General features: G+C 47.2%; 4 protein-coding genes and 1 non-coding gene across 10 annotated transcripts in view; 2 read left to right on the top strand and 3 right to left on the bottom strand.

The window, feature by feature from the left end:
* Nucleotides 1-12,993, top strand: part of Trim71 (tripartite motif containing 71) — a 53,084-nt gene extending 40,091 nt beyond the window's left edge. Inside the window, exons 3-4 of the mRNA XM_036194231.1 lie at nucleotides 8,781-8,915; nucleotides 10,182-12,993. Coding sequence (XP_036050124.1) covers nucleotides 8,781-8,915; nucleotides 10,182-11,633 — 1,587 coding nt within the window. The 3' untranslated portion in view covers nucleotides 11,634-12,993. The remainder of the gene's footprint in view (nucleotides 1-8,780; nucleotides 8,916-10,181) is intronic.
* Nucleotides 7,001-7,107, bottom strand: LOC118588184. Its single transcript, XR_004945573.1, has one exon. It is a non-coding gene; the product is annotated as a U6 spliceosomal RNA (small nuclear RNA).
* An 18,270-nt stretch (nucleotides 12,994-31,263) lies between the features above and the next one.
* Nucleotides 31,264-32,337, top strand: Ccr4 (C-C motif chemokine receptor 4). The gene has a single exon (XM_036192004.1). It carries the CDS (start codon nucleotides 31,264-31,266, stop codon nucleotides 32,335-32,337), a length of 1,074 nt encoding a protein of 357 aa, XP_036047897.1.
* Nucleotides 32,338-48,125: 15,788 nt separating this feature from the next.
* On the bottom strand, nucleotides 48,126-122,438 carry Glb1 (galactosidase beta 1). Of its 2 annotated transcripts, XM_036192117.1 has the most exons (16): nucleotides 122,261-122,438; nucleotides 105,445-105,614; nucleotides 101,681-101,831; nucleotides 100,027-100,087; nucleotides 98,306-98,400; nucleotides 90,386-90,566; nucleotides 86,899-86,957; nucleotides 83,216-83,337; nucleotides 83,096-83,136; nucleotides 79,318-79,430; nucleotides 74,284-74,358; nucleotides 70,496-70,585; nucleotides 66,943-67,059; nucleotides 64,254-64,385; nucleotides 61,034-61,288; nucleotides 48,126-48,686 (listed from the first exon to the last, which is right to left on the bottom strand). In XM_036192117.1, exons 1-16 carry the CDS (start codon nucleotides 122,333-122,335, stop codon nucleotides 48,423-48,425), a joined length of 2,001 nt encoding a protein of 666 aa, XP_036048010.1. In that variant the 5' UTR covers nucleotides 122,336-122,438; the 3' UTR covers nucleotides 48,126-48,422. The 2 variants fall into 2 exon arrangements, with proteins under 2 accessions (XP_036048010.1, XP_036048011.1); XM_036192118.1 differs by lacking the exons at nucleotides 105,445-105,614; nucleotides 122,261-122,438 and adding an exon at nucleotides 105,299-105,438.
* Nucleotides 116,407-122,322, bottom strand: Tmppe (transmembrane protein with metallophosphoesterase domain). 5 transcript variants are annotated; one of them, XM_036192121.1, is made up of 2 exons: nucleotides 122,261-122,322; nucleotides 116,407-119,260 (listed from the first exon to the last, which is right to left on the bottom strand). In XM_036192121.1, the coding sequence occupies exon 2, from the start codon at nucleotides 119,147-119,149 to the stop codon at nucleotides 117,806-117,808; it is 1,344 nt and encodes a 447-aa protein (XP_036048014.1). In that variant the 5' UTR covers nucleotides 119,150-119,260; nucleotides 122,261-122,322; the 3' UTR covers nucleotides 116,407-117,805. The 5 variants fall into 5 exon arrangements, with proteins under 5 accessions (XP_036048014.1, XP_036048013.1, XP_036048016.1 ...); XM_036192120.1 differs by lacking the exon at nucleotides 122,261-122,322 and adding an exon at nucleotides 121,975-122,035; XM_036192123.1 differs by lacking the exon at nucleotides 122,261-122,322 and adding an exon at nucleotides 121,975-122,025 and having other exon boundaries at nucleotides 116,407-119,195.
* Nucleotides 122,439-143,305: the final 20,867 nt, after the last annotated feature.

The following is a 143,305-nucleotide window of genomic DNA, read 5'->3' as shown; positions in this document are numbered from 1 at the left end:
GGGAATTGAACTCAGGACCTCTGGAAGAGCAGTCGGTGCTCTTAACCTCTAAGCTATCTCTCCAGCCCAAGCCCCCTCTTTTAAAAACCGCCTGTACAGCTGCGGGGCCTGGTGTCTCTTAACCTGAAACTCTAGAATTCCAGGCAAGCCTTGGCTACATGAGGCCACATCTCAAGACACAAAACAACAAAAGGCTTATGTAGTGCTCCTTCGTTGCTTCTTAAGTTATTGAATCTCCACAGTTCTGCTCTGTGGCCACATGTCTGTGTCTTCACATCCAGAGTGCCAATTGTCTTGTGTGCACATGCGCGCGCGCTGTTACAATTAGAATTCCCTAAGGACTGTTTTTCTCCGTCCCCTTGATACTACTGTGTCCCTGGCCACTGCCTCTGACCCAGGACTAAGAGCTGCATTGGGATGGGGGGACACAGTATATGACCTCTTACTGGGTCCAGCCCAATGCAGACACCCACCTACCACCTTGTTCTCTACCGAGCATGTCACATGATCACCTTCCTTCTGAGGTCTTTGTATAATCTTAAATATCCCCTTTCTGTCGGGCGGCGGTAGCGCACGCCTTTAATCCCAGCACTTGGGAGGCAGAGGCAGGTGGATCTCTGTGAGTTCGAGGCCAGCCTGGGCTACCAAGTGAGTTCCAGGAAAAGGCGCAAAGCTACACAGAGAAACCCTGTCCTGAAGTTGGATATCGGGCTGGAGAGGTGGCTCAGAGCTTAAGAGCACTGGCTACTCTTCCAGAGGTCCTGAGTTCAATCCCAGCAACCGCTCGGTGGCTCACAACATCTAATGAAATCTGATGTCCTCCTCTGGCCTGCAGGCATACATGCTGTATACATAATAAATAAATAAATCTTAAATATCTTTCTGCCCTTGGTGTTTCGTTTTTAAATCGAGACAGGGTCTTCCTGTTGATTGACCTGTTCTGGAACTTGATTTCTAGACTAGGCTGACTTTGAACTCAAGGAGATTCTCCTGCCTCTGCCCAAGTGCTAGGATTAAAGCTGGATGCCACCATATCTGGCCCTCCATTTTCTTCCCATAGAGACTGAGAACACCCAGGCAGGCCAATGGACGCCATAGAATTAAAGCTGTATGTTCTTTGTACTCTGTGGGCCACCCTGGAGAGAGAAGTGAGTTGTCAAGATTGGTTGTCGAGGCTACAGAGATGGCTCAGTGGTTAAACCATCCGTAACCCCAGTTCCAGGTATCCGACACCCCCTGTGGTAGTACACATAGGAAAACAGTCACACACGTACAATTAACTAAAAAGTTTAAGCTTTAAAAATTGGTTGTTGGCTTAAAGGGAGTGGTTATAACGGAGAAATCTCACATCTGTAGATGTCTGAGCTCTAGATGAAGAGAAAACAAGAGTGTCTTGCTCAACTGCCTAAGCACAAAACTCAAGCAGAGACCACAGTGTTAGTTGGTGGTCAGTGTCCAGTGTTGCGTGGTAGAGGAGCAGGGTGGCAGGTGGGTGCCTGCATTGGGTCAGGCCCAGGGAGAGGTCATACTGTGTGGTGTGCACCCCTGCCCCCTCATGCTGAGAGGTTCAGGCAATATGACAGGGCAGAGTCCCTGTCTCAGGGTGCATTTAATTTAAGCCACATGAGCATACGCCAAGAAGGCATTGGGAAAAGTAGCCATAGTACAATGGATTTTTGGCTTTTTGACTTACTATGCAGTCCAGGATGCCATAGAACCTTGTGTGCATCCTCGGGGCCAGGAGTATAGGTGTGTGCCTGGCCTTGTCTTTTGTTTTTTTCAGTGAGAAACGCTTCTTTATATTTGCACACTAAATGTGTGTGTATCCTCCAGGTCAGGCACTGATGCAGTAGAAGAGTCCACTCCCAGGACGCCAACAGATGTTTATTTATTAAGTGTTGAATGATTGAGGGTTCTTGCTGCTTACAGAGGACTTGGTTCCCACCACCTACATAGTTCCATGGGATCCAGCTCCATCTTCTGGTTCTCTGTAGGCACTACAAGAATGTGCTACACATAAATAAAGCCGCTCGATGGTTAAGAATACTAATGCCTATCAGGAATTTCAGATCCCAACACCTACATTGGACATCTCTTTGTAACTGTTTGATTTGACACCCCACTCTGTCCTTCACAGACATCTGTGTGCGTGCGCGCGCACACACACACACACACACACACACACACACACACACACACACACACCCCAGATATACATAAATAAGTAGATTTACCCGGAGATAACCTACCATTCCTAATATGAGAGAGGGAAGACATTCATCTTAAAATATTATATAGAATTGGACCCTTTATTAGTTCATTCATCTTTTTTTTTTTTTGAGCCCAGGGCCTTACATTTGCTAGGCAAGTGCTCTACCACTGAGCTAAATCCCCAACCCTCATATCTTTTTTTTAATGTCTTAATCTAAATACAGAAAAATTCCGTTCATCCTTACAAAAGAAGTTTACATTGGTGTCTGAGTGTTGCTGAGTTTTATAATTGGGTTTAGTAGGTCGCTCCTGATTGCTTGGGTGGGGGCTTTAATACCCACTTTACCATTGACTGGTCTTTGTCTTTACAGCACCTCCCCCCCCTTCCATCTTTTAAAATTCAGGGTCTTGTCAAGCAAAGCTTGTGATTGGCTAACACAGGCTTCTATCTGCCAAGCTGGCCTCAAACTCGGGATGCTCCTGCCTCTGCTTTGGAGTACCGGGATTAAAGGTGTGCTGAGGAACCAGGCCTCCCACTTGTTAGGAACATTCAATTACTCTATTGATTTACACTTTGAGACTTCTAGCTTTATTTAGGGGGGAAAAAGATTTTTCTGAGCAATTTCATCCCCTTTACCAAGACTGGTCTATTCTCTGCCTAGTGCGTCCCTGCCCCACCCCCACCTTGGAGGTGATAATCAAAGTGGAGAAAAATTGGACACTTGTTGCTCACTGTTAAGAGTCTCTGCCACAATCACTGATCATGTTTCTGTGATTTGAGTTGCTGCCAGGGCCTGGACTCACACAGCTGGGGTTCCATTCTGTTGTAAACCATGGCAAATGAAGCCTGGTTGGCCTTTTTCTTTGAGGGGCTTGAGGGTACCCCAATACCTCATTTCCCACCAGCCTTCCTTTCTGACACTTTCAGGTACTGTTGATGTGCTTAAATCTTTCTCCACAAGCATCTCCGTTTTTTATCTGATTAAATCACATCTTTGTCCATTGACTGCCAGGCAGAGCCCCTGAGTTCCACTGAACTGGCGGCCGCCTGAGACCCACAGTAAGTCCATAAATATTAGATAACCCTGTAAAGAGAACAAGCACGCACGTGCGCGCGCGCACACACACACACACACACACACACACACACACACACACACACACCCCATTCGGAGGGGGCTTACCAGTGCATGCATTGATGCGTTCAAAGCTTTTATGGCATTTCATTGCCTCATTGTGTTTATTTTGTCTCTTTTCCTGGAAGTGTAATGTTTCAGTCACACGTGGTTAGGTGCGTGCGTGCGTGTGCCTCACTCAGAGGACAAGGTGTAGGAGTCAGTTCTCTTCTTAAACCATGTGGGTCCCAGGAATTGAGCACAGGTTGTGAGGCTTGGTTGCACCTTTTGTCCATTGAACATAATTTTCTGTCTTTTTTAAGTGGGGGCTGGAGAGATGGCTCATCAATCAGTTAAGAGCACTGGCTGCTCTCCCCAGAGGACCTGGGTTCGATTCCTAGCACCCACATGGCATCTTTACAAACTGTAACTCCAGTCCCAGGGGATTTGACATCTTCACACAAACATGCAAAACACCAGTACACGTAAAATAAAAAATTATTTTTTAAAAAAGAACAAAACAGGGCATTTTTTAAAAGCCCTCTTTAAAAGTTTAAAATTTTAAATCATTAATATGCATATAGCTGTTTTGTCTGCAAAACTAACATATCAGGTGAGTCCATAAAAGCAGAAGGCGGCCCTGAATCCTGGAATTTGAGTCATATATGATTGTTCACTGATGTTTCATGTGGCGAGATGTTTGAAGAGTGTCCTGTGTCCTGTTTCGAGGTTCTCCTTGGCCAGTGTCACTAGTTCCTGTCTGTACCTTGGAAACAGTTTGATCCCAACCTACCTACCCACATGAAGCGGCTGCCACACGAGTTAGCTGGTACGCACATTTGACCTGTCATGGCCCCGTGGTCTCTTCTGCCAGGAGCTTAGCTCTGTTGCTATCTAACACATCTTCCCACCCCAGTCAGAATTGTCTGTAACTCCAGCTCCAGGCCCACTCCTGGCCTCTGGCCACTGCAAACACACGGTATACAGACATACATGCAGACAAACTCAGACGCAATTGAAATAAAACCACAGAGCACGTGCTTTGGAGCGGAGATCTAACTGCAAAGGCCGCCACCGGGTCCCTGTCTCCCTGTTATTTCCTGGCCACATTCCAGCGCCCTGCAGATCCAGTCGGTGCCTGCTGGAGTGTGCTCAGGACTGACCCCTTACACCTCCCCACAAAGTCCTTTTTTATCATCCTTAGGAATGCTGTGACCCTGACTTGAATGTTTTCCGATTGTTTGGGTGCCATAAAAGCTTTAAATCCCTTCTACCTGTGAAAGATAAAGATCTTCTGCTACAACTGGTAGGACACACAAATGAATAAAATCCCTCGAGAGGGCACACTTGTCCACCCATGTGAAAGAAATGTCATTGCTGCAGTATATTCCACTGGCCCTTGCTTGGCAGGAGAGTCAGTTTGTCCCTTAAGGTGACATTTGTGTAGTGTGTCGCATAGTTTCAAGTCAGTTTAACACAAGCTAGTCATTTAAGAAGAGGGAACCTCAACTGGCCTGCGTCCCAGCCTGACGTACATTTTCTGGTGATGACGGCTGTAAGAAGAAACAAACGCTCTTCCTTCCCCAGGTTCCTTCTCAGAATGGTTTTAATCAAAACCAAGACACAATTGCTGCATGTTTGAAAATCACTTTAAGATGATTGATGATTGATATGTGGATGGTATCTCCGTAACATAAAGTTATCTCATGACAGGAGTGTAAAATGCTATAGTTTCGGTACATTTTATTAGATAACTGTATGTGGGGAAATGCGGGAACAGGGAAGTTCATGTAAAGGTCAGAGAACTTTATGGAAGTCTTCTGTGACCACTTGGGTCCCAGGGTTCAAGAGCATGTTGTCCGCTTACAGCAAGCACCCAGGCTAACTTGTTGACCCCTCATTTGTGTATTTAGAGAATAGTTTGTCTTCCTTGAGTGTATTCTACTCCTCCTTCTTGTCCTCCTCATTCTTGTTCCAGGACAGTCAGGGCCAACAAATTCCTGGGGCTGGAGAGATGGCTCAGTGGTTAAGAGCACCGACCGCTCTTCCAGAGGTCCTGAGTTCAATTCCCAGCAACCACATGGTGGCTCACAACCACTTGTAATGAGATCCAATGCCCTCTTCTGGCCCGCAGGAATACATAATTAATAAATTAAAAAGAACAGAACAGAACAGATTCCTTTAAAAGATGGAATGGCTAGAGAGATGGCTTGGTGGTTAAGAGCACTTGTTGCAAGCTGGGCAGTGGCACACGCCTGTAATCCCAGCACCCAGGAGGCAGAGGCAGGCGGATCTCTGTCAGTTTGAGGCTAGCCTGGGCTACCAAGTGAGTTCCAGGAAAGGTGGAAAGCTATACAAGGAAACCCCGTCTTGAAAAACCAAAAAAAAATAAGAGTACTTGTTACTCTTGAAGAGGATCTGGGTTCAAGTCCTAGAAGCCATGTGGTGTTTCACAGGCATCTATAACTCCAGGTCTTCTGATTTGCCAGCATTAGGCACACACATGATTCATATACATACATGCAGGCAAAACACTCTACATGAAATAAATCTTAAAAAATAAAACCCCTTGTTTAAAAAAAAAATCAAGGCTTGCAGTGGTGGTGCACACCTTTGATCCCAGCACTATGGAGGCAGAGGCAGGTAGATCTCTGAGTTCAAGGCCAGCCTGTTCTACAGAGTGAGTAATAGAGAGACTGCATGGCACGCTGGACGCTCTGTAAGCACCCAATCCTCTCAGCCAGCTGTGACTAGCGCCTCATATAGTTTGGGGTTGACAGGCAGACATTTAAAAGCCAGTGAGTGTTGGAGGTGTGCCATGAAGTGTTAAGAGTATGTGGGTTCACACAGATCCATGGAGAGAAGACTCAGGCACCTTAAGAATGAATCTGGAGTGGTGGCCCAGAGGTTAAGAGCACTGGCCGTTCTTCTGGAGTTCCTGAGTTCAATTCCCAGCAACCACATGCTGGCTTACAACCATCTATAATGAGATCTGCCCTCTTCTTGCTTGCACACACACATACATACACACACACACACACACACACACACACACACACACACGTACATACATACATACATACATACATACATACATACATACATACATACATACGTATATAATTAATAAAAATATTTTTTAAGAAATGAACCTAGCCTTTCAAGGCTGCAAGGGGATCCAGTCTCACAGGACTAAAACACTTTCCCTTTGCCCAGGGCTGTGGTGTTATTGTGTTCCCTAAAATATTGTGCACCCTAATATGGGGTCAGAGAACAGAACAGCCACTAGATATAGAGGCTAGAAATGGTGGTACACATGCCTTTAATCCTAGCATTCCAGAGGCAGAGATCCACCTGGATTTCTGTGAGTTCAAGGCCACACTGGAAAAGCTAGCCGTGGTAACAAGAGCCTTTAATCCCAGGAAGCGATGGCAGGAAACAGAAAGGTATATAAGGCGTGAGGACCAGGAACTAGAGCTGGTTAAGCTTTTAGGCTTTTGAGCAGCACAGTTGAGCTGAGTGGCATCCGGTCTGAGGAAACAGGATCAGCTGAGGAATTGGTGAGGTGAGGAAGCTGTGGCTTGTTCTGCTTCTCTGATCTTTCAGCATTTACCCCAATAACTGGCCTCAGGCTTGATTTTATTTGTTTGTTTGTTTGTTTGTTTATGACAGTAAAAAATACGGAATGCTTCACGAATTTGCATGTCATTCTTGTACAGGGGCCATGCTAATCTTCTCTGTATCATTCCAATTTTAGTATATGTGCTGCCGAAGTGAGCACTTGATTTTATATTTTAATAAGACCATTTAAGAGTCATGCTACACAGGGCATTTTTATTTTTCTCTATATTTTCAGTTTGGCCAGTTGGTTTCCATATGTCCCAAACAAACTGAAAGACGCCACCAAAAATACAATGCCAAGTGCAAATCCCTCATCATCAGATGCCACGGTTTTCCGGGTTTTCTGAACCAAGGTTTGCATAGGCCTTTGTATCCTTGGGAGCCTCTGAAGACAGGATTCACAGAGAGGGCAACAAGAGGAACAAAAGATGTGGGCTAAACAGAAGATGGGTTAGAGCCAGGCCAGGGGTAGCATGTAGGAATCCCAGTCATACATGACGGAGTGTTTGTAAGAACGAGGCAGGCTGTATATTGTAGATGAAGCAGTGATCATGGGTAGGTCTGCAGCGACAGCAGATGAGTGGTTTCCATGGGGCTTGCCAGGGTGCTGCCTACCACATGCAGAGCTGTGTTTTAGAGGATGAGGATTCTAGATTGCAGTGACTGTTGAGCTGGGGGGCATAACATGTCACTAGTGGCAGTTTCTACTCTGGGGATCTTGCCACAATTGGTGACACAAAGTAAGAAGAAATGTGAGTTGGAGGCAGGTGAGGTGGCTCTATGGGAAAGGCTTTTTGCCAAGCCCAATGACTTGCGTTTCATCACTGGGACCCACAGTGGTGGAAAGAGAGGCTGACCTGGGCAAGTTGTCCTCAGACCTCCACATGGGCACCATGGTGCGTGCCTGTGCGTACACCACATCTCTACTAAGTAAATAGGTAAATCAGTGTCATTGCCAACGAAGAACGAGTTTCTGACATACCTCATTTATCAGCCGAGAGCTGAACCCTCAGAACCTCAGGACACCTGCCAGCTGCAGCACCTCCCATCTCTTACCCTGAGACCGCTCTGCCCAAGCAGGTATCCACCCATCAGTTAGGCTGTACACCTTATGCTTTCTGTACCCACCTGGTCGGATCATCTGCTCTAAAATGGGCTCGTCTGACAGGTCAAAACCCTGATTCAGTTTCTTACTTAGTGTCTCAATCCTTGTGGCTTTTTTGAGACACTTCATGTAATATTAATGAACACACCAGGCTTTCTGGATTAATTTTTTATGAACAATATGTCTGATTTAGCCAGCTGATATACTGGGGCTGGTCATGTAAGATGAAGGGCCCCTGACTGCAGGGTGTGATTGATGATTTTAGGTTAGGTCAGGTGATATTCCCAGAGTGCACATTGTGTTGGTTCCTGGTTAGGGGAGATACAAATGTGACAAAGAAGCCACTAACCTTCCCTTCCCCCTCTCTCCTCCCTCTCTCTCCTCTCTCTCCTCTCCTCTCCTCTTCTCTCTCTCTCTCTCTCTCTCTCTCTCTCTCTCTCTCTCTCTCACACACACACACACACACACACACACACACACACACACACACACACACACACACACACACAGAGGACCTCCCTGACCTGCAAGATTTCCTTCATGTTCAGGGAGGAAGTCTAAGAGATCTGAAGTCTGTAGCGAGCCCAGAGCTGCAGACTTTGTATCTGATGCTGTGGTTGCTCTGTCAGGTGCCAGCAACATCGTCCAAGCGTAAGCCCTGCGGGCTTCCGTCCCAGGTGAGAAGTGAGGTCCCTTCTAGCACCTAAAGGTTCTGTTTGCTTTTCCAGCTGAGCATCGAGCAGGCCCAGACTGTGGCAGAACAGGTGGAGGTGAAGGCGAAGGTGGTCCAGTCGGAGGTCAAGGCTGTGACAGCCCGCCATAAGAAAGCCCTGGAGGAGCGTGAATGTGAACTGTTGTGGAAGGTAATGTGGGGTGCATGTCTCCCCCAGCTAGCTCCCCCAGGCTGGCCAGCGCAGAACATTCGCCTCCTGCCTGGTAGGCAGGATGGGGCTAGGTTGTTGGTTGCTTACCCTGGAGAGGAGGCAGACAAGAAGAGGACAGTCAACTCTTCTTGTTAACAGGGGCAGGTAGGAAACAGACCTTTTTGGTGTCTATTAGACAATTTCTACTTGCTTGGAATCCCTGTTCTTTTTTTGTTTTTGTTTTTTCAAGACAGGGTTTCTCTGTGTAGTTTGGTGCTTATTCCTGGATCTCGCTCTTGTAGACCAGGCTGGCCTCGAACTCACAGACTCTGCCTCCCAAGTGCTAGGATTAAAGGTGTGTACCACCACTGTCCGGCAGAATCCCTGTTCTTAAATAAACTTGCTGTTTGATAAACACCTCCATCTCATCCATCTTTCATTTGCTTGTTTTTTCTTATTTTCATTTCATTTCTGTTGGTGCAATAAAATACCCTGACAGAAGAGTTTATTCTATGTTATATAGTCCGCTGTCGTGGGGAAGGAAAAGCAGCATGACTTGAAGCAACTAGTCACATGACACTGACATTGCAGAGCAGAGAGAGATGCATGTGTGTGGTAGTGCTCAGCTAGCTTTTAGGGTGGGTCGTCCTTCTCTATCCAATTCAGAAAGATCCCTCCCTGGAAAGCTAGGCTCCAGTGACCTAGGCAGTCCCATGGAGATGCTTCTCAAGTAATCCTAGTTTTATCAGATTGACAGTTAAGAGCAGTCCAGCCATGTGTGGTAGCACATGCCTTTCAGTACCTGCACTGGAAGAGCACAAAGCCATCGGATTTCTAGGAGTTCAAGCCCATGCTGGTTTACAGAGTTGAATCCACCACCACCAACTGCCAGGGAATGCAGCTCCTGGCCTCTGTGGGCACCTGCACTCACATGCACAGACACACATAATTAAAACGACAACATTTATTTACTTTTAAATCTAGACCTCATAAAAGTTGGCACTGGCCTTTCGTAGCTTTCAGCCCAGAGAGCACTGAAAAGTCTTGGTGGCGAGGCAAACCTGTGAATTGAGTTACTTCCGGTGGTGGGAGCAACTTGCTTAGAACTAGGGAACTGTTGAGAATTGCATGCTAGAGGAAATAGAAAGGAGGAAATAGTTGGGTTTGTCAGGTAAAATCTATTTCACGTCGTTTTTTAGCCTTTTGTGCTCCCACTCTGTCTGTGCTTGTTCTAAGTCGGTCCTGTTTCTTCTCACCCGTCTCTAGGTGGAGAAGATAAGGCAGGTGAAGGCTAAATCTCTGTACCTGCAGGTGGAGAAGCTTCGTCAAAACCTCAACAAGCTAGATAGCACCGTCAGTGCCGTCCAGCAGGTCCTGGAAGAGGGCCGGGCCCTGGACATCCTGCTGGCCCGAGACCGGATGCTGGCCCAAGTGCAAGAGCTCAAGGCCATCCGGAGCCTCCTGCAGCCGCAGGAAGATGACCGAGTTATGTTCACACCCCCTGACCAGGCCTTGTACCTGGCCCTCAAGTCTTTTGGCTTTGTCAGCAGTGGAGCGTTTGCCCCGCTCACAAAGGCCACAGGAGACGGCATTAAGCGAGCCCTTCAGGGCAAAGTCGCCTCCTTCACTGTGATGGGCTATGATCATGATGGCGAGCCTCGCCTCTCGGGAGGCGACCTGATGTCAGCTGTGGTCCTGGGCCCCGATGGCAACCTGTTTGGTGCAGAAGTGAGTGATCAGCAGAATGGGACTTATGTGGTGAGCTACCGGCCCCAGCTTGAGGGTGAGCACCTGGTGTCGGTGACACTGTGCAACCAGCATATCGAGAACAGCCCCTTCAAGGTAGTGGTCAAATCAGGCCGCAGCTATGTGGGCATCGGGCTCCCCGGGCTGAGCTTCGGCAGCGAGGGTGACAGTGAAGGCAAGCTGTGCCGGCCCTGGGGCGTGAGTGTGGATAAGGAGGGTTACATCATCGTGGCCGACCGCAGCAATAACCGCATCCAGGTGTTCAAGCCCTGCGGCTCCTTCCACCATAAATTTGGTACCCTAGGTTCCCGGCCTGGGCAGTTTGACCGACCAGCTGGGGTGGCCTGCGATGCTTCCCGCAGGATCGTAGTGGCCGACAAAGACAATCATCGCATTCAGATCTTCACCTTTGAGGGCCAGTTCCTCCTCAAGTTTGGTGAAAAGGGAACCAAGAACGGGCAGTTTAACTACCCTTGGGATGTAGCAGTGAATTCTGAGGGCAAGATCCTGGTTTCAGACACCCGAAACCACCGCATACAGCTGTTTGGGCCTGATGGGGTCTTCCTGAATAAGTATGGCTTCGAGGGGTCTCTCTGGAAGCACTTTGACTCTCCACGGGGTGTGGCTTTTAACCATGAGGGTCACCTGGTAGTCACCGATTTCAACAACCACCGGCTTCTGGTCATTCACCCTGATTGCCAATCAGCACGCTTCTTGGGCTCAGAGGGCAGCAACAATGGACAGTTTCTCAGACCACAGGGTGTAGCCGTGGACCAAGAAGGGCGAATCATTGTGGCCGATTCCAGAAATCACCGGGTGCAGATGTTTGAGGCCAACGGCAGCTTCCTGTGCAAGTTTGGTGCTCAAGGCAGTGGCTTTGGGCAGATGGACCGCCCCTCAGGTATTGCGGTCACCCCAGACGGATTGATCGTCGTGGTGGACTTTGGCAACAATCGAATCCTCATCTTCTAATCGAATCTTCTGGGTTTCTGTGTTTAGGGTGTGCATGTGTGCGTCTCTCGTTTTTTTTTGTTTTTGTTTTTTTAATTTCAAAGAAGAAATCATCTCAGGGATATTTCTTTTTCTTTTTCTCCCCTTTTTTATTTTTTAAAAGAGAACAAAAGTACAACATTGCATAATTCCTACCTCAGCTTTTTTTTTTTTCCCCCAGATGAATGTAATTCTCTTTGTGCAGGGATTGAGCCTGTGAAGTGATAATTTCTATCTACCTCAAGTCTTTCATACCTTCTCCAGCAGCCCTCTTTGCCCCTCCACGGAGCTCACATTCCCTTTTCTCTTGAGGGTATGGAATGCACAGGCCAGCGCTCCTGCAACCTCGAGGGCACCGGAAGCATATGGTGGGGTGCATTTTGTGGATTGAGCCAAGGAAACCCAAAAATAACTACTAAGTAAAAAAACGTATAAGATGTTGGAAAGATAGGATTTAAAATTCATACTTCTAGTGTATGTGTGTTCTTGAATACTGTGTGTGGGGTTAGGTTGTTTGGTTTGATCTTTTGGGGAAGATTTTCTTTTTCTTTTTTCAGTGCTGCAGCAGAGCTTTCCTCTGTTCTTGGGTTACCTCAGAGTCTAACATCTTCATCCTAGGAGGGCTGTGGCTTGCTAGCCAAGAAAGCAGACCATTCATATTTTAGGTGTCTGGTCTTTGTTTCTGCTTAGGAAGGGTGTGTGTGTGTGTGTGTGTGTGTGTGTGTGTGTGTGTGTGTGTGTGTGTGTGTGTGTGTGTGTTTCAAAGCCATCTTCGCCTGGGGGAAAAGCTGGACTTGACACATGGCATCCCAGGGAACCTTTTCCCAGTTTGCTCTCTAAGAAATAGATTTAGCTCAGGACTCTCGGTTGAAAGTGTTCTCAAGTTAAGTTTCCGTGTTTTGTTGTTTATAAAGACTTAGATATAAGCAAATAAGTTAACCTTGTTCTCAGAGGGGCTTTTCAGATGTGGGCCGGGGTGCCACAGAAGAGGGGGGTGTTGGAGAAGTGAGGCACCCCACATCAGGGATTGTCAGAAGGTGGAATCCCGTCCCAAGAGTGAACGTCTACAAGAGTGTATAGTAGGCAAAGGGATAAACTTTTATTTGAAAAAGCACAATTTTTTTCCTGCTTTGGAAGTTCAGGGACTATAGAAGAATGTTTGAATGACAGGTAGGAGTACCCCATCCCCACCCCCTTGGCTCAGGTCTCTTTCTCAGGATCCTACCTGAGTGGAGTTAGACCTCAAGGTTAACTGAACCCCACTCCCTCCCCCAAAGGCCTTTGAATGTAAAGCATTTGTAGACCAAATCCCCCCTGACCCGAAGTGCAGGACACAATATATATCCTTTTTTAAACCTGTACCAAAGAATAGGATCGTGGGGGTATGTGGCTCCCATGCCACTAAAGGACTGATTTGTGGTAAACTACACATTGGGTCGTCATCTGTCTGAGGATGGGGACCCATCAAGCTCTGTACTCCTCACTACTGAAATCAGGTTGGATTTGAAAGGGACTCTCGCATCGCTGACTGAGGACGGGAAGCTTCCACCTGAACAGACCAAAAGATCAGTTTCTGTCCAGAATGGATTTGGTTTTCAAAGAGAAAGTTAATAAATGGAGCAATTTACCCTCTGTCATCCCAAGAAGAAGGTGGTGATGGAAAGCCTGTGATGGGTCAGTCACATTGCTTTGGGACATTTCACTTACCAGGGTGAACTCTGGTGTTCATCCACAGGACTTTAATTTCAGGATTTCTGAGTGACCCAGATGGGGAAGCAGGTACACAATCAAGGTACCCAGAAGGTAGCTTCTAGCTGCCAAGGCCTCCTTTCCAGGTTGGGGGGGGGGGCGTTGTAGAAGGACCACTGTGAAGGTACAAGCTCCTTTTTTGAAGTTTAATAGTGGCTCCTCCCCCAGTTCATATTCCTTAGCCTTTATTATGCCCTCTAAGTGTTAAACTGACTTTTATAGGACAGAGTAACTGGGAGGCAGGTCCCCCCTCCAGCAAATTGCCCTTAAACACTCAACACAACTGGCTTTGCATCCTTAACGATGATTCTAATTCTCAGAAACCTGATTTTAATTGTGGCCAGGGAAAAGCTATTTTAGTCCCCCCTCCCCATTCCCTCTTCACAGCTTACCTATGACAAGAATATTGGCTATTCAGTGGGAAATTGTTCTGGTGAATTACAACAGGTAAAAATACTTGATATTTTACTTAGGATTTGATCACTCAGCCCAGGTTTCTACCTCATGGCTGAAATGGTCAGGTCTTAAAGAGTAAGTTAAGTGGATAGGCCAGGGAAGGCTTAGAGCAAAGTGTCCTTAGAGGTATGTGGTGGCCCTTTACCTTTCTGTATCCAGAATTGGTTTATGGCTGGCTTCTAAGGAACGCATGTGGTCACACTTGGAGAACTTTTGTTTTTAAAACAAGTGGCCATTTGCGGCCACCTGAGATTGCTCCTGGCCTGTGGGGGAATCAGTGCTAAGCACTTTGGAAAGTGTGATAATGTGGACTGTTCCATATCATGATACAAGCCATGTCTGGTGCACCCTAGTGTGAGGTTGCCATATGCACACCTGCTGCCCAATCCCAGGTGATGCATGGGAACGGCAGGAAAGAGACCAGGTCCCGAGTGCTGTGAAAGGAAACCTGGTTCCCAGTGAGAGACAGGCAGGCAGTGCAGGTACACACATGTAGATCTGCCCTGGTCAGGTGGCCGGAGCTGGAGGGCGTGGGCATCAGTAAATCCCTATTGGAAGTGAATATATCTAAGCTTGAATATTGAATACCTGGTTGCCACCTGCCTAACATTCCAAAAGTATAACCTGAAAGTAATCACTAATCTCTGAATTTGTTCTGCAGCTTCCATGTCCGCCTCCACACCTGTGCTCTGCTGTGGCTGGCAGGTGACTCCTAAGTTGGCTTGGAGCCTAGTTGTCTTGTCTGGGCTGTTCCCCAAGTGCACTAAATTCCTCAATCAATACCCTGTTTAAGTCTAACTTATCTGGGGAAACACACAAGGGTACCCTAAACAGAACTGGACTTGGTGTTGGGCCAAAGAAGTTGCCAAGATGAAGGCATTTTGAGGTGGATGGCTCAGTCTGTTTCACTGAATCACTGTAGTTAAGCCAAAGCTTAGTTATTTGAGTTGGAAAGTCTTTCAGGCTCGAAGCAGCACAATACTGTTGGTGTGTTGTCTTCTGGGTTTGTAAGACTCTAGAGTTGCTGTGTTCTGGTAGGTAGTAAAAGGTATGCCAAAGTTTTTAAGCTTGCTTTTCCTGTTGTTTAAGAAATATGTACACACACACACACACACACACACATACACATACTGGTGCCAAATGTATTTGTTTGGAGTATCTCTCTCCTACTGAGGATCTGATGGTCTGGGGCTGTAACGAAGGTGACATTGTCACCTGTGCACATTAGGTAAGGTTGGGGCCTCCTGACACTCAAGGGCTTTCTCTGTCTTTGTGTGGACCAAGGTCACAGGACACAGCACCTCTCGCCACACTGGTTGGTTTATTAGATTTTCTACCTCACTTTTGGCAAAGTCCTCTACCTCATGTTGGCACCTGATGGGTCTCAAAGGGATAGTATTAATCAATCCTGCGGAGATGGACAGGCGTGGGAGGCTGCTTTGAAGACATTTTTTGGCCTTGAACAAGAGATGGTCGGTCGGTCGGTCAGTGTGGTCCTTCATCCATGTAGTTCTCAATCAATCTTGCTTCCCCCTGCCTGCCACAAACCCAGTTCTGCATACAGTATTGGGAACTGCATCGGACCTAATGGAGAACTTGACTAGAAAAAGGCCTTTTAGGTCTCTCTTCTCTTCAAGAGAAAGCTGTTTTATCTGGTAGGAGTGTCTGAACACATGCCCTTTTAGTGGGAACCCTGAAGGTCTAGTGGGGAGCATCAGATATTTGAAGGCATTGGGAATCTTTGACGTCATGATTGTATTTGCAGCTGTCTGTGCCCAGCAGGATGTCTGTTGCCATGGTGCAGCCCTCTCTACAGTGACTGGTGACGTGTACACTGCTCTTTGTTTTGATTTGTTCTTCCTACCAAAGGCAACACTTGGACGTTGGTTGTGCGCCCCCCCTCCCCTTTTTCTTGTTTGTTAAATACTTGATAAATTTGAGAAGCACATTATCAGGAAATGCTGTACTGTTAACCTACCTCTGTGCATCCCGGTAACCTTCTGGTCTACCTGGGTGAGAGCATCCTGAAGGCCACCAGAGTAACTGGGTTTTGGGTTTATGAATAAGTGTCACCGTGAAGAAATACCTCAATAATGTCTAATTTTAGAACTGGTCTTACGGGTTAACAGATCCAGCCTGGTGGGCTGTTTTCATCGTCATCCAACCAGCAATGGTTCTAAATGTTTTGTGTATCCGCATGGTCTTAGACCTCCTTTTAATGATTGTATTAACTTACGAGCTCAGGTCGTATCTTAAGGCTATCTCAGAGCACACTGGCTGAATGTTGGCGCCCGTGGCAGCAACGCGTTTACTTCTTTGTAACCAGCTTTGCGATGGTTCGTCGTGTGTCTGTAGTCTGTAGTTGGCCTCCTTTAGAGGGAGACTGTTCATATGTATGGGGCTTTCTTGTTTTTAGGGTGGTAAAATGTCTTTCCCCTTAATGTTGATGCTGGTGAGGGTGGGTGGTTTAGCGATGTTTAACTAGCATGTTACAAGTAGTTGTGGGTGGGAGGGTTGTTTGGTTATTGTTTTAATGGATCTTGTTTTAATACTATCCGTTAGCTCTCATGCCTGGTCAGCCAAAAAAGAAAAGAAAAACTTTAATTTTTAAGTAACTATAGACTACATAACTCATTTGGGTCTCTCTTTTTTCTTTTGTTTGCTTTTTTAAGAAGTGAATACAGATCTGGGTGGAATTCACAGAGGCACGTTGCCTAATGTTAGAGTGACTTAAGTCAAGTCTCTATGATTGTCACACCCGCTGATTGCAGGAACACACTGCCTGCATGCCTCCCCTGGCAGCAGAGCCCTCACTGCCAGCCCTCCTGGGATTCCAGCTGCCCCTGCCACTTCTGGAATAGCTGTGGTGTTTCAGAGCTCGTCAAGGCAGTGAGTGGTTAGGAGAATTTCCCCCAAACCTCAAAGCAAAAGACCTTTTTCTTTTTTTTCTTTTCTTTTTTTTTTTTTGGGGCAAGTCCCTTTTCCCAATTTTGGACTTTACCTTTAAAACCTTAAATGTTGTTATTGCCAGCCGCAGGCATGATGGGCAATGAGCAGGTGAAGAGCCAGTGGAGAAGCGTTCCAAACCTCCTGTGAGCTAACAGGCTTCTGAATGTATCTCTGTGCTCCACAGAGAAGGCTGGAGAAGTAGCAAAGGCAGTATCAGCTACTGCAGCCTTAAAACAAAGCCGGTGTCTCTTTGGACTTTAAAATTGTTCCTATGCAGTTTATTTTATTTTTGTTTAATCAAATAAACAGAGGGTCTTACTGTGAAAACTGTGTCTGTGTGATCTTTCCATCTGGATGAGGAATGGGTGTGTGTGTTTGGGGTCATACATGACCTCCTAGTGTGACTACCTCAGGACTGTGCGTGGGCATATATGCTAAACTGGGTGTTGGGAGGTTGGTTTGTTTGTTTTTAAAAGAAAACAAAACAGGGCTGGAGAGATGGCTCAGGTTAAGAGCACTGGCTGATCTTCCAGAGGTCCTGAGTTCAATTCCCAGCACCCACGTAGCCGCTCACAACTGTGTGATTTCTGCTCCAGGAGATCTGGCACCCCCACACAGACATATATGTACATAAAATACAAATAAATAAACCAGGCTAGGCACAGACAGCTTCCCTGGAAAGGCACTTGTTACCAAGCCCAGAACTCAGTGATAGAACCAGAGGGCCAACTCCCACAATTTGTCCCCTGACCTCCACATTCACACCGTGACACGTGCCCCACCCCCACCCCGGCTGTGTGTTCCTATTTAAACTTAAACTAAAAGCAGGCTTTATATCTCTGTCCTTCCTTCTCCCAAAGGAGAAGAGTAACAGATGTTTCTCCAGAGGGGTGAGTGCCACGTGTGACTCACCAGCTGCCACTGCCTTTTTTTCTTTTTTTTTTCCTGGTGGATACTGGCCTTTTATCCTCAACTTGGGATGATGGGGAAGGATCCACAGCTGAGCTGTGGCCCAAGGAGAGTGAGCGACTCACCCTCCTGGCTGCCCTGGCTTGTGGGGGCAGGGGAACAGGTCCTAGCAGACCTTTGAGTTCTACATGGTGGACACATGCCAGTAATCCCAGGAGGACCATGAGATTGAGGCCAGCATGTGCTATGTAGTGTGAGGCTCTGGTTTGAAAACCCAAAAAAACTGGGCAAAGGGTTAGGGCTGGAAGATGGCTCAGCAGTTAGGAGGATGTCTTGCAGAGGACCTAGGTGGAGTTCTCAAGTCCAGCTCCAGAGGATTCAGTGCCCTTTGCTGGCTTCTGGGCCCCTGGCACATCATGATGAACAGACGTAGGTGGAGGTAAAACACCCACAAACAAAATAATTTTTAAAGATTGAAGGCAAGCCCTGCCCGTTTTCAACTTCCTTTGGACTTTAAATAGAGCTAAATCTTAACCTGATTGTTTCTCAAAGCAGGTAGCCTTGGGTTTGAGTGGAGGTTCTTGGAGGTCAGCCACTTGACTGAATTCTGCGTTTTCCCTAAAACTGATGTTGTAATTTGTGGCTGGAGAGTTTCTCTCCAGCTCCCGCCAAGCCCCGGTGGTCTAGCAGCCCACTTATAAAATAAACACACAGATGCTTCTTTTATTTAAACTGTTTGGCCTAATGGCTCAGGCTTTTTTTGTTTGTTTGTTTTTGTTTTTCGAGACAGGATTTCTCTTGCTTTGGGGGCTGTCCTGGAACTCGCTTTGTAGACCAGGCTGGCCTCGAACTCACAGAGATCCACCTGCCTCTGCCTCCCAAGTGCTGGGATTACAGGCATGTGCCGCCACCACCACCACCCTGGCATGGCTCAGACTTCTTGCTGTCTAGTTCCTATATCTCAAATTAATCCATATCTATTAGTCTATGTAATTTGCCATGTGGCTCATGGGTTACCAGTACCTTACATCTCCCTTGTCATGGTGGCGGCTGGTAGCGTCTCTCTGCCTTCCACCTCCCAGAATTATTCTCCGTGTCCTGCCTACCCTATCCTTTCTGCCTGTATACTGGCCAATCAGCGTTTCATTTACTAATCAATCATAGCAACAGTAATTTGTCACTTTCCTAATGTGGCCAGAATGTAGAACACCTGCTAAGAGAGTGGGCCTAAACTTTAGGACTAAGTTCACTGGTGTTAGCCTGCAGATTGTAGTTTTGTATTAGAAGACCCTTCTGCATAAAGCAAGATGAATAGAAGAGTCATTGGCTCTGCACCCATAGGTGATAGAAGTGAGCGTGGTAAGAACTGGGTGGGCTTTGTAGGGGCTGGACTGGAATATTCCTCTTCATGTTTGATTTGGGTTCAGTTTGTGCCCACAGCCTATAAGAACCAACGGGAGGTTGGGGATTTAGCTCAGTGGTAGAGCACTTGCCTAGCAAGTGCAAGGCCCTGGGTTCAGTCCCCAGCTCCGGAAGAAAAAAAAAAAAGAATGATTTAGCTGGGCGGTAATCCCAAGACTCGGGAGGCAGAGCCAGGAGGATCTCTGTGAGTTCGAGGCCAGCCTGGGATACCAAGTGAGTTCCGGGAAAGGCCCAAAGCTACACAGAGAAACCCTGTCTTGAAAAACCAAAAAAGAAAAAGAACCAACGGGAAAGAGATGAGAAAGAGATCATCCCCCAGACATGAGTGTTCACTCTTTATGCAATTGTAGGGCAGGTCAAGGTATGTTGAGGTTCCGGTTGCTTCCTCTTACGTGACAAAACTTTCCAGATAGGGAACCCACTACAGACCTTACAGTACTTACAGGAACAGAAATGACTGACAGCTGCATCCCACGAGGGCCCATGGGTGACAGCCCACAAAACCCACAAAACGGAGAAAGCTGATGCACCCTGAGCTGCCCGCGGGCAGCTCAGCAGGTTGGAGAGGGTCCTTTCCCGGTGCCGTGCTGTTGATTCGCTTCCAGACGGCCTGGCTGGTGTCTTCAGGCTGCTGCTGCTTTCCACTGTCACGGTTTGCCTGGTGCTTTTTTCTTGTGGCCCCTCAGCTCTCTGAACTGGGCTCTACTTACTCTGGCAGGGAGGGGCCTGGTGAATCTGGTCAGTTTTAGGGGAGTTCCTGAAGCTACTTTGGTGTTTACCTTCCTGCTTTAGGAACTCTGCTGCAGGGTGGAGGGTTTTGATTTGGAGACTGCAACACTTCGTAAGAATGCACAGCCACCAGGCCTCAGATGTGAGGCTGCAGACGAGAGATGTAATGCATGAAAATGTCAAATAAAACCCCTAAACAGCCGGACGGTGGTGGCGTACGCCTGTAATCCCAGCACTCAGGAGGCAGAGGCAGGCAGATCTTTGTGAATTCGAGGCCAGCCTGGGCTACAGAGTGAGTTCCAGGAAAAGCGCAAAGCTACACAGAAAAATCCTGTCTCAAGAAACCAACCAAAAACCTTAAACAAAAGAAGTCTCTGCATTTTGAAGGGAAAAAAAAATGGGGTCCAGGAGTGTTAGTGGTGCACCTTGAGTCCCAGCACTGGGAAGACAGGAAGCTTGGGCGACACAGTGAGGCCCTGACTCAAAACAAATGGATAAATCAGGTTTTTCTGCCCTTACCTTCCGAGTAGCAGATTAACCTGGGTCCTCCCTCACCCATGCTGGACAAGTGCTGTGCTAGTGTGTTAGCCCAGCCCTAGAGGTGAAGCAGAAGTGCCCAAGAGAAGACCACCTCTTTTTTTGTGCCTTGACGGGATTTCTCTGTGTAGCTTTGGTACCTGTCCTGGAACTCGCTCTGTGAACCAAACTGGCCTCAAACTCACAGAGATCTGCCTGCCTCAGCCTCCTGAATGCTGAATTAAAGGCATGTGCCACCACTGCCTGTCGAGAAACTACCTCTTGAGGTGTGCTATCCCATTACTTTCAAGAAAGGAGTCATATAATTATCTTTTCAGTGCAGCTTTTATTGTGTTTCCGTGTGTGTGTGTGTGTGTGTGTGTGTGTGTGTGTGTGTGTGTGCGCGTGTGCGCGCGCACCCATGCCACAGAGCCCATGTGGAGGGCAGAGAACAACTTAAATCTATATTCTTTCCCCCATGGGTTCTGTGGATCAAGCCCAGATCATCTGGCTTCACATGGCCAGCTCTTTTCCCTCAGTGGCCCACACTTCTGAGACTTAAACATGACTTTCCCCGCTTCCTTTTGTCTTCACATCAGTCCTCCAGGATAACTGTCAGGATCCAAGCCCAGGACTGATTCTAAAGCCTTTTGCTGAGGTTGTGCATTGAGAGAAGATTCTAGAGTGAATTGAATTCGTTATGTGGCAGTCGGGGAGGCTCTTCATTGGGCGCCAGTAGCCTGTAGGGTTCTGAATTGCAAGGCTTTTGGAGTTGAAACTTTGCTTAGCACGCTGGCTTTGAGGTATGGAATAATTACAGAGCAGGATGGTCTGTGTCAGATGGATGGGAAGACAGAGGGGAGACTGGACAGGTGCAGAGAGTTCTAGGAGAGGCATACTGAGACCAGATCTTTGGTAGGGACCAGGTGGAGCTGAAGGTCCAGTCGGAAGATTCTGGTAATTTGAAGGTCAGTACCTGACTTAGGTCAGACAAAGCCTGATCCCAGCTGTGTTCCTCACTTCTTGATCCAGTTCTGCAGAATCAGGGAGAGTGTTTCTCACCCCTAAGTGTGTCACTCACTCTGTGAGCTTGATGCAAAAACCCAGGTTTCAGGTCCTGGAGCCTTTCTCCTACTACATCTAAAATTTCTTACCTTCTAAGTAAACCACAAGACTTTGCCCAGGTCACTAAACCCTGCCCTGGCTTGCTGTGATAAGAGTTCATGCAATCCAATCTGCAACCTTCCCTAAAGATGGCCACTGGGGCAGGGCAGTGGTGGCAGATGCCTTTAAAGATTTATTATGTATACAATGTTCTGTCTGCATGTATGTCTGCAGGCCAGAAGAGGGCACCAGATCTCATTACAGAATTGCTGGGAATTGAACTCAGGACCTCTGGAAGAGCAAGCAGTGCTCTTAACCTCTGATCCATCTCTCCAACCCGGCGGCATATGCCTTTAATCCCAGCACTTGGGAGACAGAGCCAAGTGGATCTCTAAGTTTAAGGCCAGCTTGGTCTACAGAGCAAGTTCCAGTACAGGCTCCAAAGCTACACAGAGAAACACTGTCTGGGGTGGTGGTGGTGGTGGTGACCACTAGCAGCTCTTTTATTGCAAAATGGGGGATGATAGCCATAGTGACCATGTTGGGTGCCTGGCTAAGGAAAAGTGCTGGTCATGGACATCTCACCCGCAGCGGGCCAACCCACTTCACTTCCATAAGGCAGTCTTTTTACCTTGTGCAGCTCTGGCTAGAGTTCAACTCAGGACCCTTTCTGGAGAGCTGGGGTTACAGAGGTACCCCTCCCTATCAGGATCCTTTCTGGAGAGCTGGGGTTACAGAGGTACCCTCCCTATCAGGACCCTTTCTGGGAGCTGGGGTTACAGAGGTACCCTCCCTATCAGGACCCTTTCTGGAGAGCTGGGGTTACAGAGGTACCCTCCCTATCAGGACCCTTTCTGGAGAGCTGGGGTTACAGAGGTACCCCTCCCTATCAGGATCCTTTCTGGAGAGCTGGGGTTACAGAGGTACCTTCCCTATCAGGATCCTTTCTGGAGAGCTGGGGTTACAGAGGTACCTTCCCTATCAGGATCCTTTCTGGAGAGCTGGGGTTACAGAGGTACCTTCCCTATCAGGATCCTTTCTGGAGAGCTGGGGTTACAGAGGTACCTTCCCTATCAGGATCCTTTCTGGAGAGCTGGGGTTACAGAGGTACCCCTCCCTATCAGGAATCATCTTTGAAAAAGTCATCATAGTAAAAAAATACTTTTTAGGGGTGTGTGTGTGTGCGTGTGTGTGTGTGCACATTTATGTGGGTCCCATGGAGGCCAGAGGGAATTGGATCCCCCCACATCACCTCTTCCCGGAGCTGAAGTGAGCTCACCCACCTCAGGTCCTCTGGAAGAACAGCCAGTGCTCTTAACTGCTGCGTCATGGCTAAAGCCAGGAATCGATGGAGTCGAGATAAAGACAACAGAGGCAGGGGAGTAGGGGTCATAAGCAGGGACTGCTGTTTCTCTGGCAGCAGACTCCAGGGATTTGAGCTAGTACCGTGCTTTGCCACTCAGCTCTGCCCGAGCACCATTTCTGTGAAGAAAAGTAGAGAGTGCAGGCAAGAGGTGCTGCAGATAAGGTGCCTGCTGCCACGCCAGACAGCCTAAGTTTGATTTCCGGATCCACATGATGAGAGGAGAGAAGGAACTTACAGAAGTCATCTGACCTCTACACGTGTACCATGGTTAGCGCATGCTACCACACAGACATACACTCACTATGTATGTATGTATGTATGTATTTATGGTTTTTGAGACAGGGTTTCTCTGTAGCTTTGGAGCCTGTCCTGGACTAGCTCTGTAGACCAGGCTGGCCTTGAACTCACAGAGATCCACCTGCCTCTGCCTCCCAAGTGCTGGGATTACAGGCTTGCACCATCACCGCCCAGCCACACTCATTATTTTTAAAAAGTTTGTTCTTGAGATAGGGTTTTGCTAAGGTAGACCAGGCTGGATTTGAGTCTATAGAGACTTGCCTGCTTCTGCCTCACGAGTGCTGGAATTAAGTGCTACCACACGCAGCTCCATTTCCAGCTGTTTAATAATGAAACCCTCTTCCTAAATGATGGTCAATGTAAACTGGGAAGTGCTGCCATCTGCTGGCCAATGTAGTTTCTGTGTAACGGCCAGTTTTGTAGTCGGAGCCATGGAGAGCAAAGGCGTGTGCTGAGCGGAGTTGGGGGGGGGGGGGCGTGGGCTAGGCAGCTGAATGGAGATGGCTTTCCGAGTCCCCTTCTGTATCTCGGACAAACGAGCCTCAGGGACATTCGGTAATCGGCCCCAACTATCAAAAACTGGGGTTGGGGATTTAGCTCAGTGGTAGAGTGCTTGCCTAGCAAGCGCAAGGCCCTGGGTTTGATCCTCAGCTCAAAAACAAAAACAAACAAACAAACAAAAAATGGTCCAGGAGACTCAGGGGTGGGGTGGGGAGTGGGTAAGTGCTGAGTTCTAGGTGATGTGATCTAGAATGATGCCCAGATCGTCCCAAGCAGGAGTGTTCTCGGAGTTGAGACAGAAGCCCACGTGGTTAAATGATGCGCACGTCCCTGGAAGCACGCTGGAAATGAGGGTAGGGAAGGAGAAGCCATCTTTCCTGTGCTTCCCGGCAGCACTTGCGTCTACTGCTTCTTCCAGCAGCCACCTCGGTTCCGACTCCAGTCCTCGGGAGGCGGAGGTAGGTAGATATGTGAGTTCGAGGACAGCCACGGCTACACAGAGAAACCTCAAAAACAAACGAAAACCAACCAAACAAAAAAGATCTGTCACCCGGTCTCCGCATTCTTCAGCCAAAGATTATAACCGACCTGAGACGACACAGTGGTCCTCAGCCTTCGTTGCATCTCCAACAGGGCGAATGCAAACATTTGATTTGTGAGTGTGTGGACTTTCTCCTCGACGCTGCTAATCAGTGACTGTTTCACTGATAGAGCCCCGCCCCCATGCTGACCTACCTCCCAGACTGTAGCCTCACAGCTGATACCTGTTTTTCATCGAATTAATTCCCCCTCTGAAAGCCATGAGTGGTGGCACCTGCCTTTAATCTCAGCGCTTAGGTGGCAGAGGCAGGAGGATCTCTGATAGTTTGAGGCCAGTCTGATCTACGTATCAAGTTCCAGAACAGCTAGAGCTACATTGTGAGACCTGTTTAAAAAAATTAGATTTATTTTTTGCAGATACGTGTTGATCATGTATGTATGTTTATGTACCGTCTGCGTGGCTGGTGCTCTCAAAATAGGACACTGGATCCCCTGGAACTAGAGTTACAGAGGGTTGGCAGCCACCATGGGAGTGTTGAGAACTGAGCCTGGGTCCTTAAAGGGAATAAACGTTGCTAACATGTGGGCCATCTCTCCAGTCTCTCATTATATATATTTTGACTCATTAAGCTTTTCATTTACAACGTGTTTATTTTTGCTTGCTATTTTGTTTGTTCTTGAGACCGGACCTCACTAGCCTGGAATTTATGGCTGAGGATGACCTTGAACCCCTGATCCCTTTGCCTCTACTTCCTGAGTGTCAAATGATAGGCATGTGCCACCATGACCCAGTTTTGAGTCCCTGACTTGACCCAATCAGCTTGATCTTAGCAGCAAAATTCAGATTCCAAATCTGTTCCTTAGGCGGGTTCTCCTGGTCGGGAGCCACTGTGAATAGCCTCATTTCCGCTCCGAGCAGGTACTAGACAGCTGGGGTTAGCCCCTGTGCTCCAGTCCAAGTTACTCCAATCAGCGCATGAGCAGGCGCCTAACTAACCTCACCTGGAAGTCCTCCCTACACGCCTTTCTAGCTGTTTCTAGCTGCCTAGCCACTGGGCTAAGCCGCTGCGGCGGAACCCGGGGGTGGGGTGGGGTGGTCGTGAGGGGTGGGCTTCCTGTTTCAGAAAGGCTGCTCCCGTGGTAGCCTGAAGTGTTTTCAAGTCTTTGGTGTTGGAATCAGACTTGGTCCGCTAGGGGTCGCTGCAGCTCCATGTTGGACACCGGCCTGGTGTGGCGTGTCTGGGCAAGGCTTTCCACTGAATTCTGTTCTTTCCATCTGCTCCTTTCTCAGAAATCAAGCCTGCAGAGGCTATGAGATGTCAAGAGCACGACAGCAGGCCTAACTGTGTCCCTCTGGCTGGGGACCTACCGTCGTCCCTCCCTGGCTTCCTGTTTCTTCAGAAATGATCTGGTGGAAAAATTGACCCCTTTTTTTTTATACTTATTACTAAATTTTATTCTTTGGCAATTTCATACATGTACACAATGCATCCTAGTTACCTGCTCAATCCTGTCTCTGACTTTTAGTTTATTATTGCTGTGGTCTTTCTTTTTAGTCGGGTTTAGTGGCATATGCCTTTAATGCCAGCACTTGCTTCACCTCTGCCGAAAACAGCTCTCTATGAATTTCAGGGTAGCCAAGGCCACATAGTGAGACCTTGTCTCAAACTCCAGGACCCCTGCCCCTGAAAAAATATTTATTTATTTTCATTTTACATGTATGAGGGTTTTGCCAGCATGTATGTAAGTGTACCATATGTGTATGGTGGTCACAGGATCAAAAGAATGCCAGATCCCCTAGAACTTGCGGACTGAGAAGTGAGCCCAGGTCCTCTGGAAGAGCAGCCGGTGCTCTTAGTCAGGAAGCCATCTCTCCAGCCTGGTGTCTAGCTTGAAATCCCTCCTGAAGGGAAGCCTGACTAGTTCTTCAGATTGTGATGTTGCTTGCCATCCCGACAGCTGGTTACCTCTGGGGTAATAACTGTGCTATCTCGAAGGCTGAAAGCTGCCCTTGATCTCAAGACCAACTCACGGTTCACTGAAACAGTAGCTGGGATCCAGTAATGGCTAAGGGGGACATGGCAGGCTCAGCCATTTCCATTTCTATTTTTTTACATGGATGGATATTTTGCCTCCATGTACATGCTCATAGAGGCCAGGAGGGGGCGTCAGAGCCTCTGGAATTGGAGTTACCACTACACTTTGACCCCCTTATCCAGGACAGCCAGCCTCCTTATTGAATTAAAGAGGCCTACAAAGTCACCTTCGGGTCAGACAGACACTGTTAGACCAACTTTGTCCTGCTCTACATGCGGGTGCCTCTTTTCCTGAGTCTCTCCCCTCTTCTTGCTCTGGCCTTGGCAGATTTGGAAAGTATCTGGGAGTTGAAGCCAAGTCATTTGGAGAGCCTCACACAGTTGAGTGCCTGTCTAGCATTAAAAAAGATATATTTACAATTTTTTGAAACATCATCTCTCTATGTAGCCCTAGCAGTCCTGGATTGTGTTGATATATTGTGTATATATATGTAATAAACTTGTCTGAGGATCAGAGGACAGAGCCAGCCTCTAGATTAGACACAGAGCCAGGCAGTGGTGGCACACATCTTTAATCCCAGAATTTGAGATCTCATGCCTTTGTTTGGGAAGCACACGTGCCTTTAATCCCAGGAAGTAATAAGGCAGGGCAGAGAAAGGTGTGTAAGGCGTGAGGAAACAGGAACTCTCTTTAGGCTGAGGATTTCGTAAAGGTAAACACTAGTGGCTGAGCTGGGCAGTGGTGGTTCACGCTTTTAATCCCAGCACTCAGGAGGCAGAGGCAGGCGGATCTCTGTGAGTTTGAGGCCAGCTTGGGCTACAGAGTGAGTTCCAGGAAAGGTGCCAAAGCTACACAGAGAAACCCTGTCTCGAAAATAACCCCCTCCCACCCCCCAAAAAACAACAACAACTAGTGGCCGCTGCTCTGCTTCTCTGATCTTTCAGCTTCCACCCTGATATCTGGCTCTGGGTTTTTTTTTTTTATTATATTAAAGACCATCTTTAAAAAAAAAAAAAAAAAGACCATCTAAGATTCAAACAACACTGGAACTTGCTATGTAGATGGAGACTGGTGTTGAATTCACGGAGATCCACCTGTCTCTGCTTTCTAAGTGCAACCTGCCTGCCTTGCGTGTTTGCAAGAGGCGAAAAGCCAACAGGCCACTTACCAAAAATGTAAGGAACACTGGGCGGTGGTGGTGCATGCTTTTAATCCCAGCACTCAGGAGGCAGAGGCAGGAGGATCTCCATGAGTTCAAAGCCAGTCTGGTTTACAGAGTGAGCGAGTTCTAGGACAGCCAGGATTACTCCTGTCTGGAAAAAAAAAAAAAAAGAACCTTTCTACTATGTGTTCAGTTAAGAGGAAATTGACTGAGGACTGAATCCGGGGCCTTGCGTTTGTTAGGCCAATGCTGAATCTCCAACCCCCAAAATGTTTGTTTTGTTTTGTTTTTTTGTTTTTCGAGACAGGGTTTCTCTGTAGCTTTGGAGCCTGTCCTGGACTAGCTCTGTAGACCAGGCTGGCCTCGAACTCACAGAGATCCGCCTGCCTCTGCCTCCCGAGTGCTGGGATTACAGGCATGCGCCACCTCCGCCCGGCATGTTTTTTTTTTTAATATATATATTTTTAAACAGCTGACTCTTTGTGGTACTGGGGATTGAACCCAGGGCCGTGATCACATCATGCCAATTCTCTACCCCCCTAACCCAACACAAATACATTTTTACAAATTAAAAAGCTTTAAAAGTTTTCCTTTTTATCGTCTGCCCTCTTTCCCTCCCTCCCTCTCTCCCTCTCTCCTTTCCCTTCTTTGTTGAGACATGGATCACATGTAGCTCAGGTTAGCCTTAAATGTGCTATATAACCAAGGCTAACCTCCGGCTCCTCACCTTCCTGCCTCCACCTCCAGAGAGCTGGATTACAGGCATGCACCATGGCCCCCAGCTCTTAATTTTTCTTCCTTCCCACAGAAGAAACCATGCCACGCTATCTTTTAGTTTGGGGAAATGAGTCACTCAGGGCTTTTTTTTTTTTTTTTTTTTTCTTTCTTCTTCTTCCTTTTGTCAAGAAGCCTCATCTGGGTAAGGGAAGAGCCGGTATGTCACAGGAAGTCATACCCTTCAAAGCACCGGGCTCCTTCAGGGATCCTGGCACTGCCTCGCAGCCTGTCCTCAGGACCACTTTCAAAAGGGCCAGGTAAGTGGAGACGGGGCACCTGTGGAACCTGTGGCTACGTTATTCCAGTATCTGAGCAGCACAGACAGGTAGCTGGCCACCTGCCCCAGCCCAGCACTCAGAGGCTTTTTTGTCTTTTTTTAGATTTCTTTCATGGGTAGGAGTGTTTTGCCTGCATGTGTGTAAGTGCCCCATGAGTGTGCCTGGTGCCTGAGGAAGTCATAAGATGAGGGCCTTGGATCTCCTGGATTTGGAGTTACTGTGAGGCACCATACGGATGCTAGAAATTGAACCCAGGTCCTCTGCAAGAGCGGTCAGTGATCTTAGTCACTGAGCCATCTCTCCAGCCCCACACTCAGGCTTCTCCGCCTTGCTGCTGCTCCCTGGCCTATTTGGAGTGTACACACTTTTTACCTGCTTTCATGGCTTCTTCGGCCAGGCATCCATGCAGACTCAGCTCTGCCCCAAACCTTCAACTCCACCAGGATTGCTAACTTTTCTGCTTCTTCTAACAAGTTTTTCAAGCCAAGGAATTCTACATATGTAGGAATTACAGAATTGTAAGCAGTTTATTTACCTATTTATTAATTTTCTTTCAAGATGTATTTCTTTACATTTCCTTATGTATTGTGTGTATATGTATATATGTGTGTACATGCATGCCAGGGTGCTTATGTGGGGGTCAGGGGATGACCTTCAAAGGTCTGTTTTCTTTTACCTTGTGGAACCAGGGGATTAAACTCAGGCCCGATGGCAAATGCCTACATTTGCTGAGCCGTTGGTTCTGCCCCCTTGTTTCTGAGAGTATGACATAGTGCAGGCTGGCCTCAAACTCACCGTGTCTCTGAGGCTGGCCCTGAACTCCTGTTCTTCCTGCCTTTACCTCTCAAGAGCTGGCGTATAGGCATGAGCCACTGTGCTGGGCTAACCTGTTTGCTCTTTGGAGACAGTCTTCACTCCTCTGTCTGGTTTTCCTTTAGTTCTCACTAGTGAAATGATAGTGATACAATATAGTTGTTAGTCATTGACAAACTTCTTAGGAGACTCTGCCGTGCACCAAGTCATCAGTATATACCTTTCCAAGAAAAACCAATGAACAAAATCCCTTTTGAGAAACACCAGGGCAGGGGCTGGGGAGATGGCTCCGTGGGCAAAGTGCTTTGCGGCTTATGCACAAGGCCCTGAGTTCAGATCTCCAGCAGGCAAGGCAAAGCCAGGTGTGGGGGCACATGCCTTTAGCCCAAGCCTTGAGGGTGGAGATGGGCACATCCTGGGGGGGCGTTCCTTGGCCAGCCTGTTTACCCAAAACAGAGTTTGGGGTTCAGAGATGAGACTGTGTCTCAGAACGCAAGGTGGAAGGTGACAGAGAAAAACACCTGTGGCCCCATAAGTGCAGGTAGAGATGACCGCACATGCTCACGGGTATGGACGCATATGTTTACCCCGTCACACATACATGTAGGAACACTGGAGTGTTCAGGCATGTAGTAGATGTGAATTACTGAACAAAACAAGAAGATTTAATAGGGACTGCCAGGGTGCCACCGAGTCACAGATCAGGAAGCATGGGGGTGGTCCAGAAAGCTACTCAGTCCTGCCTTGCTCAGGTGAGTATTTTGTGTGAATGTGTGAATAACTGTAAAAAATGTTTTATCCTCTGTATCCACCAATTCATTTAGTCACTTTAAGCTTTATTTATTTATTTGAAAAGGTTTCTCTACGTAGCCCTGGCTGTCCTGGGACTAGCTCTGTAGACCAGGCTGGCCTCAAACTCATGCCTGCCTCTGCCTCCACAGTGCTGGGATTAAAGGTGTGTGGCATGATTCCTAGCTATTTTTTTTTTAACTTACAAAAATGGTATTTTGTGTGTGTGCGTGTGTGTGTGTGTGTGTGTGTGTGTGTGTGTGTGTGTATGCGTATGCGAGTGTGCACGCTACATTACCAGTGTGGCAGTCAGGTGACAGCTGTGGACATTGGTGCCTGCCTTCTATCCCATGGCTCCAAGGGATTGAACCAGGCTGACAGGGGATAGTAACAAGTACCCTAACCTGATGAAATTTTTCATCTGCCCTGGGTTTTTTGTTTGTTTTAATTTAATTTTACATCTGGGTACCATATTTGTGCCTGGTGCCCACAGAGGCCAGAAGAGGGCGTCAGATCCCCCGGTTATGAGCCTCCATGTAGGAGCTGGGAATCAAACTTAGGTCCTCTAGAAGAGCAACCAGAATTCTTAACCACTAACCCACCTCTCCAGCCTCTTGTTTATTTTTTGAGACAAGGTCTATCTATGGAGCCCTGGTTGGCCTGGAACTCTCGATGTAGACAAGACTGACCTTGAACTTACAGAGCTCTATCTCTGCCTCCTGAGTGCTGGAATTAAATGCAAGCGTCACCATGCTCAGCTTTTAAAAATTCTTTTACATTTACTTGTGCCATGAGACAGCTTTCTTGGGAGTCAGGACTCTCCTTCACCTATGTGGTTCTCAGAGTCAAACTTGGGTTGTGAGGCCCAGTGGCAAGGGCCTTTACCTGCTGGGACATCCCACTGGCCACAGAGGCCATTTTAAGCTGTACCGCCTTGAGGGAGGAGCACAATCCTCACCTCTCAGTGAGAGAAATGAGCTTCCCAGCAGAGAGGGAGAAGTCTGGGATGTGGACACATCTGTAGACTCCCAAGGCTGAGATGATTTTTCTGACCTGAAGTGCCTTCTGGACAGGGTACGTAACGATTTGGGGCAGCATCATGTCCAGCTAGCTATTCTTTGCATTTAGCAGTCTTTTAATTTATTTCATTCTTACAGGCATCTCATTTGTTCTTTCCATTGGCTTCTGCTTGTACCCAGAGCCTGTAGAATCGACAAGATGAACCCCACGGATGTAGCAGACACCACACAGGATGAAAACGCATACAATAACTACTACGCCTACGAAAGCATGCCCAAGCCATGCACCAAGGAAGGCATCAAGGCATTTGGGCAGCTCTTCCTGCCTCCTCTTTATTCCTTGGTCTTTCTGTTGGGTCTGTTTGGGAACTCTGTTGTGGTTCTGGTGCTGTTCAAATACAAGAGACTCAAGTCTATGACTGATGTGTACCTGCTGAACCTTGCCATCTCAGATCTGCTCTTTGTGCTTTCTCTCCCATTCTGGGCCTACTATGCCGCCAACCAGTGGGTTTTTGGACTAGGTCTGTGCAAGATTGTTTCATGGATGTACTTGGTAGGCTTTTACAGTGGCATCTTCTTCATTATGCTCATGAGCATAGATAGATACCTGGCCATCGTGCATGCAGTGTTTTCCTTGAAAGCGAGGACTCTGACCTATGGGGTCATAACCAGCTTGGTCACGTGGTCAGTGGCTGTGTTCGCCTCCCTTCCAGGCCTCTTGTTCAGCACTTGCTATACAGAGCACAACCACACATACTGCAAAACCAAGTACTCAGTCAACTCGACGACTTGGAAGGTCCTCAGCTCCCTGGAGATCAACGTCCTGGGGCTGGTCATCCCCCTGGGGATCATGCTGTTTTGTTATTCCATGATCATTAGGACCCTGCAGCATTGTAAGAATGAGAAGAAGAACAGGGCGGTTAGAATGATCTTCGCTGTGGTGGTCCTCTTCCTTGGCTTCTGGACGCCGTACAACGTGGTGCTTTTCCTGGAGACCCTGGTGGAGCTTGAAGTTCTTCAGGACTGCACCTTGGAGAGGTACCTAGACTATGCCATCCAGGCCACAGAAACCCTGGCCTTCACTCACTGCTGCCTCAACCCCGTCATTTACTTCTTTCTTGGGGAGAAATTCCGGAAGTACATCGCCCAACTCTTCAGAGCATGCTGGGGTCCTCTTGTACACTGTGATTTCCTTCAGGTCTACTTGGCTGACACCCCCAGCTCCTCTTACACGCAGTCCACTGTAGATCATGACCTCCGTGATGCTTTGTAACACGTGACCAGGGCTAACATGGTGTTAACAAGCTCCCCACAGCCAGCACTTGCCCACCTTGTTTTCATTAAGGGTGAAAACAATCAAAAATTACGGAAAGATGGCTTCTCACCCTGCAGCCGGCTCTTCCTCTTTCCGTAGAGAGGTGCAGCCCAAAATGTGTTTAGCTGGACTGAGTTCATTCACACACCAGGTCTGTCTACTGGGAGAGAGGAACCTGGGGAGCCTATGACTCCCCAGGTCTAACAGACTCTCAGTGGGTGTCTAGATTGCACTGAAGACACCTCCCCTCTTCCCAGCCTCCCCAGGGACTCTCCAGAGAGTTTCAGAGCCCTGATGGGTGGAGGAAATCACTCCTTCACCATGGAATGAGTCTCTGGTCTTTGTGGAACTATCTAGAAGACTTTGGCATGCTCTTGTCCTAGTATTTTCCAGTGGTATTCCATGAAGCCAGATGTTGAGAGAACTGAGGATCTTAAGTCTTGATTCTTTTATTATAGAGGGCTGTTCATTGAAATCTGGCTACAGTGTAGATGATGAGGCATTTGGACAAGCCTGTCTCCACATGAAACAGGCATTCAGAACATGCCTGTTGAAATCCACTTGCAGCTTGGCTTGCTAACAGGTGGTTATTCAAATTGTAGAAGAAATGAATCAGGGCAGAGAAGGGTGAAACATCCTTGTAATCCTAGCTACTCCAGGGCTGAGACCAAGGGATCTTAGATTCAAGGGTTACCTGAATAATACCAAAACCAACACCAAGCAAAACCCCAAAGTTTAGCTCTGAAAGGCTCTTGTGAGTACCCTAAGTTCATTTAAATTTTTTTATGTGAGCTGTTACTGGGCATGGTGGCAAGTTTCTTTAATCCAACACTTGGGAGGCAGAGGCAGGAGGATCTCTGAGTTTGAGACCAGCCTGGTCTATGAATCTAGTTGCAGGATAGCCAGAGCTATACAGAGAAACCCAGTCTCAAAAAACAAAAACAAAACCCAAAAACCCTGAGCTATATGAGCTGGGCGGTGGTAGTCATGTCTTTAATTCTGGCACTCGGGAGGTAGAGGCAGGCAGATCTGAGTTTGAGGCCAGCCTGGTCTGCAGAGCAAGTTCCAGGATGGCCAGGATTAGAACAGTTATTCTTATGATATTTTAATAATTTATCCTGTTATATCATTAAGATAATTTGTTATATCTGTTTTTACTCAAGCCATTTAAAAATTTTAAAGTTACTTTACATGTATAGGTGTTTGCCTGCATGTATATCTGTGCATCACATGTGTGCCTGCAGAGGCCAGAAGAGGGTGTTGGATCCCTTAGAACTGGAGTTACAGATGGTTGTGAGCTGTCATGTGGGTGCTGGGATTGAACCCAGGACCTCTGGAAGAGCAGCCAGTGCTCTTAACCTCTGAGCCATCTCTCTAGCCCTTTGTTTTGTTTTTGAGACGGTCTCACTGGTAGCACAGACTGCCCCTAGGACTCAGTGTGCAGTCAAGTTGGCCTTGGCACTTTCCTGGGTCTCTTGTTTCAACCTCTCATGTGCTGGAATTGTAGGTGTGAGCCCTATATCCAGCTCCGAAACCTTGATTGCTCAGAATTAAGCAAAACTCCAATAAAGTTTGTGAGAGCAAATCTCTCCCAGAGTAAGAACCAATCTGGAGAGACACTGAGTTCAAATCTTCCATTAAGTCTGTACATTGTAATACTTGCTGCCTTTATAAAAAATGCGTTGCTAGAAGTTTATTTTCTGAAGAGTAGCTTTAAGAGGACAATTTGATATTGCCTTTATAGAAAACAAAATAAAGTTGCGTATTTAGCTGCACTAAGCCTTCATTCCTGATCATGTGTGTGTGTGATCTTCTGGTGTAGGTGGGAGTCGGAGTTGCTGACCCACCTGAGGTTTAGCCACGTGGTGTAAGTCCCAAAGAAGAGTGGGTGAGCTAACTGTTACATTCTCCACATGGGGGCTGGCAAGGTGGTAAGCTGGTGAGCTGAGTTTAATCCTTGGGACCCACATGCTGGAGGAGGGAAGGAGAGAAATGGCTCTCAAGAGTTGTTCTCTGACCTCCTTGTCTGTGCCATTTGAGTGCACTCACGAGAGAGAGAGAGAGAGAGAGAGAGAGAGAGAGAGAGAGAGAGAGAAAGAGAGAGATGGAAAACTAATAGCCCAGCTGGGTCTCGGGGAGACCTTGGATGAGGGGACAGAGGTGGGAGTGGCGCCTAATGTTGTGTGTATATAGAGTGAAATATTGCTTTCTCCCTCTAGGAAAGGATATGCAACACTCAGCCTTTGCATCCTCAGATATGATTCATTACACACTATAGTCATATATTGGATTATCATACTGTACCCTATAAATGTGCACATGCATCCTGCACCAATCTAAACTATAACAGAAGGGTGTAGGCTCTGTCCAGGTTTTTCTTTTTTCCTTCTGGTTTTTCTAGCCAGGGTCTCTCTATGTAGCCCTGGCTGTCTTAGAACTCTCTCTGTAGACCAGGTTGGCCTCGAACTCAGAGATCTGCCTGCCTCTGTTTCCCAAGTGTTGGGATTAAAGGCGTGTGCCACCACTGTCCTGCCCATGAAATGTATTTCTAGATGATTGAAAGAAATCAGTGAGAGGACACATGCAAAGCATCCATGTTCCAAGCTTGTACAGAGGGTGTGGGATTTCTCACCGGAGGCTGCCTCCTGTTTCCTGGTGAAGCATAGTAACACAGAAACTTGGTGACTGCCAAAGGGTCTGCTCTCTGTTCCCCACACACAAAGAGTGAGCAGTAGTGAGTTGTGCTCCATGGCTCCTATCCTTCTGCCCAGGGGGGCATCTCTTGTCGCCTCCATTCACTCACAAAGGAGGCAGCTATGTGGAGTGACTGGCAAGCTACCCTCCTGCAGTGGCCTCAAAGATGGGACACCTGCCTGTCCCCTCCACCCCTGCTCAGGACAGAGCATTTACTCTAGTACTTGCTAGGGAATTGGTGGCAGACAGCTCTCAGTCACTCTTTATGAAGTGTCATCTCCTGGGGACAGTTTGTATCTAGTGACTGCATTATTAGTGGAGACAAGCATTTTCTCTCCACCCATCTTTGGGACAACTCTGAAGGATCCTAGTGACTTGTGAGCTCCCGAAGATGATCTGAGGCTGCTGTAGTGACCCCATCATGGTGAGCCTTTCTTTCTGCCCAAACTGGTGTTGCTCATGCCCATACAGGCGTTTCCAAGAAGGCTGCCATGCGGCTCCATGGATGGTGCTTTCAGACTCACAGGCTGTTTCCAGGGGAGGTGAGGGCCTAACACGACAACTGGCCAGAAGTCCTTGCACCAGGAGCATCTGCCCTCTGTCAGCCCTGAACATCTGCCACACTTGGTCCTGGCTCCCGAACTCTCATGTCACAGGTGACCGACCCGCTTAGGCCCTGGGGCTTTGTCCACACAGCACTCCTCTGCCATCTGCCACTGTGCTCAACAGGGTCTGCTCCCTCGGCAGCCTTCCCTCAACAAAACGAGCCAGATGAGCTGACTCCCTTTTGTATCCACAGCACTTGACTAGTTTTTAAAAATGACATTTGGTGTTATTTAGTGGGTGTGGCAGCATCTGCTTGATGCAGTGTGTACATGACGACTGGAGGGGCCTTGCAGGAGTCACATCTCTCCTCCCTCCATGTGGGTCCTGGGATCAAACTCAGGTTGTCTGGTTTAGCCATGTCCCCAACCCACAACAGTTTACTGCTTAAAAGTTTCTGACAGTTCCAAATTCCCCTTTCAGAACACCAGAACCCACCAAGTACTTTCACAAGTTGAAATTCATTTCAGACTCTCAAAAAGGAGATATGGTCACTTTTGTGATTCCACGAATTGAGGTTCAGGGGCCTGGGGATGTTGCTCTGTTGGCGGGGTGCTTGACTAGCATGAGGGAAGCCTTGGGTTTGGCGATTGTACTACGTGAAAAGGGCATGGGAGCATATGCCTGTGAGGCTCAGCACTGGGGAGGTAGAGTCAGGGGGTCACTTTAAAACGACAAAACAAAAACTTGTTCTATTTATTTGGTGTGTGTGTGTGTGTGTGTGTGTGTGTGTGTGTGTGTGTGTGTGTGTCTGTGTCTGTGTCTGTGTGTTTGTGCATGATGTATATGTGGAATTCAGAGGAGAATTTGCAGGAGTCTGCTCTCTGTTTCTACCATATCCTAAGGATGGAATTCAGGTCTTTAGCTTGGCAGCACACCGTTTCCAGCTGAGCCATCTCACAGGCCCAATGATCAGGAGTTCAAGGTCATAGACACCTACATATTGAGTTCAAGGCCAGCCTGGGCTATGTGAGACCACAGAAAACAAACAAACAAACAAACAAACAAAATGAGGTTCAGGGAAACAATATTATAACCATGACTAACTCACTCCACCAACAGTAGCCACCATGTCTATCTAGGTGTAGTGAAATGTATAAACCACACGGTTGCTGGTGGTTTCTTACTTCGTGGATGAGCTCCCTCTGTCTGCCAAGGCCTCTGTGTAGTAAGGCCAGTTTCGGTTTAAGTACACAGAGTCACGGACTCTATCTCCAAAATCCCCCAAGTACGTTTCTAATAAAATTTTATGTGACCAGGTTCAGAGACTGACCGAATTGTTCCAGAAGCAGTAGGTGGGTTTGGGTTAAAAAAATTACTTCATTGAGACTTTTGATATGAACAGATGTGCGAGAGTTGAGTCTGTAGTTTCACCTCTGGGAAACTGTAAAATAAGATCAAGAAGAATACATTTTAAAGCCATAAATTTCTGTTTTATTTTTTGAGACAGCATCTCACTAATGGATAAGGTTAGACTTGAACTCAAGACCCTGTTACCTCAGCCTCCCACATGCCGAGATTAGAGGTACCATCCACCATGCCTGACTAATAAGGCCCAAAGTTATTTTATTTTTGAAGTGAGGACCTCATGCCTATAGACAAACCCTCCATCCTGAGCTGCACCTTCATGTAGTTCAAAAGACACAAAGGAGATGGAGTGCACAGGCTTTGGTATAATCACATATCCACATGAAATTACAAAACAGGAAAAATAATCTATGGAGAAAAAACTAACGGTGCTCACTAGAATTTTGCTGTATTTCAATGCACATGGGAGACCTGGGTATGCACATTCACCAACATCCTTATATCACACGCTCAAAGTAGGCACGCTTGAGTTAGGACGGCAGCACACACCTGTAAACTCATTAGTTGGGAGCTAGAAGAAGGAAGGTCAGGAGTTCAAGGTCATCCTCATCTATATCATTTGTTTGAGGCCAGCCTCAGCTATATGAAAAGCCCTATCTTACCCATCCCCCCAAACAAACAAAATAAAAAAACAGGGCTGGGGAGATGGCATAGTGGGTAAAGGCACTAGCTGCCAAGCCTGATGACTTGTGTTCAAGCTCTGGTACTCACGAACTAGGAGAGTTGTCCTCTGACCTCCACCTTGGCACCATGGCATCCGGGTCCTCTCTCTCTCTCTCTCTCTCTCACACACACACACACACACACACACACACACACACAATTAATAAATAAAAATGTAAAGCAAAAACAAATGTGTATGCTTTGATTGTGACTATTACTTACATTTCAGAAGAAAAAAAAAAAAAAGCATCTTTGAGACCTAGAAGCAGAGCTTCCTGAAGCAGAAAGTAGCAGACCATATCAGATGAGGAACCTTGAAGTCAGAAGCTTGGGCAGGTCCATGATCTTCTCATTGCTGAAGAACTCTGTGAGACACTGGCCTTTGACAACAGGGACTAAACACAAACTCACACTTAACACCAAGCCAAACCTCTGAAGTCGCACGGGCTCCAGGCTGCAGGCTGCAAGGGATTTAGTTGCGTTTCTAGAGGCAGACCCTAGACAGGAATTCCAGTGAGTTTAGGTCTGAATGGGAGATGTGGACACTTGAACACTTGTTCCCTGGTGGTGCTGTCTGAGAAGCTGTGGACGGGATGGTTTTGTTTTGTTTTAGACAGGGCCTCACTATATACCTCTGGCTGTCCTGGAACCCTCTGGGTAGACCAGGTCTTGAAATCCTAGAGATTTACCTGCCTTTGCCTTCTGAATGCTGGGATTGAGGACAAATGCCAATCTGCCTGGCTAAGTCTTTGAGGTGTCTGTAGGAGGTGGGGTCTGGTCTGAGGATCAGTGAGTGGAGTGGGGGTTTAACCCAGTCCTGGCTCTCTCTGCATCCTGTGTCACTAAGAGGTGAGGAGACCACAGTCAACCACCACTATGGAGTCACTCACTGCCTTATCTCCTGCCAAGATGGGCTCTAGACATTCGATTCCTGAGCCGAGATAAATTTCTTCCTAGGTTAAGTTGATTCTTCCCCGCTGAATTTCCTTGCAGTTCTGGGGATCAAATCTAAGGTCTTCTGCATGCGAGACCAGCACGCCACCTCTGAGCCACATCTCCAGCTGCAAGCTGAGCCTTTCATCACCAAGAGCCAAGTAACTACTAATCAGTCTGAGGAATTTCTAGGCTACTCCTCAGGGGATCTGAGGAGGATGGAAAAGTTAACACAGAAAGGGGAAGATACTGAGCCAGGATCTCCTCTGTAGCTGGGTCTGGACAGCAAGGGATCCCTGACCTTTCATGCGTCCATGCCAGCAGAGCCTCCTCCCAGTCAGTGAGCCAACAGTTTTGTTTTGTTTTGAGACAGTGTCTCTGTATGTAGCTCCATTGTCCTGTTGCTATGTAGAGCAGGCTGGCCTTGAACTCAGAAATCTTCCTGCCTCTGCCTTCCAAGTGCTGGGATTAAAGACATGTGTCACCTTGCCCAGGTGGTTTTTTGTTTGTTTGTTTGTTTGTTTTTTTGTTTTGCTAAATGTTCTTCATTTTTTAATATAAAAAATTAAAAATTACATTTATTTGTTTATTGTGGGACACACGCATCACAGAGCATGTGTAGAGGTCAGAGAACAACTTAAAGGGGTTGGTTCTCTCCATGTGAGAACTGGGAATTGAACTCAGGTCCTCAGGCTTGGCAGCAAGCACCTTTCCCTGCTGAGCCATCTCATCAGCCCCTAGTTTTGATTTTTGAGACACGTTCTCTTTTTTTTTTTTTTTTTTTGAGACAGGGTTTCTCTGTGTAGTTTTGATGCCTGTCCTGGACTAGCTCTGTAGACCAGGCTGGCCTCGACCTCACAGAGATCCGCCTGCCTCTGCCTCCCAAGTGCTGGGATTAAAGGCGTGCGCCACCACCGCCGGAGACACGTTCTCATTGATGCAACAGCCCAGGCTGACCTTGCACTTACTCTGGTCTTGAACTGGAGGCAATCCTCCTGCCTCAGTCTCCCAGGGGCAGGCACGACAGGCGTAAAAGGAGTATCTGTGTGAGGAATGGAGGAGCTATCTGTGTGGGTGCTTGAGGAGGGTGATGGAGAAGGAAAGAGATATTGACAAATACTAGGAAATCTTGCATGCAAAAGAAGTGTCCAACCCACAGCTCATAGCCCAGGGAAGAAACGTAACTGTACAGCAATCGACAAGATCAGAGATTAAAACATGAATTCATGCAAATTGTATAGTGTGGGAAACGCTTTCTGTGGGTAGGCTGACTTAAGAAAATACCCAGTAAGGACGAGCAGAAGCCGGGCGATGGTGGCGCACGCCTGTAATCCCAGCACTCGGGAGGCAGAGGCAGGTGGATCTCTATGAGGTTGAGGCCGGCCTGGTCTACAGAGCTAGTCCAGGACAGACTCTAAAGCTACAGAGAAACCCTGTCTCAAAAAAAAAGAAAGAAAGAAAGAAAGAAAGAAAGAAAGAAAGAAAGAAAGAAAGAAAGAAAGAAAGAAAGAAAAAACAAAGAACGAGCAGAAGATGAGAGCACGTCTCCTGAGGTGTGCCGGTGTCGGGGGTAAACGTCCGTCTAAAGCTGAACTCAGTTTCTATTTTGTGCCTCCAGTCCTTCTGAAGGCGGGGACTTAACGTCCTCTACAGACACTGTGATTTTGGAAGAGCAACCTTGACACTTGTCCCTGGTTGATGTCCCCACCTGCTGGGTTGCCGAATAGACCCCACTCTCGAACGCAGGCCTTCCACAGGGCCACTTTGGCCATATGCCTGTGTGTGCGTATGTGCGGACGGACGAGGACACCCTAGGACAATCTTGGCTGTTGTTTTTTGAGACAGGCCTCTCATTGGCCTGGAACGCACCAAGCAGGCTGGTTGGCTGGAGAGCACCAGGGATCCACCTGTCTCTGGCTCCCCACTACTGGGGATGAGGAGCAGGCTACCAGGCCTGGCTTTTTTTTTTTTTTTTTTTAAGATTTATTTATCTATACAGTGTTCTGCCTGCATGTATGACTGCAGGCCAGAAGAGGGCCCCAGATCTCATTACAGATGGTTGTGAGCCACCATGTGGTTGCTGGGAACTGAACTCAGGACCTCTGGAAGAACAGCCAGTGCTCTTAACCTCTGAGCCACCTCTCCAGCCCCCAGGCCTGGCTTTTTTATGTGGGTTCTGGGGCTGAAACTCAGGTTTGATTGCTTGACAAGCATTTTACCAATTGAGCCCTCTCCCAGCCCACAGGGTCTTACTCAGGTCCTCTGCAGTCTTGAGACATGGGAAATGCTTAGATTTGGTCTTCTCTATGGTTTCAGAAGATGTCATGGGGCTACTCAAGGCTTTCTCCTTGCTGTACTCTAGGTGAGGTGGGGAGTTTCCCCATTCTGTGTCCAGGCCACTTGAACCTGAAGGTGACCTGATCCATACACAAAATCAACCCACACTGACTACCTGAGCCTGCAACATGAGGGGAGCCCAGGGGTCCTGTTCCTTTTCAAGCTTGACAAGGAGGGTGGTGGCTCAGAGACCTGCTTGCTCAGACTCCAAGCCTCTGTTCTGTGTCCTCCCACCTGAAGAGTCTTACCATGGAGGGTGAGACGGCTGGGAAGCCTAGTGATGTTCACTGTCCCCGACTCTGTGTGTTCATGTGCATAGAGCATATGTGAGTATGGCGAATGCATGTATGTGGCCATGTGTGTGGAAGCCGGAGGCCAACCTCAGGTGTTCCTTAGGTCAGCCATCTTTCTTTTAAAAATTATTTCTTTCTGTTCTTTCCCTTTTACAAATATTTTTTTAGTGGGCCTGGAGGGGTGGCTCAGGATTTAAGAGCACTTGGTACTCATGCAGATTATCCAAGTTTGGTTTCCAAAAAGCACAGGGCCTCCCAACTGCCTGTAACTCCTCATCCCTCATCTGGCCTCTTTGGGTACCTGCACTCCCATGCACATATTCGCACCCAGACACAGGTCTATACACATACTTTAAAATAAAAAGTTTCAAAAGTTTTTTAAACAAATTATGTGTAAATAAACACACACACACACACACACACACACACACACACATGCACGCACACACGCACACTCCCTCGCAAGCACAACAGCACACACATGTAAAGGGCAGAGGACACCGTGCTGGAGTTGATTTTCTCCTTCTACCATCTGTGTCCCATAGAACAAACTCAGGCTGTCAGGCCTGGTAGCAAGGGCCTTTGCTGAGTCACTGGCCCTGCCTTGTTCTTTGAGTCAGGTCAGGGTCTCTCGCTGGGCCAGAACTTGCTGAGTACTCTGGTCTGCCTGGTCTGTCTGTCTGTCTATCCACTGCTAGGCCTGCAGGTCCGTGCCATCGCACTCTGCTGTTGCTGCCTTCTGACCCCTCTCTCTTTTTGACCTGAGAAGCCTCCTGCCTCCCAAGGCCTCATCCCGAGGACCTGGACCTAGAAAGCAAGCGTGTATCATTTCAGGAACACAGATGGGACAGGGTTAGTTTGAAAACGACTGGCAAAGAGGACAAAAGCATGGCCCAGCAATATGGAGGGTGAGAGAACTTCTAAAGACCGGGTACCAGGCTGGGAACAGAGCTTGTTGGTAGAGTGCTTGCCTAACCTGCAGAGGCCCCCATTTCTCCACACAAATGAAGCATGACGGCCCACACCTACAATGCTAGGACTTTGGAGGTAGAGGCAGCACCAGAAGTTCAAGGTCACCCTTGGCTACATAGTGAGTTTAAGACCAGCCTGTCACAAACAAACAGGTACACAAACACACACTGCACAGGAAAAAAGGGAACAAAATTAGTATCGCCCCCCTGTTCAGTGCTACTGAGTTTGTGCAGTCTCAGAGTGGACGGCCTCTCCTGCTTCAAGGCTTCTGTGTTACAGGTTAAGAAGGCCCAGTGTGGGAGAGCGTTTATGGAACTCAAGGCATGCTGCTCCCCATTTGAGTTATGACACGGTAGAAGAAGTGTGTAGGATGGTGCTGTCATGAACTGAATTATTTGGAAGAAGCAGACAGACTGTCTAGTGAGAAGAAACAGCCGGAAAGCAAGCCCTCTCTGAGAAAGCTTAAAAGTTTTTTCTTTTAAATGAAATCTTGGATCTTTCAAGAGGATGGGCACTGGGGTGTCAGACACTCCTGAAGGAGTAGTGCATCACAGGGCCACTAAGCCCTCAGTGTGAACACAGGCATGCAAGCACGGGGGCACTGACCCAGCCAGAGGCGTTGGCTGAGCACCTACTGTGGGCTAGATGTGCTCTACCAGGTACCACAAATGTAGGAACTGAACATCACATGAGGGATTGGGAACCCCTGCAACCCTCTTGCCTCAGCCTACCCAGTGCTTGGGTCACAGGTATGAACCAACTCCACACAGTTTTATTGATTCATTTCTGAGACAAGATATCATGATGTAGCCCAGGGTGTCCTTGAACTTCCTATGTAGCTAAGGATGACTTTGAACTTCTGATCCTTCTGCCTTTACTTCCCAACTGCAGGAAATAGAAGTATGTACCATCATACAGGCTCCTAGGCTGCTACTCCTTGGGGTATTTTAGGGTTCAAAGTCCACAGGAAAGGGGACAGGGTAGACATATCAAAACCTCCAGAGACAAAGTCTCTTTGCTTGGTAAAATTCAAAGCAAGGAGGAAGCACACAGGATAGACAGCACCGCCTGTCAGAACCCTGACTGAAAGATTTACCAACAGATAAGAACAAAGAAACCTAGCTTGTTACTTCTCATGTGGGGCTGGCGGGGCACATTCCTAGCCTGTGCTCCTGGTCTCTGTCCTTATCACTTCCCATCTGGTGAGTTCACCAGGGGCCAAGAGAAGCTGGAGTGACCCAAGGAATCCTCACTGTAAAATAGAGGCCAAGTGACCCTGGTGTGGACCAAGCTCTGTCCTTTGCCAATGGGGTCAGACCAAAAAACGAATAGGACTCAATTCTGGTCAGAGTCTTGAACCTTCAGTGAAATAAATGGACAGACAGATACAAAAATTGCAATTCAATACTGTTAACAGTTTTTCAAAATAGCCACTATTGCCCGGTGCAGTGATGCAGGCCTTTAATCCCAGCACTACTCGAGTTAGGGCTAGAGGCAGACGCAGGCAGATCTCTGTGAGTTCTAGGACAGCCAACGCTATGTAGAGAGACCTTGTCTCAAAAAAAAAAAAGAAAGGGAAGGAAAGAAGGAAGGAAGGAAGGGAGGGAGGAAGGGAGGGAGGGAGGGAGGGAGGGAGGGAGGGAGGGAGGGAGGGAGAGAAGAAAGGAAAGACAAAAGGCCCCTCTTGGGCTGGCCATTTTATCTGTTCCATGTAGCTCTGTTGATAGACAGTTTGCCTAGCATGCACACAAACCCTGGATTTGACTCCCAGAATTGCATAAAATCAAGTATGGTGGTTCACACTTGTAATTCAGGTAGAGGCAGGAGGGATCAGAAGTTCAAGGTCATCTTCAGCACATAGTGAACTTGAGGCCAGCCTGGGCTACATCAGACCCTGTTTCATAAACAAGGGAATAGTAGTTGCTTTATGCCTCTTCCAGCTTACTTCAGTGTCTTGCTACACAGCCACAGACACCACCAAAGCAGCAGGTAATGGTGACACATGCCCAGTGGGCGGAAGTCACTGTCCTGGAGCCGGAAAGTCACTCATGCTGCTTGAGAACAAGCACACAGTGGTTTGAACCAGAGCCCTGGTTCCTAAAGGAGTCCGGCCTGGACCCTTTTCCATAGGCTGCGTGTCCATTATGGCCCCAGGTCATGGTTCCATGGTCTCTCTGGATGCTGCCATTCCCCACAACCTCCAGTCGTTGGTTCTATCAAGGCTCTTCACAGACAGGTTCCTTTGCTTAGTAGGCTCTGCCTAGCACAGTGGCTGAGTAGCACCATGTTGCTGAACTGAACACAGCCATGTGGAGAAGCATCTCGGGTGCCATCCCTTAGGCAGAGGATATGATGGAAAGAACCAGCGAACATGTGTGTGCTGTTTAACTTTGTCGACTAGACACAATGTAGATTCACTGGCGAGAAGCGAGCCTTGGTGAGGAGGGGTTGACTACAATGGGCTTTGGGCATGTCTATGGTGGACTGTCTAATTAATTGATGTGGGAAGACCCAGCCCACGGTGGGTGGCACCATCCCCTAGGCAGGGGTCTCAAACAGCACAATGCGGTAAAATTGAACTAAGCTTCAGCAAGCAGGCACTCATGCACCCGCCTCTCTCTGCGTTTGACTGTGGGGTATGTGACTAGCTTCAAGCTCCTGCCACCTCAACCTCCCTGGAGGAATGGAGTTGTGTGCTGAAACAAACCTTTTCTCTCTTCAGCTGTATTTGCCAGCGTGTTAACACAACAGAATGAAACTAGAACAACATGCTCTGTGGCAGGCAATAGCTGAGATGCTTCCAGGATTGATGCAATCCAAAAAGCCCACCAGGTGGGGACCACACTTGAGGAGTCCACGGCATGTAAGTGAGCCACTTTCTTGACGCCAATTATTAAGGTGGGTGGGAGAGACTAACATGAGTTTTTCCATTACCAAGTCTGGCCCTGTTAGTATTACCCCTAATTTTGTTTTGACCTAGAACTTGCTGTGTAGATATGACCTTAAACTTTATTTAGCTCCTGCAGCCTCCACTTCTGAGTGTTAGGACTACATGGATGCCGGACAATACCCTGGTTTTTTTTTTTTTTTCAGTTTTGGGGACAGAACCCAGCATTCATGCATGCTAGGCAAAGCAACCAAGCCACATCCTTGGTCCAGTGACCTGGTTTTTAGCTTTTGGGGACATTCTGCAGGTTCAGGAGTCTGAAGGGCCTATGTTTGTGGGACATTTCCTCAAATTTGGGTAAGCCCTTCAGGCTGTGGTGGCACATGCCTTTCATCCCAGCACTTGGGAGGCAGAGGCAGGCAGATCTCTGTGAGTTCCAGGCCAGCCTGGTCAATCAATAGAGCTAGTTCCAGGACAGTCAGGACTACACAGAGAAACTTTGTCTTGAAAACAAAACAAAACAAAACAAACAAACAAACAAACAAAAAAAAAAACCCCAACAGTGTCTGGTGAGGATGGTATAGAATTCTTAATGCAAATTTCCAGATAGTCTGAGGGGCAAGGGAAGCCAAGGGGTGCTCTGACATTCAGGGGCTGGGACACTGTCACCTAGAGTCAGCTTGTTCCCTCCTACCCCCTGGACAGTCACCTGATGTTCCTGCAGCCCACGTGTCAGATCCTCATCATGACTCAGAAAGTGACCTTTGATTTTTCATAGAAGGAAGAAATAAAGATCACAGGAAACTGTTTGCTGTTCCTGTCACTAGACAGAGTACACAGGGCTGGTTGGGGAAAAGTGGACCCCCAGGCTCAGGTCAGTGCTAAGCAATTTCATTTAGAATAAATTGGAATTATCAAAAACCAGAGATGGGCAGACCGGTAAACAGAAAATGGCACTGGACAAGGAGGAAAAGAGGTCTGGAGCTGGAGCTCTGTTGGCAGTGTCTAACAGACATGAAGCCCTGGGTTCCATGCCCAGCAGAGTCTAAAAATGGCATGGCAGTGCATGTTTGTGATCAAGAAGTGAGGTCAGGAGGATCAGAAGAAGTTAAAGGTTATCTTTGGCAGCTGGGTGGTGGTGGTGGTGGTGGTGCGCCGCTGCCTTTAATACCAGCACTCAGAAGGCAGAAGCAGGTGGATCTCTGTGAGTTCAAGGCCAGCCTGATCTACAGAGCAAGATCCAGGACAGCCAGGGTCGTTACACAGAGAAACCCTGTCTCGAAAACAAACAAACAACAACAACAACAAAAAAAACCCAAAACAAAACCAAAATGGTTATCTTTGGCTACATGATGAACTCAAGGCCAGCTTGGGCTACATTGGACTTTGTTTAAAAAAAAGCAAAACAAAAGAATATGGTGATATATTGTGTCCCCCAATGTATTGTGCACCCTAATAAAGCTTATCTGAGGATCAGAGGAAAAAGCCAGCCACAATATTAAACATAGAAGTCAGGCAATGGTAGCACACACCTTTAATCCTAGCATTCAGGAGGCAGAGATCAACCCAGATCTCTGTGAGTTCAAGGCCACACTAGGAACGGAGCCAAGCATGGTGGCACATGCCTTGAATTCCAACACTAGTTAACCATAAAGGTCTGGTGGTCTGTACAGACAGGAAGTGACAGAGCTGGGGAAGAAGAGGAAGTGATGTAGCTGGGCAGAGAGGGGAAGTGAGATGGCAGGGACAGAAAGGCATATAGGTATGGGTAGCCAGGAAGTAGCTCTCTTTGGAGACCGAGGAGATGGTGAGGTAAGGTTGGCAGTGGCTTGTTCTATTCCTCTGATCGCTCAGATTTAACCCCGATATCTGACTCCGAGGTTTTATTAATCAGACCGTTTAGTAATTCATCTCACAAAAGGCGGCTATGGAGTTGGCTCAGTGGGTAATAGCACTTGCCAAACAAACACGAAGACTTGAGTCTGAACCTCTGGGACCCGTGTAACAGCTGGGTGCAGTGGTGTCAAGAGCGTGATCCTAGTGTTCCTGTGGGGGGAGGGGAGGAGTCGGGAGAAGGCTTGAAGCTTCTAGGCTAGTCCGCAGCATGCTGTGTCGAACAGGAGATCCTGTTTCAACACTCAAGATTGTCCTCTGACCTCCACGTGAATGCTATAGCATGAGAGTGTCTGTACATGGATGTGGGTGCACCTCCCCCCCCCCATTTAAAGTATAGGTTAGAAAAAGGGACCAACTACCCAAATGTTTACCATTCAGATATAATCATATTCATTTTTTGGAGACATGGTTACTTGTACATCAAGGCCTTGACTCCATTATATAACTGAGAAAAACCTTGAACTTGGATCCTGTCTCACTTTTGAATGTTGCTACAGGTGTGTACTAGCATGCCTGGTTTTGTGGGGTCCTAGGGACAGAACCCCATGCTTCCTGCACAGTAAACATGTTGTTTTACCAATGTAGCTACATCCCAGCCCCACATTAGTAGGGTCTCAAACACAAGCAATATTATATTTTATAAATCTTACATGTGCCTAGACACTAAGGCATTCCTGAGCAATGACACCCAACATGGACCTCAGACCTACACACATATATGCATACACATGCATCTGCATACATACATGAACACACACACACACACACACACACACACACACACACACACACACACGCATGCACGCACACATACACAACCCTATTCAATTGTGTAGAGGGACCGTACCACCTACTTGGAGCAACTGTTAATCATTTAGATGGTTTCTGTAGATTTCCTACCTAGTAGATAGCATAGAGATTCAGAAACAGTCAAATCAGGGTCAGAAACACAACCATTTGCTAGCCCAAACCAGGATTCTCTGCTACCCACTTTGGTCCTCAGCTAGTGAAGTGGCTTCACTCAGCCTACTCAAGTCTAGTTGAGATATCAGTCAGACCATGGAGTTTAATACCTGCCTGATATTAACAACAACATCATCACCACTTGAGTACCAATTTTATTCAACAGAAAGACCACATGATTGTTTCAAATCAACAAAGAGACCAGACATCATTCAAGTTTTGTTTCAACTCTGCACAACACTCTAGCTGTGTGTGTTCCTGTGATGACTACTCCCTTCAGCCTTCCTGGTGGCCACAAGAGTGGGAGGTCAGGCAATGTAAGGATACAGAGACACCAGAAGGATACACACACCCTATAAATGTATCTTCCACTGTAGCAAGAAAAGGATGATCCATGCAGCCAGCACAGGGCTGTGGTCCTAGAGGCTCAGTCATCACAGGGGGTTCAGCCATGAGTCTTGATCAGACCAACCTGGAAACCTGATGGCCAGGGACCTGCTGATGACTGGCCTGTCAACAAACTCCACTGTACACAGCTCCATGGTCCCATCACTGCAGGGAGCCAGCTCCAGCTCCAGCACCGTGATGTTGTTTGGGGCTGAAGTCGTCAGGATGTGCCTCGGCACAAACAAGGTCACCTGTGGGCCCCGTTTGGGCCAGTATCGGCCAAGGTTAAAGCCGTTGATCCACACTTGACCCTGGAGAGAGAGAGACAGAGACAAACCATCAGCCAAGGAAACACTAGTAGCAGAAGGCAAGAGATGCTCCTCAGAGATGGCCTGAGGATCAGGTCTCCTTAGTCCAGCATCCCACTATCTAATGTCAGGTGGAAAATGGGTGGGAAGAACGGCAGAGCTTGCCCCAAATGCCAATCTCTACTACAAGAAAAATGCACACGAAGCCCCAGACTCCAGATGCTGCAGGTTTTAGTGCTGGAGCACACCTCAGAGCATTCTGTGTTCTACCCTGGTTCCCAGGTACTGCCTGCCTGTCTGTACACCAGCCCTCTCTAGTCACTGCCGCCACACCCTCCAGCAGGTGAGTCTCCCTGCTCTTTCTGCCCCACAGACGCAGGGCTTAGCCATGGGCAAACACGGAGTTCAAAGGGTGGCCAAATAGATGGGATGTTCGGTTGAAAAGTTGGGGATGGTGAATGCCAGAGACAAACAGGAAGTCTGGAAGAGGAGAGCAGAGGAGCAGGCAGAAGGGAGAAGGGCAGATAGGAGGAAGGAAAGAAATTGCTACTTGTGGTGAGCCCTCTTGCTCATTTAAAAATTTTTATTAATATTTGCATAGTCTTCCTATGTAGCAAAGGCTGGCCTGGGCTCACTGTACAGTCCAGATAACCTTCCTGCCTCTACCTCCCACGTGTTGAGGTTACAAGGGTACTAAAGCTTCCCTTGGCTTTTTTTCCAGTCCACCTAAACTTCTTCCCTGGCTTCCCATCTTCTTCCTCCCACTGGCTAGCTGTCTGACCTCAGGCAAGTCTCCACTCAAGTCCACACCCAGGGACGACGATGACAGCACAGTCTGCGGTCTGAGTGGTCCCCAAAGCACCTAAATGACAGTGTGTGCGGTGGGTGCTGTCACCTCAGCACTTGGGAGGCTCCAGCAGGACTGTTGTGAATTTCAGGCCAGCCTAGGGGGCAACAGCACATTTCTGGTGGTCACCCTAGCACCTGGTGCAGGGGCTGTGCTCCTGGGTAGAACTGAGCGCCCCCGACAACCCTGAAACCAAAGCTCTTGGCATTCATGGCCCACAGAAGGAGGTCAGCGACTCATAACTGCCTGTCTGTTGGATTAAGTCATTTAGAAAAGGTGGCAGTTTCGAAGTTCTCAGAAGTACTTTACTCTTGTTTTTACCATGGGATCTGCTGTCTTCCTCTGTCCTAAAAGGCATAAGCCTTAGCAGTTTCATCCGGACTTTATCAGCTCCATCTCCACCAGAACCTTGTTTTCACAGTCTTAGAGACCAGCTCCTGATTTCATTTGCTGTGCATTCGTTTTGACTAACTTTTAGCTATAACTGTACATAAACAGCCTGGGAAGATGGCCCAGTGGGTGAGAGCACTTGCTGGGCAAGCATGAGGACCCAAGTTCAAATCCCCAGCTACCACACAAAACAGCCAGGTGTGGTCATCCCCCTGCCTGGAACCCAGTGCTGTTGGGGCAGAGACAAGAGGTTCACTGGGACTTGCTGGCAGTCAGCCTAGCTCCAGGCCCAGTGAGAGACCCCGTCTCAAGGGAATAAGAGGGGAGAGAGATAGAGCAGGGTATTTGTACTCCTCTGACCTCCACACTTGTGCAGGAGCATGCACATGCACCCATGTACCACATACACTCACACATATACAGACACAAATAAGTGTACAAATGCATCGTCATTTTAAATAGCCCATGCCATTCAATGGTATGAATATACCCATTATTTTTTGAGGCTTTTTTGTAGCCCTGGCTAATCTCAAATTCATGATCCTTCTACTTTGAACTCTTGCTGGGATTATGATTACAGGTATGCGATCTCATGCCTGACTAATACATCATTCCCTGCTTCCCGATTTTTCTTCAGTTCTAGGGATTAAAGCAGGGCCTGTGCATTGCTACCACCAAGCTACATTCAGAATATGCCTATGAGGCCAGGCAGTGGTGGTGCACGCCTTTAATCCCAGCACTCGGGAGGCAGAGCCAGGTGGATCTCTGTGAGTTTGAGGCCAGCCTGGTCTACAAAGCGAGACCTAGGACAGGCACCAAAACTACACAAAGAAATTCTGTCTCAACAAAACAAAACAAAAACCCAGAATATGCCTATGTATTTCTTTGCTACTGAAAATAGGTACTTGTATGTTTCCAGCTTGTTCTGACTTTTTTTTTTTTTTTTTTTGAGACATGATCCGTTTCATGCAGCCCAGAATGGCCTCAAACTCATGAAATAGTTGAGTATGACCTTGATCCTCTGGCTCCCACCTCTAGAGTGCTAGGATTACATGCATGGACCACCTGGCTTAGAAAGTTGGGAGTGCTGGGGACTGAATCCAGGATTTTATGCAGATTAGGTAAGCCACACCCCCAACCCTTCACATCTGTTCTGTACCTCAAGTTAGAGTCACACACACTCATCTTTCTTATGGGAGAACAGAGCTGCAAGGCCACAGGCTGAGCACGTGTCCAGCCTTCACGGTGTTAGAGAGCAGTAGCCAGGAAAGGAGTACAAAGGAGAATGGTTTTCAGCTTTTAAAATAAACTTGAATAATGTCTACTTTAAAACTTTTTTTATTATATGGGCTGGAGAGATGGCTCAGAGGTTAAGAGCACCAACTGCTCTTCAGAGGTCCTGAGTTCAATTTCCAGAAACCACATGGTACCTCACAACCATCTGTAATGAGATCTGGTGCCCTCTTCTGTATACATAATAAATACATAAATCTAAAAAAAATTTTTTTTGTATGTGTTGTGTGTATGTGGTGTGTTTATGTCATGACACATGTTATGGTCAGAAGACAACTTGTAGGAGTTGGTTCTTCCTTTCTACGTGTGGGTCCTAAGGATCGAACTGAGGTCCTCTGGCTTGGTGGCAACCAAATTACCCCCTGAGCCATGTCATGGGCCCAATTTTCACTCTGAATCAAATTTAAATATAAACAGGCTCACTGAAGACAGTGGTTCATCAGAACATATCCCCATCTCTCTCCATCCTCATGGCCAGTCCCTACAGTGAGCCTATGATCTTTCATCTGCATCATCAACTTGGCTGGATGTAGCATCACCATGGACACACATCTCTGGATGTGCCTATAAGGGAGTTTCTAGACATGTTTAACTGAGGAGGGAGAGCCGCCCTGAAGTGGACAGCACCGTCCCACGGGCTGGGGTCCTGACTGGATAGAAGAGAAAGTGCTGAGCACCAACGGTCACCTCTTTCTGCTTCCTGTGGACACAGTGTGACCAGCTGCTTTATGCTGCCTCCTTGCCTTCTCCACCTGATGGACTGTACTCTCACACTGTGAGCCAAAAGAAATCCTTCCTGCTATTTATTTACTGAGACAAGGTCTCACTATGCAGCTCTGGCTGGCCTGGGACTCACTATACAGGCCAAGTTGGCCTCTAACCAGAGATCTGCCTGCCTCTGGCCCCTGAGTGCTGGGGTTAAAGGTGAGCACACCCTTCTTGGATATGCTTTTATCAGGGAGTATTCAGAGCAATGAGAAAATAACACAGAGCCCTGGTCAGTGCTCTCTGAGACGACGTAGCCTCCTTTCAGGCCTTGCCTTCCTCTGTGAACTGTAGAGCCTGGTCTCTTGCACATACGGACACCGGCATACATGGAGGGAGCCCTAGGGGCACGCACACTCCAGCTTTCACCCTCCCACTGTGTTCCTGCCTCTCTGCTTCCCCAGCTGCCCTCGCTCAGCTGGGCACCACACCCTTCTCCATCACACTGACGCCACACTTGCTCATCTTACTCAGCGTCCTCAGCTGAGCACTGGCTCCCGATGTGCAGCTCACAGTTCACAGCTGCAGTTCCATGATGTCCTCAGAGGGCAGTGTCACGACCTCTTCATCTCGGCCACTCACCAGCCCTTTAACCCCCTCCTTCCCTTGTAGTTATTACCAATGCTGGGTATGCCATTTGTTTGTTGACTGGTCTGTCAATCATCTGGGGGCTCTAGCACAGACTCGCTATAAAAAAGATGGAAAAATACACACACACACTCACACACTATCGTATATGCTACATATATGTTCAGTATCTACTCAGCCAACTCCTTAGGTCACGTTTGTTGATAATTCTTCCTGAGACAAGACACGGTGAGGAGGGGCTGCAAGGGACCTGGGTTGTTCCCAGCACCCACATGGTAGCTCACAGCCACCAGTAAGTTCAGTTCCAGGGGATCCTATTCTCTCCTCTTCTGACCTCCATGGGAGCCATGCACACGTGTGGTGCACATATATGAAGGCAAAACACTCCTACAGATAGAGTAAAAAATTAAAAATCAGCTGGGCGGTAGTAGAGCACGTCTTTAATCCCAGCACTTGGAAGGAAGAGCCAGGTGGATCTCTGTGAGTTCAAGGCCAGCCTGGTCTATCAAGTGAGTTCCAGGAAAAGGCGCAAAGCAACACAGAGAAATCCTGTCTCGAAAAACAAAAACAAGACAAAAAAAAAAAAAATTAAAAATCTAAAAATAAGAACAAATGGGGAGATACGGTGAAGAGCTGGCAAGAGTCCCACAGGTTATTCATGGCCCTCTACTCCCATTCAGAGTTGGTTTTTTAAGATTTATTTACTTGTTGGGGGGGCAGTATACATGCCACAGTCATGTGTATGGACATCAGAGGAAACCTGTGGAAGTCGGTTCTCTCCCTCCAATACAGTCCAGTAGAAGGAAGGACTCTTGCACAGCATACGTGGCTAGCCTGGGCTAAGTGTGAAACCCTGTCACCAAAGACCAAGAAGAAAGAAATATGCTGAAGTTATTCTTGGTAAAGTATTGATAAACCCAAGGGTTTATGTTAATGAGGTGACTTCAGGGGTTGGGGACGAGCATTAATAACAGAAGAGTTAGTGGCTCAGGGGGTGCCCCATGGCAGCCCCAGCTTCTAGGGTCCATGAAAAAGGCTATCTCTGACCATCTTGACCCCGGCACACACTTCTGCCCTCTGCCATTAACTCTAAGGTAACAGCAATACAGAAGTTCTTGGAAGTGCCTGACCTACTTCTCAGATGACCACATAGATCGCACATATGTGTGTGTGTGTGTGTGTGTGTGTGTGTGTGTGTGTGTGTGTGTGAACTTACCCTGATAAGGTCACTCTTCTCAGGAGAACTTAGAATACAGCTTCCTTTTTTAAAAAATATTTATTTTTATTTCATATATGCATTGGTGTTTTGCCTGCATGTCTGTGTGAGGGTGGAGCTGGAGTCACAGACAGTTGTGAGCTGCCATGTGGGCACTAGAATTGAATTCAGGACCTCTGGAAGAGCAGCCAGTGCTCCTAACCTCTGAGCCATCTCTCCAGACCCTGGAAACTTTCAATACTGTTGTTTGTTTTGCTTTTGTTTGAGACAGGGTCTCACTATGTAGACCAGGCTGGCCTAGGACTCAGGGATCCACCTACCTCTTTCTCTGGAGTTCTCAGCAAAGGTGTGCACCACCAGGCCTGGCCCTCAATCCTGTTTTAAGATCTTCAGAAGTTCCTTAAAAAGTGGTAATAGGCTTAGCGTGGTGGTGCACGCCTTTAATCCCAGCACTTCCCTGTCTAAAAAAACCAAAAACACCTTGCTCAGCCTGGAAGGAGAGGACTGGACCTGCCTGTACTGAATCCACCAGGTTTAAATGAATCCCCAGGGGAGTCTTGGCCCTGGAGGAGATGGGAATGGAGGGGAGGGGCTGGGGGAAAGGTGGAGGTGGGGGCGGGAGGGGGGAGGACAGGGGAACCCATGGCTGATGTGTAAAATTAAAACACAAATATAATAATAAAAAACTTTAAACATTAAAAAAAAAAACAAAGGCCAATAAATCATACTAAAAGGAAGTCTAGGTACTTGGGGGGCTCAAACAGGGAAACAGAGGCCAATTCCCAAGGTTAAAAGGTTCTCACTCATCACTCATGACTCACTGTGTGAGAGAAAGCTTGATTTTATAAGGTAAAAGGGGCACACTTAGAGATAAGATGTAAACAGACCCCCTGAAATACATGAGGGAAATTAACTTTGCTTCCTTCCCAGACACCTCGGCTATCTGCAGGTGGTGTGCATTATACCTGCCCAGGTCTTAGTAGTAAAGTCAAACAGCTTTTGGGTTTGTGCGTATTTTAGGAGGTATTCTGTGGTACTGTCTGTTACCATAACAACCAACCAAAACATTCAACTGAAAGAAAGAAAGGTTTGGGAAGTGTCAGTCCATGACTGATCGACAGGCAGGTTGCTTTTGTGTCAACTGCAAAAGTAGATCATGGTAAGGTGTGCATGGAGGGCTGAGGGGCTGAAGGGAAGGTTCAGACCAAGAGCACTTGCGGCACAATCCCAAGAAGCTGAGTTCTGGCCCTGGCGGTTACATAACAATCTGGGCACCCTGGGCACACCTGTAATGCCAGGTCTGAGTGGGGTGGAGAGAGGAAGACCATCGGGGTTTGCTGGCTTCCAGGTTAGGGAGAGACCCTGCCTCAAAGGAACAGGTGGAGAGTGATGGGAGATACATGATGCTTTCTTCTGGCCTCCTGTGTTTCTACTCTGTCTGTCTCTGTCTCTTTCTCTCTTTCTCTCTTTCTCTCTTTCTCTCTTTCTCTCTCTCTCTCTCTCTCTCACACACACACACACACACACACACACACCACACGACTAAAAATTATAGCAAACCCACCTACCTGGAGTTAGCCTGGAGTTAGCATGCTTTCTGGGAGAACCTGATTATCTAGTTTCTGGGTTCACAGGATTTGTGAGTAGAAACCACAAGTTAGATTTAAAGAACAACCTTGTAGGGTTAGCCCAACTGCAAACCAGGAGGCAAAAGGAATAAGTTTCAAAAGCACATCCTATTTTGGAATGATTGATGGATGGATAGATGGAGGGTCTGGATGCATACTGACACATACAAATGGCCTCAGCTCTGGGCAACTTCCTCCACCAGGAGCTAGTCTACTGCGTTCTTTGACCCCTGCCAGGCACCCTACCAATGGCTTGTAGGGTGAGACACTAATGGTCTTTGCAGCTGTCACAGCTTATAGCCAGCTAAGACCCAGTTGTGCCCAGATGAGACCAGGAGCAGAACCATAGTCTGCCAGTAGTCAACACTGTAGCTTTCCACCTTGTTCTTTGAGACAGGGCTGCTCACTGGTACCCAGGGCTTGCCAGTTAGGACAGGCTAGCAAACTGGCCAGGGACCTGACTCTCTACACTTCCCCAGGGCTAAGATTACAAGCGAGCACCACCACCAAATGCAGCTTCTTACAAATTAGCTGGGCCTTGAACCTATGTCCTCCTGCTTGCCTAGCAAGCACTTTTTCCAAAGAGCTAGCTCTCTAACCTTATTAATTCATTTAAAAAATATTTATTTGGCTAGGTGTGGTGGCACATGCCTTTAATCCCAGCACAGACTCAGGAAGATCTTATTGAGTTCCTAGTCAGTCAAGGCTACATAATAAGACCCAGTCTCACAAAAATAAAATTCAACCAATAAAAACAAAAAAGATTTATTTGTGTGTGTTTATATTTGCCATATACATGCAGGAACCCAGGGAGGCCAGAAAAGGGTGTCAAATTCCCTGGAACTGGAGTTACAGACGGCTGTGAGCCACCAGGTGGGTGCCAGGAATCGAACCTAGGTCCTCTGCAAGAGCAGTAAGTGCTCTTAACTTCTGACTCATTTTTCTGGCCCCACATTCTTTTATGATATTTGTTCCTTTTTAAAAAAATTTTAGTCAGGATCTCATGTATTCCGGGCTGGCCTTGAACCTGGTATGTACCTGGAGGATGAATTTGAACTTCTAATACATCTTCCTATACTTTGCTGTGGAACAATCTTTGTACACTGTGAATATGTATTACTTTCACTGGTTAATAAAGAGCTGACTGGGTGGAAAAGCCAGATTAGGAGCACTCTGGGGAGAACGGCAGTCTAAGGAGGTTTCCAAGGTTCTCTCATGTTGTAACATGTATTACATTTCATTTTTTTAAATTGCCAGATGATTCTACTGCATGGATTATCAAAGTGTAAATATTCATCATCAGGTGGACTTTTGACTTGTTACCTTCGGTTGACAATCATAAATGACACCGCTACGGACATCTGTGCACACACTTGGGTATTGTAAGTGTGACCTTTTCCGGTACAGAAATGCAAAGTTAAGAGATTATCCAGGTAAGTGCAGGGAAGGCCTGGGGCAGGGAGTGGAGTGTGTGTGTGTGTGTGGGGGGGGCAGGTGATATGATACGCACGATCTGTGGCCTTAGGTGTTCTGTGCAAGGATGCTGGCCTTTTAGTTTCTAAGGGGTAATGTCCTTAGCACTCTTTAGAGACGTAACATGACAACCACCAAAATGCTACACCCATTGTCCTGGTTAGATTTTTTTTTTATAAACCACACACAAGCCAGGGTCATCTGGCAAGGGGGACATCTCAACTGACAAAATGCCTCCTTTAGACAGTCCATAAAGCCTGTGCAGTCATTCTCTTGACTAATGATTGATGGGGGAGGGCCCAATCTATTGTGGGTGGGGCTATCCCTGGGCAGGTGGTCCTGAGCAAGCCATGTGGAGCAAGCAGCACTCCTCAATGGCCTCTGCATCCGCTCCTGCCTCCAGGTTCCTGTTTGAATTCCAGCCCTGACTTCCCTCAGGGAGACTGTTACCTGCAAGTGTGAGCTGAAATAAATCCTTTCCCTCCATGCTGCCTTTGGCCATGGAGTTTTATCACAGCAATAAAAACCAAAGACACATCGTAACCCAAGCGTGGCTCTCTCTTCAGAAGTCTATACTTGTCCTATAAAGTATGTGTTACTCTCTCTCCCCTCACCAGCATCTTCTAGCTGCCTACCTTTTCATGTGGGCCTTGGGGCATACAGACTGCTTGAGGATGGAATGTATCTTGGTCCATAAAGTGCTTGTCCTCCAATTATGAGGTCCTGAGTTCGGTCCCCAGAACCCACATAAAAAGTCTGGTGTGTTGGTACATGCTTATAATGCCAGTGCTGGGAGATGAAGGCTAATGGGTGGAGTATGGGTGGGGGAGGGGACGGCTGGCCAGCTGGCCTAGCTGAATCTGAACAAGGTCCCTGTGAGAGACCTTGTTTCAAAACACAGGGTGGGGCAGGCAAGTTGGTTCAGCAAGGAAAAGGGCTTACTATGGAAGCTGGAAGACCTGAGTCCGATCCCTAAAATCTAAAGTGGAAGGAGATGCTAAGCAGCTGTCCTTTGACACACACACACACACACACACACACACACACACTACAGATTGACAGTACCTGTGATTCCTGTATCCACACACACATCAGCCACACACAGACAGTACCTGTGATTCCTACACACACACACACACACACACACACACACACACACACACACACACATCACCTACATGTTGACAGTAATAATAAACAGTGAAATAACATCAAACAAGCAAAACAAAACAAAAACAAGGTGGAACCAGAGGTCAAACCAAGGTCCCATGTAGCCCCAGGCTGGCCTTGAACTACAAGGCTGAAATGACCCTGAATTTAGGATCCACCGTCTCAGTGCTGGGACTGCACCACCTAGTTTTATGTGGTGCTGAGGTCGGAGGCCACATACACAAAACAAGCCTCTATCAACCAAGCTGTACCCTCACCCTCTGTTGTCTCTTTAATTGTCAGCAGTGGATAGTCAAGGCTGGTAGGCTGGGCTGCCAAAGCTGGGCATTTTGTGCTAAAACTCAAGTAACAAAAAAACATTCTACAGCAGGACAGCTGGGAGAGCGTTGTCAAAGTGCTAAGCACAAAGCCCTCTGGGTTCAGCAGCCTGCCAGCTCAGCCGCCTGCACACCTTGGTCCTTCACCCTTTCATTCCTCGATGTAGGTTCTACTTGGAGGGGAAGAAACCAAAGGTGGCTTGGGAGGCAGGGTCCCTGCCAGCTACGGGGAAAAGCCAGGGCTGCACGTCCTGTTCTCAGGTCCTAGAGCCCCCCAGATGTTACGTCATTGCTACAAAAATGGAGAAGACGGCAGAGAGGAAAAGGCTGATGAGCCGCAGGCAGAGAAAGTGTGAGAACAGGGGTTTGGCGCCCAGGAAGAAGGAAGAAGTGAGCCTTCCTACTAGAGAGCACTGGGCAGGGAGACACAGGAGTCCAGGGAACAGGAGTCCCACCTAGTGGCACTCAGAACGGATGGGATTCCCAGGGACAGGCTAGAGAAGGGCCAAGCTTACTGGGCAGGCAGAGTTTAGGCTGAGGAGACCTTGGTGAGGACCAACACACAGCAGAAGCCTCACTAGGCTTGGTACACGGTGAATCAGCCAAGAGGACCCAGGGGATGGGGGTGGGGGAAGGGGAGGGGTGGGCAACTCAAATGGACCAATGGTTCTTGTTTGGTTTTTGAGTTTCTCACGCAGCCCAGACTGGCCTCGAACTTGATGCTGTAAGGAATACATTGCTATGGTCCATTTTTAGTGTGAGGCACACCTGGAGTTCACCAGAGTGACAAGGGAGCAGGACGCACCGGCCCCTCCCCCAGAGCTGGCCGTTAGCACCGGCTATCTCAGAAGCCTGAGCCCAAGGTCCAAGAAGGGAGCATACTGAGCCCCAAAGTATTCATTAGATAAGGCTTAGTGTGTAAACCAACAGGCGGGGAAGACGTCCTGGTCCAAGGGAAGAGAGGGCAGGTATTTCTCACAGTCCTAGAGCTTCACAGACCTCTGTCATGAGCCAGGCAGTCCCAGTCATTCGCCTTTTCTCTGTGCCCGAGTCCCTTTCTGCATAATCGTTTCTAAATGTTATTAATCGTTTCTAAACACTGCTTTGTTTTCTCTAGTCTCCCAAGTTTATTATCTCATTTCCAACACTATGTTGTACCAGAGGATAACTTTGAATTTCTGATTCTCCTGCCTCCAACCTCTCAAGAACTGCTTTTACCATTATGTGTCACCACACTTGGCTTTTTATTATATGTTTTGATCTGCATTTTTCCAATCATTAATTCATCTGTCACTAAGAATCTTTCCCCACCTTTCCCCCTCAGCACTAAGAATTTTTTTTTTTTTTTTTTTAAACCGGAGCTGAGGACTGAACCCAGGGCCTTGCGCTTGCTAGGCAAGTGCTCTACCACTGAGCTAAATCCCCAACCCCAAATTTTTTTCTTTTAAGACAGGATTTCTCTGTGTAGTCTGGCTGTCCTGGAATTCTCTCTGTAGACCATGCTGGCCTCAAACTCAGAGATCCACCTGCCTCTGCCTCCCTGAGTGCTGGAATTAAAGGCGTGCGCCACTTCCTGGCATCACTAAGATATTTCAATGTATTTATCACTAGTTTGATTACTTTCTTCGTGCACTGGCCAATTTCTTTATATAATTTTCACAAGACTTATTGTATCATAGGTGTCTGCACAAGCTGCACCCATGGAGGACAGAAGAGGGCATCGGATCCCCTGGGACTGCAGTTCAGGCAGTTAAGAGGCACCCTGTGGGTGCTGGGAACCAAACTTTGGTCCTCTGCAAGGGCAGTGCACACTCTTAGATGCTGAGCCATCTCTCCAGCCTCCAATTATTTATTCATTCATTCATTCATTCATTTATTTATTTATGTGGCTGTTTTTTTCACAGGATTTCTCTGCATAGCCCTGGCTGTCCTGGAACTCACTTTGTAGACCAGGCTGACTTTGAACTCAGAGATCTACCTGCCTCTGTCCTCCTAAGTGCTGGGAGTAAAGTTGTGTGCCATTACTGCCTGGCTGAAAAGCAAACATTTTAAATCCAGGTGTGATGTTGTGCACCTGAGGTAGAGAGACAGGAACATCAGAGGTTCAAGGACATTCTTGACTACATAGCAAATCCAAGGCTATGCTGGGCTACATGAGAACCTAACTGTTCCTTTCATAAGCAGCATCTAAAGAGGCCCTGGGGATGGTGTGATGACTCCATGGCTAAGGTGTCTGCTAACAAGTCTAATGACCTGAGTTCAATTCCCAGGACACACATGGTAGAAGGAGAAAGCTGACTTCCATGGGTTGTGATCTGACCTCCACATGTGTGGCAGGTGCATATGAATGCAAATGCACACCATAAATAAATAAAATTAAAACAAACAAACAAATAAATAGGCCTTAGTTCTTCCTGGAGGAAGCAAGTGAGCTGCCGTTCACTGAAACAAGTTGTCAACAACAACAACAAACACCTAAAACAGGGCAGAGAAAGACACCTCTATGCTGGACCCTGGTCCCCTTCGATCTGCCATAGTCCTGATCCTTGAGTGTGACCTAGCAGAAAAGCCTCCCAATGGCTCACAGTCTTCCGATTCCTTCTCAGACACTAAGAACCAAGTGCTTGGGGCTTGATTCAAACTCTTTCCAAGAAGACACATACCTTGGTCCATCCAGGAAACTGAATGAAGGTATCCTGTGGTAGGTCTGGGATGCCTGAGGGAATGGAGAAGCTGCCCACATAAAACGTGGGGGGTGTGAAGTTTGAAGAGCTGAAAGTCATGTGTCCATCATGGCGGCCATCATCATGGGCATCCCAGCCCCCAAGATGGTTGTGTACTGCAGCCTCGGTGTCCAGTGGAAAGATGGTCCAGTTGGTGAGGACACTGGAGTTGAGGGTCATGTTAGAAATCAAACCCTGTAAAGGGAAAAACACAGAACCATGGGTTGGAAGGAAGGGACTCAGGCTGTCACTGAGTTCCTGGGAGGAGGAGTGGGAAATGAGGCTCAGCTGTGTGGACAGCCAGGTGGCCCTGGCCAGGCTGCAGGCTCTGTCACAACCTGCTGTCCTGGCAGGAATGAAGACAGCCTTTTAAAAAGTCTGTCCAGACAGGGTTTCTCTGTGTAGCCCTGGTTGTCCCAGAACCCCCGACCTTCTGCCTGAGTCAGGGTGATTAGGATCCTGCTGTGTGGTCCCTGGTCCCAGCACACAGCCCCACAGTCAATCTCTAAACTTATAGCTGACCATCTACGGAATCCTTCAAAGATTCTGCTAGAGTGAAAACCAAAGTCCTCGTGAAAAAAGTGGAGAAGGGGCCGGCAGTGGTGGGGCATGCTCTTACACTCGGGAGGAGAGGCAGGCGGGTCTCAGTGAGTTCAAGGCCAGCCTGGGCTACAGAGCGAGTTCCAGGACAGCCAGGACACAGAAAATCCTGTCTGGGGGTGGAGGGGGAGTGGAGAATGGGTGAGAAATGGCAGACAGACAGACAGACAGACAGACACACACCCCTACCTAACTCCCTCAACCCCAGCACTTGTGAGGAGGCCAGCCTGGACTACATAGCAAGAACCTGTTTCAACACACAAATTTAAAAAAGCCCACAAGTAAGACATTAGATGAGTTGGCAGGTGTGTGTCTGCAATCCCAATGCTTGAGAGGGTAGAAGCAGGAGGATTGGGGGATTTAGGAGCTCAAGGCTAGCCACAGCTATGTAGTGGGTTCCAAGACAGCCCGGAACACATGGGCCCTTGTCTCAGTAACACTGAAAAAAGTTAGATACATTGTGATTGTAAGTTTCCATGTGATGGCTGTAGCCAGGGACACCTCAGCCCCCGGCCCCATGGGACAAATAGGGTAACTTCCAACCAGTTCTGCTCATCTTCCTCATCGCCCGTCCTCATCATCCCTTACACCCTCTCCTCAGTCCCTTTGGCTGTCAGACAATTGAGACCATGGAACCCTAGGAATCGGAATTTTCCCAATCTGAAGCCTGGCATCAGCAGGAGCCTATCTCCCAGGAAGAGAGGTTACCAGGGGCTAGCTAGATTAGGCGAATATGGAAGCTCTGGGCTCACTTGAGAGGCCCTACCTCAGTACAGGGTGGAGGTGGATTGAGGAAGAAGTCCAGTGTCAATCTTGGCTCCTTATACTAAAGGCACACATGTGCACGTGTGCTCACACACACATATATGCCCATACATACATACACACACATATACTTGCATGTGAGCACACACACACACATACACATCAAAAAATAATAAAAATAAAAGCCAGGCGGTGGTGGCGCTTACCTGTAATCCCAGCACTCAGGAGGATCTCTGTGAGTTCGAGGCCAGCCTGGGCTACCAAGTGAGTTCCAGGAAAGGCGCAAAGCTACACAGAGAAACCCTGTCTCGAAAAACCAAAAAAATAAAAAAATAAAAAATAAAAACAGGGTCAGGAAGGAGCCTATATCATGTCCTGTCTGAAGCTTGGCAGTGCCTGGAGCCTTCTCTCCAGGAAAGAACAGACTTTACCCCATTTTTGTGCTCGTGAAAGCACCTTGGGGACACTAAAGAACCATAACAAATGATTCTTGATCTGAGTGTGGTGGTTGAACCTGTAATCTCAGAATCTGGACTGCTGTGAGTTCCAGACCATCCTTGGCTCCCTGGCCCCCACCCCCTGCCAAAAAAATAAAAGTTTCCTGGACTGGGAACGTGGCTTGGTTGGTAGAGGACTTGCTTGTCCTGAGTTTACTTCCCAGCCCCACATAAACCCAGCACTTGGAAGGTAGAGGCAGGAGGCTCAGGAGGTCAAGGTCATCCCCGCCTACACAATGAGTTCCAGCCCAGCCTGGCCTTAAAGACTTTTCCTTAAATGAGTTAGTTAAACAAAACAAAAACCTAAGTTAAACAACAAGTTTCTTAATGATCTAGAAATATCGGTTAGAACACCACACTGTGCCTGGACAGAGAAGAACCAGCAGGCCAAGGCAGAGCAGCAGTGAAGGGGCTTTGTACAGCACAGATCTGCCGGCACACCAGTCCAAGCCTGCACACCTGAGCCCACCAAACACCATACTGGCTCGGTTGAGTCCGGAGCACCTCTGATGAGCTGGGTGGGTTTTCAAAGCAGAGGAAGAGCATGGTGGAGCAGCTTCGTCTTCTCTCCACAAGATTACTGAGCTCAAGCACAAGGGGAGTGTTCTGCTTGCAAAGCTCAGGGCTCTCATGGTCTGCACAGGAAAAGAGCCCTTCAAAGAAATCTGTCTTCTAGGCTACAAAACGAATCAGAGTGCTTCACTCCTCAAGTTCAGCAGTGTGGGCTCTGAAAGGGAGCTGCTGTGATGTGTGACAGAGGCGTGCAGTAATCATTCAGAACACGAACACACACACACACACACACACACACACACACACACACACACACACACATCTCTCTCTCTCTCTCTCTCTCTCAAAATGTTAAGGGTTAGGAAATGTAGCTCAGCTGGTAGAGTGCTTGCCTGATGTGCATGAGGCCCTGGATTCAATCCCCAGAATTTTATAAACAGGACGGTGGCACATAGCTGTGATCCCAGCACTTCGGAGATGGAGGCAGGAGGGTCAAAAATTCAAAGTCAACCCAAATGGTGGCGCACGCTTTTAATCCCAGCACTCGGGAGGCAGAGGCAGGTAGATCTCTGAGTTGGAGGCCAGCCTGGTCTACAGAGTGAGTTCCAGGACAGCAAGGGCTACATAGAGAAACCAGAAGAAGGAGGAGAAAAAAGTATTTAAATTTGTTTCTGTATAAATGGAAGAGGGGAACAAAGATGTATGTGTGAGTATTGAATGCATGAACAAACAAAACTCCTTCCAACCACTCAGGCATAGGTCTATCCCTCACATGAGTGTCCTACCTTGAAATCATTGATGTGTTTGCCATAGTTCACACGCCCCATGTTCTCCACCAGGATGTCCAGAACAGCTCCAGCTTGCCCCTGTATGTCCAGGGCTATCACACGGTTTCGCTCAAGGACTCCCTGGGGGACCTGGGATGGAAGGTAAGATCAGAGAAACAGAGCAGTGTGCACAGCTAAGCTGTCACTTTTCCTGTTCTGAAGTGTCATCAGATTTACAGGGAGAGTCCAGATATGTTCAGGCCGAGCCCCTAGCCAGTAGGCCAAGTTCCCACATTCACTGTCTTTCCAAAGGGGAGGTTGGCTACACACAGCTCAGGGTACACTCCACTGCCTGGGAATGTGCTATGGTGAGTGAGATTCCTTTCTAATGGGAATAAGGTCTTATGACGTACACCAGGCTGGTCTTGAACTTGGGACTTTCCTGACTCCATCTCACAAATGCCTTACAGGTGTGAATCACCATGCTTGGCTCAGGCATCCTTTTGCTTTATTTATATATATATATATAATATTTATTTGTATGGGGGTGTGTGTATGCACATGCATAGGTGTGTAGACGCATGTTTACCATGCTGTATGTGGAGTTCAGAAGACAACTTGAAGTCAGTTCTCTCCTTCCACCATGTGGGTCCCAGGGATTGAACTCAGTTCATCAGGCTTGGATGCAAGCACCTTTATCTACTGAGCCATCTTGCAGGCCTTCATTTCTTTTTTGTTTGCTTGTTTATTGTATTTTGAGAAAGGGCCTCAAGTAGCCCAGGCTGGTCCTGTGCTATATAACTAACATCTCCCTGGAACTGACTTCTGGTTCTCCTGCCTCCATATCTCACATGGCAAGCTTAGCTCCTACACTTCTATTTTTAAAGGGATAAAACACACAAGACATTCCTGGGGTGTGTTCTTGTGTGAAGGAATTACTGTACGACCTCACAGCCCAAGTGAGGTATAAAGAAACAGCCTTTAAACACATGGACCGAACAGACAACATCAGGTAACAGATAAAATCAGAGTTAGGTGGAGCTGGCTCCCCTCACTTGGTAGGATGCGTTAACCACAGAGATTATGTAACAGAACAAGGGAAAACAACAGGTATTTTCTCAACGACACATCCCTAACTTTTTATTTGAATCGATATTAGTTAATTAATTTTCCAGAGCTGAGGACTGAACCCACAGCAAGTGCTCTCTCACTGAGCTAAATCCCCAACCCCATCCCTAACTTAAGAGGTTATTTTTTAGAGCGGTTACACTGACCATAAGTCACTAAAACACAACGCTTAGTGAAGGCAGGACATGACAAGCACAGTGTCACATCTCAGGGGCTTGTCCCCGCTGAAATTTAATCTGTTGATTATACCCCACCCCCATTGTGTGTGTTCACATGAAAGTCAGATGTGTAGAGGACAGAGGGAGGACGTTAGGTGTCATTCCTCAGAAACAGTCCACTTCCTTTTTCAGATAAGGTCTCCTGCTCACCTGAACTTGGCAAGGAGACTAGGCTGGCTCCCACGGACCTGCTGTCCCTACCTCCCTCGAACTGAGGTTACAGCTGCATGTCACTACTCCTGGCCTCCCCCTCTCCTTCTCCCCCCTCCCCCTCCTCCTTCCTTTATTTATGTGTTTGAAGGCAAGCCATCGTCCCAGCTGAGAATGGAAATATTTTACTTTAAACCACTCTGAATGTGCACACCAGTAATCACCAGCACTTGGGAGGAAAAGGAAGGAAGATCAGGAGTTCAAGGCTGATTCTGGACACAAAGCAAGTCTGAGGCCAGCCTGGGCTGCACAGGACCCTGTTTGAAAAACCCAAACCAAAAACCCTTCCAAACTATAATACTGTCCTGAAAAAAAATTCCTTGCTGAGGAAAATCTTCCCATGAGCTTTCCCATAACTTTCAACAAGGGGTGATGCTATAGACAGCTTTTTTATTATTACATGTATTCATTTATTGTGTGTGCACACCCAAGTGCTGAGGCACACAGGCCGACATCAGGGCAGCTTGCAGGAATCTCTGCTCTATACCACATGAGTCCCAGGGGACCAAACTCGAATCTTCAGGCTCAGGGGGAAGTGCCTGCACCTGCTGAACTGTCTCTCTGGCTCTGGCTCTCTTATCTTTGTTCTGGTTTATGATTTTTAGACCCTGGGTTTCATCCTGTGGGTGTAGGCTGGCCTGGGTTTTTGCAATTCTCCTGCCTCAACCTTCTGACAGCTGGGATTGCAGGTATGTGCTATCAAACTAGATGTTGAAGAGTGTTTAAAAATGTATCTGTATTCTGCTGTGAAACCAAGTCCTTGGTGCATTTTAGTTACAACTGTCATGGACAACCCGTTAAACTATAATGTCTCATTTAGGGGGAGACACCCTGCTTAACACACTTTGTATGGTGACAGGTACCAAGCTGACATGGATGTTGTCCCTAAAAAGCAGCCTGGGTGACAGGCTGAGTTCAATCAGGGAAGAGATGACCTTGGGCTCAGGAGACCCCGCTTTTCCTAGAGTGTGTTAGAGAACAGCCCTGAGTCCGCAGCATGTGGGCCATATCAGCAAGCAAGGTCACTGCCATGGGACACCGGCTGAAAGTGGAGATGTGACCAGAGCTTCAAATGCCATGTTAGTAAGTGTAGACGACCCCCCCACCCCCGTCAAGGCTTAGATGTGGTGTAGTTCAAAGATAATGCTTACCCCGTCCACAGCAACATAAGCCCGATCATGAACACCATCGAAGGATGAAGGGAAAATGGGCACTGAGTCATTGCAATCCCGAGGAAGTGTTGTTCGGTACAGCACATACCCAAAATACTAGAAAAGATATAAGAAAAATGCTTCATTCTCAAGTTCAGCTACTAAGAACTCCGTTGCCCTTGATCTGGAGGAAAGCAACTTTCTGAAAACCGTAGGGAATGGAAAGCTTCCCCCACCCACAGCCAAATTCAAGCTGACTTTATCGATCTTGGTGGAACTATTTGAATAGCCAGGGACTCTCTTCTCTGCCACATGGGGAAACAAAAGTCAAGCCATTGCGGAGAGTGACCTAGGGAAGTCACACCCTATATGTCAGAGGTCACTAGTATTAACTCAAAAACCAGTCAAGAGCTGGTGAGATGGGTCAGTGGGTAAAGGTGCTTGCCACAAAGCCTGATGACCTGAGTTCAATCCCCAGGACCCACAGGGTGGAAGGAGAAAAGCCATTCCCACGAGTTGTCCTCTGACCTTCATATATGTGCTGTGGCACACATACATATACACACACTAACAGAGTAAGTAAATAAATGTGGTCTGGAGAGACGGCTCAGCAATTAAGAGCACTTGCTGCTCTTGCAGAGACCCTGGTTCACAACAATCTGTAACTCAGCTCCAGGGGATCTGAAGGTCTCTTTTGGCCTCTGTAGGAACCAGGCTTTTACGTAGTACACACACAGCAGACAAGCAGGCAAAGCACTCATTTGTGTACACATTTTTTTTTAAGCTAGGAAAAACCCCAAACACAGGACAAACATTGAATTCTGCTCAGCAAAACATTCTCCAGGCTCCTGGGCTAAATCTACAAAACAAGACTCAATCTGAAACCATTTGAAGCAAAGAGGAAAGAATTGTGGGGCGGGTACTGCTACCAAACCAGGAGTCATATTTATTGATTTTTGAGACAAAGACTACTCTGGTAGTCTAGGCTGTCTTCAAATTTACTAGGCAACCAAAGACAACCTTGAACTTCGAGTGCACAAGTGTACCACCACGTCCGGTTACATGTGGTAATGGTGCCAAGCTCGGCATATGTGTGTGTGCTCATGCACAGGTATGTGTTATGAATGTAGGCCAGGGGCTTTGAATCCCTTGGCGCTGGAGTTATGGGCAGTTGTGAGCTGATATGTGGGTACTGGGAACTGAACCCAGGTCCTCTTAACTATTGAACCATCTCTCCAGCCCCTTAAATTCTTTTTTTTTTTTTTTTTCCGAGACAGGGTTTCTCTGTGTAGCTTTGGAGGCTGTCCTGGAACTCGCTCTGTAGACCAGGCTGGCCTTGAACTCACAGAGATCCACCTGCCTCTGCCTCCTGAGTGCTGGGATTACAGGCGTGCGCCATTGCTCAGCTTAAATTCTTTTCTTAAAGTCTGGTCTCTAATGCATGATCTCATCGGAATTTTGGTTGTTGTATTGGATTTTCTTATTTTTGTTTTTGTTTTGAGATAAGGTTGCACTGTTTCTCAGGCCAGGCTGGACCTTACTGTGGAGGCCAGGCTGGACCTTACTGTGGAGGCCAGGCTGGTGTTGGTTTTATGTGGCGGTGCTGTGTTATTCATTAAGCAGCACTGTTTACAGTGCGAGGCACAACAAAACCCACTATGGGTGGTGGGGGCACGGCGCACAGGATGACAGGACAGGAGAGGGTGTGCTCAGGCCTATTTGAAAGACATGTGTGAGCTGGGCAGTGGTGGAGCACACCCTTAATCCCAGCACTTGGGAAGCTGAGGCTAGCCTGGTCTACAGAACAAGATCCAAGACAGGCACCAAACTACACGGAGAAACCCTGTCTTGAAAAACAAAACAAAACAAAACAAAACAAAAGAAAGACAGACATGCGGAGAGAGGAAGAAGGAGAAGAAAGGGAAAGAGTCTGTGACCACTTCTTATGGATTCCCCGTGCACATGCGCATATGGGGGGTCATGTAGCAGCTGGACCTTACTACGGAGGCCTCCAGCTCCCTATCTGTTAGGATTCTATACATGCGCAGTTCGGGTCTAAAGTCTTACGTTATCAGGGGTACACTGGCCAACATGTGGTCACGCAATCTCTGCCTTAAAAAGCCGCACATGGACCCCCCACCTTTCTTCCTGTGTTTCCTCTCCGCCAGGCCTGCCCCGCCCCCACCTTTCCCTCCATTAAAGCTCTAAAAACGAATACTGGGTTCTGCCATGGCTCATCCGCCGACCCTCCACTTCACCTTTCACTACCTTTTTGCCTCGGCCTCTCTCACGTTCAGTTACCCACGTGGCCACCTCAGCTAGACTGGTATCAGTGGTTCCTGGAGAGTTCGGACAGACCCTAGACCGTTCATTGTCCCTTCGTGGAGTCATTGAAATGTCTTTTATATGGACACAGAAGAGCAGACATGTCTGGGGGGCGGTACGGGGTGATGTCGTTGGGGTGTCATGGGTCACTTGTCACATTTGGGCCACTCGGTTGGATCTCAACCCTATTTCTGAAGTGTTAGGAGTCTTCCTTCCTGGCTTTCGGTGGAGGTCACCCTCCCGGAGTCTGGAGGTGGAAACACACCACAGCACATCTAATCTTAGCTTGGTATTTGCTTCCAGCTGCTATTTTTATACTTTGTCTCACAGTTGGGTCTGGGAGAGCTGAGTCTCTTTAGCACGGTGTACAGGGGCCACTCCGCAGTCCCGTGGCGGCCACTGGTCTCAGCTTTCAGACCCCGGCCGGCAGTGTACGGCTCTGGGACTGGGCGGGGTGCCTGAACCCCCGTGTTTCCCGTCTAGGACGAGCCCACATGCTTCTTTCCAGTTTATCTGGTGCGCACAGGCTGCAAAAGCGAGGCCCACTCGCTCACAGGATCCCTGCAAGGGCGGCCCGAACCAAGTCTGCAGAGAACACTTAGCTTTCCTCCCCTCCTGGAAGCCCAGGTTGGTGCTGTCCACAGCCCCTGAGGAATCGGTCACCACAGACAGACAGACAGACGCTTAAAGGGAAAAAGCAGTCCACTACATACACACTAAGCAGGGAAATGACTGCTAACTGAAGAATCAGATGAGAAGTGGACTAAAACAAATAAAAAGTTGAGAGCACTTCTAGAGACAAGGGAGTGCCAGGAAATGGAGCACATATAAGCAAGAGAACACACATGGTCTTCCTTCCAAAGCAGGAAAAGGAACTTCTAAGAAGGAAAAATTAAATTGATTCTTTTTTGGAGACAGGGTTACATGTAGCCCAAGCTGGCCTTGAATACTATGGAGGTGAGAATGACCTAGATCTTTTGATCTTCCTACCTCCACTGCCCAAGGGCTGGAATGATAGGCATGCCACTATACCAGGTTTATGCGGTGCTGGGGATCGGGGATCGAACCCAGGGCCTTGCTCATGCGAAGCAAGCACCTTACAAAGAAGCCCCGTCCTCAGCTCTAAACTGCCATTTCTCAGTATTAAAATATCGATGCCTAGGAAGTGACTAGAAAACACCTGTGTTGCCAGGAGAAGACAGAAGAAGTGGTCCCTGTGGGGGCCTACCTGTTTCACCTGGATGAACGTCAAGGGATAACGGCTTTTCACAGGCCCATTGGGACACAGGATGTCCAGAGCTTCGGCCACTGTCTTGAACTGAAAAGAAGCAAAAACAGACTCAGCATGGTGTCCCCAGTGAGCAGGGGTGGGGAAGGGTTGAGAGTGTCAGGGCTGCATTGCTCTGAATTATCCAAGACACTGAGCTAAGCTTCAACCGTGCAAGTCCATGCTTCACAATCCCCTGGATTTCACTCCTCTTCTTCCCTCATTCTTTCCCTCTCTCCCCACTCCCTTCTTTCTGAAACAGTCTCATGTGTCCCAGGCAGGGCTCAAGTTTGCTATGTGGCCAAGGGTGACCTTGAACCTCCAAATGCTGGGGTATGTACACGTGCTACCACGCCCATCTTATCTCAGAATGCTGGACGAGGTTCAAACTCAGGCCTTTCTGCATGCCAAGCAGGCCCTCCACCAACTGAACTAACGCATAGCCTTTATTTCTTACTGTTTTTATCTTCTGCAGTGCTGGGGACTGAACTCAGGGTTTTCCACAAGGTGGACAAGCAAGATTTTTACTACTGAGCTGCAGCCCCAGGCCCCACTCTTAACATTATTTATTTAGAGACAGGATCTTATGATGTAGCCCTAGCTATTCTGAACTTGTTATGTAGATCAGGCTGGCCTCAAACTCAGAGATCCACCAGCCTCTGCTTCCCTAGCTCTAACTGCTCCCAGATCTTTCCTGTTTTCGTGTGTGTGTGTGTGTGTGTGTGTGTGTGTGTGTGTGTGTGTGTGTGTGTTTTGCCTGCATGTGTATCTGTGCACTGTGTGTGCAGTGCCCGAGGAGGCCAGAAGAGGGCGTTGGATCCTGGAACTGGAGTCACAGATGGTTGTGAGCTGCCATGTAGGTGCTGGGAATGGAAGCTGGCTCCTCCTCTGGAACAGTAGTCAGATCTGGGCATGGTGGCACACATTTTTAATTCCAGAACTTGGGAGGCAGGCAAATGTGACTATGAGGCCAGCCTGATTTAGATATTGAGACCCAGGACACCCAAGACAGCATAGACAAAACCTATCTCAAACAAAACAAAACTAAACTTAAAAAAAAAAAAAAAAAGAGCAGTCAGTGTTATTAACTGCTGAGCCATCTCTTTAGGCTCTGCTCCTATCTCTTGATGAAAATGTAAATGATAGTAGTCTGTAAAAGAGTTTTGGGGCTAGAGATGGCTCAGCAGTTAGGAGCACTGGCTGTTCTTCCAGAGGACGTAGGTTCAATTCCCAGCACCCACATGGCAGCTCACAACTGTCTGTAACTCCAGTTCCAGGGGATCTGATACCTTCACATCATTTCACATAAAATAAAGTTAAATAAATTATTTTTTTAAAAAAAGAGTTTGAAGTGCACCCATTCAGAAATACAGTTCAGAGCTATCTAAGAAAGGCTTCAAATGAATGTCATCCAAGATTCTGAGGCTGCTGCCTCTGCAAAGCATTAATCAGGCTTTCAAGGGATGAAGAGTCAGAAGCAAAGATAGTAGTTGGAGGCAAACCGATAAGATTAGATCTGCCACGACCATGTCACATGCTTCTCTCACGGTGGCTTCACTGGCTTCCAAGCTTATGTGGCATGTGTCCTGAGCCTCCTGAAAGTTACCCTCCACCTCCACAAGTGTGTATGAGTGTGAACAAATGCCCTCTCTCTCTCTCTCTCTCTCTCTCTCTCGTGCATGTGCAAACACATACACACAATCTTAAATAAATGAAAAACTTTAATCCCATATACTATATTTTGTATAAACTGAATACAGTTGTATGCTGATTTCTCCTCCCTCCCTCCTTCCCTCCCTCATTTTGTTTTGAGTTTTTTAGACAGTGAGTGTCTCCTGTACCCCAGGCTGGAACTCTCTATGTAGCCAAAATGATGACCCTGAACATCTGACTCTCCTGCCTCCCGCTCCCAAGCATGTGCCAACACATCTGCTCCCCATCATCTTTTTGTTTGGAAACAGAATCTTTCTCTATAGCCCAGACTAGCCTCAAACTGAACTATATAGCACAGGCTGGTCTTGAACATAACAGCAGTCCTCCTGCCTCAGCCTCCAAAGTGCTAGGATTACAGGCATGAGGTATCATGCCCAGTGTGCTGATTTCCTTCATGGCACTAAGCTGCATTTTTTAAAAAAATGTTTTTCAACTTATTATTGCTGTTGTTTTAAACATTTGAGGTAATTTTATATCACGTAAAAGAACTTTTTAGTGTTTTAAAACCAAGCAACTATTTTATCTTAGGTAGCTACAGAGAAGAATAAGCTTCCCTGTCCAAGCGTGATTCAAGCATGATTAATCTAAGAAGAGATTCCTATCAGAGACCACATTCTTTGTAGAATGTGGCACAGGATTCCACACTAGGTGGTGGAAACTATTACAGAAGCACCACCAGCCAACCAGAAGCCAGAGGGCTTTGAATGGAAAAACTACACTATGGTGTTTGGCATCTGCCTTAAAGATAAAAACATATGTTGCTATTTTAGAATTTCAAGATTCTTAAGAAATAAGTGACTGTTCATGTTTTCTTCTTTTTCTTGTGAACGAATACATGTAGGAGTAAGGGATGGGTCGAGGGGAAAACCTGAAGACCCAGAGAGTCAAAACAAATCAATTTCGGTACATCCCTCCTCCCAACCATTAAGTAACTCTCTCCTATTTTCCCAGAATAAAATTACCTCACTTCTTATTAATGATTAATTTCTATATTTTTCCTTTGATGTTCCAGTATCCAATAAGCCACTAGGATACGATTTTTGAGTCTAACTTAAGGGCAAAAAATCCTGGGGGGGCTGGAGAGATGGCTCAGATGTTAAGCATACTGACTGCTCTTCTAGAGGTTCTGAGTTCTATTCCCAGCACCCACATGGTGGCTCACAACCATCTATAATGAGATCTGGTGTCCTCTTCTGGAATGAAGGCATACATGCAGGCAGAACATTGTATACATAATAAATAAATAAATCTTAAAAAAAAATCCTGGGGGACTCATTAAAAAGGGGGTGGAAGGGGCTGGCAAGATGGTTCAGCAGGTAAGGGCTCTCGTCACCACGTCTGATGACCTGAGTTCGAGTCAGAAGAGTCCCACAATAGAAAGGGCTAACAGACTCCTTCATGCTGTCTACTGGCCTCCATTTGGACATCAGGGTATGCATGTCTCCCAACCCCAAAAATAAATGTAATAAAGGAAAAAAATCAAAGAGGTAAACGATGGGACAGAGTAACAAAGTAGGCTGTCATTTCCATAGCAGCCCACGGCACTGCCTTTGAAAGCCAGGACTTGGACCAGAATGACCCAGAGTGGCCCAAGAACACCTCTCGCTCTCCTGTGGTATGTCTTTGCATGCTGTCAGTTCACACCCCCATCTTCTCATCTTCTATCTCTTCGTTCCCTGAGAAACATCAATCGCCACCGGCTCTCAGAAAACAAATTCAGAGAAACCCAGCAAGCCCCCGGCCTGCGACACTTTCACTCACCACATCTCTCCCCATCTGATTCTCAGTGAAGATCTGACGTTTTTTCTCTTTTGAGATAGGATTTTTATGTAGTCCAGGCGAGCCTCTAACTCACTATGTAGCCAAGGAGGATCTTCAACTCCTGATCCTCCTGTCTCTACCTCTTGAATGCTAAGGTGACATGTGTGTGCCAGCACACCTAGTTTATGAGGTACTGGGAACAGAACCCTGGGCTCCACGCATGCCAGGCAAGCACTCTACCCACTGAGCTACACTCCCGACCCTATGCATCTTACCTTTCTCAAAGCGACTTTTCCGTATGCGAACTTGGGTGTAGACGGAGGGATAGGACCTTTTGGAACTTCTTTAAACTATAAAGAGAAGTGGGAAAGAGAAGAGAAAAAACTGTTAACCCTTTAAACACACATCTGTAAAATTATTTTCTTTTTTTCTTTCTTTTTTTTTTTTCCAGACAGGATTTCTCTGGGTGGCCCTGCCTGTTTTGAAACTCACTCTGTGGACTAGGCTGACCTTGTCTGAACTCAAGAGATTCATCTGTCGTTGCCTCCTTGGTGCTGGGGTTAAAATCATGGACCACACATTAATTGTAATACTAGTTTATTACTTAGCAAAATCATAACCTCCTATCCAGGTAATTAATGTTTCAGGAAATAAGCAAGCACACACAAATGCTGTATCTCTTATCCTTTATTTCTCCATCATCATCTGTGCTTGAAACACGGCTTCCCGACTGGCCATCAATACAGCCTGTCAGAACATTTGGGGGCACACTCAGCAGAGAGCAGCTCTTTCCCACCCAGGGAATCAAGCAGACTCCACAGAAACTGGCTTGTCATGTTCCCGTCTCCTGTCTTCACTCACCCTCCAACAGATTCTATTTAGTGTTGGGTGTGGCGACGCTTGGTAGCTGTAGCTATAAATAGTCCTTGTCCAGTGTGAGGAATACCCGCAGAGGCTGTATGAACCTCATATTAAGCATGTGTTAAAGATTCCCATATTATTACACAGCCAGAAATCAGCATGAGCGACTCTGCTCAGAGACGAGGCAGAGGCCAATGGCTGGGCTGGGGAGATGGCTGAGTGGGTGGAATGCCTGCTCACCGTGGAAGCATGAGGACCTGGGTTCAGATCCTCAGGACTCACATGAAAGCCAGGTGATGACATATATCTGTAACCCAGCACCAGGGGATACAGAGGTGGGGGGGGGGGATCCCCAGGCTTGCCAGGCAGTCAGTCTAGCTGATACAGCAAGCTCAGAGTCCAGTGAGGGACCTTATTTCAAACAATAGACCAGAAAGAGACAGGGAAAGATACCAGAAGTTGGCCTTTGTCCTTCACACATGTATGCACAGACAAGCTCACAGAAGTGCACACGTACACACACATACACACACATTATAGAACTATTAAAATACGTTACCAATTTATTCACGAGCTCATAAAAATAGAGCCACCACTGCCTAATCAGGACAGGAGAGGGAGGAAGGTTCTGCCCTATAGTTTTATGGTCAAAGTGTTAACCATGTCTGGTTCAGCTTTACCCACACCAAAGACAGTACCTTAGAAAAATGCAAATATCATATGTTTTGTCAAGCCTTGATGCCTTGAAGAGTCACGACCGTCATCAGTGAGTACAGGCTTATGCAGCCAGCTGGGAAGCCATTCTCTCCGGAGTCCAAGGCAGAGGGAGACATGTCTATCTCCATTTGGGTACCCTTAACATTGATTCACAAGGAGAGACTTTCCACTCCCTAAGTCTTTGGAGAAGGAAGGGGCCAGGCAGAGTCTACATGGGACACTTGTCATGCCGGCAAATATTCCAAATTCTTTAACAAATCAGTTACTTACATATCTACAAATTACTTGGTGGTAGTCTGCTGGCCACCACTACCTGGCATGTTGTTGGGTTTTTATATCTAAATTTTTACTATTATTAACGTGTGTGTGTGTGTGTGTGTGTGTGTGTGTGTACACTGCCACAGCCTGCATGTGGAGATCAGAGGACAACGTTCAGGGGTCAGTTTTCTCTCTGTGGATCCTGGGACTTGAACTCGGGTCCTCAGCCTTGGTGAGAAGCACTTTCCTCGGGAGCCATCTCGCAGGCCGTGGCGTCTGCTTCCTACCTTCTCTCACACTTGCTCAGGAAAGCACTAGCAGCTGCCCCTCACTGCTCTCCTTTCCCTCTCACCCCTTCCTCCCCGTCCCTTCCCTCCTTGAGACAGAATTTCACACTGTGGCTAGCTGAGGCTGGTCCAGAGCTCACTATGCAGCTCAGATAGATCTCAAACTCACGGCAACCTTCCTACCTCAGTTTCCCAAGGGCTGAGGTTATAGGTGTGAGCCACAGCTTCCCACTTTCATACTGTGGTTTGAGTCTGACTGATGGTGTGTATGCTCACGCCACAGTCACCACCAGACTCTAACTTGTGCCCCTCCTGGTCACTTCCTGAAGCCTGCACAGCCCTTTGGCAGTTACGTTCAACTCTCCCACTCCTCCTCCCTTCTCTGAGGAAAGTGCCTCAGTCTGGCCTAGGAGATGTAGATGACAGTTCTGTACTTGACCCTGGCTCCATCCATCTCGCCGCACTTCACTGGCTCGGCTCCTTCCAATGCGCTCTAGAAGCAGGGCACTTTCCTTTCACTGGCTGAGTTCTGACAATGTTCCGCCCTGGCCACCAACACGCTGCTCTCTGACCTCTGCCTGGAAGTCTTGGTTCAGATTTTACCTTCCGCAGGAGGCCTGTATGTACCAAGAAGCTAAAACCAGCTAGCACAAATCAGTACATGACACATACCTGTTTAATCACCTGTGCAGGAATGAGACACGGCTAAAATCATTGTCTGAAGCCATTATGGCACTAGTTAAGGAAGGAAGAAAAACACAATTCCAAGCGGCAAATTCTCAAGGTAGCTGAGGTTGAGCATGACCTTAAACTCCTGATCCTCCTGCCTCCACCTCCCAAGTGGATTCCACACATTTGCCATCATGTCCAGCTTAGGTTTTGTGGGGACTGGGTACTGACCTCAGGTCCATTGAAGTGTCTGCACCTGCTGAGCCATCTCACCGGCTCCTTATATTTTTTCTTCTCTCTCTCTCTCTCTCTCTCTTTCTCTTTCTTGACAGTTTCTCTGTGTAGTTTTGAATTTGGTAACTGTCCTGGATCTCGTTCTATAGACCAGGCTGGCCTTGACCTCACAGGGATCTGCCTGGCTCTGCCTCCTGAGTACTAGGATTAAAGGTGTGGGCCACTGCCACTGGATCCTTATTATATTTAAAGTTTTTTTTCAGATAGGGTCTACTGTAGTCCAGGATGGCCTCAAATTTACTGTGTAGCCAAGGATGACTTTGAATCTCTGGATCCTCCTGTTTCCAGCTCCCGAATGTTGGGATCACAGGTGTGCACCACCACACCCTTTACATAGCGCTAGGAATCAAATCCAGGGCTTCTTGCATGCCAGGCGAGTACTCTATCAACCAACCTCTTTGCTACTATAAACTGTAACTGAGTGCTGGAGCTTCCCGATAGCAGATATGGAGGTGTGCGTGTTGTATGAATCTGTTTATATCAAGGTCAAAACAAGTCAAGTTAATAAATGGCAACGGAAGTTGGGGCAGTGGTCAGCTCAGAGCAGGTGGGTGGGTGCTGAGGGTGAGGATGGGGCACCAGGGAGGCTTCCACTGGGCGTTGGTCGCTGCATTCTATTCACTTTGCATATACAGTAGCCTTGGGAACCTGGTTCTTCTAGGGGCGCAGATAACACACTTGAATGGGTAAGAAAACAAAAATACAGCAAACACCTTCCCAAGCAGAAGGGGAAACAAGAACACAAAAACATCCTCAAACAAGGCCAAGAGAACGTAATAAAGAAACACAAGAAAGGGAGAGCAAGAAGAAACTACAAACAAACAAAAATCAGCTGCACTTGATCTCTGTGCGGCTGCAGAGGTAGCTCTGATGCTAACTGAAGCACTTGCCACACAGCAAGAGGGGTTGGGCTCAACCTCCAGCCCCACAAAAAGCTGGGCAGGGCGGCGGCAGCGGGATTCCTGGGGCTGGCTCAACTACCAGCCAGCCAGCCCAACTCAGTGAGAAAACCTGCCTCGAGAACAAGGCGAGGAAGGAGCAAGGAAGACACACACAGACATGCACACACACAAAACAGAAACCAGTGGGTGCGTAGCGAGAGTTAAAGTGGGGAGGGCGCATGATCAAGTGGTCAAGGTGCTCCTTAACCTCAGTTCACAGGACCAACCCACGCTGGGGAGCTTCCAAGTGACTAATGCCAGCTCCAGGGGTCCAGTGCCCTGTTCTGGCATCCTCAGATCCTTTTTTTTTTTTTTTTTTTTTTTTTGCGGGGTAGATGGGGTAGCGGCAGGGTCTTATGTAGCCTAGGTTGGCCTTAAACTACACGTCTGAGAATGATTTAACTTCTGATCCTCTTCCTCCACCTCCAGATTACAGGTGTGTACGGTTTATAGCATGCTTTTTCCACCAGCTATGGTGGCGCCCACCTTTAATCCCAGCTCTCAAGAGGCAGAGGGAGGCGGCAGATCTCTCTAAGCTCAAAGTACTAACCTCATCTATATAGAGAGACCCTGTCTCAAAACACAAACAAACAAAAACCCTCCAAAAACAAAAGAAAATATTTCCTAACACAAATCTTAACACATGCTTAAAACTGACATTACATGCGATACTTAATTCCTACCACTTATAGACAGAAAACCTAGGTTTTTTTAAACTTCAAAACTCAGGTGACTGAGCAGAAAAACTGTGGGTTTGTTTTTTTTTTTTAACTCACCGCAGAGACAGGAAACCCCACCTGAGAACCTGAAATGCTTCAAAGGCTGGCTGCTGGCAGGACCAAGAGGTTCCAGAGCCAGCTAGAGGAAACAGCAGTTACTTGCCCCAGATAGAACAGCATCTCTCTCAGTACAGTGCACAGCTGCCCTGCACACTTACCCTCCTGACATGCTCGAGCTACCACGAGGACAGGTTTTTCTGGCTTGCTTCTACTTGCTGGGCATACTATGTCAGAGACCATCATGGATGGCTTATCCATGTCCTTTGCTCTCCCTACAGCATGACTAAGTACCCTAACCCCATTCTTACACAGAAGGACACAGAGCCCATAGCCTTGCTGATAAAACCATGGAGCCTTCATCGGGTGCAGCTGCACCCCAAACCCATGCCTCCCTTCATCCACTCTGTCAATAAGGTTCCAGGCAGGAAGTCGGCTACAGAGCCATAAGGAGTTCATGGCAGGCTCCCCACCAGTCCAGCTTGCCCGGAGTTTAAAGGGCCCACCTTCTGGATGACATTTCGAAGAGCAAAGTACTTCTCAGTGAGGTCCCCAGCCTCACTCAGTGGGGCATCGTAGTCATAGCTGGTGGGCTGAGGTGCATAAGGTGTGTTGGCACCTAGAAGACAAGAAATATGTCACAGGTCACTAAGGAAGGCTTTGCTCAGGGTCTCAGGTTAGGATGAGGAAAATTAAAGACACATTTAAGGAGCCAGGCAGTGGTGGTGGCACCTTTAATCCCCGCACTTGGGAGGCAGAGGCAGGTAGATCTCTGAATTCAAGGCTAGACTAGCCTACAGAACAAGTTCCAGGACAGCCAGGGCTACACTGAGAAACCCTGTCATGAAAAACAAAAAGCAAATAATAAACAAACAAACAGGGACATAAACACCCAAATCATCAGAGCTGGGATACAGCTGGTCAAGCGCTTCCCCAGCACAGCACACCGGATGTGGTGGCACATGCCTGTAATTGAGCATTTGGGAGGTAGAGCAGGAAGATCATAAGTTCAAGGTCATCTCTTTTCTCATTGTAATTTTATGTGTATACGTGTTTTTCTAGCATATATGCCATGTTTGATCCAAAGAGGCCAGAAGGGGGTGTCAGATGTCCTGGGATTGGAGTGACAGATGATGGAGATGACAGACAGTGAGAAACCATGTGGGTTCTGGGAATCAAACCCAGGTCCTCTGAAAGAGCAGCCAGTTCTCTGACCTGCTTTTCCTCAGTTCACATCCCTCCAGGGAAAGACTTTATCTACCAACCAATCAGGCTGGGGACTTACAAACTATATCCCTTGCTCCAGAGTTCCTCAGGCTGAATCCACTCACAGAGTTACATCACCTCCACCTTCTACACCCAGTCATTTCTGTGTGACAGGTGTTTCTCCTGAGAACATACCCAGGGATCGGCTTGTCTGTTATCTTGGGGCCTGCTCCCGTGAGGACTGATATTACTGACTCTAGGGGACTTAGAATCATCTAGAAGACAAACCTCTGCGGTATCTGTGAGGGAGTTTCTAGACTCAGTTAACTGAGGTGAGGGGGTATGCCCTAAATATGGAAGACCTCCCATTCTACAGGCTGGTGCCCTACACTAAGGACTAAGCCAGCTGAGTGCCAGAGTTCATCTCTCACTGCTTCCTGACTTCGGATGTGATGTGACTACCTGAAGCTCCTGCCCAGTTCCTCAAGTTTGCTTTGGGTGTCTTGTTACAGCGATGGGAAATATAATCAATACAACTTCCCTGGAGCTCCACCCGAGGCAAAGACCAATGAGGAGAGCTAGGGTTGGGGGACACAAAATGACCAGAAAAATTACTGTCCAAGGCGCAGAATCGAGACCAGAAACTCCCAAGGTTGTCAAAGACGATGCTCACAGGTTTAGGCTCCCTATCATACTGGCCAGTCCTTTGAAAATTTACCCATGCGTAAAAGACATAGGGGGATTCTGCAGAAATAGTGTTTGATCCCTGCAAATGGAGACCCTGGTTCCTATGGGGGTGGGGAAGAGACTGTCCTCCTTCCTTTTTCTTTTTTTTAGACAAGGTCCAGGTTAGCTTCAAACTATTATGTAGCCAAGGATGACCCCGAACTTCTGATCTCCTGCCTCTTACCTCTCAAAGGCTGGGATCACAGGTGTGAATCACCAAGTCTGGTTTATGCAGGTCTGAGGTGGAATCCAAGGCTACCTGCAGGCTGGTCTGTCACTCTACCAAGCAAGTGACCTCTGCAGCCCTTGAGACTGTGTTTCTAACAGGCAATGCTGCTGCAGCCTACCGTGAACCAGCAAGGCCTGTGCCTGCTAGCTCAGATGGCACTCTGCCATGCAGGCATGTCAGAATGAAGTGATTTCACGATGGCTCTTTTTAAGAGCTTAATTTGTAAGTAAACAAGGCACGAAATATGACAGTTTGCTAGTCCTTAGTGATAAGTTCACGAATGATGGGCCTGAGGACCCACTATTGGAGGGGATCAGGTTAGCCTTTGCTTTCTTACTAATACTCCGCACAGAATCTCACTTTGGAAGATCTGGACCGCTCAGTCAACAGATTGGGTGGATTGACTTCCTCTACTTTCTACTTCTCAGAGATAGCTCTCCATCAGGTCTGCCTGCACAGGGGCAGCACAGGTTCAGAGACATCCCTCCCCATGAGACACAGAGATTATAAACCACATCCTCAGCTAAAGAGTTCACCTTCTGTGTGGCTCCTCTTCCGAGGGGAGGTTCTTATTGGACTCCACCTGCACTAAGCTTCAAACACCTTACGGGCAGACCAGGCCACACTGACCAGTCCTTAGCCTAAGCCTGGGGTGGGGTGGGGAGATCAGTGTGTAGTTGAATGCAACAGGTGTAACTTCCAGACACAAATGCAATAGCTTGAGTGAAATGGACAGGGACTAATGGGTCAACTTTTTCCTAGTTCTTTATGTGTGTGTGTGAGTACATGCATGCACACATGGGCACATATGCACACAGGTGCATTGTCTGTGCAGATGGACATACATGTGTGGGCATGCATATGTGGGCATATGCATATACAAGCTAGCAGTTACCCATCTTGTTTTAAATGGATGAAAAAACTGAGTTAAAATTAATTTTGTTTGTATATCCACTTATGTGGAGGTCAGTTCCTGGGGTCATTTTTCTTCTTTTTTTCCCTTCCACCACGTAGGTCCTGAGGATCAAACTCAGGTTGTTAGGCTTGGCAGCAAGAACCTGTAGCCACTGAACCATCTCCCTGGCCCTTAAGCTGGTTTGGTAGGCAGGGTAATCCATCGGCCTGGAGCTCCCAATTCAGTTACATTGGCTGGCTAGCAAGCCCAGGATCTGCCTGCCTCCCCTCCCTAGCACTAAGATTACAGAAGTTCACCTCACCTGCCTGGCTGTTCCTTTACTTTCATTTTGTTTTGGAGACAAGGTTTTCTCTGTGTAGCCCTAGTTGTTCTGAGTTGTTCTATAGGCTAGGCTGGTCTCAACCTCTCTGCCTCTGGCTTGCCTGGCTTTTCTTAATGTGGGCTCCAACTCAAGTCCCTGTCTTGCATGGCAAGTTATTCGCACCACAGGGGAGCGGTGTGTGCTTAAGGCACAAGCGTGTGGGGATCCGGAGCAAGAAACTGACAGAAATGAGAGAGAAATATCAGGGGAGGCAGAGACATGGAGACAGGAGGGTCCCTCAGCTCAGGGGCTGGTTTAGTCTACTTGGTAAGTTCCAGATCAGTGAGAGACCTTGTTTAAAAAAAAAAAAAAAAAAAGCCAGGCAATGGTGGCGCACGCCTGTAATCCCAGCACTCGGGAGGCAGAGGCGGTGGATCTCTGAGTGTTCGAGGCCAGCTTGGTCTACAGAGCAAGTCCAAGACAGGCTCCAAAGCTGCAGAGAAACCCTGTCTGGAAAAACCAAAACCAAAACAAAAAAGATAGCTGGCGCCTGAGGCCACCTGAGGTTGTTCTCTGGCCTCCACATACATGGACACCCACAGACACACATGGACACATGCACCTGTACAACATATAAACACCCCCCCCCCCCCCCAAAGCAGAGCATGTAAACAAACACACGCAGCCACACTAGACTGCCAGAGAGACCTGGCTGAAAATAAGACCCTTAAACGATCAAATTATGTCCCCTAAAGTTTCTTTTACAAACTAAAATGATTCTCATGTGTTAGAAAACTTAGAAGACAAATGGGAACAGAAAACGGAAACTGGCCACAGGTACCGTCTCTCAAATCACGCATCAGAAACAGAACAAACTTTTACTAATGGATGTTAAGCGAATCTTACCATTCCAATAGGCAAAATTGGTCCCACCTATAAACATGTACCTACAGAGAAATAAGAGAATACACAGACTTCACTGTGAGCCACAGCTAAAGGGCTCCCCTCCCAGCCCTGGATACTCACAAGTTCACACTGGCCCCACGGGCCAGCAGGTCATAGAGGGAGGCAGCCACGAGTTCAGTCTTCACTGTGGAATGGGGTTCACCCCAATGGTCTAGCCAGCCAGTATAGAACTCAGAATTGATCTGAATAGGGAAAAGGGGGCGGCACTTAAGAGATGCTTTGACCTTCAAATAATGCTGAGGTGTTCCTGTAATGCCCTGTCCACTTCTCCAAGGAAGAGGTGATAGGGAGATTGATATGCTTAACCTAGAGCTGGGGGGGGGGGTGGGGCAGGGGGGTCATCCCATGAGTGCTAGCCAACTGTGACATCTCATCTTACTCAATACAAGTTCTACCTTGTAGATCCAACCCACTGCCAGTCAGAAATATTTGGGAATGTAGCTGCATTGGTAGAATGCTTGTCTAGCATGAATGAAGCCCTGAGTTCCATCCCTAGTATTGCAATAAACTGGGTATGGTGATAACCCACCTGTAATCCCAATACTCAGGTGGTAGAGGCAGGAGGATTACAAGTTCAAGGCAATCTTTAGCTATACGGTGAGTAAGAGGCCAGCCTGGGCTACTTTATATTAAAAAAAAAAAAGTTGGATTTTTTTTGTACAAAAAATTTGCATCAGTATTGAGCATGTGCAGACTCTGTCCCTCCCCATCATTATTACCTAAGTAATAAAGTAAAATATCCACACAGGGGCTGGAGAGATGGCTCAGAGGTTAAGAGCACTGAACACTCTTCCAGAGGTCCTGAGTTCAATTCCCAGCACCCACATGGTGGCTCACAACCATATGCAATGGGATCTGGCACCCTCTTCTGTATACATAATAAATAAATAAATCTTTAAAAAAATATCCATACAGCATCTGTGCTACAACATGTTTAAGCAACCTTGAAAGGATTTAAGCCTAGGACAGGATATACAATATAAGCCTACAAGAACTGCACCATTTTATGGAAGGGATGTGAACAGCCACAGATTCCAGTATCGGGTTTGGAATCTCACATCCAATATCTATGGATATTTTGGGACAATTAATTCTTTTTTTTTTTTTTTTTTCCAAGACAGGGTTTCTCTGTGTAGTTTTGGTGCCTGTCCTGGATCTCTCTCTGTAGACCAGGCTAGCCTCGAACTCACAGATATCCACCTGGCTCTGCCTCCCAAGTGCTGGGATTAAAGGTATGTGCTACAGTCGCCCAGCTGATTCTTTTCTTCTCTTCTCTCTTCTCCTCTCCCCTACCCCCCTCTCCTCCCCCCCCCTCCCCCCCCCCCCCTTCTTCCTTCTTCCTCTCTCTCTCTCTCTCTCTCTCTCTCTCTCTCTCTCTCTCTCTCTCTCTCTCTTTTTTGAGACAAGGTTTCTCTTGATAGCCTCAGCTTCCCCGGAACTTACTCTGTAGACCAGGCTGACCTTGAACTCAATAGCAATCCACCTGCCTTTGTCTCCCTGGACACTGGGATTGCTGGAATTAAAGGTGTGTGCCACCACAACCTGGCTTAAAAATCAACAGAGCCGGGACTAGAGAGAAGGCTCAGTGGTTAAGAGCACTGTGCTATTTCAGAGGAAGTGGGTTTAATTCCCAGCACCCACATGGCAGCTCATACCTGTCTGTAACTCCATTTCCAGGGCTTCTGACACCTTCACACAGATATACATGCAGGCAAAACACCAATGAACATAAAATAAAAATAAATTATAAAATGAAAAAAATCAACTGAGCCACCCTGTGGGTGCTGGGAGTTGAACCTAGATCCACTGGAAAAGCAGTCAGTGATCTTAACTACTGAGCATCTCTCCAGGCCGGGACAACGGATCCTTTTTTACTTACATAAATTTTGTCAGCTGCTCCCACACTCCATGCCCCCTTCTCCCAAAGCCAAAACATTTAGTCCAACACGGTATTTTCATAAATAACTAATACAGTCAGGCATGGTGGTGCATAAATATAACCCAAGCACTTGGTGAGCTGAGGCAGGAGAATTGTGAGTTCAAAGTCAGCCTGGGTTACATAGTTAATCAATCTGAAACCAACTGCAGACCACCTAGCAAGACTATTGGAAATGAAAACACAAAAACCCAATGGCTGGAATCTATCTCGGCCATAGATACAATTGCTTACATGTGTATGCCCTGCATTCAATCCCTGTGTGGCAGGGCAAGGCAGTGCAGAGGCTCCTCCATCTTGTGTTTTTGCTGAGGCCATTTCAGGTTTGAATAGAATTTGAGCTCCTTGACGGACAATCCAGTGGAAAATTACCCAGCTCTGCTCTAGGCCCTGAGGCCAAGATGCCCCAGCTAACTTATCTTGGCTTCTGTTAAACTGCCTGCTTGTGCAGAGAGCCCCTACAATAACTGCTTATCTTGGCTTCTGTTAAACTGCCTGCTTGAGCAACTACCCCCTGCAGCTAACAGCTTATCATAGTTTCTGCTAAACTTCATGCTTGAGCAAATCTTCCTCCCACTGCTGTTGAGCTAGATAAGGTATGGTTTTTGCCTTTAAAAGCCCCTTGGTCCAAATGGTTGGAGCCACCCTACACTGGCCACCTATACAGGTCCCCAGTGCTTGAGCGTAGCCCCAAAGACTTTCAACTGGCTATAAGCTGTGTCTGAGCAGTCATCTCTGGTGGGCTCCCCATAACACCTTAATTTAAAAAAAGGGAAAAAAAAGCTCCAAATTCAGCCTTTACACACAATTCACTCTTTTTGTTTGAATATTGATCTTGAGACTCGCCAGCTAACCCGAGGATGATCTGTCCACAAGCAACTTAACATCATCTCAAACATCAGAAATGAAAAGGAAACCTGGAGAGGTTCCAGGAAGTAGCTCCACCCGAAGAGCTCCAGCAGAGCTCTTTAGCAGACAAGGCTTGTTGTGCTCGGTGTACAGCCGACAGCAGCTGCGACAGCAGCCAGGAGGGAAGAGCCCAGAGTGAGGGGCTGATGGCGGCCCAGCCCCTGCCTCGCAACTCCCAGCAGCCCCAGAACTAAGTGCTCAGCAATGCTTCCTCAGACCATCGGGTCCACCCAGGCCTGGCAGAATGAATTCTGCATTTCAACTAGATCCTCAGGTGAGGTGGAAGTTCAAAGAGTTAAGACACGAGTCTCTCAGCTACAGACGGCTTGGAGTTAAGAGCACCCGTGGTTCCTCCAGAGAACTAGAGTTCAGTTCCTGGGACCCCACACCAGGTAGCTCCAGGAGGATCCTACATAGACATAAAATAAATCTTAAAAAAATACACATGTGGACCAGATCCTGGCCCAGCCACTCCCAAGCCCTCAAATCAGAGCCGCTGATGTGTTCCCTGTGGATGTAGTAGAATGCCATCCTTTGTATGCAGGAAACCCTGGGTCTGATTCACCACATAAAGCTGGGCAAGGCAGTGCACAATTATTCCCAGTGTCTGAAAGGAGGAAGCAGGAGGCTCAGGAGTTTACAGTCAGCCTTGGTTACACACGGAGTTCTGAGCCCTGAACTACCCCAGACCCAGTCACTGCCCCAGCTATCACTCATGAGTCCAGAAAGGCTATATTCCCCTACCCCCAAGACCCATCAGCTGCTCATTCCAGAGCCAAAAAATAAACACCACCACCAAAGATGTCCATGTTCTCTTCTGCAGCCTGGCACCTCCTCTGGGAGCAGCTGTGATGAGTTGGTACAAGCCCACAGTCTACACCACACACCCAGTTCTTACCAAAGGTCCTTTGGGTTCAAACTTCCTCTGGATTAGGAAAGCTTCTGTGACATTCTTGCCTGGAAATTTCAAGAGAGAGAAGAAAAGTCAGTCACAGGCGTAAGAAGTTAAGCCAGCTTGCTATGGTCACCGGTACAGAATTCACAAGCCGGACTCTAATACCATATAAAATGTATAGGAAGTAGAGGGCCAGCAAGAGGGCTCGGAGGAAAAAGGTGCTTGCCACCAAGGCTGATGACCTGAGTTCAATCCCCAGGACCCACACAGTACAAAGAGTGAAATGAGTCCCACAGTTATCCCAACCTGTACACATGCTCTATAACTCCTGAACATCCCCTCAATAAAAATAAATACATGAAAAATTTTTGTCTTATAGATGTGGAATTTCCAGGAAGTGACTTAGCCAGTCCCTCCCCTTCCCATTATGAATGAATAACATTTAATGTCTTATAATTGAGGGAACCCCTCACCCCTCTCTACCATGTAAGGATTCAAAAAGAAACTGATATGTGAAGCAGAAGGAGAGGTCCTCACTCAGCACGATACCCCTGGGAGCCCTGATCTTGGACCTTGCAGTGCCCAGAACTGTGAACAATACAGCAATTTTTTGTTTATTTCTTTTAATTTTTCCCGAGACAGGGTCTCACTGTGAAGCTCAGTCTGGCATGGAATTCACCATGCAACCCAGACTGATCTCCAACTCAATGATCCCCCTGCCCCAGTCTTCAGAGAGAGAACAGGAGTGTACCAGTATACCTGGCTCATTAATTTATTGCAATAATCCAAACTGGGCTGGAGTGTAGCTCAATGGGTAGGGTGCTTACCCAGCATGCACAAGGCTGGGCTCAGGCTCCAGTATACATAAACTGGGGGAGTGATGCATGCCTGTGTGATCCCAGCACTGGGGAGGGGTGGCAAGCATGCCAGAGGTCAGAGGTCAAGGTAAACCTGAACCGAGTGAGAAGGTCCCCTGCCTTCCCCCACACCTCTTCTTTCATTTTTGTAATTTCCAGACATGAACATATAGACATTGTCCCAATCCCCAGGAGGTTCAAGGCTGAAAGACCCGTGGAATATCTGTAAACTGGCTTGTAGGAAAGCCCAGGCCACCCATGTGAGGGGTGTGTGGAGACCATACAACATGGCTGTCTCCCTCAGCAGGCCTCCATGGCTTTGCCTGAACGCATGCCCACAGGTCTGCCTTCAAAGCTGCAGCCCCCTTTCCCTACGCATGCCTGCCTTTTGCCAACCACTGACCTAGCTGCTCCCCTCCAGGATGGACCTGCTCTAGAGACCTTCCTTGTGACTCCACAGCTCTGTCCACACAAGCAAGCCATAGGTATCTATCTATCAGCTAATTAGCAGGTTCAAGGAGATGAGGCCACTCTGCGTTAATCTGTGATGAATGAAGACTATTCTGAGTATCAATCTGTACACCTCAGCCATTCAAACTACTTATTCCCTGTCCTCCCCTCCACTTCCCTGTCCTCTCCTCTCCTTCTCTCCCCCTCCCTTCTCTGCTTCTCATTTTATGTATGTATCCTCTTTATAAAAAGGATTTATTTATTTATTGTTTTATGTGTACATGTGTGTGCTTGAGTGTGTGCCTGAGTACCACACGAATGCAGTGCCCACCAAGGCTAGAAGAGGGTGTTGGATCCCCTGAGACTATGGTTGCTAGCCTGTAGGTGCTGGGAACTGAACTCAGGTCCTCTGCAAGAACAGCAAATACTCTTAACCTCTGAGCCAGTCCCCTTGTGTGTGAATCTTTTAAAACAGGGTCTTAATATGTGGTCTTCCTAGCCTAGAATTTATTATGTTGTATATTGTAGTCCAGGCTGGCCTCTAAGTCAAAGCAATCCTCTTGCTTCCAGCCCCATGTCCAGAGTACCAGAATTACAGTTATGCACACTATGCCCTGAAAGTTTTTGTTTTGTTTTGATTTTTTAAAGTCAGGATCTCATATAGCCTAGACTGGCGTTGAACTTGCTACATAGTCAAGACTAGCCTTGAACTCACATTTAAAAAAAATATTTTTATTTATGTGCTTGTGTACTTGCATGTAGGTGCCCATGGAGTTAAGAAGAAGGCACTATATCACCGGAACTGGAGTCATAGATGATTGTGAGCCTCCAAGTAGGTGCTGGAAATCAAACCTGGGTCCTCTGGAAGAGCAGCCAATGCTCTTATTTACTGAGACATACCTCCAGCCTGTTTTATAGTTTCTATTATAAAAAGTGTTTTGTCTGATTTTTGTATGTATGAGCTGTCATGTGGGTGCTGAGAATCAAACCCTGGTTCTTTGAAAGAGCAACAAGAACTCTTAACTGCTGCACCATCTTGTGGAATATTCCTTTACACTGCATGAATATGTGTCACTGTGACTGGGTTAATAAAGAAGTTGACTGGCCAATAGCTGGACAGTTAGAGGTTAGGCGGGACTTGCAGACAAAAAGAGACCAGGAAGAAGAAGGGGAGGAGCTTGAGATATGGAGAGGAGATAAACTTGATGTAACAAAAAAAGGTACCGAGCCACATGTCAGAGTGTAGATAAGAAATAAGGGTTAATTTAAAATGTAAGAGTTAGCTAGTAACAAGCCTGAGCAATTGGCTGAGCATTTATAATTAATACATTTCTTTGTGGTTATCTGGGAATTGGCTGGCAGGAAAGAAAAGTCCGACTACACTCTCTCTCCAGCCCTGTTTAAAAACCTTTAATCTCCTTTGAATCTGTTTCTTCATCACATTTTTATTTAGTTGCTGTGTGTGTGTGTGTGTGTGTGTGTGTGTGTGTGTACACACATGAGTGTATACAAGCCATGGAATGCTTGATGGTCAGAGGATAACCTGTAAGTGTTAGTTCTCTCCTTCCACCATGTGGGTCCCAGGAATCAATCTCAGGTCATCCCACTTGACAGCAATCACCCTTAACCACTGAGCCATCTTGCTGGCCTATCACTTGAATCTTTGTATGGAAGTGGATGAACAGTCCAAAAAAGCTGAAGGCTGGGTGTCACACATCTAGAACCCCAGCTCTTGGGAGATGGAAGTAAGGGGATCAGAAGCTCAAGGCTATCCTTGGCTATACCATGAGTAAGAAGCCTGCCTAAGCTACGAGAAACCCTGTCTCAAGGGGAGAGCTTAGGTTTTAGGTCACTGGGGACGTGTTCTTGAAAGACTGTGGCAGTCTCTTCTCTGGCTCTTGAGATTTCAGGTCCTGAGGTGAATGGTCTTCTTTATCCTATGCTCCCAGAAGGACTCTCTCTTGTTATAGGACAAAACAGACTGTGAACTGAACTTCCCCTCTTTATAAGTTGGCTGCCTCAGACGCTGGCCACAGTAATGCAATGCCAACTAACTCATTTGGTAAAGGAAATGCTGAGACCCTCATTTTATCTGCTCAAGCCACTTAAGCAACGGCTGTGCCAATAGTCAGTGAGTGAAAACCAACTTTAAGCAGCATTTTCTAGTTGCCACAAATACTAACCTGTTCCAAAATCCACTGTGGCATACAGGCCCTGCAGGGTTCCACACTGCAGGTATTTTTCATTTGCCCCATCGGTGGTGAAGAGAAGGACGTCATTACCCAGATGGTAACGGAAGCGGTGTGCCAGGAAACGCAGGTAGTCATAATCACAGGCGAAGTAGGAGCCGTACTCATTCTCAACCTGGGTGTTTAGAAAGAAGAATGAGCAATCACAGATGCCAATGCAATCAGCAATCCCTGGAAAGGCTAGTTCACATCATACATCCCAAACCTACCCCGTATCTGGGAAGGGAGGCAGGGGCAGATCCAGCCTGAATTGCATGTGCAATGAAGCAAGCCATGTCCTCTGTGTGAGCTTTTTAGGAAGAATCCCCTATTTGCAATCTTATACCCATGTCTAATTGGATGTACATATGGTTAAAACCAGGTGAATTGAGGGAAAAAACATACAGTAGAGAAAAGCTTGCATATCCCAAGCCTGCCAATCAAAACAGGTGGGAAGACAGCTTGTGGGGTAAAGGAGCTAGCTTGTACAAGCCCAACAACCCAAGGTCGATACCAGAGCACACGGAAAAAGATGGACATGGTGGCTGGCGAGCATCTATAATCTGGCAGGATGGGGGTAGGGGGAGAGGGTGGGGGAGGGCGGAGACAAGAACTCATCCAGAGGCTCCTGAACCAACTAACCTGGAGTATGCAATGAAGCCAATCCTGGACCTTGCCCTCTGACCTCCACATGTATGCAGTGGCACACACACACAAAAGAAACAAACTGGGGAAAAAAGCCCAGAGACCCACCCACATCCACAATAAACCCCCTAGCAGCCAGCTCTTCCTCTAGGGCCCTCCCAGAAGGAGGCTGTGATGGCTAGTCATCTGAGGAGGGAGCCTCAACTGAGAAAATGCCCTTAAGAAGATCAGGCTCCAAACCAGCCTGGAAGGCATTTTCTTAATTAGTGACTGATGAGGGAGGGCCCAGCCCATTGTGGGTGGTGCCATCCCTGGGTTGGTGCTCCTGGGTTCTGTAAGAAAGCAGGCTGAGCAAGCCATGAGGAGCAAGCCAGTAAGCAGCACCCCTCCACAGCCTCTGCCTCGGCTCCCGCCTCCAGGTTCCTGCCCTGACTTTCTCCAATGATGTGAAAGCCTAAACTGAACAAACCCTTTCATCCCCAAGTTTTTTTGGTCATGGTGATTCATCACAGCAACAGTAACCCCAGCCGAGACAGAGGCTCCAGAAACTAGCCAGTTTTACTCTAACTCAGTGGTTCTCAACCTTCCTGATGCTGTGACCCTTTAATACAGTTCATGTTGCGGTGACCCCCAACCAAAAAGTTATTTTCATTGCTACTTCATAACTGTCATTTTGCTGCTAGGAATTGTGATGTAACTATCTGATAGGCAGGATATCTGATATGTGACCCTTGTGAAAGGGTCATTTGACCCCCAGGTTGAGAACCACTGTTCTAACTTCAGGAGCCAATGTTCTCTTGCAGCAATGGCTCCATGCGATGGCTCTGACTCTGTGTTGGCCCTGAGATCACCCTGCTGTCACTGTGTGGTTCTTAGATTTCTGAAAAAGACACAAGGAACCTGGGAGCCCTCTGTCCAGAAAGTGACCCCCTTGGAAACAAATGGGTACTGCCAAATTCATTTGTTGTTATCATTTTGAGACAGTGTTTCACAGAGTGGCTCAGCACAGGACTGGCTATGTAGCCCAGGCTGGCCTTGAATGCACAACAGTCCTCCTGTATCAGCCTTCTGGGTCCTGGGATTATAGGCATGAACCAGCACACCTGACTTTAGCTCCATTCATTTTCAGGTAAAAACTAAGATTAGCACTCCATGTGAAACTAAGCTAGGTGGCCCTGGCCTGGCTTACCTCTCCTGAAAATAAACATTTACATGGGGCAAATTTGGTGTCCTGAATCTGGAAGGCCGAAGGTGGGAAAGCCTGCATGTCCTTGGGCAGACGATGGAGGCTTCTGCATGGCCCATTTCACCTGGTTACAGACACAGCCTCTCCTTTCCTGCAGGCCCTCAACTTCCCTGAGCTACCCTGGGAAGCACCAATGTCACGCTTCTAAAGCCTTCACTACTTCTTGACTTGGAGGAGACAAAACAACTGTCACAGCTGGGTGAAGTGGTGTGTGCCTGAGACCCCAGCCAGCCCCTGAGGGGCGGAGGCACGGGGGCCACTGTTAAGTCCAAGGCTAGCTCAGTCTACATACAAAACCCTTTGTCACAGCACAGTAACAGGGGATGGGGACATGCCTTAGTGAGGACCTGAATCAAGTCTCATCCTCTTGGTTAAGATTAAATGCGTGAAGACCCAAGTTGGGATTCCCAGAACCATAGTGGCACCTGTCTGCAACCACAGTGCTGTGATGAGGAGACAGGTAGACTCCAGGGCTTACTGGTCAGCCAGCCTAGTCACTCTGCAAGCTCTAGGATCAGTGAGAGCCTATCTTTTTTGTTTTTAACTTTATTTTTATGTTATGTGCATTGATGTTTTGCCTGCATGTATGTATGAGAATGCTGATCCCTGGAACTGGAATTACAGACAGTTGTTAGCTGCCATGTCGATGCTGGGGGCCACTGTTAAGTCCAAGGCTAGCTCAGTCTACATACAAAACCCTTTGTCACAGCATAGTAACAGGGGATGGGGACATGCCTTAGTGAGAACCTGAATTGAACCCAGGCCCTATGGGAAGAGCAATCAGTGCTCTTAACTGCTGAGCCATCTCTCCAGCCCCAGTGAGAACCTATCTTTAATCTTTAAAAAGTAAATGGGAGCCAGGTGGTGGTGGTGCTTTTAATCCCAGCACTCAGGAGGCAGAGGCAAGCAGAAGCAAGCAGATCTCTGTAAATTTGAGACCAGCCTGGTCTACAAAATTAGTTCCAGGCCAGCCAGGGCTACTCAGAGTAACCCTGTCTTGAAAACCAAAACAAAACAAAGAGTAGGGGCTGGAGAGATGGCTCAGAGGTTAAGAGCACCGACTGCTCTTCCAGAGGTCCTGAGTTCAATTCCCAGCACCCACATGGTGGCTCACAATCATCTGTAATGAGATCTGGTGCCCTCTTCTGTATACATAACTAATAAATAAATCTTTAAAAACAACAAAAAGCAAATGAGGTGGACTTGGACGTAGTTCAGCTGGTAGAATGCTCTCGTGGGCACAAGAGCCCTGGTGTGGATTCCCAACCTCGCAGAAACCAGGCCAGGTGTGCACCTGAAATCTCAACATTTGGAGGCAGACAGGGGGATCAGGAGTTCAAAATTAGTCTCCGCTACACTGAGTTAGAGGCTGGTGGGACTGGGCGTGGGGGACCACACTCATAATCCTAGTGCCAAGGAGGTTGAGGCAGGAGGATCATTGTGTCTGAGGTCAGTCTGGGATACAGAGGGTAACTATGCCTCAAACAAAACAAAACAAAACAAAACACCCAAAAGACAAGCAGGGAAACACCCAATTATGTGCAAAGAACTGCAGATGTGAAAGAGGCCTTTGACATGTGAACGAAGTGAAAAGGCCACACAGGAAACCGGTCACATCATATAAACTGCACAAAGGAAGAGGAAAGGGGAACAAATATCTTCCAGGAAACACCTGAAATGTGATGAGCTTTGCTTCTGGCTCCTGAGGGCTGAGTGACAGACACACTGTTTTTGCTTGGAAGGATGAACAGGTGGAACTGTAGCAGGCAGAGACATAATTGGAGAGAAGGGGAATGAAGAGGGGACCAGAGTGGCCAGGTAGGAGCAGTGGCCAAGATGGACAGGAGAAACGACCCCCAAATGGGTAGCTTTGCTCTCTACTGCAGAGTTAAAACAGATGGGTGATTTACTTCTTGGTTTTAAAAAAATTAATTTACTGTGTGTGTGTGTGTGTGTGTGTGTGTGTGTGTGTGTGTGTGTGTGAAGAGTGCTGTGGGATGCCTGTGGGGGTCAGAGGCCAACTCTGTGCAGTCAGCTCTCTCCGCCTTTGCATGGTCTCTGGGATGGGACTCAGGCGGCCAGACCCATGTGGAAAGCACCTTTACCTCTACACGCTCTCTCTGCAGTCTCCTGTCTTCTTTTGTACAGCAAGGCCCTGGCACTACGTAGCCCTGGAACGCCCTATGTAGACCAGGCTGGCTCACACACCTTGCAGCAATCCTTCGGCTCTGCTTAAAACAACAGCTGCATTCTTAATGATTACGGGTCTTAAGTAGCCCAGGCTGGCCAAGAACTTAATAGGTGGCTGAGGCTGGCCTCAAACTCCTGATCTTCCTGTTTTGGCCTCCCAAGTGCTGGGATTTTAAGTGTGTGTCACCATGTCCTGTATTTGACCAGAGTTTGATCATAGATCTCTAACCAAAAGGTGCTGGAAAGTTGTGAGCAGAAATTGAAAGTGACTCAAGATGCAGTCAGGACTGAAACGAAGTGGTCGAGAAGGGATCTCACCCAAGACCAGGTCAAAGGAAGAGCCAAGGGTAACAGTGCTTACTGTCTAAGAATGAAGACCCGAGTTCAAATCCTCAGGACCCATGTGAAAAGCCAGGCATAACCACATGCACATGTGACCTCAGTGCTGGGGGAGGCCAGTGACAGCAGGGTCTCTGGAGCTTTCTGGCTGCAACCCAGCTCCAGGTTCAGTGAGGACCCTGTCTCGAAGGAATCAGGTAAAGAGTAATGGAGCAGGACATCTGATATCCCCCTCTGGCCTCCACAGACAAGCCTGTACACACACACACACACACACACACACACACACACACACACACACACACACACACAATCCAGTTGCACAGAGCAAAGACATGCCCAAGCTTCAGACTCACTGTCTTCACACAGGAAGCTGTGGCCTCTTGGAGCCAACTCTGCTTGAGTAGGAGACAGGGGCACTTAAGGTTCATGAACTACGTTTCTCAAGAGCAGCCGCCTAGCCTCTCGCAGTGGTCGCCTGACCTACTCAGCCCTCCCATCACCTCATGCCACATACACCTGATGGTCATGCTCCCTCCCCATCAGGACTCATCCATAGACCTAGAATATGCACTCCACTTCTCAGGGAGGGTCACACTTCATCTCCTTCATGTCCCAGGAGCCAGGCAATCCCACACGACTTTGCTCAATTCAATAAAACAGGCTTGGCCAGTGGTCACCAAACTAGACTTCATGTTTCACCTGATTAAAACTACAAACACTTGTTGAAAGTCAAGTATCTATGTGCCCAGGATGCACGTACAGCCATACGTCTTTGTAGGGCCTAGAGCAGGTGGAAGTGGGAGAGAAAACATCAGAGTCCCTGCTTAGACCTGCTCTTGCCATCTTGGAAATGCCCCCAAGGCCTTTCAGAGCTACAGCCACAGGCTATCGCATGTGGAAGAGCCACTGTGGGGTCAGCAGACAAATCACACAGTGGCAATTCTGATGCTGAGCAGCTAGGCAACCTTGGCCAAGTCACTTAATCTTTTGAAACTTTTTTATTATAATTATTTTATGTGTATGGGTGTTTTGTCTTCATGCATGTATGTGTATCATGTGCATGCAGTGCTCACAGAAGCCAGAAGAGGGCATCAGATCCCCTGGAACCGAAGTTACAGATGGCTATGAGACACCGTGTGGGTGTTGAGACTCAAATCAGGTCCTCTGAAGAGCAGCCAGTGCTCCTGACTGCTAAACATTTCTCCAGCTCTCTTTTTGAACTTCTACCTTTAAAAGGAGATGTCTGGAAGAACTGAACAGCATTGGCAGGACATTCAGGACAGAAGCAGATACTTATGGGCATTAACAAAGTAGTAACATGAGCCAGGTATGGTGGCGTATGCCTTTGATCACAGCACTTGGGAGGCAGAGGCAGGGAGACCTCTGAGAGTTTGAGGCCAGCCAGGTCTATCTACATGGTGAATTTCAGGACAGACAGGGCTATGTAAAGAGACCATATTTGAGAAGGAAAAAAAAAAAAAAGGTAGCATGAGGAGCCAGAGAGATGGCTCAGTGGTCAAGAGTAAAGGTTTTAGCACCCTGATAGCCCTCTGCCGACACAGAAATCCAAATCAGACCGAATTATAAAAAGCCTTGGTTTAATGGGTAAGCATTCCTGGGTGATTATCTGGCCCCCTAGAGAGGAGATGGGGACGAGACGGGAAAACCATGTGTCTGTTTTCTGGGATGTAGCTTATATACCCTGTGAGAATGGTCTTGAGCCTCTCTGGGGGAAGAGCTGTGTTTGGCAGCTTTGAAGGAGCGGGTTTAGGGAAAGAGATGGGGGAGGGGAGTTGAGGTAGATCTTCTACCAGAACATTCCAGACTCTTTGGGTATAGGGATGTCAGGGTGCCAGGGTTGAGGTGGAGCTCCCACCTAAACAAAGAACACTGGCTGCCCTTTCCAGAGGACCTCGGTTTGATTCCCAGCACCCATGTGGGGCAGCTCACAACTATCTATAACTTGTTTCAGGGGATCTGACACATTCTTCTAAACTCTGCAGATTCCCAAAGGCATGTGGTATACATAAACTCATATAAGTACACACACATACACATAAAGTTTTAAAAAACTGATGGCTAGAGAGATGTCTCAGAGGTTCTGAGCACTTGTTGCTCTTGCAGAGGACCCAGGTTCAGTTCCCAGCACTCACAATGGCAACTGACAACCATTCATCACCAATTCCAGGGGATCCAGTGTTGTGGAATAATTCTGTACACTATGAATATGTATTACTCTCATTGGCTAATAAAGAGCTCACTGGCCTATAGCTGGGCAGGAGGAGGTTAGGCAGGAGAACCAGACTAAGAGGATGCTAGGAAGAAGGGCAGAGTCACTGCAGTCAGAGGAGTCCCTGGCAGACACAGAGAGAGCAAGATGGGCATGCCCTACTGAGAAAAGATATCAAGCCACGTGGCAAAGCATAGATAAGAAATATGGGTTAATTTAAGTGTAAGAGTCAGCTAGTAACAAGCCTGAGCTATCAGCCGAGCATTTATAATTTATATTACGTCTCCAAGTCAGTATTTGGGAAGCAGCTGTGGGTTATTTGGAAGCAGACGCTTAGGACAGGAAAACTCCGCCTACAATCCAGTGCCAACTTCTGACCTCCACAGGCACTGGGTGCACAGGTAGTATGCATACATACTGCAGGAAAAACATTCATACATGTAAAAGGAAAATGATAATCTAAAAATTTAAAATAAAGCAATCAAATAAAAACTTAAAAGTTGATTGCTAGCCGGGCGGTAGTGGCAGTGCATGCTTTTAATCCCAGCACTCGGGAGGCAGAGACAGTCGGATCTCTGTGAGTTCGAGGCCAGCCTGGTCTCCAAAGTGAGTTCCAGAAAAGGTGCAAAGCTACACAGTGAAACCCTGTCTCGAAAAACAAAAACAAAAACAACAACAAAAAAGTTGATTGCCTTTCTAGTTCTAATTCTGTCATGGAATTTTTTTTATTTTGGTGGTGGCTTAAGTATGTAAAAATGTACTTGATACTGGAAGGTAGATCCTGGGCTGTGGATGTAGCTCAGCTGGTAGAATGCTTGCCTGCTCAAGGTCTTGGGTTTGATCCCTAGAAGCACATAAAATGGTGTGGTGGTGCCTGCCTGTATTGTTAGCACTCTAGAGGTGAGGCATAAAGACCAGAAGTTCAAGGTCATCTTCAGGCACACAAAGTTTGAAATCAGTCTCAGATACACACGAACACACACACACACACACACACACACACACACACACACACACAGAGAGGGGGGGGGAGAGAAACAGAGAGAGAGGGAAGAGAAGAGAGAGAAGAGACAGACAGGTCAACACTTGCCCCAAGTTCAATTTCAGTAAAAGTGTCATTTTTAGCACTGCATCCTGGTGTTACTAGCATCATTTACATAGTGCTGATGGACAGCTGCTCCCCCTTTCCCCTTCTCCCGTGTCCAGGCTCAGCCCCAGGTACCTGTACGGTTATAATTGGCCCTCCGTTCTGGTACAGCAGAGGCTTCATCTTGGGCAGAAGGACTGTCAGCCATTTATCCACAGCTGCAAGGTAATCTACAAAACAAGACAGTATGGCCACTGTTACACACCTTTGTCAACTAGTTTATTCGTGTGTGTGTGTGTGTGTGTGTGTGTGTGTGTGTGTGTGTGTAAAGCATCTCAGAGATTGCTTCAATGATCAAGTCAGCTAAGCTATCTTGGCTGACTTTTAAAGCCAGGAGATACATACAGTGTATCCTGCAGCCTTCAACAACTGTCTTCGAAAACTAGGCAGCCACAGTCAGCTGGACATGGTCCTGCAAGCTAGTATCCTGTTATCCAAGTTCACCTGGCAACCCATCCTGCTGTAGGGCTCAAAGCCAGAAGCACAGGCCTACCAGGAAAGGTACAAGAGGCACAGACAGGCACTGAAGACCAAGTCCTCTCAATCACAGTAGGGTAGAGGATGTGGCTCAGTTGGTAGAGTGTTGTCCAGCATGCACCAGGCTCTGGCTTCTGATCCCCAGCAATGCATATACCGGACATGGAAGCACACAACTGTAATCCCAACACTTTGGAGGCTGGAGGATGAGAACTTCAGGATCATCCACAACTATATAGAGAGTGTAAGGTTGAACCCCCAGCACCTACATGTTACCTGTCTTTAACTCCAGTTCCAGAGCATCCAACACCCTCTTCTGACATGGCATAAGCATATATGCACCCATATACATTTAAAAAAAAAGGCACAGTGATATATGTTCCTAGCACTTGGGAGGTAGAGGCAGGAGGATCTCTGAGTTCAAAGCCAGCCTGGTCTACAAGAGTGAGTTCCAGAACATCCAGGGCTACACAGAGAAACCCTCTCTCAAAAACCAAACAAAACAAATAAATAACTTAGAGGTTTTTTGTTTTTGAGACAAGGTCTCATATAGCTCAGGCTAGACTAAAACCTGATATGTAGCTGAGGATGACCTTGAAATCCTGATTCTCCTACCTCCACTTTCCAAGTGTTAAGATTACCTTGTGTGTGCCTCTACATCCAGACAAAATTAACATCTAATAAACGATATATTTACAAACTCAAGAGACAGACAAAAGCATATGCTTCATAAAGTTGTCATGGGACTCATGAGACAGCACGAGTGAGAACAAGAATAATATGTCAAGAGTATAAAAGAGAAGCTCATATGGTATGAGGGAAACACACACATGCACACACACACACACACACACACACACACACACACACACACACACACAGATGCAACTGAATGACTATTTAGGGTTTTACAGCTGAAACAATGTCTTGTGGTTTAAAAAGATAAGACAAAAAGCTGTCCTTTACAAATCATTCCAAAAATGCCATGACACAGAAGACACCCGGCTCCAGGAAATCGAGTGACATCACTATAGAACCAGCGCTGCCATTCTGACTAGCTGGCTGTGTCACTGACTAAGTGTGTAGGAAGAGAAAACAAGTATTGAGCCCACTTGGCTAACCAGGTTTTGAATGCAAAGAGTGACCCATTTATCAGTGAGATCCGTTCAAGCCCACAAGAGGCAGTGTCTCCTGCATGCTCACTGTCTGCTGAGGGTGATTGACACCCCACTAACCAGTATTTACACATCGGAGCCCTACCTTTAAATTATATAAACTGACTGATCTCCTAGAATCCTTTAGAGGCGTCAGTAACTCACCTGGGTCAGAAGATCGAAGAACAATAGATTCTTTCTCTAGTAGCCAAGCAGGTAAGCCTCCCTACAAGACAGAAAACAGCAGCTGTCATACTGTCCGCTTCATGAAAGCAGATGAGAGAGTCTTGTCAGCAGGGAGGGAAAAGAGAGGGGGAAATGACCTGGGCTTCTGGAAGACTGGAAGATAGGAAACTTAAGATCACTCTGTTGATAGTGTTCTGAGAACCCCACCCCCCCAGTTTTGAGACAATCTCACTATGTAGCCAAGCCTAAGGCTGGAACCCCTACATGGCACAGGCTGGCATTGAGTTTTTAATCTTCCTGTCTTCACCACTTAAGGGCTTGGATTACAGGCATGACCACCACACCCTGCAAAATTCCCCCTTGTCTTCCTCTTTAAAAATGCATTTATTTATTTACTTTTTATATGTATGGATGTTCTGCCTGTATGTATGTCAGTGTACCATGTGCATGCAGTGCCCTCAGAGGCCAGAAGAGAGCATTGTATCCCCTGGAATGAGAATCACAGATGGTTGTGAGTCACCATGTGTGTAGCAGGAATCTTAAAAGTTCTTATTAATAAAAAACAAACCCTCGGGGCTGGAGAGATGGCTCAGAGGTTAAGAACACTGGCTGTTCTTTTAGAGGTCCTGAGTTCAATTCCCAGCACCCATATGGTGGCTCACAACCATCTGTAATGAGATTTGGTGCCCTCTTCTGGCCTGCAGGGATACATGCAAACAGAACACTGTATGCATAATAAACCTTAAAAAACAAAAACAAAAACAAAAAAACCTAAGTCAGGCATTGGGGTGAATGCTGGAAGATCAGAGGAGCAGAACAAGCCACAGCTTACCTCACCTTGCCAGTTTCTCAGCTGATCCTATTTCCTCAGACTGGAAACCTCTGAGTCCTCATCTGGAATGAATCTCAGCTGAATTGTGCTGCTCAAAGCCTAAATGCTTAACCAGCCAAAAGCTTCTAGTTTCTGGTCCTCACGCCTTATATACCCTTCTGTTTTCTACCATCACCCCCTGGGATTAAAGGCTCGCTTTCAGGGATTAAAAGCGTGAGTCACCATGCTTGGCTGTATCCTTGAACAGATGGATTTCTGCCTCTAGAATGCTAGGATTAAAGGCGTGTGCTACCACTGCCTATCCTCTATGTTTAATATTGCGGCTGTTCTGTCTCTGACCCCAGATAAGTTTATTAGGGTGCACAGTATTTTGGGGAACACAATACCACAACATATGTGGGTGCTGGGAATCGAACCCAGGTCCTCTGGAAGAGTAGATAGTGCTATTAACTGCTGAGCCATCTTTCCAGCCTCTTTTTCTTTCTCCCCGCCCCCCCCCCCCTTTTCTTTCCTTCTACTTTAGTATTCTTGCTGTGGTTTGGTTTTGCTGCACTGGGATTGACTGTGTGGCTTTGTGCTTAAGTGAATGGCCAAGAGGAAGCCCCAATGCTCTGGCTCAAGCCTGCTCCTCTCTGCCTCACTAAAGGAACAGACGCCCATGGAGGCACTGCACCACATGCTCTAGACTTTGAGTCGCAGATTGCTTTAAGCTGCTTTGCCCAGACACCACACCCATCACCATCCACCACTCCTGTCTTAACTCACCCACAGGCAGGCAGAGCCCTGTGTGAACACACTCACCATGTCCCACTCTGCACAGATGTAGGGCCCAGGCCTCAGGATCACCAGGAGCCCCAGCTCATGAGCCAGGTGAATGAAATACTCCACATCATGGTCCCCAGAAAACTCATAGTGTCCTGGCTGGGGCTCATGAAAGTTCCAGGGCACATACCTATGAAGACACACACAGCCAAAATCCTCACAGATGGTAGGTGAGTGGGAGGGAAGAAAAGGGGGCTCAGGCTCTAATACCACTTGAAAACACAGGCCAAGGGGTGGAAGACAGGCCAGTGCAAAGGCTCACAGGTAAAGAAAGGCATTGCCGCCAAGCCTGACCCCAGGAGTTCAATCCTGGAACCTGCATGATGTAAGGAGAGTGCCAGCTTCTACACTTTATCCTGTCTTCCATATACATGCTGCAGCACACACTTGCACAGGTACACACACACACACACACACACACACACACACACACACACACACAAAGTAAATAAGGTGTAATAAAGAAAAACCTTTTTAAAAAAGGAGTGGGGGGTTGGGGAATTAGCTCAGTGGTAGAGCGCTTGCCCAGCAAGTGCAAGGCCCTAGGTTCGATCCTCTGCTCAAACAACAACAACAACATAAAACCAGCCGGGCGGTGGTGGCGCACGCCTGTAATCCCAGCACTCGGAAGGCAGAGGCAGGTGGATCTCTGTGAGTTCAAGGCCAGCCTGGTCTACAGAGCTAGTCCAGGACAGGCTCCAAAGCTACAGAGAAAGCCTGTCTTGGAAAAACAAAAACAAACAAACAAAACAAAACAACAAACAAAACAAAAAAGGAGTGGGAGTGTTGTTGGGAACTAATACCCAGTCTGTGGCAATAACACACTAATCTTGGAAGCTAAGCAGAGCCAAGCCAGGTTAGTCCTTGGATGGGAGACACATAACTTGACTCGAAGGAGGCAGAGGCATTCCCTCTGCACAGTGCTGGCGATGGTCTGGCGGGACCACTCCTGACTCTTCTATTCTCTTTTGCTTAATGACTGGTGATCAGGGAAGATCATGAAAATAGAGATTAATTTGTAGATTTTTGTTGGCTGGTAGTCTGGTAGGGTTACAAATGATGATCTTCACACAGAGACAACCACTCCAAGGGACATGAATGACATTTACCACCTTTATCTGCCCAGACAGATTTATTTCAGCTGGCTTTCTTGGCCATCTCTGTACCCCTCTCTTCATCAGATTCTCCCTTGAATTCACTTTATACTTGGCTAGTTTATCACCCAGAGGATTGAACCCAACTCTCAAACATGCCAGGCACACGCTCTAACATAGAGCCCAAACCCAGCCCTCTTGAACAGTCTGTAGAGAAACCGTGACAGATCTTTCAGCACACTGAAAAACTCAACAAGAAAAAACACATAAACCCTAATTATTATGCTAAAGTAATATGAGATGTAGTTATTTAAAACATAAAGGTTAAGGCTGGGTGGCGGTGGTGTACGCCTTTAATCCCAGCAGTCGGGAGGTAGAGGCAGGTGAATCTCTGTGAGTTCGAGGCCAGCCTGGTCTACAGAGTGAGATCCAGGACAGGCTCCAAAACTACACAGAGAAACTCTGTCTTGAAAAACAAACAAACAAAACAAAACAAAAAATATACATATTAAATAAATAAATGTTGAGTGGAGCACAGTGGACTTGAGAAGTGGAAGCAAAATAAGGGGTTAAAGGCCAGCCTGGGGTACACAATAAATTTGAGGGTATCCTGGGCTACATGAGACTCTACTTGAAAAACAAAGAAACAGCACTGTTCTTTAATCCCAGGGCCCAGAAGGCACAGGCAGGTGGACCTCTGTGAGTTCAAGGCCAGCCATCATAGAAAGTTCCAGGACAGCCAGGACTACATAGAGAGACCCTGTCTCAAAACAACAAACAAACAAAAGCACTTTAATAAAAGTAAAAATAAGTCAGGTTGGGAGCTGGAGAGATGGCTCACCAGTTAAGAGCACTGACTGCTCTTCCAGAGGACCCAGGTTCAATTCTCAGCACCCAAATGGCAGCTAACAATTGTCTGTAACTCCAAGATCTGACATCCTCACATAGACATACGCGCAAGTGATACACCAATGCAAATAAAGTAAAAATAAGTAAAATCTAAAAAAAAAAAAAAGTCAGGCTTAGTAGGTTGTACTTACCTGCTGTGATCTTAGTACTCAGGAAGTTGAGGCAGATTTTGAGTTCTAGATTATCCTGAGCTACACAGAGAGATCCTATCTTTAAAAGAGTGTGCATGGGTGCGCGTGTGGTGGTGGTGGTGAGGTGGCTCAATGGTTAAGAGCATTCCCTGCTCTATCAGAGGATCTAGGCTTGGTTCCCACCCATATGGCCTCCCAAAACCATCTGTAACTTCAGTTCCAGTGGATCTGACGCCCTCTGCTGGCCTCTGTGGGCACTGCATGCACACGGTTCATAGCTATACATGCATACAAAACATCCATACCAGGCAAACAAAACAACACAAGACTACCCCGTCCAGACCTATGTCGCCCAGTGGTAAAGCGCTCAGTGTGTGCAAAGCCTGAATTCAGCTCCCAGCACTGGAACCTGAACCACAGGAAACTCTCCAATCACTTCAAGAAGACCAAAGATTTTTGTCAGGTATACTGGGCCAGGAAATAAAATGAACCAAACTTAACCAGCTCCCCCAATTCTGGTGGAGACACACATTTGCATGTTTCTCAACACACAACCATTGTTCGGGAGTCCGCCAGTATCCCTATAGTCCCACAGTTCTAGAATTTCACCCCTATATTTGGCTCTGTGTTTTTTTAAATAAGACCGCATAGAAATTCGGCTACAGAACTCAGTGTGTCTACCACAGTCGGTGAGCTTGGATTCCCTCTGCCAGGGGCCATAGAAACAGAATCATAAGTGGGACTCCCCCTAGGTATCTACTAAAGCAATTAAGGTTTTCTCACCCTTTATCTTTTAAGACACTATCAGTAATCTACATCAGCTCTATAAAAACCAGAGTGGTCAACTGCCTCAGCTTCCCTCCAGTTAGTCAGCTCACAGTATCAGAGGGGGTGGGGACTTGCCCATGGGTGGGAACCTACTGCCTGGGCTCAAAGTTGACCCAGTAAGGTAAGCTGGATTCCAAAAACCTAAGCACAAGGTTCCCCCTACCAAAGCAGCCATGTAAACCTCCCTCACACCCCCCAAGCAGCTATGGCTGCCTCCAAACCTCATGTTTGGCTTCTCGCTGGACTAACAACCAATGACCTTGGCAGAAATTTATTTTATGAGCTATAAACAGGAACATGATGTCTATCTCAGACAGAGAGAACCACTCTGTCCAAAGTGCCCTGCACATTCCCAGAGTTCACTATATGTTGCCTTCTTCCCTTTTATTGGTGTGTGTGTGTGTGTGTGTGTGTGTGTGTGTGTGTGTGTGTGTGTGTGCGCGAGCGTAGATCAGACAACACCCTGCAAAAGTCTGTTCTTCTCTTCCACCACGTAGGGCCCCAGGACCGAACTCAGCTGTCAAGTCTGGTAGCAGGCAAACCGAGTCATTCACCGGCCTCTACTGTTGCCTTTTCAAGCTGATTTCTATTTTATGATTTCTGATGACAAAGTTCAAGAGAGAAGTGGTTCATACCTGACGGAAGGCCAGTCAAGCTAGTGACAAGCCCTCAGAAATCCACACAGAGCTCTCTCCTGCTTCTGAGGAACAGAAGAGCTGATAGTACAGCAATAAAATTAGGCATGAGTGTGTGGGGGTCTCAGCCAGGTGCCCTTCCTTACATCTGGATGGCGTTCAGCCCAGCCATCTTCATCTTCAGCAGCCGGTCCTCCCAGTAGAAGCGGGGTATCCGGAAGTAGTGAATGCTTCCTGAGATGTATCGGAATGGCAGCCCATCCTTGAGGAAGCGGTCCTGGCTGTAGTCCAGCTCAAATGTCCTCCGGGAGACATTCTGCAGGGAGAGGAAGGGACCCCGTGAGAATGTGGACCTTTACTTCAGAAGTGGAATTGTGGGTAGGGGCAGGTGATTTTCTGTTTAAGTCACATAATCTATCAGTAGACTTTATCAGTCTCTAGAGTATCAAACAAGCTACTGTTCAGCCCAGCACACAGGGTGACTTGGCTAACGGAGTCACTGAGGAGGCCATCTACTACTATGGCTCTGCTCCCAAAATCTGGAGCCCATAGATGCTTAGGAACTGAGACTATATATCCACTGTGCTGTTTGTGAGGCATGGAGACAAGGGCACACACATCTGTGGTGATATACTGTATCCCCCAGTATACTGTGCATCCTAATAAACTTATCTGGGGTCAGAGGACAGAACAGCCACTAGATAGACATAAAGGCCAGAAAATGATGATACACACGCCTTTAATCCTATCACTTGGGAGGCAGAGATCCATCCGGATCTCTGTGAGTTTAAAGCCACACTGGAAACAGCGAGGCATGGTGACTCACGCCTTTAATTCCAAGAAGTGATGGCAGAAAGCAGAAAGGTATATAAGGCGTGAGGACCAGAAACTAGAGCTAGTTAAGCTTTTAGCCTGGTTAAGCTTTTAGGCTTTTAGCAACAGTTCAGTTGAGATTCATTCTGGATGAGGACTCAGAGACTTCCAGTCTGAGGAAACAGATCAGCTGAGGAATTGGCAAGGTGAGGTAGCTGTGGCTTGTCTGCTTCTCTGATCTTCCAGCATTCACCCCAATACCTGGCTCTGGGTTTGTTTTTATTAACAAGACTCTTTATGATTCATGCTACACATAAGCTAAACAGCCATATCGCTGGGATCACCAAGACCCATTCAGAAAAGTCTAAGAATAAAGCACAAGGCAAGGCTGGAGAGATGGTTCAGCGGTTAAGAGCACTGGCTGCTCTTCCAGAGGTCCTGAGTTCAATTCCCAGCACCCACATGGTGGCTCACAACCATCTGTAATGAGATCTGACGCCATCTCCTGGCATGCAGGCAGAACACTGTATACATAGTAAATAAATAAATCTGAAAAAAAAAAAAAGCACAGGGCAGACACCAATGGATCAGGTGCTGGAGATGCAGTGGCAGGGAAGTGTTGCCAAGAGGAATTCAAAGTGATTCTTGGCTAGATCCAGAATTTGCGGTCAGCCTGGGCTACATGAGACCCTGTCTTAATCAAAGCAACAGATCCACAAAGGCCTCTCCTAGCTGCCGCTCTGAGTCTCAGAGTGGCCTGGGCAAGTGTCCGCTCCAACTCTACATCTTAGCCATAACTGCCAGGGTACCAGAGGAAGGGAACTTTAAACCAAGATTTTTAAAGCTGTAGGGCACAATCCAGTTGATGAGTTGAAGTGAATGGGGGGGGGGGTGGGTGGAGTCCATCAGCGCCGTTTCACAAGAACAGAAAACAGTGCACTGCACACAGTATTGACTGCATTACCTCTGAAATGCCTTTTACACAGTGTGGAGTTACACACATACACCTTCACTGGCTGTAATGTCAAATAAGGAGTCAAGGAAACCAGTTTGGGGTTCACTTCAGGAGCTGTTAGGCAAAGTGGAACACCGCACCCTGGTGGACAAAGACAGTAGCAAGAGGCAACTAGAACGGACCACCCCACCATTACCCCTGCCTGCAGCCAGGGCTACCAGAAGCCAGCAGCCCCTTTCAGCTTTCCGAGAACAAAATGCCAGGATTCATTAGCATCATAGCCTACGGCAGCTTTGGAAGCCACATGGAAACATCTGGAGCAAATGTGAAGACATCGAGTCCTGGATCACCTGCAGCCTGATATCTGCCTAGGGAGTCCAGGGCTCCACTGTTTGTCAGTTGGGTTGCTGGGCTCTAAATGTCCCCACCAATGGTGACTTAGGACCACTTTCTCGGTGGGACTGCGCACTTCATGTTGAATCATAATATGAGACATAGCTAGATGCAACCATGGCTGCTTTACCGCTACTGAGGCTGAAATTGAGCAGAGGGGCATTTGTTCCAGAAAAGCTCATCCCTGAGCTATAGGACCTAGTCACAAGTGCCATGAGGCTGAAGAAAAAGGCAGATGGACCCAGGACTACTGAGTTAACTGGGGACTTACAGAAGCATGGTCCTAAGCAGCAGATGGGTTAGCTGACGTCCATAATTAGGACTAGAAAATGAGGTTCACAGGGTTTCCCTTCTTCTCCTGCCCCCCATTCCTGTCTTCTTGTCTGGATTCTCAAGCTCCCTGCCCCTAAACCCTTGTTTCAGGTTCTGTTTTCAGAGGAACCCAGATTAAGACAAGTGGTACCAGGAATCGCCTCATGAGATGGGTAACCCTGAGTATCAGCTTAATGGAATTTAGAATCACCAAGAGAGACCTCCAGGGTAAGTGTAGTATTTTGGATAAGAATGGTCCCCATGGCCTCATATATGAGTGCTTGGTCCCTGAATGGTAGAATTGTTTCTTTCCTTTTCTTTTTCTTTTTCTTTTTTTAGACAAGGTTTCTCTGTGTAAGCCCTAGCTGTCCTGGAACTCACTCTGTAGAACAGGCTGGCCTCTAATGCACTGAGATCTGCCTGCCTCTGCCTCCCAAGTGCTGAGATCAAAGGTGTGTACCACCACTGCCCTCCAGGTAGAATTGTTTAGAAAGGATTATGAGGTGTGGTTTTGTTTAGAGGAGGTGTGTCACTAGGAAAAGGTGTGGCCTTGTTGAAGGAGGTGTGTCACTAGTAGTCCAATTTGGGGCTTCTAAAGCAGAGCCTTCCTAGTTAGCTCCCTGTGGATCAGATGTAAGCTCTCAACTACTGCTCTAGCACCATGTTTGCTTACCTGTTGCCACGCTCCTGCCATGATCATGAACTTTAACCCTCTGGAACTCTAAGCAAGCCCCCAATTAAATGCTCTCTTTTATAAGTTGCCTTAGTCATGGTGTTTCTTCACAGTATGTCTGTGAGAGAGTTTCCAGGAAGTTTTAACTGGGAATGGGAGACTCACTCAGATTGTGGGAGGCATTATGCCACAGGCTGGGGTCCCTGGCTGAAGAAAAAAGAGAAATTGAGCTGAGCACCCAAATTCATTTCTTGCTTTCCACTGTGGACACAATGTGCCTAGCCGCTTCACACTCTTGCCATCATGGTGGACTGCACCCTCACACCGTGAGCAAAAATTAACCCTTAAGTTTCTTCTGTCGGAGCGACGAGAACTGTAACCAATACCTAAACATGGGTTGGGGGTCAGCATCTGGAGTTTTGGGAGGTGTCGACTAGCAACCAGACCTTACAGCTAGTGTTTAGTGGGCGAGCAAGAATACCCCAAAATGTACGCCACGCTCCTCACCTATGCTGGACAGAAGAGGCCTAGGTTAAAGGGGGCAGGATTTGGAATGTGCCTTAGTGTGTGTATGTGTGTGTGTGTGAATGTGTAGCATGTGTGGTGTTGTGCATGTGCCAGAACACGCATGAGGCAATCAGACAACTGTAGAGTCAGTTCTCTGCCCCCTCTTTTCTGCAGGTTGTGGGACTGAACCCAGATCATCAGGCTTGCACAGCAAGAGCTCTCTCTACCTGTTGAAGAATCTCCTCACACAGGAGCTGGCATGTGACTTAGCTTGTTTGGTTTACCAGGAGCTGGACAGACTGCAAGGCTGGCTGGCTTGGTTAGCAGGTTTGGAAGCTCTGAAGAGAGACTGACGCGTTCAGAGCAGTCTTTGAGTGGTACACGCTTTGGTGATGGTGTCTGCAGAGACCCTCATCTCCCACCAGGAAAGCAAGGTGGAGGGTCTAACCATGGTAGAACACTGGGAATGAATCTAGAGGGCAAAGGACACAGTGTCCTGGGAGAGGACACTGGAGTGGGGTGTCTGCCATGACCCATGAGCTATCCCTAAACTCACGGAATGGTTTCTTGGACACAAACATGACAGCAGCCTGCAGGAAGGGAAGAGAAGATGCCAGGTGTGCCTATGACCCTGAGGAAGCAAGGTTCAGGGGGGAGCAAGGTAAAGATGGATATCAAAGAACCTACTGTCTGACTATATAAACCATAGGCCTCAGGAGGCCCAGAGATGACCTTCAGTGAGGACATTGTGAGGAGGCCTTTGGTAACCTTAGCCTCTCCCTGACAGTGTCCTCAAGAGAGGAGTGATGACCAAAGGTACGGCTGTGACACTGGCCCCTCTATCGCTGGGGATGACAAGATCCCAGCATCATCAAGGGGACCACTGTAAACATCAAAAGCCGAGGGACACAGTTTCCAGTAGTGATCCCAGGCAGTGTCTTGGAAATCACAGCATCCCTGTGTGGTGAGATAGACAGTGTCTTGGAAATCATAGCATCCCCGTGTGGTGAGATAGACAGTGTCTTGGAAATCATAGCATCCCCGTGTGGTGAGATAGATAGGCAATGGCTAATGTCTTCCACTAGAAAATTGAGATGCCTGTTTCCAGTTCCCAGCTTTGAGTCAGTCTCCCGACACAGTGGTAAAAGGGAGAGGTGAATGGACCCCCCTGAAGGAAGGACCCCACAGTGTGATCAGTAGCACAAGCACTATTCCCAAGCCCTCAACAATGGGACTCAGGGTACCTACAGGGTGTCCTCAGGAAAGAGATGCATCCAGGCCTTAGGAATACTGTCAGCATAGTTTAAGCCAACGTTTATACTAGGAACTGTGACATACCATCATTCTCTCTTGTCACTCCCAGGAAGGCCCAAGTCCTGCACACAGTGGATCCCAGGAATAGAGAGTGCACCCTACTGTTATTTCTCTTGTTGGAATACAAACTGGGACTGACCCGGAATGGTTTTCCCTATCAACATCCAGTGAGCCCTCTCAGCAGTGAGCAACAGTGGGCAGCAATGAGCAGCAGTGGACTATTTATACCTAAGCCTGGCTCTGAGAGCGGGCATCACAGGTGTGGGTTATCGTAGAACAGAGAACATGCCTCCAGCACTGGGCGTGCTTCCCCCGTGGGAATCTTTTCAAACCCTGTCCTTCATAGGCAGAGAAGCAGCCTGTGTGGGCAGACAGGAAGCAGTGTTCACCCTCTCTTGCCACAGGCAACAGTCACTGCCCAGCTCTGTGTCACCCGAGAGCATGACTGTGAAGAAGGAGACCTGTTGCAACTTGAACATAAAATGTCACCCATGGGCACAGAGTCCAAACATCTGATCTCCAGACGATGATCCTGTTTTAGAAGGTTGTGGAACATTTAGACCCTTGCTGGAGAAAGTCCGCCACTGAGGGCAGGTCTTGAGGTTTGGTAGGTCAACTCTACTTCCTGATTGCTTACACAGCATGACCATACCTCACCATGCCTCCCCCCCCCCCCAGGATGGACTGCGTCTCCTTCAACCATTAGCCATGACAGCACCAAGGAGATGGCACAGAGGGTGGACACTTGCCACCATGCCTGACAACCTGAGCTTGATCCCAGGACTCACAGGGTGGAAAGAACTCCCGAAAGTTGTCCTGTGAGCTCCATGTGTGTAGCATGTGCACACGCACACACATGCATACACATAGAAAAATGGTAGTAATTTTAAAGAAGTGAGAATCAACCTTTCATCCCATAAAGGCCTTGCCAGGCCTTTTGTCACAGCCAGGCTTAGTAGCACCTGCCTTTTTAATCTCAGTGCTCCAGAGACAGAGGCGGCGGATATGAGAGCTCAAGGCCAGCTTGGTCTACATGGTGGGTTCCAGGACAACCGGGGCTACACAAAGAAACAGTATCAAAAACCAAAAAGAAAAAGGAAAGTAACTCCCTCGACATCCACAGACTGTCCTGCTCATCCAATACATAAACAACATCGTGTTATTCAGACCCGGGGAAGGGGTCCAAGAAGGGGTCTCAAAGGAGCATAAGGCCAATAGCAGAGGTCCGGGGAAGCCAAAGGACAGGCATTTCTTCTCTTCCTTTTCTTCCTTTATTTGTGTTTTTGTGTGCTGGGATTGGAGGCAGGCACCACCACTGGGCAGCATTCACACAGGCATCTCTAACCTTCCCTGCCAGGGAGAAGAAAACCCCCTTGAGGTTCCACAGCTCTTCTCAGTAGTCAGCTCCCTCTGACTTCCTGACCCATGAGGTGACCAGAAAATCGTAGGAGGGCTGGGGAGGTGGTTCTGGGGTAAAGAGAGCACTTCCGCTCATCCAGAGGCCCCCAGTTCAGTCCCCAGCACCCACAGCATATAGCTCACAACTGTAACTCCAGCTCTAGAGGAGCCGCCACCTTCTGGCCTCCTGCACACAGGTGCACATGAACTCACACAGGCACACGCACATGCAAATAAGTAAATAATAAAATCTTTTTTAAAAGAGGAGGCAGAAGGGGAGAGGGGAGGAGGGAGAGGGGAGGAGGGAGGGAGAGGGAGGAGCAGGAGGAGGAGAAAGAAAGCAAAAGAGGAAAAAAAGAAAGACAGGATGAAGCTAGCTTCTAGTGATTAACAAAACTTGCCCAGTGTACAGTTCAACCCCTTCTGAATGAATGGACACTGAAATGGCATCATGATCGATACATTTTTATTTCACACTTGCAGGGTGTAGTGGCATCAGTGTTTACAAAGTATATAGCCATAGGAACATAAAACATTAATTCCAAGCAACAGTACTGGATGTTCAGGCCCCCTCCAGTCCCCACCCCTACTATACACATAATGCATATAATATTGGAGGTTTAAAAAAAGGCAGTATGCACAAAATACCCTTTGACCAAGTACCTTCTCAAGAGTCTAATGCTGACCAGTGCGATTTTTTTTCAGCTCTAAGCATCTTAAAAAAATAAAACATTAACTGTAACAGTACAGGTGTCAATGGGTAACTTGAACATCTCCCCCAAAAGTTCTAGTCTTCAGTGCTAAAAATAAATATATCTGCATCCCTTATGCACATTCCTGGACTTGAACAAAGAGTAAAAGCAGCGTGGTGACGTCACAGGTTAAGGGTCATTATGAACTTTTGGAGAAAGCTGGGAAATTCCTATCCAATGGGTCTCCACAAGCCCTGTCAGCTCCCCCCAGCTCCAGGGTGGAAAAATCTGACTGTACACTAGCAACTCAGGGCTCTGGAAAGAGGGGAGGAGGCTGGGAGGGCTCTGTACAGCTAAGGCTTCTCCAGTCCCTTCCGGTCACATATCATAGAGAAAGCCAAGGGCAATTCCTGATGACCAGAAACCCAGAGGCTGCTGTGGCCAGGACACCACCTGAAGGCCGAAGAAACACAACAACTGAGGTCCATGGTGACAGCTAATACCCCTAGGGACAGATTTATGGACACTTGCTCTACCCCACATCTCTGCTTATTAATTTTGTTTATTCATAGATGTCTTGTGTTAAAAACTTTTTTTTCCCCACATTTCAAAGGTCTGGCTAAAAAGAGGGCAGTGCCATGGGACAGGCAGAGGCAAGCAGAGGACATGGGGAACAGTGAGCACTTTGGGTCTGGATCCTCAGCCTCCTGCACTCCTGGCCAGTAATTAGCTTAATTCTGTCCCTTTATCTCAGGGAAAAATAAAAAGACAAATATACATATTTAAAAAAATAAGCCAGGTGGTAATGGTGCACACCTTTAATCCCAGCACTGGGGAGGCAGAGGCAGGTGGATGGATCCCTGTGAGTTCGAGGCCAGCCTGGCCTACAAAGTGAGTTCCAGGACAGCCAGGACTACACGGAGAAACCCTGTCTTGAAAAACCAAAAATAAAATAAAATAAATAAAACTAGGAAGCTGGAGAGACGGCTCAGTGGTTCAGAGGACCCAAGTCAGGCAACTCACAACCACCTCTAACTCCAGCTCCAGGCCTTTGGCTTCCTAAGGCTCCTGCATGCATGTGCACACACCCACATGTAAGACACAAAGAGCTACACCTGATTAAAAATAAAAATAAATCTAAAAAAAAAAAAATAGCTGAGCAAAGGCACTTGGCACCAAGCTGTACAGTGTGAGTTCAATTCCAGAGCCCCACATGGTAGGAGAGAACTAGCTCCTGCAAGCTGACCTCTTTATTAACACTGCACACACACATACACATTAACTTAAAAATACACATTATTTTCATGTACTTCTTCGTGCATGCACGTGTAAGGGGAATGTTACAGGCACAGACAGACACGCAGGCATGACACACGGAACTTTTTCAGACTTTGATTCAAACCGAAGAAAACTGTAAAAAGGGTTTCTTGAAAAATTAGAGAAGGAACTGGGCATGCACACCTTTGATCCTGGCACTCAGCAGGCAGAGGCGGAAGGCTCTCCTCGGATTCCAGGCCAGCCAGGCCTACATATTGAGACCCTGTCTCTAAAACAAACAAACAAAAAGCAACACTCTCAACAAAACCAAAACAAAAGAACAGAGATCAATGAAACAGGAGCCAGAAAAAAAAAACAGCACAAAGAATAAGCAAAATAGATTTTGGCAACGGCACAATCGACTGACCTGTAGCTACACTCCAACAACTGAATTCAGAAAGGAAGGCGCGTACGGTACAACTGGTACCACAGAAATAAAGACGACTGTGAGGGAATGGACGTGGAGGCACGTGTCTGTAATCCCGAGTCAGGGGGCTGAGGCAGAAGAGTATGACTTCCAGAGCAGCTGCCTCCTTAGTGAGACCCAGTCAGGGAGGAAAGGAGGAGAAGGGAATTCCACGAACACCTCCATGCCAACGGGCTGGATAACCCGGAGAGGTGAAGGAGCAAACGCTCTACTCAGACCGAAGTGGGAGGAAAGCCGAGCAGAGAAGAGACCAGCTGTCTCCCTTCCATACAAGATCTTCAGAAGAGCAGGCAGCCTCGTCTCTTCAGAGATTATTCTATTCGTATGAGTGCGTGTGTCCTGTGTGATCTTAGTGTGAGTGGGGGCACACACTTGGCGCCGCATACATGGGCAGGCCCGAGACAGCTCTGTGGAGTCAGTTCTCTCCTCCCAACATGGGTTCCAGGAATAGAACTGAAGTCAGGTGTTGTGGGGGTGTCACCTGTGAGCCACCTCATTGGCTCTGACCACTATTTTTCCTTTCTGTGAAGGTCCTGAGACTGAGCCCAGGGCCTAACACTTGCAAGGCAAGTTCTCCACCTATGAGTTGTAACCCAACCCACATCTGTTCATAGAAAAGTATTTGGTAAAACAGAGTTCAGAGAGGATGAAGGAGCCAGGTGTAGTGACACACACCTGGCATCTGGCTCTTAGGAGGCAGAGGCAGGAGGATGACTGTAGGCTGAAGGCCAACTGGTATACACAGCAAGACCTCGTCTCAAAAATAAAAACAAATAAAACAACAGAACGGATGCCATGCACACGGATGACAAGATGACAGTATCAGACATGAGAGACCCAGGACGGCCAAAGCTAACTTCATCAAGCCTAGGGCCCTGAAGAGACAGATCCCGAGGTAAGGAACCAGTAAACATAACCGGAGAGGCCGGAGCCCAAGGGCTCCCTGCGGCATCAAGAGAGAAAGATGTCAACTCAGTCTGGGGAGACCAAAAGCAAATCAGCACAGGAAGGCCAGTCAGGACCCCGAAAGGGTTGAGTCACCAGAAATGGGGAACACTTAGAAAGTGAGCTTCGTGAGGCTGAGGGGTGGCAGGTGGGAGAGGTACCCAGGAGGGTGTGTGCGGGAAAGCTAGGGGCTGAGCACTGGTCTCTCCCAGAATCCCATCGATAAATCGTGGCTTTTAACAAAGTCTCTCCCAGTTCACTGAAATCCTGTGCAAGGTGAGAGGGGATGAGACTGACACAGTTTCAAGACAAAGCTATTTCTCTCTCCCTCTCTTTCTTTTTTTTTTTATTTTTATTTTTTCTGGAGCTGAGGACTGAACCCAGGGCCTTTCGCTTGCTAGGCAAGTGCTCCCACCACTGAGCTAAATCCCCAATCCCCTCCCTCTCTCTTTTTCAAGACAGGGTCTCATGTAGCTCAGGATGGCCTCAAACTCACTAACTCACTAGTAGCTTTGAACTCCAAATGTCCTGTCTCCACCTTCTGAGTGCTGGGGATGACAGGCATGCATTTTTTATTTTTTTTTAAACTGGATGGTCCTCTGCCAATACCTTATCTACTGGGAAACAAGAGTGTGTGAGTAGTCTCCTGCACCCCCCAGACCCTATCACAACAGAAGGACAAGATGAAGAACCCCCATCTACAAAGCGGAGTGTGCATAAGAAACTCAGGCACACAACAGGAAGGAGGCTCTCAGCAGGTATCACATGGACATCTGGGCTTTGCTGGAGGGCATCATGCCACTCACTGACAGTCCCCAGGCCTGGCTGCTCCAGAGACTCTCCAGGCACATTCCTGAGCAGGCCTCTGATTAGCACTGCCGTGAACATAACACTAAGTGCCGACTATGGGTACAGACGCCACTTCCCAGCCAAAGCAGCCTTGAGGTAGATACAAGAATTACACCAATTTGGGGGCTGATGGAAGCCAGGGATCTAAGGAGGACATGTCACTGGCAGACATCAGCCTTCCCTCATAAGCAGCAGGAAGCCCCTCTCCAGGCAGATGTTCCTCAACACATCTCAATGAGGCCTTTTCCTAAGAGAAGCTTTCTGATATAAAAAGGGCAAAGTCTCTCTCGGCCCTGGCAAAGGCTAGACCAACAAATCTGCAGACAATGCACAAGATAGCTCCTTTCATTTTTCTTTCTTTCTTTAAGATTTATTTATTATGTAGACAGTGTTCTGCCTGCACACCAGAAGAGGACATCAGATCTCACTATAGATGGTTGTGAACCACCATGCGGTGCTGGGAATTGAACTCGGGTCCTCTGGAAGAGCAGCCAGTGCTCTTAACCCCTCAGCCATCTCTCCCGCCCCCCCCCCTTTGTTTTTCTTGTGGGTCTAGAAGCCCTAGGGATGACCCTATGCTTCTGTTGCCAGAGGCCAAGGTAGATGGATTAGAGGTGTCCATGTCCATGTCCATTGTCCCTCCCCAGCCAGGTAAGCCAGTCCTGTCATTCCAGAGCCAGGGCCTGGGGGAATGTCATATCAGCTTTAGCTTTCCTATGGGTAGACAAGAAACCTCAGCCTCTCACCAAAATCTCAGACCCAAACGTGGGGTGATGGGGAGGGGGGCTCTAATCTCCTGAGACATCCAATGGTGACAGATGGCCTCCTGCCATTAGCAACTCTTAGAGGCCTCAGTCCATCTAGCTATGAGTGAACTGAAGCCAGCCTTAAACAGGTAAGCCACTTTGAAGGGTGCATGGGTTTCTAAGGCCTTGTTTAATGTTTCTCTGTACTAAGAATCCTGCACTCACCATGACCAATAAAGCTACTTAACTATCAGGCTATAAAATGACCTTTCAGAAGGATTTAGCATCCATTCACACGTATGTGTGTGTACACACACACACACACACACACACTCTCCACCTTACAGTTTTGTTTTGTGATGCTGGCTTGGAACTCAAAGTCGGGGGCAGCTCCTTGGCAAGTGCTCTGTCTCTGCACCACACTCTTAGTCTTGAGACATACCTCATCATATCAGTGTCCTTTCCTCACCCCTGAACACAGAAATCATCCAAAGATGACACAGAACCAGGATTTAGAGCTGCCAAGATATGAAGAGACTGCAGAGCCGTCACCTACTACGATTCCCATGATTTCTTCTTCAGCCACCAAGCCCAGCAATCAGCACCCCTCAAGGTCAAGACAGGAAGGGCCCATGCTCTCGTGGGTTCTACTGACGACCTCAATAAAGGTGACCTTCACTGAACCAAGGTGATACAGTCCTCTGGCAAGCAGAGGGATGGCGCCCATCTTGATTGACCTCTCAACATGGTCCATGCCCACACCAACTGTCTCTAGATCAAGAAATTCCAGAACCCACCCAAGTCCTAACCAGAGTTAAACCCACAGGAGACAAGTGCTCCTGCCTCTCCCTGAGTTTGAACTAAGAGGTGTTCTTTCCAACCACTCTACCTCTACAAAAGGGCCTCTCTCTACAGCAGCTGGAAAACAAATGTGTGTTCGCATTTATGTGCCGAGTGGACTCACAGGTGTACTACCAAAACACAACTGATTATCTGAAGAGTTTAGTCAGCCTGAACTCGTCAGGCTGCCCCTTGTGAATCGCTGTTCTAGCAGGCTGTGGCCAAAGTGGTGCTGGCAGGGCAAGGCAGGGCAGGGCCAGGGCGGAGCAGGAGATGGACAAAGGTGTTGGGTAAGGACAAGGCAGGGCAGGGCCACTGGGGCAGGCTTAGGGAGCCCGCCACAGGATGAGTTCTGTGATTTCCGCCCTGCTCCCCAACCTCATGGGTATCCCATAGTAGGCTGTGCCTGGACTGACATACACAAATGTAGCCTGGCCTACTTGGTAGAGTCCAGCAAAGAAAGGGTTCAGGAGATAGGCTGCGACATTCCAGGGGAAGATCTGCCCTGCATGAGTGTGCCCAGAAAGAATTAAGTTTATATCTGGCCGAGCCTGGAGGGCTCTCTTGGCAGCCAGAGGCTGGTGAGCCAGCAAGATGGTGGCACCATCTGGGCTGCAGCCCTCCAGAGCTTTGTCAAGGTCCATGCCATGGCCGGCGTAGTGAAGGATGTCTGCTTCTATGTCATCCACACCCGCCAAGCAGACCCACTCTTTATCAGCCCCACCACCGTCCTGGTCCCTGGGGGCCGAAATCTTCACGTTCTCATTATGCAGAGGTCGGACATGCAAGGATTCTAGCAGTGTGAACCAGTTGCTGACATCCGATGTGTAGTATTCATGATTACCTGTGACGAAGTAGGTGCCGAGACGGGAATGGAGCTGGCCCAAAGGAGCAACTGCGGTCTGTAGGGTGGAAGCTTCCGAATCAGAAAGGTCACCCACGATCACGGTGATGTCTGGATCTAGCGTGTTCACCATCCTCACAAACATCTCCATCTTGGTTCTGCCCACTGTGGGCCCCAAGTGAATGTCCGAAAGGAGCACAATCTTGAGGTTATTCATAGAGGCGGGTAGCTGATGGATGGGCACCTCCACAGTTTTCACCACTGGGGGCTGGGCAGCATTCAGAAGGCCAATGGTACTGAGGACAGCTGTCACCGCCACCGCCAGGGCAGGCCTGAGTACCAGGTGCCTTGTCTTGTCAAGGCTGCCCACCACCCTACCCGTGCGCCAGGCTAAGAACTGGTAGGCCTGCTCCATGGCGTTCAAGATACAGAGGAAGAAAACCATGATAATGTAAGCGCCCAGGCAGGAGAAGGCTGCTAAGGAAAACACGTAGGGTTCCTCGGCCACCAAGAAGAGCATGGTGAAGAAACTGGAATGTGCCAGGGCCAGAAATGCCATGACAACCAGCTTCCAAAGCTGGAAACAGGTGGATTCCACGGCAGGGGAATGGCTGAGGTTGCTCACTGTGCTCCGCCAGATGTACAGGGAACCAATGAGCATGAGAGAGTTGACAAACAGGACCAGCTGAAGGCGGAACAGCCAGCGCCAGGCCTGGAGCTCGAGAGTCTCAGCCAGAAAGGAGCGGGAGAGGATCATGGACACGAAGACAGTGGCTGCAGCCAGGGCAGCCTTGGAACCCAGGGAGAGCTGCCTGAAGAGTGCCATTCTCTCAGCTCCCGGACAGTCCCCAGCAGCTCAGTGCAGGCGGACTCTGGAAGGCAAGTGACTTCTTTAGAAAGGACAGTGGCCAATGAGAGACTTCCAGATGAGCTCTGCCTGCAACCAGGAACTGGCATCAGCTTTGTGGGATAGATTATTAAAGCATCCTCATTCCCATCCAATAAAAGCCCACAGACCGCTTACACAGCTCCAACTTGCCTCAAATCCAAGCCACTAGAATATCAGTTGGTTGCTATGCTTTATTATTAAAATACACCGCAATCATGGGGTGATATGTGATGGATAGTTTTAGTTTGTTCTTTCCCTCTTTTTATTCTTTTTTACGACAGGTCTCACGTAGGCCAAGCTGACCTTGAATTCACCACGTAGCCAAGTATATCTTGAATTGCCAATCCTCCTGCCTCCACCTAACAAGTGCTGGGATTATAGGAGTGCTCTGCCATGGGCAGTTGGTTTATGTGGGTCTGAGGGTGGAATCCCAGGCTTCATGCATGCTAGGCAGGCACTCTACCAGGAAGGCCACATCGCCAGCCTCAGTTCTCATCGTCCTAACAGTGTTTCCTATGTTTAAAGGTTCCCCTCAATGGGTATGAATTCTTTCCTTTTTTTTTTTTTTATAATAGGAAAAACTCTAAATTATCAGCTGTCAGTGTGGAGTCTAGGGAAAATCTCTCCCTAAGTCAAAACTATTTTCGTAACAATATTAACTGTCACTGCCTTTCCATTCTCACTTTTCCTGTGAGTGTACAACAGAGTTTTACAAAGACTACCAATACATGAGTTCACTGCGGACTGCAAAGGTCAACATAAAAGCTGACTTCTGGGGCTGGGGTGTAGCTGAGTTGGTAGTGCTTAGCATGAACAAAGGCCTGGGTTCCACCCTCATCACTACATAAACAGGCATGACGGTACCTAACTATACCCCCAGCACCTGAGAAGTAAAGGCAGGAGGGTCAGAAGTTTAAGGCTATGTTTGACTATATATCAAGTTAGAGGTCACCTTGGGCTTCATGAGACCTTGTCATTAAAAACAAAAGAGAGGGAGGGGGTTGGGGATTTAGCTCAGTGGTAGAGCACTTGCCTAGCAAGCGCAAGGCCCTGGGTTCGGTCCTCAGCTCTGAAAAGGAAAAATCAAAACAAAAGAACAGAGTTATCTTAATGTAACTACAACTCTGTCTGAAAATTCTGAGACATTTCTTTTTCATACAGTGTACTTTGTGCAATTGGTTTAAGACTTCTTTTTTTCTTTTTCTTTCTTTCTTTCTTTAACTTTATTTATTTATTTATTTAAAAGATTATTTATTTATTATGTATACAGTATTCTGCCTGCAGGCCAGAAGAGGGCACCAGATCTCATTACAAGTGGTTGTGAGCCACCATGCCGTTGCTAGGAATTGAATTCAGGACCTCTGGAAGAGCAGTGGTGCTCTCAACCACTGAGCAATCTCTCCAGCCCGTAACTTTATTTTATATGCATTGGCGTGAAGGTGTCAGATCCCCTGGAACTAGAATTACAGACAGTTGTGAGCTGCCATGTGAGTGCTGGGAATTGAACCCGGGTCCTCTGGAAGAGCAGCCAGTGCTCTTAACTGCTGGGCACCTCTCCAGCCTGGTTTATTATAGCTGGCTGCTGGTGTTCCCCTCTTTAATCCCAGCACTCTTGGAGGTAGAGCCAGGCAGATCTCTGAGTTTGAGGCCAGCCTGGTCCACAGAGTGAGTTTCAGGACAGTCAGGGCTATACAGAGAAACCCTGTCTTGAAAAAAAAAAAGAAAGAAAGAAAGCACGAATTTTAACTTTTCATCTAGGACTAAAGTTTGACAGCTAATGTTGCAGATGTAAACAAACAAAAACACAATGGAAAGCTATAGTCGACTGGTCTCTCTCTTTGGCCCTACTCTAAGGGCTCAAGAAGGTACCTACATTCTCGATGAGACAGCAACCTCTGCAGAGGCCTCTCCCAGGGCCTCTCCTACTTCTTAAGGAATTACAGCAGGCCAATGACCTCCATAACCCTTATCTCTCCCTGTCCATACTGATACTGAAGGAATTATGGGTTCCTTGCTGCCCTCTACCCTACCTGTTCCCATGAGCCTCTTCCCATTGGTTCTCAAGGATAGCAAGCTCAGACCCAGCAGCAGGCACTCAATTTGCAATAACCCTTTCCTTAAATGAAAGCGTTCTCAGCAACTCTTTTCCAAAAACTTAAAAGTTTCAACTCTGGTTTTAGATAAACGTGTGCCATTTCCAAGAGCGTAATTTTTGCAAGTTGTAAGGCTTAAAGTCTACTAACTTGTACGTTAACTTACCCCCGACTCAGTCCATCTGGAGAGCCCCAAGCTGATTCCCTCAAAATGCAAAGCAGCAGCAGCCGTGTTCCACCACGCACTGTCCCCTTCATAGGTTCGGTGCGAACCTTCCCAGCTGCCGCGTCCAACGCGCCTCAGCTCCCCGCCCCCCCTCGATCCCGGAGATCTCGCCTGGGGCAGTTTGCCTTTTCCCACCCTCAACTCTAAAAGAGGAAAGGCTTCCAGAAAGGCGATGGACACCCCCAAACTAAAACCAGCCAGCAGGTGGCTAGCAAGAAACGTACAAGATGTTTGAGAAAGGCGATGTCCCCTAATACAAATATTCCTGTGTCCCCACTGCAGGAGTCTCTCCTGACCCCATTTTTCTCCTTCCGGAGTGCTCCGTGAAGCCCGAACTCCGCAAGGATCGCGCCCCACGCCACGGCCCGAGGAGCCTTCCCGCAACCCCGCGCAGCCTGGAGCCCCTCTCCCCAGAAACCGAAGCTGGAAAGATGCAGGCGCACCTCAGCTAACCCCCGACCGCGATGCACAAACGGGGAAGCAAGTCCGCGCTCAGGGCATCGCTGCAGCGGAACCCACGCGCGCCAGCAACCAGGAAGGACGCGAGCCCCGCCGGCCGGCCCGCCCCCTAAGGGAGGCCTGGCCACTGCCTGCGCCTCGGCGGCCTGCCTGCTCCGAGGGGTGACTGAGGGTCCCCCGGATTCCCGCTTTGCAGAGCCGCGGCTTCCCTGGGCCTCTGGCCGCTTCCCAGCGGCGGAGCGTCCCCGCGCGGTGGCACCGAAGACTTACGTGGACGCCTTGCGCAGCGCCCAGCAGGAGCGGCGACAGTAGCAGGAGCAGCGTGCACAACGGGACCCGGAGCATGACGGCGATCGGGTGGAATCTCTCCACTCGGCCGTGGGCACTCCGGCCAGCCGCTCCACCTCCGGGCCCGAGGACCCTCAGCCAGGACCCGCCCCAGCAGGACCCGCCTTCCGCCCCGCCCCACCCCGCCCCGCCGCTCTGGGCTCCGAGCGGAGACCCAGCCTCTCCCAGCCACGTGACTCAGGAGCAGCTGTTGTTTAATCATTGCCCGCATCTGCGCGTCCCTCCGGAATGGCGGTTCCCCTGAATCAGCCTTGATTAAGCACAGGGGCTGGTCGTCCACCGGGGCCTTCAGGCTGTCCCGGCTACCAAGAAAGAACTGAGCGGGGAAACAGCCAGTCCCCACTGCCCCCAGCAGTAGAAGCCTAGCCCCGTAAATCCTCCCTAGCACGTGGTCTGACGCTCATAAAGTGTGGTCCTCAGGCTAGGCCACTCAAATTTGGGAAATGGGTCCTCGAAACACAGACTCTAGGACAGGACCCAGCTCTGAGTTTCAGAGCATGCTAATGTGGGAGAAGCGCTGCCCTAGGTTATTGAGGGGTTCTAAGTGTGACTCAGAGCCGTAGGGAAGTTATTTTGAACTGCCAGCCTCAGGCTGCCTTGAAATTTAGTGGTGAGAAAGAACAGCGGCACTTCCCACTGTTAACTTCTGGTCTACTGCCTGAGTGCTGGAATTACAGTCATGTGCCACCACCTCTGGTTTAAGTGAGGTTGATTTAAATATACATACTTAAGGTTTCCAGCTTTAATGAGTTGTCATCTATAACAATGTTCATTTATTTCAGGCATTGTCTCATTTTTATTTATCTATTTTATTTATTTTTGCAGTGCACAGGTCCTCATTAATACCAAGCAAGTACTCTACTATTGGACCATACCCCTAAATCCCTACTTGGTTCATTTCTTTATTTCTTTGTTTTCTCTTATTTATTTATCTGTTTACTTATTTTTCTGAGACAGCTTCTCTGACCTCCACATGTACATCATGGCACACACACGGACACAGACACACACAAATACATAAATGAACATATACACACAAATATACACTATATACATGTAATATACAAATAAATGAATAAAACTGTTCTTTTGGGGAGGGGGGAAATGAGACAGGGTTTCTGTGAAACAGTCCTGGAACTCACTCGGTAGCCCAGGCTGGCCTCAAACTCACAGAGATCCACCTGCCTCTGCTTCCTGAGTTCTGGAATTAGAGCCATGTGCCACCACAACCTGGCCTTTTTTAGAATATTTATTCATTTACTTTTTATATGCATTGGTGTTTTGCCTGCATATGTATGCCTGTGTAAGAGTTACAGACAGTTGTGAGCCACCGTGTGGCTGCTGGGAATTGAACCCAGGTCCTCTGGAAGAGCAGCCAGTGCCCTTAACCTCTGAGCCATCTCTCCAGCCCCTAATTTAAACTTTTAAAAACAGGATCTCAAGTAGTACAGACTGTACTCAAACTTACAACAGTTTTTGTTGTTGTTTTGGCTTTATAAGACAGGGTCTCTATTATGTAGCTCTGGCTGCCCCGAAACTCTCTATACAGAACAAGCTAGTCTTGTGTTGCACGAATACTAATTGGTCTTATAATAAAAACCTGGAGTCAGATATGGGGTAAATGCTGAAAGATCAGAGGAAACAAGCCATATCCATTTCTCACCTCACCAATTCCTCAGCCAAAAGGGGAAGATCCTGTCTCCAAGAATACTTAGACTGAATGACCCTGATCCCTCAGTCTAACCCCCCCACACCCATCTCCTCTGGCCTCATATTTTTTTCTCTGCCCAGCCATATCACTTCCTGTCTCAACCTTCCTAGTGCTGGGATTAAAGGTGTGTGCCATCACCACCTGGCTCTGTTTCTCTTTTAGACTACATTAATCTTGTGTAGTCCAGGGTGGCCTGAACTCACTGAGATCCGTCTGCCTCTGCCTCCTGAGTGCTAGGATTAAAGGTGTGTACCACCACTGCCCGGCCTCTATGGCTAACCCTGTGGCTGGCTCTGATCTCTGATCTCCAGACAAGCTTTATTTGTTAAAGCATATATAAAATATCACCATAGTCTTAAATTTACAGAGATCAGCCTGCCTCTGCCTCCCAAATGCTAAAATGAAAGGTGTGCACCATTGTGTCCACTCTCACATTCTAGTTTGATAAATAACCGTGTCGTTAAATTATGTTATTGACATATGAGACTTTAAAGTCCTCATGTCGTTTTCTCACCTGGACCTCCAGTTTGACCATTACAGTTAGTTCCATATTGGGGGTGTTGTGGTGGCTCACCCTTGTAATCATAACAATCCAGGGACTGAGGCGGGAAGATTGCCACAAATAAGAGGCTAGCTTGGGTTATCTGTCTCTTTAGATAGACATCCCTAGACCTGATGTCTCTAAGCCCCTCACTTGCACATTGGCTGCATGCTCATAATTGTATGCTCTACTTAGGGCACAGGTAGATTGAAAGTTGTCTTCTTGTTTTTTTTTTTTTCCCCCGAGACAGGATTTCTCTGTGTAGCCCTGGCTGTCCTGGAACTCACCCTGTAGACCAGGCTGGTCTCGAACTCAGAGGTCTGCCTGGCTCTGCCTCCAGAGTGCTGGGATTAAAGGAATGTGCTGCCGCCACCACCCAGCTTCTTCCTTCAAATTTTAATGTGCAAGAATAAATTTTTCTTGGGTCCAGGGGGATGGTGCAGCAGGTGTAGGCTGTGAAAGCCTGATGACCTGTGGAGAGAAATGGTTCCATCCAAGTCCGGCTTGGTAGATCATTGATTTTACTGGGGTTAATTACAGAAGCCTGGGTGACTCAAAAGTAGTTGCATTGGAGAAATATGTCACCCACACATGGCTGAGGCATGTGTCACGGGATCTTGACCTTTCAACCTTCCTCTTCCTGTACACCCAGCATTCCCCAAGATCACCAGCAGGTGGGTGCTGGAAGAAATGGTGGCAGGAACCCCAGGTGAGGGTATGGTGACCCTGCCTCCAGGCCCAGGACTACCATATTACACCTAGCTGCCATTGCTTTGCTTGTTTTGTTCCATGGCTGCAAGACCCAAGTATTGTTTGGTCCCCTCCACAACTTCTGCTTCCTGATGACAATCATATCATTTGAGAAGGAAACAGTGACACCACAATCCCCCACCCCTTCCTCTGGCTCTTAAATTCTTTCTACCTCCTCCTCAGTCATGTTTAGTCTTTGAAGGAGTGATGTGGATATGATTCTTGTCTAAGCACTGGGACACTATACCAAAAAACCAGCTGCTTGCTTATTCCCACCAGCTTGACTGGTTATCAGTCTCTGTGGTCACCTCTCCACAGTTACCTCCACCCATACTAGAAAAGATTTCCTGGACCTCAGCTGAAAAGTCCTATATGGATGTAAACATAAACACGTATCTACTTACCAAAAGAACAACCTTAGGCTCCCCTGGTGCCAGCCACAGGGCTTGGTACGTATAGTACCAAATTTGAGTTCTCACCTCTGGAGTGGGTGGAGCCTTAAATCCAAGCAGAAAGTAATTGTCAGGACAACTATAACTGTCAGGACACTACTGCAAATAGAATAAATACCTTGCCCACATGCCGGTAATGTGCCAGGTGGGATCCAGAACTGAGCAGGTCTGGCAGCAACAATTCTTTCTGGGCAGTCTGTATCACGCCTTCTGTACTATGTATGCCAGCAATCAGGAAGGAGGCCTCCAGGTCTGCCCCAGTCTCTGTGCCCTGTAACTAGAGGATATAGTGTTTGGGCAATAAGGATTTGTCATCCTGTTCTGGTGTGCAGCCACCAACAGTGGCAATGGGGAGCCAGAGCTTTCAAATGCTGAGCTGTTGGAGCCCACTAGGTTTCCTAGTGGCTGTACCCAGCAGGACTGTGTAAGAGGTTGACTGGACCATGGGCCTGGATACCAGGTGCTTGTAAGGGTCTAAACTTGACTGTATCTAGCAAGGGGGAAGTCTTTTACTCCACCCCTTGGCATTGTTATAAATATCCTTTTGGAATAAGTTCTGGGCTGGTGGATAAAGATCCAGGCCCACTCGAGTCTGCCCTGTGTTTTCTCTCCCCTCTTTGTTTCTAACTAAGTCTCTTATTCCTCATTCCTCAAGAGTCCCTGGGGTGAAAAAGTGTGGAGGCTGGTCCCCCACACTGAGCCCTCTCCAGTCCGCTTTTCTCAAAACCCCCACATTATTATATTTATGCGTTTATGTGTGTGCATGTGGGGAGGTGCAGACACGCCAAAATGAACATGTGGGGTCAGAGGACAGCTTGCAGTGGTGAGCTGTCTCCATCTACCAGGCAGGTCACAGGGGTCAAACTCACATTGTCAGGGTGACTTTACCTAGTGAGCCATCGTTCTGGCCCCACTGAAAGGAAAAATTACAGCTCATGATCCCCAAGTCCAAATTCACAGACCCAGTTCTCAGCACAAAGGAGGTTTATTTGCCCCAGAGGAACAGAGGGCAGGGGTAGGGGACAAAGACAGGAGACAGAGGATGAGGAAGAAGGGGAAGGGTAAAGGGAGAAGCAGCAGGGATATTTGTCCCAGATGACAAAGGACTGCTCCTGGATAGAGAGGAGACAGAAGTGGCTATTGTGTCCCGCTCAATCGGTCGAATGGTTTAAAGGGAGGAGTGTGGAATTGGGAAAAGACAGCTATGAAATATAGCTGTAGATGAAGAAAAAGACAGAGACACAGGATGGCTTCAGGAGTGCTCTGGATCAATACCACAGACACCTGAGTTTATTACTCACAGCCTTTATATACCCAAGGCAAGGGGAGCAAAAAGACCTCCCCCTTTCAAGGACATCACAGTTCAAGGCACAAAGTACAGTCAAGTGTAAACATCTTAGTACTCAAGACATCTGGTGACCACATCTTATGGCAAAGCATCCTGTAAACAGGCCTTGAAGTATAAGATACCTGGTAACCATGCCTTTGGCCAAAACATCCTATTATGCAACCTTGCAGGGGAAAACAAGCTCAGACTTTCTGACTTTGAGTCAAGATGAAAACAAGCCATAAGCTGGGGTCTCTGTGGGCCCGTACATATTCCCCCTTTTCTTGGACCCTCAGATGACTGTGCCTGTCTTAGGTCACCTTCTTCAACCATCCAGTCTTACCCATCTTTGAAACACACTTACCACCAAGGGTGCCCTGTCTTAGGTTGACAGACGGTAAGAAGGATTTACTCATCTCTGGCTACCAGCCTCTGGCAAAGGAGGGTGCAGAGCTTAATTCTATGCAGCTCTGAATCAGCTTTCCACTAAGAACTTGCTAGTAGCTGGAATAATCATAGCAATACACCTGCTCCTTATGGCTGCTGTACCTCCTAGTAATGGAGTAGAGGATGATCAAGATAGAATGGCCCTTTTAAATGGTCCAGGATGTTCACAGCAATTTTAGCTGCATCAAAATCCAACTTTGCCTTTTTTAAAAACACTAAACTCCTGATACAACCACATCAAATCTAAGGACTCCTTTAGGATCATACCAAATTCTTCTCAGATGAGCTCTAACTTTTTTCCTTCCAGTAATACTTTTATTGTAAACAGAAGAGGTTATATACATCTAGTTAAATTTAGACTGACATTTCAAATGAGCTTTTATCTTTAATAATTGTACAACTTCAAATACAGCATTCAGCGTATGCTCAATTTTTACAACAATATCTTAACATTAACAGGTTAACATCATAATTCTAATATGAATTTAGCAATGGACAAACAATTGGTTAAATTACAATTCTCAAAAACTTTGATGCAAATCAAGAAACAAGAAAATGTTTTTGTGGTGGGTGAGATATAAGTAACCTCATAATTCTGAACCTTTTTTCCCCCCTCTCCTAAAGTCCAATGCATTGCTGCCACCAACTTCCAAAGATACAGTTGAGCTGTCTAGTCCCAGAATACCAAATAGCAGCAAAACTTTTTTTCCAATTCCTCTTCATCAGTCTGGGAGGCCTCTTCAGTACCTCCAATTTGATTTCTCAACCAGTCTAGCACACTGCCTCTATAATAGTGTTTGATTGCTCCAATGAGTCTCTTTCCCACAGAGGGAAACCTCTGAGGCGGCTGTTCTCCAGGCCTTGTATTTCCTCTGGGCAACCAGCAGATGAACACTATACTGGCAAAGGTGACCTCTGTGTCCCAAGATGTGGAGTGTTTAAATGGCCAAACACCCAGTTACAAACAGATAGGCATTCCTCAGTCAGATTCAGAATAACTGGAACTCACAGAGGTCTGGGAAATTTGTGCAGCAGGCTATCAGGAAGCTGGCAATCATTCCTTCCCTTCCCATACTGCAGGATGTAACATCAGGGGATCAGGAACACAGGTTCAGAAAATCTCACTTCAGTTCTGGGGGTGTGTCAGCAGCCACAGTGTCATCAGGGACAGTATTCCTCTGATCCACATACTTCACAAGCACTCAGGCAGGCATCGAGCTTCATTTTCTTCCTGTGAGAAACATAAACATGCCCTTGACCCCATATAAAACAATGTTGGGACCCCTCCATAATCCAGAGCAAGGATCTTTCAATTTCATATGAGCAAAAGTTGCTCAAGTGCCATCATGCCAAAATGTATCTGTGGCAGATTGCTCACAGGCATCCACATTCAAAAAATTCAAAATGAAGAGGGCAGGATCGATGTATTATGTGGTGATTAAGAGTATAACTCTCCCCTCTTAATTCTTTGAAGCTGCATCTTGAGACTGCCATGGGTTCACTCAACAATGCCTTTTCCTTGAGGATTATAAGGGATGGTTGTTTTATGCTCAATTTCCCAATGGGAACAAATTTGCTGAAATGCTTTACTAAGATATCCAGATCCATTATCAGTTTTAATAACTTTTGGTATCCCCATGTAGGAGAAACATTTCAGGCAATGAGTAATTACATGCTTAGTGGCTTCTCCAGATTGTGCACTGACCATCAAAAATCCTGAATAAGTGTGGTGATATATTGTGTACCCTAATAAAATGTGCCTGAAGATCAGAGAACAGAACAAGCCACTAGATTAAACATAGAGGTCAGGCAGTGGTGGCACACACCTTTAATCCTAGTACTGGGAAGCACACAGGACTTTAATCTCAAGAAGTGATGGCTGGGTGAAGAAAAGTATATAAGGCATGAGGAGACAGGAACTAAAGGCTTTTAGGCAGAAGTGTCCCTTTCAGCTAGAGGTTCTTTCAAGCTGAGGAGTTGGTGAGGCAAGAGGTGGTGGTTGTGGTTTGCTCTGCTTCTCTGATCTTTCAGCTTTTATCCCAATGTCAGGCTCAGGGTTTTTATTAAAAGATCATCTACCATTTGTGTTACAAATAAGTATCTATTGTCACATGCACATATTTTCAGTTACCAAATTCCACAATATGAGTAACATCTATTTGCCATAAATGATTAGGAAGAAGGCCTTGAGGATTTACCCCAAAGTGAGACACAGGCAAATATTGTGGACACACTCCATATTGTTTAATGATCTGATGAGCAACTTTTTTGGTAAGGCCAAATTGTTTTGTAAACTTCTGGTATTCTGAAGATGAAGGGCATGTAACTGTTGAGGTAATTCTACCTGGGATAAGGTGATCATCTGTGTTAATTTATCAGCTGATCCATTACTGTTAGCTAAAGGCCAGGAAGATTGGAACAAGCTCTAATATGACTCATAAAGCATGGTAACTTTCTTTGATGAATGGCATCTTGAATTTGCTGAAACAGCATCCTAACCTGACCATTACTAGTCCCAATGCAGGGAACAGTTTCTATAACTTGAAGAGCTCTATAAATATAACTGACTATCTGTATAAAAATTAAATGAACTATTTACAAGAACCTGGAAAACCATAGTCACAGCTCTCGATTCTACTATCTGAGCTGCAGCTGGAGTTGTTTGTACTATGTAACCTTTACCATTGATAACATAAGCAGCTCTCCCATTGGAGGAACCATCAGTAAAAACCAGCAAATCATCTCTTACAGGATCTTTTATCACAATCTTGGGAAATATAAAGGAATGCATTTGGGTGAATTGCAACAACTGATCAGCAGGAAAATGATTATCAATTTGGCCCCAAAACTGAAAAAAAGCAATTGCCCAAGAATCCTTTTAGCTACTAGATCCCAAGTCCACTTCATACTTGCTTGAACAAAGAGTAGGCCTCAGGATTCTACCCTTAGTAAAATATATATATTTAAAAAGACATCTAAAACAAAACAAAACAAAAAAAGAAAAAGAAAAAGAAAAGAAAAGAAAAACAATGAAAATCAAGAGTTAAAAGGTTAAAACTGATCCAGGCATGTTGGCACACTCTTTAACCACAACACTCAGGAGGCAGGGGCAGGAAGATCTCTGTGAGTTTCAGGCCACCTAAGGCTACATAGTAAGAGCCTGTCTTGTAAATGGACATTTCCTATTCCAACTGCCCCATCCCAAATAACTGACTCAGAGGCTGAATATGAATTATAAATACTCATCTGTAAGGTAATATGTTTTTCACATGAATATATCCCATTCTACTGAGCATTTTAACCTGTGAGTTACTATGAAGACGATTTCTTCTTAAACTGTACTGATAAATATAATGTTAGCTCATACAGAGTTTTGATGAATAAAAGTAAATACAAGGAAATGTTATACAGCTAAGCCTATGAGTCCCACCTAAGGAGCTGCTTACAGCTCAGGTTAGTAATTAGGAAAGCAATTGAATTCCCTGAGAGCCAAGCTGTTCTTAATTCTCTTAATGCTGAAAAGATGCAGTCATGGGTTTTGGTGCATGTCGTTAGCTGAAACAAAACCTTGTAATAACTTCAGGTTAGATCAGATGTTTTGGCAATAGCTTTAGGATGAAAAAAACCACAGAAAACAATCTAATGTCAACAAGGACACATAACTGAGATAAAAAATACAAAGCAGCCCAACTGTTAAGGTTGGTTGTTGATCAAAGGTGATGATTAACTCCTTATACCCATTCCTGCCCTCAATCTCTTGATATAAGAAACTATTGATAAATGGGTATACACCCTAAAGATCTAAAGTACAGCTTGTTGACTGTCTTTTATGTACAAAAGTTTATGTTCGTAATTCTTTTAAGATTCCTTTCATATGAAAAAACAAAAAACCCAAGAAGCTAAAAGAATCCTGCACAATAAAGCAACCTCTGGAGGCATCACCATCCCTGACCTTAAGCTCTACTATAGAGCTATAGTAATAAAAACAGCTTGGTACTGGCATAAAAACTGACATACAGACCAATGGAATTGAATTGAAGATCCTGACATTAATCCACACACATATGAACACCTGATTTTTGACAAAGAAGCCAAAACTATACAATGGAAAAAAGAAAGTATCTTCAACAAATAGTGCTGGCATAACTGATGTCAACATGTAAAAGATTACAAATAGATTCATATCAGTCACCATGCACGAAACTCAAGTCCAAGTGGATCAAAGACATCAACATAAATCCAGTTACACTGAACTTGATAGAAGAGAAAGTAGGAAGTACTCTTGAACAAATTGGCACAGGAGAACACCTCCTAAATATAATGCCAGTAGCACAGACACTGAGCACAACAATTAATAAATGTGACCTCTTGAAACTGAGAAGCTTTTGTAGGGCAAAAGACACAGTCAATAAGACAAAAAGACAGCCTACAGAATGGGAAAAGATCTTCACCAACCCCACATCTGACAGAGGACTGATCTCCAAAGTATATAAGAACTCAAGAAACTAGACATCAAAATACTGAACAATCCAATTAAAAAATGGGCTAAAGAGCTAAACAGAATTCTTAAAAGAAGAATCTCAAATGGCTGAAAGACATTTAAGGAAATTTTCAACATCCTTAGTCATCAGAGAAATGCAAATCAAAACGACTCTGAGATACCACCTTACACCTGTCAGAATGGCTATGATCAAAAACACTAATGACAGTCTATGTTGGAGAGGATGCGGAGCAAAGGGAACACTTCTCCACTGTTGGTGGGAGTGCAAACTTGTAAAACCACTGTGGAAATCAGTATGGCGGCTTCTCAGAAAATTGGGAATTGATCTACCTCAAGATCCAGCCATACCACTCTTGGGCATATACCCAAAGAATGCTCAATCATACCACAAAGATACATGCTCAACTATGTTCATAGCAGCTTTATTTGTAATAGCCAGAACCTGGAAACAACCTAGATGCCTGTCAACTGAAGAATGGATTAAGAAAATGTGGTACATGTACACAATGGAGTACTACTCAGCAGAGAAAAACACCGACAGCATGAAATTTGCAGGCAAATGGATGGAACTAGAAAATTATCATCCTGAATGAGGTAATCCAAACCCAGAATGACAAACATGGCATGTACTCACTCATAAGTGGATACTAGATATAAAGCAAAGAACAATCAGATTGCAACCCACAGAACCAGGGAGGCTACACAGCAGGGAGGACCCTAGGATGACTGTGGCTTATAATAAGTTTTGGTTTTTCTCAATAACTGGGCAAGCTTCAGTGAAACATTTCACTATTAGGATAAGAATTTGTACTGTATAAAGCTGATTTAAAAAAAAAAAAAAAGCAATGGCTTGGCAGTGGAGGTCCAGAGACATTGCTGGATTACATAGGTAACATTAATGGGATTGCTGGGTGGATGTTGGGTGTGAAGAGTGTGTAAGGACTGGAAAGGTAGGGTTCTTACCAAATGCACGGGGAGAAGGGAAGCTGGTGGAGTGAGGTGGAGAGTGTGGTTAGGAGTCCCACTTTTGTTTGTTCTGAGACGTCTCACCTTGTAGCCCTGGCTATTCTAGAAATCGCTATGTTAGAGCAGGCTGGCCTCAAACACATGATCCTCCTGCTTCTGCCTCCAGAGTGCTTTGGTTACAAGCATGCACTACAATGCCTGACAGGAATCAACTTTAGGTGTTGGGTGTCTGGGAGCAAGGTGTCATGTAGCTCCCAAGGCTGGTCTTGAACTTGCTTTGTAGCTTGAACTCTTAAACTTCCTTTCTCTCTCTCCCAAGTACCAGGCTTATAGGTATTTGTCAAGATATATGATTGCAATTTGATTCTTGACCAGTCTACTTGATTGTGACTACCACTGGACTGCAGAGACAACTAGGTGCCACCATGCCTGGTTTATGTGGTGCCAAGGATACAATCCAGGGTCCCATACATGCTAAGCAAACACTCTACCAACTGACCTATGTCCCTGCCCCTAAAATTCTTTTAGGAAAAAACATATAGGGTGGTACAATGAAGCCCTCCAGATCCATCATCCAACTCAACAATAATCAACTCACAGCCACTACACAGTCCTTTTCTTTTAGGTCTCGTTTGGGTAGCTTTTAATTCTCCTAATTTCAAATATACCGTAATGGGTGCTAAAGAGATCGCTCTATGGTTAAGAGCACTGACTACTCTCACAGAGGGTATTGCTATGGAGCCTGCTATGAGGCAGGAGCTGGTTCAGTTCCAAGGACCCCCATGGTGGCTCACAACTTTCTATAAATCCAGTTCCAGTAGATATGATGCCCTCTTCTGACCTCTGAAGGCACTGTACACGTGGTGCACTTAACATACGTTAAGTAAAAATAATTGATGTATAAAACCCCAAATATAGCATAGTGGCTTTTAAAGTACATTTGATGTCTTTACAGTATTTTTCTAGCATATACTAAGCAGATAGAAATATGCTACTAGAATGGGTCTTTTTGTAAAGAACTCTTTCCTTGGGGGCAAAGGGAACAGGATGGGACCTGCAAAGCTCCCAGAGTCAGTGTCTTAAAACACCATTCAAAAGCTGATGGTGTCCCAGGCATATCAACTAAGATGGAGGGGGACTAAGTGGAGGGGAATAAGAGGAGACTGCAGTTGGGATGTAATATATGAGAGAATGATGATGATGATGATGATGATGATGATGATGATGAACAATGTAGATAAGAACCCCAGACATCACACTGAACAGATTTTTTTAAAAGGGGCACAAAATGACTAATACCATATGTTTTCTTTTCCGAGGTCCCTCCAGTCATCCAACTCATAATGAACAAAAATAGAATGCTGGTTTCTTGGATCTGGACCTGGAAGAGGATGGATACCTTTTGTTTAAGGGGTTTAGAGCTCTGGAAATGAAGGGTGGGGTGCTTTCAGCTCAATGAGAATGTGAGCAATGTCACTAAGCCCTGTGTTCTGAGATGATTAATGTGGATATCACTCTGTATAATAAAATGCTGATTGGCCAGTAGCCAGGCAGGAAGCAGAGGCAGGACAAGCAGAGAAGAGAATTCTGGGAACAGAAAGGCTGAGGCAGGAGACCCTGCCAGCTGCACGATAAGAAGCAGATGTTAGGATACCAGTAAGCCATGAGCCACGTGACAACTTATAGGCTAATGGAAATGGGTTAATTTAAGATTTAAGAGCAGTGGTTGGAGATTTAGTTCAGTGGTAGAGTGCTTGCCTAGCAAGCACAAGGCCTTGGGTTCGATCCTCAGCCTGAGCCATTAGGCTAAACAGTTTAAATAATATAAGCGTCTGTGTGTTTATTTTATAAGGGGTTGCGGGACTACCAGGGCTTGGTGGGAGCTGGAGATTAAGCTACTAAATGTTAAGTATAAATTACCCAATAAAAAATGATTTTGTTGAAAAAAAAAAGATTCCTTATAAGATTAACTTTCAAGATTAACAGTAAATTGATTGATTCTTTCTTTGTAACTGCATATACAGCCTGCCAACAAAAGAGTGGACTGTGAAAAATACTTTCTATCTGCTCGTGTCTTGTTAATCTGTAATAAGCTGCTTAGATGTAAATGTATATGGGATATTGGGATGACTTTGTTTTTAATCATGTAAGGGAGATGAAAAACATGTTTTTTACCTGTACTCTGTAGGAATTTAGCAGAATCACTGTATAGGGGTAGATACTAGTATGAACAGTTGTTTTTTGGAAGCATCTCTGACCTTGAAGAATCCTTGTGGAACACAGTGATTGTTTTGCTGAGGGGGGGTCCTTGAATCCATGCCATGACTTTGGTCACAAGACACCTTAGGCACACCTGAGGCTCTTGTATTATTATTTTTAGAATGTATTTATTTATTTATTATGTATACAGTGTTCTGCCTGCATGTATGCCTGCAGGCCAGAAGAGGGCACCAGATCTCATTGTAGATGGTTGTGAGCCACCATGTGGTTGCTGGGAATTGAACTCAGGACCTCTGGAACAGCAGCCAGTGCTCTTAACCTCTGAGCCATCTCTCCAGCCCCACAGGCTCTTGTATTATTGTGTATTGCACACAATGCATAGTGAAGGGCTAGGGCCATGGAGGCATGTGATGCTCCCCTTCAGCAAGACATGTAAATTAAGACCTTGGTATGAGAAAATACTTTATGTAAACGTCTATAAATATGCCTTTGTATGGCTGTTCACCCCCAGTCAGTCCAGTCCATAGGAAGAAGCTGGTGAATAAAAAAGGAAGCCATGAAGAGAATCTGTGAGTGTCCTTTTCCCTAACCCCCTCAGATAGAAAAGCCCAGTACATGCCACTGTGACTTTCCCTTCAAGCCCTGTGCTGCCTAGAGGCTGGCCCCCCAGACGGTGTTAAAGATACATCACCTCATATCACACAGAGGAAGAGAACCCACCCTCTGGAATCTCTGCCAAGGGTCATCCACCTTGCTTTTCCCTGTGGGTAGAAACCTTGGCTTTTGTCCCTAGTCTCCCCACACATAGCTAGATGGCTCCATGAGGATTTCTCACAGACATTCCACTTCCAGACAGCTCAGGTTTGGTTGCGTGTCTTACTATCCTTATTGAGGACCAAGTAACTGTCCTTCCCAAATTCTTCTTTGCTTCTGTTGTGTTGCTTCTGGGTACTGATTTATTGCCTCATTTTTCCTGGGAGAGATGTGACCAGATGTCTATTCACCCAGACATGGTGACAACCCACAGAAATGGTTCCATCCAAGTACACCTTGGTGACCCAGTGAGCTCACTAGGGTCACATACAGAAGCATGAGTCACTCAATAACAGCTGCACCATGGCAAAGTGCCACCTCCACACGACTGATGACCCACAAAAACTACATCACTACAGTCTTCACTCCTGATTAGAGTTAGGGGTGGGGAAGTCCACTTCCTATGTCTTCCAGCTCCCTCAAGACTGCACGCAACTGGTGTGCAAGAGAGTGTAGTAGCTTGAATTTCAGTCATGCCTCAGAGCTCCTGGTTCTGCCACCTACTCCATGTGTGTCTGGGCAATGACAGACGCTCTCCACCTTAGTTCACACCCTGGTGAATAGAGACTGTAATATGAAATTCACTAGGTCATGGAGGTAGTCACCAGACTGATGAGTATCTAGAAGGTTGGCTCATACAAGATGGTAGCAGGCATTCGAGAAAAGAATTAGACCCATAGATTACATAACACCATATCTCAAGGTCAGTGCTTTCATTGTTCATTAGTTAGTTTTTTGAGACAGGGTTTCTTTGGGCAGCCTTGGCTGTCCTGGAACTCACTCTATAGACCAGGCTGGCCTCAAACTCAGAGATCTGCTTCCCCCTGCCTCCCGAGTGCTGGGATTAAAAGTGTGCACCACCACCATCTGCTTAATGTTCTCATTTGGTAATGGCCCACAGCCAAAGGAGTAAGTAATATTTTTCACTTGGGAGGTGATGTCAAGGGGATCAGAAGTTAAAGGTTATCCTTGGCTACATAGTGAATTCAAGGCCAGCCTGGGATACATGAGACCTTCTCTTTTAAAAATAAAGGGTTTTTTGTTGTTGTTGATTTATTGATTTGATCATTACAGTGGGAATGTGAGAGACTATTCTGCAGCAGCAGAGACTGTTCTTTGTCAGCAGGTTACAGGCCAATGGGCTACACAGTCACTTTCTTTTTTTTTCTTTTTTCTTTTTTTTTTTTTGAGCTGAGATTCGAACCCAGGGCCTTGCGCTTGCTAGGCAAGCGCTCTACCACTGAGCTAAATCCCCAACCCATGAGAGACTATTCTGTTCTTTTTTTTTTTTTTTCTTTTTGGACACATTTTTTTACAAATGACTCCAACCCATTCAGAAAAAAAATATGGAGGAGGACAAAAAATGTATCCCAAAGTTGGTATTCCAAGCATGACGAGAACCAGAGAAAAGAAGAGAACCATGGAAAAAGTGGTGCCATTTGGGGAATCAATCAATGAAGGGATTCTTTGTGTTGTGTTATTTTTTCCAAGTCTGAAATTACATGATGTTTTAAAATTTTCTTAGAGCATGGTAAATCTAACTTATCTGTTTCTCTTCAGTTTTTAGATACAAGATTATAACATGCAATAAACATTTTTAGCAGAATTGAGGCTGAGTGTTTAGAGCAGGGTTGGCCAACTATAGGCAGAGGACCAAATGCAGCCTGAAGCCTGTTTTTCAGAGTAGGCCTGCCAGCTACTCTTGAGTGTTGGTGTATGTATGGTGTGGCGTCTAGGGATGTGAGCATATGGAAGCCAGAGGACAACTCTGAGTGTCATCCTTAGGAACACCATCAACCTCCTTTGCAACAGGGCTTCTCAGTGGCCAGCCTGGCTGCCCATCAAGCCCCAGTGACCGACCCTTCTCTCTCTGCACCCCCAGCATTGGGACTACGGGCTGTGCCACCATTCCTGTTACCTGTACGTGGGTGCTGGGGATTGGTCCTCAAGACAAGCACTTCACACACTGAGCCCTCCATTCCCTCACCTACACGTTTAAGACTGAAATGTCAGTGTCTGGGTAAAGCACTCCTGATCATAGTCATCCCCAGTTCTCCAGCGTGACTGCTTTCCTGATGCACTGAAGGGGTGCAGCAGCCCCAGCGGAGACTCAGGAGCAACAGACCTAAAGTGCTTGTTACTTGGCCCTTTGCAGAAAGAGCTTGCCAGAAGGCAGATTGTAGGTTGTTTCTGACACTGTACCACTTTACATTTTATTTTGGTTCAAGTGTTAACACTTTTTTTTCTTGAGACAGGGTATCATGCAGGCGAAGTCGTCCTCAATCTTGTGGATGCACGCACACAGGCATGCACACACATATGCACACACACAAATCAAATCAAATATTTTTTTCTTTTTGTAAGTATAAGAGTGCTTGCTCTGGCAGTACATACACCAAAACAGAGATTAGATTATGTCACCTGGGCAAGGGTGATATAATTTTTTTTTTTTTTTCCTGAGACAGGGTTTCTCTGTGTAGCTTTGGCACCTTTCCTAGATCTTGCTCTGTAGACCAGGCTGGCCTCGAACTCACAGAGATCTGCCTGCCTCTGCCTCCTGAGTGCTGGGATCAAAGGCGTGCACCATCACTGCCCAGCGACATAAAAATTTGTGAAGCATTCCATATTTATTTTATTTTATGTGTGTGAATGTTTTGCCTGCATATGAGTGCCTAGTACTCGGTGAGGCCAGAAGAGGGTGTCAGATCCCCTGGAACTGGAGTTACAGATGGTTGTGAGTACATCTGCCATGTGGGTGCTGGGGACTGAATCTGGGTCCTCTGGAAGAGAAGCCAGTGCTCTTTTTTAAAATTAAATTTATTTATTTATTTTACATACCAACCACAGTTTCCCCTCCCTCCTCTCCTCCTGTTCTCTCCCCCCACTTCTTTTCTACACACACACACCCCGCACCCCTCCCCACCCACCCACCCACACACCCCGCACTCCCCCCTACCTGAGCACACACACACACACCCCGCACTCCCCCCTACCTGAGCACACACACACACACCCCGCACTCCCCCCTACCTGAGCACACACACACACACCCCGCACTCCCCCCTACCCGAGCACACACACACATCCCGCACACACCCCCCACCCGCTATCCACTCTCCCAAAAGGGCAAGGCCTCCTCCCATGGGAGTCAACACAGCATGGCGTAGCAAGTTGAGGCAGGACCAAGTCCCTCCCCCATATCAAGGCTCAGCAAGGCATCCCACCATAGGGAATAGGTTCCAAAAAGCCAGCTCATGCTCCAGGGTCATCAGGCCCGCCCCACAAACAGACAAGCTACTCAACTGTCACCCATATTCTGAGGGCCTAGGTAGGTCTCATGCAGGTTCCCTAGCTGTCGGTCTAGAGTCCAAGTGCTCTCATGAGTTTGAGTCAGCTCTCTGTGGGTTTCCCCATCATGATCTTGACACCCCTTGCTCAACCAGTGTTCTTAACTGCTGAGCCATCTCTCCAGTCCCATCTATATCTATATCTACAGCTACATATCTATATCTGGCATAAAAGAGCTCTTTTTACTGTGTTTTTATTTTATTTTATTTTATTTTATTTTATTTTATTTTATTTTATTTTATTTTATTGTTGTTGCTGTTGTTTTTTGAGACAGGGTTTCTCTGTATAGTTTTGGTGCCTGTCCTGGACCTCATGCTGTAGACCAGGCTGGCCTCGAACTCACAGAGATCCGCCTGGCTTTGCCTCCTGAGTGCTGGGATTAAAGGTGTGCACCACCACTGCCTGGCCAGGAACTCTTATATCAAAATTGAAAGTCAGTAAAGAGTTCGTCACATAGGCATGAGGACTTCCTGAATTTGAGTCTTCAGAAATCATGTTGCAAAAAGAAAAAAAAAAAAACCAAAAAACAAAAAAGTTGTGCCCAACATGCTTATAATTCCAGGATTGGGGGCAGACGTCAGGATTGGGCCCCTTTAGCCAGTCAGTCTTGCCAAGTCAGTGAGCTCCAGCTTCAAAAGACTCTGTCAAAATAACATATTGAGTGATTGAATAAGATACCAGATGTCTACTTCTGAACGCCATGTACAGATACACCTGTGTAGACACACAAATGCACACACCTGCTGTGGGATGTTCTGTTATGTCAATGTATTGCTCTGATTGGTTAATAAATAAAACATGCATTGGCCTGTAGCCAGGCAGGAAATATAGGTGGGACAAGCAGAGAAGAGAATTCTGGGAAGTATAAGGCTGAGGCAAAGAGACACTGCCAGCCACCACCATGACAAGAGAGATGTAAGGTACCGGTAAGCCACAAGCCACATAGCAAAGTATAGATTAATAGAAATGGGTTAATTTAAGATAAAAGAAGTAGATAACAAGAAGCCTGCCACAGCCATACAGTTTGTAAGCAATATAAGTCTCTGTGTGTTTACTTGGTTGGGACTGAGCAGCTGTGGGACGGGGGTGAGAAAAATCTGTCCTGACTGTGAGCCAGGCAGGACCAGAAAAACTACAGCTACACACACCTACTCAATATAAAATTAAAAGTTACTTAACCAGTAAATACATAAATAAGCCAGGCGTAGTGATTCACACCTGTACTCTCAGGACTTGGAAGTCCTCAAAGAGAGAGGATTGTAAATCTAAGGGCAGCCCCAGCTACAGATGCTCAAAACAAACAGGGCAGGAGCCACAGCTCAAGTGAAGGCATTAGCTGATAGCCTCAAGTCCCGAGTTCAATCCCTAGAACTCAACTTTTTTTTTTTTAACTGATTTATTTATTTGCATTTGTGCATCTGTGTAAGGGTGGCACCTGGAAGTGGAATTACAGACAGTTGTGAGCTGCCATGTGGGTGCTGGAAATTGAACCCAGCCAGGTCCTCTGGAAGAACAGCCAGTGCTCTTAACCGCTGAGCCATCTCTCCAGCTCCTGGAAAGACCCAACTCCTACAAGCTGTCCTCTGACCTTTACATACAAGCAGTGTGCCCCAAAACAAAAATCAATGAGTGTGATAAGAAATAAACAGCAGCCCCTCCCCCCCCCACCCCAGCTAAAACCGCGGCAGTTCTGCTGTACCACATTCTTTTTTTGTTTGTTTTGTTTTTTGAGACAGGGTTCTTCTGTGTAGCCCTGGCTGTCCTGAAACTCTCTCTGTAGACCAAGCTGGCCACGAACTCACAGAGATTCACCTGCCTCTGCCCCAGAGTGCTGGGATTAAAGGTGTGCGCCACCACCGCCCAGCAGGGTCCTTTTCTAATCTTTCTCACTTCTTTAAGTTTCTGACAAAGAAAATCACGAGCTCCACATCTCAGGGTTAAGTTGTGCAACCAAGCTAGGGGCTCAGTTATAAAGCAATGAAAAGATAAAATTGCGAAATAAGCAACCCCATAAAAGTTGATGGTCACGTGTCAGGAGCCCGCTTGGGCATATGACAGCTAGGGCTTCTGGGGTGTGTTCATCCACATTTGTCCTTTCAGGAGTCTGAGCTGCCTGACAAACACCCAGGGAAGCCCTGGGGAGCGGGGGTGGGGGGTGGTGGGAGGGGTGGTGGGTGGTGGGAGGGGTGGGGGGGGGGGGGCCAAAAGGACTGCCCCCATCACCATTCTTCCCAAATTTCTTTATCTTCCTGTCTGTAGGGAGTATGTGCCTCCTGGTGCCACACACTTTAAAGTTTGCTTTAGAGGTTTGTGGTTGGTTAGTTTTCTGGTACGTTTGGTCATTCCCTACATCCTGCTTTTTCTTCTTTGGGGAGGCTCCTTAGGTTGACCCCACTCTGAGCTTATAGCCACATTTGCGGCTGTGATTCACTTAGTCTCTGAATAATCATAGTGGTTTTCTATCTAGATCAAATGTTATAACTAGATGTGACCCAAAGTTGTGTTGATTTGGCCCACGCCATGTTGGCCCACTAGTGTCTCAAGTTTAATTTCTGTATCTGTCAACGTGCAACCAGAGGATGACATAATCTGCATCTCCCATTGTTTTTTTAAAAGATGAGAAAGTCTGGCTATATCAGGCCCCAAGTCCCGGAGAGTAACATCATATCAGACATAAGTTCTGGGAACCCCAGTGTCCTGGCTAGATTTGTCCCCCTGACACAGCCTAGAGTCTTCTGAGAGAAACCTCAACTCAGGAATTGCCTCAATCAGGTTGGCCCATGGACATGTCTGTGAGGCAGAGTACTGATTATTAATTGATGTAGGAGGGCCTGGCCTACTGTGAGTGGTACCATTCCCTGGGCACGTGGTCCTGAGCTGTACAAGAGAGCTAAGTCAGGTGTGGTGGCACACGCCTTTTATCCCAGCGCTGGGGAGGCAGAGGCAGGTGGATCTCTGGGAGTTTGAGGCCAGCCTGGTCTATATAGTAAGTTCCAGGCCAGTCAGGAGTGAAACCCTGCCTAAAATTAACAAGCAAATAAAAAGTATTTGAAAAGAAAAGAAAGCCAGCTAAGCATGAGCTTGAGTGAGCCAACCAGCAGCAGCCCTCCATGGTTCCTGCCTTGAGTTCCTGTCCTGGCATCTCTCCACGATGACCTATGACCCGGAAGAATAAGGCGTTCTCTAAGTTGCTTTTGGCCAGCAATAGAACACTGTGCTGTTGGTTTGTTATTGTTGTTTTGTCAATTTCACACAAATTAGAGTCATCTGGGAAGAGAGACCCATCAACTGAGAAATGTCTTAATCAGATTGGCCTGTAGGCAAGCCTGTGGGGGCATTTTCTTCAATAGTGCCTGATGTGGGAGGGCTTAGCCCACTGTGGGCAGTGGCACCTCTGAGAAGGGGGTCCTGGGTGGTATAAAAAAACCAAACAAGCTGAGCAAGCCTGTGGTGATATTGTGTTCCCCCAAATATTGTGCACCCTAATAAACTTATCTGCGGTCAGAGAACAGAACAGCCACTAGATACAGAGGCTAGAAAATGGTGGCACTCAACGCCTTTAATCCTATCATTTGGGAGGCAGAGATCCCTCCATATCTCTGTGAGTTTAAAGCCACACTGGAAACAGCCAGGCATGGTGACTCACGCCTTTAATCCCAGGAAGTGATGGCAGAAAGCAGAAAGGTATATAAGGCATGAGGACCAGGAACTAGAGCTTGGTTAAGCTTTCAGGCTTTTGAGAAACAGTTCAGCTGAGATCCATTTGGATAAGGACACAGAGGCTTCCAGTCTGAGGAAACAGGATCAGCTGAGGAATTGGCAAGGTGAGGAAGCTGTGGCTTGTTCTGCTTCTCTGACCTTCCAGTACTGACTCCAGTACCTGGCTCCAGG

The sequence above is a fragment of the Onychomys torridus genome, chromosome 7 (genome assembly GCF_903995425.1).
Source record: "Onychomys torridus chromosome 7, mOncTor1.1, whole genome shotgun sequence".
In the NCBI taxonomy this organism is placed as follows: domain Eukaryota; kingdom Metazoa; phylum Chordata; class Mammalia; order Rodentia; family Cricetidae; genus Onychomys; species Onychomys torridus.
The sequence above is the reverse complement of the archived record's forward strand: the minus strand, read 5'-3'. Positions and strand labels throughout refer to the sequence as shown.

What these genes read in the sequence shown, in the direction of transcription:
- Ccr4 (XM_036192004.1), top strand. Translation starts at nt 31,264, where the DNA reads ATGAACCCCACGGATGTAGCAGACACCACACAGGATGAAAACGCATAC.
- Tmppe (XM_036192121.1), bottom strand. Translation starts at nt 119,149, where the DNA reads ATGGCACTCTTCAGGCAGCTCTCCCTGGGTTCCAAGGCTGCCCTGGCT.
- Glb1 (XM_036192117.1), bottom strand. Translation starts at nt 122,335, where the DNA reads ATGCTCCGGGTCCCGTTGTGCACGCTGCTCCTGCTACTGTCGCCGCTC. An exon ending in CACAGTGGATTTTGGAACAG is followed by an intron (nt 86,958 to 90,385) that starts GTTAGTATTTGT and finishes TGAAATTTCCAG; the next exon opens with GCAAGAATGTCACAGAAGCT. An exon ending in TTGAACCCAAAGGACCTTTG is followed by an intron (nt 83,338 to 86,898) that starts GTAAGAACTGGG and finishes TTCCCTATTCAG; the next exon opens with ATCAATTCTGAGTTCTATAC.